Source organism: Pseudochaenichthys georgianus, chromosome 11 (assembly GCF_902827115.2).
Source record: "Pseudochaenichthys georgianus chromosome 11, fPseGeo1.2, whole genome shotgun sequence".
NCBI lineage: Eukaryota > Metazoa > Chordata > Actinopteri > Perciformes > Channichthyidae > Pseudochaenichthys > Pseudochaenichthys georgianus.
The window spans coordinates 25,346,354-25,490,532 of NC_047513.1; the positions used below are offsets into that span (position 1 = coordinate 25,346,354).

The 144,179-nt window shown below is 41.3% G+C and overlaps 4 protein-coding genes and 1 long non-coding RNA gene across 10 annotated transcripts in view; 3 read left to right on the plus strand and 2 right to left on the minus strand.

Annotated features, from left to right (window-relative positions):
• The first annotated feature begins 1,272 nt into the window (after positions 1-1,272).
• On the plus strand, positions 1,273-7,669 carry myclb (MYCL proto-oncogene, bHLH transcription factor b). Its single transcript, XM_034094988.1, has 3 exons — positions 1,273-1,513; positions 2,187-2,898; positions 4,398-7,669. The coding sequence occupies exons 2-3, from the start codon at positions 2,232-2,234 to the stop codon at positions 5,198-5,200; spliced, it is 1,470 nt and encodes a 489-aa protein (XP_033950879.1). The 5' UTR covers positions 1,273-1,513; positions 2,187-2,231; the 3' UTR covers positions 5,201-7,669.
• Positions 7,670-8,369: 700 nt separating this feature from the next.
• trit1 (tRNA isopentenyltransferase 1) lies at positions 8,370-62,371 on the plus strand. 2 transcript variants are annotated; one of them, XM_034095228.1, is made up of 11 exons: positions 8,370-8,598; positions 34,310-34,450; positions 36,481-36,579; positions 37,333-37,490; positions 38,435-38,577; positions 39,074-39,185; positions 45,573-45,685; positions 45,824-45,901; positions 58,838-58,947; positions 60,853-60,970; positions 61,439-62,371. In XM_034095228.1, the coding sequence occupies exons 1-11, from the start codon at positions 8,440-8,442 to the stop codon at positions 61,636-61,638; spliced, it is 1,431 nt and encodes a 476-aa protein (XP_033951119.1). In that variant the 5' UTR covers positions 8,370-8,439; the 3' UTR covers positions 61,639-62,371. The 2 variants fall into 2 exon arrangements, with proteins under 2 accessions (XP_033951119.1, XP_033951120.1); XM_034095229.1 differs by having other exon boundaries at positions 37,336-37,490.
• Positions 31,126-32,623, plus strand: LOC139434839 (uncharacterized). The gene is made up of 3 exons (XR_011644148.1): positions 31,126-31,376; positions 31,634-31,798; positions 32,172-32,623. It is a non-coding gene; the product is annotated as an uncharacterized lncRNA (long non-coding RNA).
• A 12,416-nt stretch (positions 62,372-74,787) lies between the features above and the next one.
• On the minus strand, positions 74,788-117,967 carry fam49al (family with sequence similarity 49 member A, like). 5 transcript variants are annotated; one of them, XM_034094183.2, is made up of 12 exons: positions 117,629-117,967; positions 98,491-98,581; positions 90,366-90,445; positions 87,233-87,354; positions 85,776-85,881; positions 82,794-82,930; positions 82,137-82,214; positions 81,798-81,914; positions 80,762-80,841; positions 80,311-80,437; positions 79,109-79,179; positions 74,788-76,585 (listed from the first exon to the last, which is right to left on the minus strand). In XM_034094183.2, the coding sequence occupies exons 3-12, from the start codon at positions 90,436-90,438 to the stop codon at positions 76,522-76,524; spliced, it is 975 nt and encodes a 324-aa protein (XP_033950074.1). In that variant the 5' UTR covers positions 90,439-90,445; positions 98,491-98,581; positions 117,629-117,967; the 3' UTR covers positions 74,788-76,521. The 5 variants fall into 5 exon arrangements, with proteins under 5 accessions (XP_033950074.1, XP_033950076.1, XP_033950073.1 ...); XM_034094185.2 differs by lacking the exon at positions 90,366-90,445 and adding an exon at positions 91,763-91,842; XM_034094182.2 differs by lacking the exons at positions 98,491-98,581; positions 117,629-117,967 and adding an exon at positions 97,168-97,574.
• A 23,012-nt stretch (positions 117,968-140,979) lies between these two features.
• Positions 140,980-144,179, minus strand: part of txnl4a (thioredoxin-like 4A) — a 4,658-nt gene continuing 1,458 nt past the window's right edge. Inside the window, exons 3-4 of the mRNA XM_034093837.1 lie at positions 141,492-141,595; positions 140,980-141,359 (exon numbers count right to left, since the gene is read on the minus strand). Of these exons, the coding sequence (XP_033949728.1) occupies positions 141,188-141,359; positions 141,492-141,595 (276 nt within the window). The 3' untranslated portion in view covers positions 140,980-141,187. The remainder of the gene's footprint in view (positions 141,360-141,491; positions 141,596-144,179) is intronic.

Here is a 144,179-nt window from a genome sequence, read left to right on the forward strand (position 1 = left end):
AGTTTAAGCAGACTGTGTTTGTCTATTGTTGTGACTTAGATGAAGATCAGAACACATTTTATGACCAACTTATGCAGAAATCCAGGTAATTCCAAAGGGTTCACATACTTTTTCTTGCAACTGTAAATAACTCACACAATACATCCCACTATTCGCTAAAACCGTGCTATTTCATATGCTATAACATACACAACAATTTGTAAATGACTGAAAAGAACAAATGGAAGACATGCTCTTATAATCCCTCCAGGCGAAATTCAATTTTCACTCTGTTTTTATCACACAAATAGGTCTGTAAATACACACATGCACATACAAGACCTGCATGCAATTATGGCTATGGTTGAACACCTCGAGCAGTTGGGGGTTAGGTGACTTCCACAGAAGCCTCCACAGGGCCCATTGAGGCCATCCACCACGTCATCAGGACTTGAACCGTCAACGCTCCGGATCCCAAACCAAGTCCCTATTTTGGACTGAACTACAATAAGACATTGATATACTGCATGAGTGGTGTCACCATTTATAAATGTTTTGATATGGTTTAACTGTTGTTAAATGTGGCTCTATTTTATCTCAATGTAAACTATTTTATCATTTTTTAGGATATTTCGCTCATAGTCTAGGAATGCAAAAAATTATGTATTGCAAAAACAACAAAGCAGTATTGTAGTGGTAAAACTGGGTGAGTAATTTTTACAAAATCATCATTGTGTGGGTAAAGCATTCCTTTAAGAAGTAGGGCAACACATAAAGGAACACCTCAGCCTTCAGTTTATTAAAAACATTCAACAAAATCTGGAAATACATGGATTTCACTGCACAGGCTTAAAGCTGTAATCTAAATATATAAAAAAACATGTCAGAAAAGGTAAAGTCAATACAAAACAATTACAACAATTCATAAAATAAAAGTAATTGAAGTAAAAGCAAAAAGAAACAGAACAAACTCGTATCTCTCCCTGTTAGAGGATCTTATCACAACCTGTCTTATGCAGCATGATACATAAACATATGGTGTACACGCCAACACATTCACACACGTTGTTATTATGTTTGCATAATTATTGCAAAAGCAGAGGAGTGTCACCTTATGAAATTAGTGTCACATAATGCCCTCTGCTCTCACAGGAGTCCCTCTGCATGCATGTCTTCCTCCAGTGTGTGCCTCTGAATATGTGGTGCTGTGCCTTTAAGCTGCAGGCGTGGCTCTACTACTACGACCCGCCCTTTTATGCATAACAGCCAACTCGCCTTCCCCCGGATCATATAGTCCAGCAGTCGGCAAAGAAAGTGACCACAATCGAAGCACATCCAGCCCTCAGAGCGGTGGGTACTGCGACCAAACGGAGACATTTACCTCAAACACTGTTAACAACCGGAAAAGACGCCCATTGGATCATTTGAAACCTTTACATCTGAGGAAGAGGAGTCATTGCATTTTGGTTTGGACACCTCACTGCGCCCAGCGGATCTATGAAGACGCGGGCAGGGTTTTTACTCCCAACACCAGGTAAACCACCTTTTTTTATTATACAGCAACTTTTCCTTAGCGGCATGTTAGCACACAGGCTCAGAATAAGGACAGGTTTCACGGGGAGTTTTTGATGTTTTTGGCGGCTTTCCCACCGTGACTGCTGCTGCTTAATTACCTGATTTTGAGTCGCAGCTGATTTCTCTTGAGTTTAACAAGGAGGAATTGAACCGGGAGGAGGAGCTAAATATACTTTACATACGACACCGCCGTCTGCACAGGTTCATTGGCAGCCAGGAGGAGTACCTGTCTATCCAATTAATCTATTTAATTCTAGTTTAATCTCCCTATTTTCTGCCAAGCAGTCAGCAGAAAAAAACAAAAAGCTGCTCTCCTCCTCTTGCTGTCAGTATACTACTAAAGCATTGTCATGTTTGAAAGACTGTTGCGAAACTTGTACTTCTCAGCAACGGCACAGAGTAGTTTAACTTTGTGTAAAGATAGTCTGTTTGTCACCAGCGTTTTGTTCCACACATCTATGGTTCTCTTAAACCTATTTTTAATGACTATTTTCTAGCATTAATTGGCTAATTACATATTTCCTCAAATAAAAAAAAAGATCAAATCTGCATGGCTCCAAATCCTCATGTCTGTGACTATAATGATGAGAATAAGGCTCGGTTGTGACACTGTTGGCTCTTTCTCTCCGCAGACCGAGGGAACAGGGTGTGATTCATCCCCCCGCCCGTAAGCACTGATGCCGGGTATTAGCACCACCGCGCCTCGGTATGAAAACTGGGACATGGAGCACCTCGACCACTACCAACATTATTTCTACGACGACCACCACGACCCGGATGAGGATTTCTTCAAGTCCACAGCGCCTAGTGAGGACATATGGAAGAAATTCGAGCTGGTGCCGACCCCGCCCATGTCCCCTATCCGGGCAGTGGAGGGGTCCGGCCGGGTCGGGCTGCTCTGCCCGTCTCTGGGGGACAAACTAGAGTGGGTGTCCCAGTTTTTAGGGCAGGACGATGAGCAGCAGCAGCAGCAGCAGCAGCAACATCAGCAGGAAATCCCCTGCAAGCTGACCACCTCCAATGACTCTTATGGGAACCTCAGCTCCATTATTATCCAGGACTGTATGTGGAGTGGGTTTTCCGCCGGACAGCAGCTGCAGAGAGTTGTAGGGGAGAGACTTGCATCCTGTCCCGGGACGGGGGCCGGTGTCAAAGTCGCCGCAGCAGCCGCCTCTGTGGTTGCTTCCCCGGGGAGGCAGCAGCAGGGTGCCCCCGCAGAAGCGTCGGCTCCAAGCGGACTGGCTGCGGACTGTGTGGACCCCGCTGCGGTGCTCACTTTCCCGGTAAACAGTGGATGCAAGAAGCAAGTGTCCTCCGGTTCAGAGTCTCACACCGACTCATCAGGTCAGTAACATATAAATGGCGTTTCTGTTTAGAGAAGCATGTTACTATAATGGATCTTCTCCCGGCTATTTCAATAATATTCCTTATCGAAAAAATATAATAAAATATGTGCATTTCCTCTATTTGCCCACCTACATTTCCAGTGAGGATGAAATTGGATTTTTTTTCCTTTATCTGACCTCATATGTGATGTGTCCCTCCACCGTGTAGTTAATATTTTGCTCTGATAAGCCATTATCTTACAGTAGGGGTTGGCATCATGGCACATGATCACTGCATTGCGTTACCTTGGTGCATGCAACACATGCTTCCAGCCCAGAGTGACACGCCCATTGAAACATCTGCTGCTTGGCCCTGCTCCAGCAGACCAGCTGCTCCCTCCCCCTGTTCCTCCAGTCTGACTTATGATAACAATATCCTCTCTCTCCACACTCCCCGGCTTCGGATTTGACATGAATTCAATAAGACTGCTCATTATTATTGGAAGTTTATGTAGCATGAAAGGAAGGGAAAATTGACCCTGTGTTTAGTTATTGTATCCAGACTCCAGGCCTACTTTTGATATCCATTTCCACTCTGTTAACTCATATGATTGAGATTGGTATGTAGGCTTTCCATGTGATGTTGGACCATGCATAATGGTGTGTGTGGAATGTCACAAAGGGAACTTGTTGCTGCATTCCTCCGCTCAACAGGCTGCAGCGCCAATTGTGTCAGTCGGGTGGATTTGGTCCGAGCCAGCCCAGGCTGTGAATAGAGCGGGATTAGCCGTTTAGGAGGTCGGCTAGGCGTGCAGAATGCTTTGACGTGAGTTTGGAGGCTGTGTTTCACACCGTTTCAGGGGGTAATATGCGTTCAAAGAAGAGGAGAATGAGCAATCACAGGACATACATGTGTGCTTAAGCTCCTACAAATAGGCATTATATAGGGCTGCTTGAAGGAATCAATTCTTCATGCCTTGTAATGTGAGATGACATCGTTTGTCATATAAATGTAAATAATAGACAGGCAGCCCTCCCTCTAAAGCTTTCCCCTCTTTACTGTGTTAAATGGAGCTTATTACTTTCTGAGCAGTGAAATCCACAGAGGTGCAATTAATTTAAAAAGTGTGTTTCAATTTACAACAGCATTGAAAATCTCTCAGGAGTCTTGTCAGTTGGCAGGAATCAAGTCAATAAGACCTTTTTCCTCGCGATTAATACCCGTTTCCACTCTGGTGGTTTCAAGCGTGTGCAGCGTTGATTATTAGTCGGCTCATTTTAACAAGAAGAGTGCTTCTTAACCCGACCCCGACTCTTATCCTCGCTCTTGAGTGAAGAGACGGCGCTGAACTAATGCAGTGAATAATCCCTGCGACTGTGTGTGGTCATGTGGAAGTGTGCATTTTTAAAGAAGCACTTTTTCGTGTTAGAAAGCAGAAGTGGACTCATCTTTCAGCTGTCACTTGCAGTTATTTAGCTCATCAAACACATCCCTTAATACTCTATGCTCCTTTTCAGATGATGAAGATGATAACGATGAGGATGAAGAGGAGATCGATGTGGTGACGGTGGAGCACAAGCAGCAGCAGCAGCAGCGTAAACCTCGTCGGATGGTCAACTCTCGCAAACCAGTGACCATCACGGTGCGAGCGGACCCCCTGGACACCGGCATGAAGCGCTTCCACATCTCCATCCACCAACAGCAGCACAACTACGCTGCCCCCTCCCCGGACACACTCCCTCAGCATGTGGAGCCGCCTCGGAAGAGGGTCCGACAGGAGGCCTCCTCTCACTCGCACCTGAACTCTCATCATCATCACCACCACCAGCCTCGATCTGGCCACGCCCCTCTGAACTCAGACAACAGGAAGTCTCATGTGGCTGGACTCAGGTCCGAGTCGCCTGACCTCAGCGCCTGCTCTCCTACCTCCTCCTCACCCCCTTCATCCCCTCCCTCTTCCTCCTCCTCTTCTTCCTCCTCCTCTTCCCATTCCCAGATCTCCCTCTCAAAGCCCCGCTCCTTCTGCCACCTCTCAAGCCCCCAGTCCTCCGACTGCGAGGACACGGACAAGCGCAAGGCGCACAACTTCCTCGAGCGCAAGCGGAGGAACGACCTGCGCTCGCGCTTCCTGTCGCTGCGGGATGAGATCCCGGGCCTGGCGGATTGCCCCAAGACACCGAAGGTGGCAATCCTGACTCGAGCCACGGAGTACTTGCAGCAGCTGCATGTCAGTGAGAGGCAGAAGGCCCAGGAGAGGAAGCAGCTGAAGTCCAGACAGCTGCAGTTGCTGCAGAGGCTGGCGCTGCTCAAACGCTCCTGAGCGACGTGGGGGAACCGGCTCTCACCACACGCGCACAAACACTCACAGAACTGAATACATGAAGGAGAAGAGACACTAATGTTCACTTTGATTTGATCACGTTGGAATAGTGCGGGTGGATTTAATTGTTTTTGTTTTCTATTTTTGTGGTTTGCACATTTAGCTTCTGAGTGATGGACAAGGCCGTAAGCTGGTCAGGACAGCAAGCTAGGGACTGATCTTATAGGGCGTTTTACGGGCAGATTAATATGTCCATGGTTATTGAATATAGGTTCATGTTATAATCCCCCACTTGCTGAAAAATGCTCAAATGTTGCTTGTTTATGGGAAGGATTGCTGTGAATGAAGCAGCTGCTAGTTGATCAACTCCTCACATTTTTCTACCTGCTGCATGGTCTGGTCAGACGATTTCTTGATTGTGATGGGGCTTACCCAGCAGATATGTCCTCTCTTTCTGTCTGTCATTTTCTAAAAGGCCCTCTATAGATTCTAATGTGTTGTTCTTTACAGCCCTTAGCTCCTTAGCGCTTGGCAAACAACTTTCACATTTTGTTATCAAGTTGTGCCTTGTTTCTTTCCCGTTTTCTTTTCTATTATTCTCGATCTAACCTCATTTTCTTGTTCTTTTCTTACCACCGTTTCCCTCGTCAGCAGTTGAGGCATGTAGCTTTTATGCTTGCTGTAGTGGGACTGTACTGAGCCATGTAACAAATGACATTACAACTGGATACAATATATTCTGCACCTCTGGAATAGCTCAGGTTGAGTCCTAACTTCTGTGCCTGCAGGTTTTCAATTCAGTGTGTTCCTCTTGCATCGTAGACATTTCAACAGCAGCACCACGCCCACAGTAATGCCTGATTTGTAGCATTAATTGGATCAAGAAAATATAAGTTGCCATAGAAGTTCTTTGAGAATAATCGTGTTTTCAATCAAAAAACACTATGAAGATGTTCACCAGGATCATTACTATTATTGTTGTGCCATGGAGACCAGCGGAAAGTTGAATGTTGGCTTCAAATTATTATCAACCAAAAAAAAGATATTTTAGAGAATGGCTTCATTTAACCTGTATGTTTCGAGACATTTAAAAATGCCAACATTTGCTTTGAGATGACGCCCAACGAGGTCTAACTGTACATTTCTTTCATCTTGCTGTCTGGTCAATTTGTTTTTGTTTTTGCATTCAGTGTAACGCCTATAGAAGCCTTTCAATGTACGTAGACTATCCTGTTGGATGTTATGTTTATAGTTCCCTTACTGTACAGTCCCTTCCAAACCAAAACCAGAGCTGTCTACTTTACTCATCCTAGTTTTTGTTCAGCCCTAAAGCTTGCTGGCTTTTCAAAGATAACTCAAAGCTTCTATTTTTGTTAATAAAAAGATTATGAAAAAGAGTCGAAATAAAACACTTACTGAACATTGATCACACTAGACACTTTGTCGCCAGTTTTTTTTTTTTTTTTTGCAAAGCCTACTTGTTTTCATTACTGTTCATGATCTGTTTCTGGGGTTTGATTTATTTGTACAAGTTCACAAAAGTTTTATACTATATTTTCCTACAGAGTTGTGTTTCAGTGTGAGCTAATGACTGTTTTTGTTATTGTAGCTGGCGGGGCTTTATTGGTGGTTATGTGCTGAAAATTGGCATGTGTGGTCTGCTTTTTATCTGGAGTTGAAAGCACCTGAATGCTCCCGTCTTCAATCCAATCACTGTAGCTGTAGCACTCTGTTAAATGTTTTGCGGTGTGCAGGGAGGAGGGAGGACTTAAGAGGATCTACCAATTAAACTTGTGTGTAGCCTTGAGTAACCTTATGCTTTCCCTTTGTTTTAGTTTTTTGCAAGGCCGATGCCCCCCTTATTGTTCCCATAAGCCATGCAACAGAACACTGTAGCCCTTGAAATAGTACTGTAAATGGCATGAGTAGCGTACTCTGCTATTACTAGCACTCAGGAAACTCCCACGTGTAGCTTGTAGCTATTCTGATAGGGCCAGAGGCTGCGCTTGAGGAAACACCCCCTGCTTTATTATGCTGTAACATAAACACAGACCCACACTGATGGAAAGAGAGCATTAGAGCAGGGGAATCATCATGTATGTGATTACATATTTATGTCCCCGTTTTTTAATTCAGCACAAGCCACCATAAGCCCTGGTTTTTATTTTCTCTCAATAGGGTGCACCCACAGCAGCCCCTTTTTGTTTGACTTGTATTGGTCACAGGTTTCTGCTGTTGGCACAGTCAGTGGATGTTGCTTACTGACTTTTGGAGTTTAACCATGGTGATTTTGGAGCCTTGTTTCAGCACTTTGTTTTTTTCTGTACCTCATAAGCCTCTATGTATGACGAGTAAGTCCAGAAAATAATAAATTCATGGTTTGACATCATAAATTATTGTTTTGTTGTTCTGGTTGTCTCTTGCACACACACTAATGAATGATCATCTAACCTGTTTTTTGACAGCACCTTGGCCAATAAAAACATACAAATAAATAAATAAAAACAAACAAAACATTAATAAATTCTCTCCTTTTTTTGAGAAGCTAGTGCAGTAACACTTACTTTGCTTATAGATAGGAAATGTGCAGGATTCTTGCTTTTTAGTTTGTTTCTTCATGGTTGAAGTTACTGCGTCAGCAAAATGAAATGTAATGTTATCTTATAATTGGCTTGAAATACTATTAAATCTTTAGGAGGAAATACTTTTTTCAGAGTATTTTTGTACTGCACACAATTGTTTTCCATTAAAACCACCTGTACGAGTAAACACACATCTCCCTATTCACCATTTCCTCAGAGCAGTCTCCAAGGTAACTGATCCTGGCATCTTTGCCATGGCAACAAGCATCTGCCGCAGAGCTCCGTCAGTTTCCATAGAAACAATTATAACTACGCTGCAATCCACCATGTAAAGGCATTTCTTAAACACCGTTAATGTTATAAAAAATTGCATAATATGTTCACAAATGCAGCAAAAAGATGAGATACATTCTTATTGACAGATTTTGATCCAATTCGTAACATATAAGTCTGCAGGAAGCTTTGAATTCACACAAAAAGTCAAAAAACTGAAAAACAATTACATTCTCGAGCAATTACATTCAATGAGTCTCATAAAGATGAAGGAACCTTCACACTATCCACTGCTTGTTGCCTAGTAACAGAGCCAACCTCTCATCTCGACGCCCTATGCGCATGCGCTGTACCAGTCAGCTGGGTGCCTAGGAAAGAAGCATCATGGCGGCGTCCGCTGCTAGCGTGCTGTGTGGCTTACGCAGAGCCATGGTACCGTCTTTGGTGGTGATTTTAGGAGCTACCGGCACCGGGAAGTCCAAGCTGGCGATAGAGCTCGGAAGACGGCTTCAGGGAGAAATAATCAGCGCCGACTCCATGCAGGTAGGAGGACTGTTAAACTCCAGGAAACAAGCAGGGAGTCCTTGACAAGGCAGCTATAATGCTCTTGATAGCACGCTAACGTTTGAAATAAGTCGAGTAAAGTCAAACTAAAACATCTGCTGTTCAGTCAAATGATTACAGACGTGAATACAAACTAGTAGGCTGTCTTATAACTGTGTGTAGCGATATTTATGCTACCACGCAAGCTAACAGGGGTTAGCTTAGCTTAAATCAGCAAGTCAGGTAATGAACATGACTTAGTTTGTCAATGTAATGCGGCCATTCCTCTACCATGTTCATTAAAGGTATACACTGACTTTTATCCAGCTCTAAATCTCACCTCAGGTGCACTGCAGGGAGACACAGCAGCTGGAGAAAACAGACATTTAACACAGTCATTAGAGGTCTGTTTGAATGAATTAAGTCATTTAAACTGGTCCTTTAAGTCTTTAAAAACTCACACACAGGTAATAGAGGATATTAACATAGAAGCATTGCTATCAGTTTATGTATACCAGCTGTACTGTCATGTCTAGCTTCTATCTCTTAGTCATGGTGCACACTTTAAAAACTAAAATATATGGATGTATTCAATGTTGTTGACTGTCGATGAAATGCATGGTAAAGTTATCTCAAGACCCAAGGCTGTGGTTTCTAAGCTTTATGATAATAACAGACATGTTTTATTAAGGTGTAGTAAGGTTACAGAACATAATTGTTGTTGTAAGTTTAGTGTGACTAGTACAATTAAATCCTGAATGAATCCTTGATCAACCATATCTTAAGACAAACATTTCAGATAACATGAATTTAAAATGAAATATCACTGCAGCCAGAAGAAGAAAGTGCACAATTGGATGTAAAGCATGGATTTGTTTCTGTCTAGAACAGCACTGACTGTACTATGAACATCTACTTTATACAGTATGTATATTTGACAATAAGAGTGACATGTACAATATGAGCCAGACATATTAGCACCATTTTTGACATTGTTAGCAAAATAAAATACAGTTACATTGACAAAAATTCAATGTAGTTATTAGAGGATATAAGAAAAAATATATATAATTAATTTATAACCATTCTGCGTTTTGGCATTTTTTGTCTATAAATAACACTAATAGAAAAGGTATGTTACTTGGGCTGCAACAACTCCCTATTGATTTAATCTGACAATTTGATTATGGTTTAATAAAATAAAAAGTAGTGGAAAAAAAGGGGCCATCCACATTTCTCGAAAGTCAAAGGTGATGTCTTGTTTGGTCTGTTGAAAAAACTAAAATATGCACTTATATTTGATATATAGTGGTGCATTAACAGATAGGCCTACTTTAATTTAAGTTATCACTATCAGGAAATCTAGCTTATAATTTTTCTGTCTGTCTAATTGATAAGTCTACTTATTGTTGCAGCTCTACACATTATCTCCTCTTCTAGAAATGTTGACAACTTTAAAATAAATATAAGGGTTATATGACTGAATATGTAAGATGAATAAATATAAAATGTTTATATTAATTTAGCAGTCGTTTTCTTTAGACATAATACAGTGTGAGTCTGTTCTATTTATAAGTGAATGGACTCCAGTCATAAATCAGTATCCTGTAACATTGAACTTTTGTCGTAAAGAAATGTGTTTGTTCTTTTATCACAGTCAGTGTCTCCTATTGTTTTTGCAGTTAAAAATAAGCATAGATTGCTATATTTAAACCATAGGACATTACTTTCTCACTTCCACTTGTGTGTGTGTGTGTGTGTGTCACAAGGCAAGGCAAGTTTATTTATATAGCACCTTTCAGCACCAGGCAATTCAAGGTGCTTTCCAAAAATGAAAGACATTCAGACAAAGGCATTTAAAAACAGTAAAAGAAACATTAAAAGAAAAACAAAAAATGAAAGACATTAAGAAAATGGCATTTAAAATCAGTCAATAAAAAGAAAAGTCAATAAAATAAACATTAAAAGATAAAAGTTACAGTGCAGTCTAAGATATGAATAGTTCAATTCTTTCAGTTCAAGTCACAGTGACATTTATAAAACTCCAAGGCTTGGTGTCGTAGCTCCTCTCTCTCTAAGCCCCGCCTTCAAGTTAGGTTCTCAGGCTCTGTTGCTGCAGCAACGAAAGGGCACGCACGCGAGAAGAAAAAAGGTTGGGTACCAGTTTTTAGACTAGGTCACACCAGCACTCAGAGAGGAAATACCAACTTAGAAACACACAGTGTGACCGCTACATCTAAAGCAGCCTGCAGTGATTCCTCTCTGCAGAGTTTCATCACCTTGCTCCTGTTTCAGCTTTCTCTCCCTCTTCCTCCTCCCCTCCTCTTGGCGTGCATTGTCCTTGAGAGTGTGTGTCCCTGCGGGGGAGCGCCTCTTCAAGCAGTCACCTGGTACTGGGTAAACTGGGTTACGCTAATAACATTTCAGCCCAGAATATCTCAACGACCCTGCGTGTTGGAGAGAAACCGTGGCCTAGATACGGCACGGCAGCCCCGGCCTATCTCCACAATCCTTGGCCTTGTTGCCTCCTGTTGGTGTGTGTGACAGCCAGGCAGACATACAGAGAGTGAGAAAGGGACTGCTTATGTGAGAATGAGGCTGTGTATAGGCTAGAGCTGGCCTGTGTTGTCTTTGGGATAGGAAACAGTCTGGTCTTGTTTGGGAGAAAGCTACATTGTGCTGAGCTGGTGCATATTCAGCGCCGTGCTTCGCCGGCCCAGCAGCTGATAGTGAATGGACATGCTGTGGCCACTGGGAAGTGTCTATTGTCCCGGGGAGAATCGGTTCCCACACTCCCCTAACACTCCTATTGTGTTAAGATCAACCCCCCCCCCCCTGCCCCTGGCCCATGCCTTCAACACACAGTTCATTGGACATGCAGGGGGATATTATTCACTCATTAAATGAACATGCTATCCATGACACACACACACACACACACACACACACACACACACACACACACACACACACACACACACACACACACACACACACACACACACACACACACACACACACACACACACACACACACACACACACACACACACACACACACACACACACACACACACACACACACACACACACACACACACACACACACACACACACACACACACACACGAGCTGTACTGTCAGGGAATGAGGCACTGCCAAATAGTGTAAACCCATGGTTTCCTAAAGTCTGAGCCCAGGGACCAGCGGGGGTCCCTCCAGCAACAACATCACTGTTCCCCCGCTCCCAGTCCCTAGTTGGCATTTGGAATTATGGGAAAATGTTTGGGTGTACAGTATGAGCGTATTTAAAAAGAAAACCGTTTTACAACCCTCACTGTACCTCACCCATATTATAGCAAAATGTGTGTCATAGGGTGTCTCGTGGGTGTGAAATGTCTCTAATTAGCCAGTTATTTTAAGCCTTTGGAAGCTTTGCACCATATTCCAAGTACAGTACATTGTGCTAAATACATTTAAAAGTGTTTTTTTGCCCTTTTTACTTTTTTTTTATGGATGGATGCAATACAATATTTATTAGATATCTGAAAAATACTGATCAAATAGCTGGATTGGTATTAGTGACAATGAGGCCTATCCATGTAATTCTATGTTTGTATAATATAAACACAACATTTGAATACGATACTCGAAACCCAGGTATTGGAAACGGGAGAAAATATTCAAATATTTCTTGTAGTGCATGTTCACACATTTTTAGTTTCATGTTTATTTAGCTGTTTACAGTTAAAAATACTGTTATTACTATACAGGTAGCATTCAAATATATTGGTAGACTGTGGCATTTTCTTAAGGTTTCGGAGATTCCTATTTGAGCTCCTGGGCAGTGATAATCTGTGTCTACTGGTTATATAGTTATATATATTTCCACTTATCGGTACCACCCAAGGTGGCACATTTTAGTGAAGTGTTTTCAAGTGGCATATATCTATAGTAGTGCTGTCAAAATTATCGCGTTAACGGCGGTAATTAATTTTTTGAATTAATTGCGTTAAAATATTTAACGCATGTGCAGAATGGCCCGCCCCATACGTGCCACCAGTTGCAGCGCCAGGGTACGCATATAACGTTAAACGTAAAAAAATGAGAACGTGAACAACTTCTTGGAAGCATTCTCAGGTGCTGCGTCGCAGCATTCAGAGTAATTTGCTCCCATTGTGATCAACGCGTCATAGAGCGAGCAAGTCATTTCATTGGACGAGCTGGTCAGAGGGATGCGTTCAAATGTTGTCAGTAATTTGAGGAACTGTCGAAATGGCGAACGCAGATAAAGTTGAGCTCGAAAATCCTCCAGCATCATTGAAGTGTCCGGTTTGGGAACATTTTGGTTTCGCAGTTACGTACAAGGATGACGGACAAAGACAGGTGGACCGAACCAACGCTGTGTGTCGGCATTGTTCAACTAACATTGGTTACGCGGCTGGCAATACATCAAACTTGCACACTCTTGAAAAGGCATCACCCGAACGTGAATATAACCGGTACCAAAAGAAAAAAGACTGAAGTGCAAACCCAACTCCCGCTAGCATTTAAGCCTCCACCACTCGCAAAAACTTCAGCCCGAGCCAAAGCTATTATAAACGCCAAATATCCTTATGTTGCCATGTTAGCAAAGCGCTACCTGGCTGTATCTGCTACCTCTGTCCCTAGCGAGAGGGTGTGTTCTCCACAGCAGGAGACATTGCTAGTGCCAGCTGATCTGCCCTTTCGGCAAGCAATGTGGACAAGTTCATCTTTCTTTCAAACAACATGAAAATACAATGACAAGCAAGTCATTATGTCTAACTGGCTGCTTAGGTGCTAGTACAGTACAGTTCAAATACAGATTATTTCAGTTAATCGAAAAGCTGCACCTTAATGTTTGTTATTATATTTTATATTTATTTGAGTGAATATTCATAGTTTAATAATAATTAAAAACCCAAAACTAATAGTTTATGTTTTGTGAGTACTAGTACAGTACAGTTAAAATACAGATTATTTCAGTTCATCGAAATGCGGCACCTTAATGTTTATTTTATTATATTTTGTATTTATTTGAGTGAATACATTATTCACAGTTTAATAATAATTTAAAAAAAATATGTTATGTTTTGTGATAATTTTTTCTGCTGTACCGAAAACGTACCGAACCGAACCGTGACCTAAAAACCGAGGTACGTACCGAACCGAAATGTTTGTGAACCGTTACACCCCTATCACGTAGTGATCGTCTTCTCAATAGAACATCTTTGATAACGGCGTGGTGTTGTTGCAGGAAGTCCCGACGCAGAATACTCTTGCTGTAGTACAGGGCAGAGCCATATAATAGTAATACTATGGCTCTGGTACAGGGGTGCAGATAACTGGTACGCAGGTTATGTGCGTAATCTGAAATGCGTACCGTCACTTGTGTCACAAAGCGCATTTGCGTACCGACGTACTTGTGAAGCTTTTCCAGAAGGCGGTTAGATCACCGGACGACAGAGTCGGTCTCCGTGTGCACAGACAGGGCTGCTGTTAACGTCGGTCTGTACAACGGAACTGTGCCAAAACTACGCCATCCGGCTGCGGAGGGAGACTCCCCCCTTCACTGGAGAACTGCGCTAAAACAGCTGATCACAACGTTCACACTCTGTGGTCACGAAGTACTCCACTAGCCCGCCCCCCCCTGTCGACTTTCCTGAAGTACTCCCCCGTTGATAGAAATCAACACGTAATGAATTAAGACCCCACGGTTTGATGATTGATAGGTGTGTGGGTTGTCTTTCATTTTGACATGCAGAAAAATGTTATAATAAACATAGATACTGTATGTTAAATTGATATATCCGCCTTCTTTCATTTATCTTTCCATTCCCACAACAATATACATAAAGAAATGGCATATTTTGGACATAGTTCGAATGGTGATTAATCATGATTAATTAATTTTTAAGCTGTGATTAATCTGATTAAAATGTTTAATCGTTTGACAGCCCTAATCTATAGATGATATTTTGGTATGATAGACATTCCAGAGTGGTAGCTTAGTCATAGAAATCAGCTATTGAATACAATGACCCGAAGCGCCAAATTCGAAGGCGTAAAATGTGGCTTGAATGTACATATAACTCAAATACCAACATGAAGTCAACCATTTAATGGCTAATGCATTGTTCTTATGGTGTTGTTTAGTTAGACAGGTCATTCTAATCTAAAGTAACTTGGACAATATTTTAGCCAAATAAAATTATTATTACTTAACATAAAACATAGAATTGCATAACATAGTTACATGTACATGTCTGTAGTGTCTAGCTAAAACTAGATAAAGTCAACTATACTACCAGTTTTACATGTAGAACTCCTTCACAAGGTCAATAAATATTCATGGGGGCAAGTCTAGTTTGATTTACTTACATATTTACTAGGGGTGTAACGGTACACGTACCCGTACCGAATAATTTCGTTCGGTACCGTAGTGTACCGAACGAAAGGATGACGGACAAAGACAGGTGGACCGAACCAAAGCTGTTTGTCGGCATTATTCAACTAAAATTGGTTACGCGGCTGGCAATACATCAAACTTGCACATGCACTCATTTGAAAAGGCATCACCCGAACGTGAATATCACCGGAGCCAAAAGACTGAAGTGCGAACCCAACTCCCACTAGCATTTAAGCCTCCACCACTCGCAAAAACTTCAGACCGAGCCAAAGCTATTACAAACGCCAAATATCCTTATGTTGCCATGTTAGCAAAGCGCTACCTGGCTGTATCTGCTACCTCTGTTCCTAGCGAGAGGGTGTTCTCCACAGCAGGAGACATTGCTAGTGCGAGCAGATCTGCCCTTTCGGCAAGCAATGTGGACAGTATACATTTTTCTTTAAAAAAACATGAAAATACAATGACAAGCAAGTCCTAATGTCAAACTGGCTACTTAGGTACTAATACAGTACAGTTCAAATACAGATTATTTCAGTTCATCGAAAAGCTGCACCTTAATGTTTATTTTATTATATTTTATATTTATTTGAGTGAATATTCATAGTTTAATAATAATTAAAAACCCAAAACTAATTGTTTATGTTTTGTGAGTACTAGTACAGTAAAGTTCAAATACAGATTATTTCAGTTCATCGAAATGCTGCACCTTAATGTTTATTTTATTATATTTTGTATTTATTTGAGTGAATACATCATTCACAGTTTAATAATAATTTAAAAAAAATATGTTATGTTTAGTTATAATTTTTTCTGCTGTACCGAAAACGTACCGAACCGAACCGTGACCTAAAAACCAAGGTACGTACCGAACCGAAATGTTTGTGAACCGTTACACCCCTAATATTTACTCAGTACTTGAGTATACATCAGTTTATACTCATCGACAGTGACTTGCCATGCACTTCATGGGTACTATACATTCATCTGAAGTTGTACCGGTATGACTATAAAGTCCAGACCATTGCCTAAACAAAACATTGTCAGTTCTCTTCATCATCAGTGTCAGACTCGTCCAGTTCCACTGCGACTTCGTCCTCATCTTCACTTCTCTGGTTGGTGCATGTCTGCAGTTTGCACATGTCTGTGCACTTCAGTTGGTTCTCCAGGCACACACAGGCTGGAAGTTTACAGATATGTGCACACTTGCAGGACATCAGCTGCAATACTGCATCAGGTGCCGGTGATCCCTGCATCCATTCCATTTCCAGACTGCCATCGTCACCTGTAGTCCAGAATGCACTGACCGTGTCACACCCAGTGAGAGCATGTAGTCCAACAAGACCTTGGCAGACTTCCTCGCCCAGGGAGCTCGCTAGTTTACCAATGTCTATGTATTGTGTACGATTCTGTGTACCACACTTCTGATACAGAGGTAGGGCTGCACGATTTTGGGAACAAATCTAATTGCGATTTTTCTGACAAATATTGCGATTGCGATTCGAATTGCGATATTTATTTTTAAGTGGCCGAATGGAAATTTATTGTAAAATGTGGCCATAACTCCGGCTAGGAAGGTCGTATCAGCATACTCCTGTCTCTAGCACCCCCGCAGCCCGAGCTACGAGTGAAAGAACTAAACTTACATGAAACTTCCGTTGGGTTGCTTTTAAAGTCAAGCTTCAGTTAAAGATTCACCCTTTTTAGATGTAGAACATGTGATGGAGCATTACTAACCTGACTCAGATGGTTTGTTTCACCAAACTATCTAGGAAAGCTCCATTGGAAGCCATTTGGAAAAGGCAGGCACTTTCAAAAGCACTTGGCAGGTGATTGGATCAATCTGTCTATCACCTTCTATCATGGGTCACTTCTGATTGATTAACAATGGCTGGTACATGTGGAGCACAGCACTTCTGATTGGTGTGGATGACTGACACACAAGAAGAAAAAAAAAAAAATCGCAGGCTTTGCGATTTGATAATCGCATCATCTTGAATCGCGATTTAAAATCGATTAATCGTTCAGCCCAATACAGAGGGAAGGCCATCGTCTTGCTGAAGCAAAGGCACAGTATCAGCACATCAGTGTCTTTAGCTGTGATGATTATGGACCCATAACCATCACCTAAAGCATGTCTGGCATCAGCTTCTTCTTTGGTTGATCTTGGATTTCATGCCAGTGATCCTTGGTGATCAGGTAGCATGCCTCGCCACAGGTCACGTACAGCGACTTGTCCTGGAGCCTCTCTCCAGTAAAGATGCTTCTGCACTTCCTATGGTAGGTGACAGGTGGTATGACATCATCTGGCAAGTCCTTTGCGATGTCTAAGATCGCTGCATGCTGTCTGATTTCTGCTGCTCTCAGCAGGGTTTTCCAGGAACCAATGTCTTTTGGTGATACCAGGGTTGAGTCTTCATCGTGAGATGTGCAATGGATGAGGCACTCCAGGCGTGGCCGCTTTGGTGCCGTGCCGCTGGGTCCTGCCTCTGGGACTGAAATATTAACTTAATCTTAACTATACATCTTTACTAAAAATGTATGTCTACATACCGGTACATCAGACGCAGTGTCCGATAAAATGTAAAATGGCAATAGCATGCGGCTCCAATAACATTATCTGAAAAGCAACAAAATGAGCTTCTTCCCCAAAAATCTGAAAATATATTCCAAATAGAACATACAAAGCTTATATAATATTCATTCAGGCAAGTTTCATTACCATTTTCCACATAGCAGGGACAAACACAAAACATACCGCCAAACTTTGTAAGTGACAAAATGCGTTATTTGATCAATAATGGGGTAGCATGTAACTCCGCTAAGCTACTCAGTTGGAAAGTCTATCATGGCTTAATGTACTTATATGGACCCTATGAACAAAATAGTACCACAAATGTTTTGCCACCTCGGGTGGTACAGATATTTGGTCTGGCCCATGGACTATTAGTAAGGGACATATTTTGGTTGGATAGGGAACATTTTTAAAAGTCTCTAGGATGTATATTGTGGCTTACATTTTCAGTTTGAGAAAGGTTATACTAAAACTGTACATTTCTGGTATAGTAGGACTGTAGGTAAGCGTTAGGATGACCAGATAATGTGACTACACATTTTGAATGAATGTGTCGTCTCAAATGTTCATATAATCATTTCAATCGTATACATATATGTCTTATACTCTGATTGCCTTTTACTCGTTTAAATAGTATTTTTAGTCCTATGTTTAACAGAGACATATTTTTAGGATTGACATTGCAGGAAGGGCAAAAGCTGGCTTTGCAAATGGTTAAGGACTGGGGGGTTTTATGGTTTAATGGTGGGGATGTTTAGATAATGCCCAAGAGAATTGATGGGTGGGACTAGTTGGCTATTTTCTCTCTACTATAGAGTGGCGAAGTCACGCCCATCGACTTCCGGTCCATGGGACCTTATTTCGGAAAAATAATGTATTGAAGTCAATGGAGAGAGAACGTATCTTTCTATCCCGTTTGAATTGTGCCATGAATTACACATGATGTTTGTCAATCTTAAAAAATCATTTCCATGTCAAAAGAGTCACAGTTTGTCGTAAAACTGTTGAAATATAAGATGAAAAATACGCAACTAGAAAGACTACACATCCCAGAGTCGCGTATGTGATGTCACAATTGTTTTCCTCTACTAAGATCAGCGCCATATAGATAGAATCTATCTATCCATATAGATAGAATCTATCTATATGGCGCTGGCTAAGATAAGATGAGATAACTTTAACAAGATGCCTGGGTGCTTAGTGTTACCAGGTTGTTATTATACCAGCAATGGGTCTTGCTCGTTCTTTCGCTTCCCGTCTGATGAAAGGACCAGGAGTGGCTGGATCAAGTTAGCTACCTAGCTAGTAGCAAGTACGTTAGTTACTTACATACTTGTCATTTTTATTAGCCTTAATATGAAGTAACATTAAGTAACCCAACATGTTAAACAGTAAGAGTAGTAGTCATATTTCGTGAACCCTTTGAAGAGTACTGTCACCGGTGTGATCATTCTATCTATAATACACAATTTAAGCCTGGGGGAGAAATGCTAACGCTACATTAGCATCTGCGATCTACTTCACGCTATCTGCACAAATGGTTGACATTAAACATTAAAAAGACCAGGAAGTTCAGAGAGAATCAAAGGAAGGAAGGCAGGCAGGCAGGCAGCTTTGCATGACATTCTTCTGGACTTGTTTCATTGTGGTGATAGTGAGGGTAGTCAATGGTTTTGTTGACAAGACAGTAGTGATGGCCATCTTGGTGACGTGTGTTGTGGTGCGAGACCAGAGATGTAGTTCATTGAGCGTTTCACACAAACAAATGTGTTACTTCACAGTTTTACGACACATTTTGTTTTTTAAATTAACTTTTAAATTGACAAACATCATATGTGTAATTCGTGGCACAATTCAAACGGGATCGAAAGATAATCTTTCTCTCTCCATTGACTTCAATACATAATTTTTTTGCATTGCTTTTTTGTCGAGGGAACCGGAAGGAGTTTACTTCCGGGTTTTAGGACGCGTCACTGTGGCACTCTATATAGTGTGACTGTAAGCTGTATTCTGGGTGCAAAGCCATTTTATCCTTTGAGGATGAAGTTGCTCTGTTCCTACATTTGAGATTGATTTCAATTGTGTATAGACTTTCTTTATTACTTTATTAAATATAACAAAAGACAAACTTTACCATGAATAATTGATCAGCTTCTCTTAAGGGAATTAGAATTTCCTCCACAAAATGATTATACAACCTTGAATGTAGAGCAGATACAACTTTAACAGCCTAAGTGGACAATTTGAGAACTGTATTTGTTTATTCAATCATTCCACATCCAAGTAGCGACCCACTGTTGCACTGAAGTTGTTACGTTTAATTGGCCGAAACATGCTTCTGATGAGCAGTAATGGACAGACATTTGTTCATCAAGTGTCACCTCAGGGGAGAGGACGATTTATTCAGGCACAGTGGCCTTGCAAAGCATTATTGGTAATGAGAAACATTTGACACGGCCGGTGACAGTAAGAGGATAGAGTGAGGGCTCTTCACAGATGATTCATATGAGGACGCTCAGACTGAAACATTACACCAGTTTACTCAGAGCTGTGAGCATCGTTTAAACGTTGCTTATGTTCTGCTGCACATTTCATCAGTGATATATACGGCGGACCCCCGTCTCATCTTCATTTAACGGATATTGACAGCTTCAACAAAATAGTGCTGGCCATGTTTTATTCATTTTTTGATCTGTTGCTTCTTGCACCTCGTTTCCACTCTTTTGTCACAAGCAACTCAAGGTTATTTAAAGAGAAGATCATTTTCAGTTTCATATTTGTGTTTTTTGTGTGGAGGAGAGAAACTTTGGGATTTAGGCAAACACACTACAGGAAAGGTAAAAAAAAGAAGCATAATAGGGCCCCTTTAATCAGTAATGTCAAGGATCTGAATGGAAAGTTATGGTGTTTATGCACCCTTTAGCAAACAGAAATTACTTCATCAGTAGAGTGTAATAATTAAAATGCTAATTAAATATGTGTAATTATATAATGTATTTTGGGATTTCGACTTATTGTGATTCACTGTTTAAGGTGTGATTAGTCAAATATATTTTAATTTAGTGAGGAGCACTTGAACACACCAGAAGAAAGGTTTTGAAACTGGTGTTTAGAGTCATTTTCTCATATGAGCTCTGAGAATATCGAGAGAACGAGTCAAATGTTGTCCACATGTTCCTGACACGTATGTCGCACACAACAGATTGTCTGTGTCAGACTCTTTCTCACTAACTGAACATACTCCGTAGGGATGCCAGTGATTATTCGATTATTCGAATATTCGTTACAGTCTCCATAATCGAATATTATTTTTAAAAATCAATTTTATTTATATATTTTTTTATTATTATTTTTATTTTTTTTCTGGCTTAGTTTCAACCAAAATATAGACTAATGCTAATAATAGTAATAGTATTAATAATTGTAAATGGCCATTGGTCACACCACCAGTTTGTTTTACTGTAAACTTGGAGGAAGCCTGCGTGCAGAGCAGACTGCTGCTGCAGCACGCTACACACCGACCCCGCCCCCACCACAGTGTTGGGCAAGTTACTTCCAAAATGTAATATATTACATATTACTTATCACTGTCTTTTGAAAGTAATAAGTTACATTACAATATTACTAGGGATGCACGATATTGGTTTTTTGAAACCGATACCGATAACTTCCTGCTTCTCAAGACCGATACCGATAACCGATAATAAAAAAGATTTACGCCATGTGTATTGTTTTTCCTCGGCCGCCCCGTAGTTTCAGAGCGCATCGAGTTTAAAATACCATCTACAAGCTGATGCTGACAGCCCCGCTCCTGCCGCCCGCTTGTGGCAGACCACACTTCCACGCTCACCGGCAGGCACCGACTGGCCATTGGGAGGACCGGGAGGGTGTGTGTATGTGTGGCCCGAGCGAGCGAGAGAGAGACCTTACGTGCATTGTTGTTGTTGTTAGCATCTGGTGCTAGCTAGCTGCGCTAACGGATATAAGGAGCTGTTTAAATGAAAACAGAGGAGCGACATTTCGCCACAACTGTGCCGAGCATTTGACTTTATGCAGGAATCCAGACAGTGGGACATTGTAGGAAAAGTCAGCACACTCGGCACGGATAGTGCAACATGATTGCAGCTTCCAGGCTGCTCCCGTTCGAGCATATGCCTTGAGTTGCACATAGCTCCAGCGCACGCACGCACGCCCAAAAAAAATATTGTATATTATCGGGGCTATTAATACTGGTATCGGGTTTATCGGGATGACGTCATAATTCCTAATATCGGACCGATAATTATCGGGCCGATAATTATCGTGCATCCCTAAATATTACTGTCTCTGAAATGTAATGAGTTACACTACTTTTGAGTTACTTTCACCAAAATAACCGCAAAATAATGGCTCGGTATTTGAAATGCTAAAATATAGTTTAGTTCAGCTCATTATACATCCAGTGAAGGGCAATGTGGTATAGCATAACTGTGTAGGCCCTTAAGGCTACTAACAACTTGTATTACACAGGTTAGTTGAATACTCGATTCTGATTGTAAATTCTTAACATGTGACACGTTGTTAATACAGTACAGACCAGTGTCAAGGACTATAATGAAGGTTTCTAAGGAGGATCAAGAAAGAGAAAGGAAAAGAGGTTAAAAGACGGAGCGCTGGACGTCAGATAAATCATCAGAAGAAGGCAGAGAGGTAGTAAACACTAACAGGACACGGGATGGTCTCTGTATTTGGTTTAGTATATGGCCGTGTGCAGGCCCGGCTCCAGAACAACATGACTCCGGGTGCCTCTGAGATTACAGGGGGCGCAGCAGTACAGCAGTAGGTTTACATGAGCAATAGTGGCCGGCAACAGCAATGAAAAATAGCATTGATGGTCCCCAATGAACAGATTATGGCATTTGTTATGTTTTGAAACCAAGCAAGTGAGAACATTTCAAGTGAGTTAAAAGTGCAATCCTGAAATATCTCATACAGTCCAAAGTGGACTGTGGCAAAGAAAAGCACAAACGCTTCAAAACTGTGCTGATAAAACAAATGAGAACATATTGTAAATCAAGGCAAATATTATTTGAACCAGCTCATGGTTTGAAATGGCAAACATTGAAAAGTAAAAGTATTATTAAAACCATGTACTAAATCGTCACTTTGGTCCCATCATATACTCTGGGAAGAGAATATTTACTGTGCTTGAAAACTGGTAGCCTATCACATCATCATGTGAGGTCGACTTTGTGACCTGGAGAACATTTCAGCTGCAACATTAGCTTGTTGATAAGCTTGGGATATGAGATCTTTTTGTATCCATTCTGTGCTATTGTATGCATTATTTTTGACCCAACATTTCTACAGGCATGGCAGAATATGGCACTATTTTCACATGAATATTCCATTGTCTATTTGTACACCACGAGCTGCAAAATGACCGCTGAAAAAACTAACCCCACTGTACAGGCGGGTACTTGTTTAGATATACCTGGGCAGGCTCTGTTTTGCCGTGGTATCCTGGCACGTGCGGGCCGCAGAGGGGCGGCGTAGTTTCGGGCGACGAAGACTGCTGCTCCGGGGGCGAGTCAGGCGGGAGTTAGCTAATGTCCACAACGGAGGGTAACGTGATGTCCCCATCTGACCTGTTGCTACTGTCTGCAGTAGATGCAGTGTTGCTGGCGTTTAGTGATGGTTGCTTTAACCATTTTCGTATAAATGATTATCCACAGATGTGTGTCACTGCTGTGGAAGCACTTTGTAAATGATGCACCCGCGGCGGAGCCGGTCACGCGCACCTGACACAATTTGTTTGTATTTTTCGCTCTGTTCTCTTTTTTGAATAGAGGGTGCTGTGGTGATTGACATTATTCACCCACGGATCTATAGTGCATAACATTCAACTGCCCCGAAGATCCCGACGCGAAGCCTGAAGGGTAAACACACCAGGTTTACTAATCTACCTGCACAATTTGTCGGAATGTCTCGCTATGTTAGTACATTCTTAAAAAACAAAACACCATTTCATTTTGGGTTAAAATGTGTTGTAACTGCGTTACTGAGCATTGTAACGGGTAATATATTACCCACATTTCATTAGTAATGCGTTACATTACTTCATTACAGCAAAAAGTAATATATTACTGTAACTCCGTTACATTTGTAACGCGTTACACCCAACACTGCACACGTGCGACTAAAGATGAACAAAGCGGCAGGTAAAAAGAGTTCCTCCTTGTGGAACTACTTCGAACTTACAAGTCCAAAGGAAGTTAAATGCAAGCTCTGCGAAAAGACGTTGGTCTATCACAGCTCAACCTCAACAATGGGTTTTGAGTGCATCCATTTGAAGATGAGCGATACACGCACAATTTATTTATTGCAATGCTGCTATTATTAATAATACAGGCCGGTCGGTCGGTCGGTCGAATAATCGATTATTATTCGCCAGGGCTGCCGAATAATCGATTTTGATCATGGTCAGTTTCTGGCAACCCTAATACTCAGTTTGGTTCAGGCCAGGGGGGTTCCTGCGTAGAGAATGCGGGAGGCCTATTACACATGTTGCATTACGGTCATGTAGCTGTAATTTAGTCACAAGCTACCAAGTGATTCCTTCAGTTCCTTGAATTTCACTGAACATTTTGACCTAAGCCCTACCCGAACAGTTTTGTCTCTTCTGTTTTTAGTTCCATAGTCTTTGAGTAAATGCACTTCTTCTGCACTTTTGGATGTTTGTTTTCTCTTTCTATTGCGTCATCAACACACCCATCCATCGGACATTACACAGACTGACTACACCGGAGAAAGTCTGAGTAAAGTCTGTTTGTTTTATGCGGATGATTCTGCGTTTGTGTTGTAACAGAAAGCTCGGCTTGGTGAAGGTAAGATCATTTCAGATTTGCTGTGCATGTGTAAAAGGGGATTCTGTTTTTAAAGTTGGCAATTAAGTTGACTTATGTGTTGTGAAAATCAATAAAAACATTGACGAAAGAAAATGTATCATAACTAATACAAAGTCCACTCAGTATTGGCTGAAACCACCAGCATGGTTTTGTTAATACTGCATGGAAAATCTGAATTATTCAACACTTTCCCGCCTCCAATCAAAGTTAGTTGTTTGTCCTGTGCAAAAGAAGATTTGTCATGCTTACTCAGCTGCTCGATGCATTAACTAATAACACGTTGTCATCAATAAACACATTGTTTGACCGCAGGGTGTAAAAAGAGGCATGTTTGAGTTATGTGTGGGTGGGGCTGTGGGGTATCATACCAAAAGGACATCATCAGGGGTCGTAAAGGGGCAATTTTACAGGTCATGCACACGTATGCACCACCACTTGAGTTTGTTTGACCGTTGGAAGTATCGGTGGCCGGTGACCCTTTCGTTTTTCGCCTTTATGATGGGAGGGGCTGCCGTATTCTCTCAAAGACAACATGGGCGTTGAAAATCGGGACAAAGGACGACAATTTGTCAGGCCTGTGGTTTTGTGTTGAATGTGAGAAATTGGCCGGAGCAGAAGGAAAAGCCGTCATGTGTCATCTTGACCCTTATCGTCCCATAAAAGTGGAGTGAAGGAGTGCTAATTTGTCTTTTTAGGGTCGTCAATTTGGAAATGTGACTGTTGTGTGAAGAGGGGATAATTCTTACAAAGGTTATGCTTATTTTTCTGCAGGTTTTTCTTTTCACACGTGCACCGACACCAGCTGCTTATCTATGTATTAAACACATCCTACACACAAATACTGTTCCGCTATGTGTTATATCCCTCTAATTCGCTCACAGTCATCCCTCCTCGCTCGCTCTGTGCGTCCCTCCCCTCCCAGTGTCTCTCTATCTGTCTGCTGTGGCTATGACCTGTCTGGGTTTTGACGTATCTGTTTGTATTGTAACTCAGGCCTCCCACATCCCATTTTATGATGCATTTTTCAAAGTAATCTAAGCCCGTGTAGGAGCGAGCCAAAAAACCCTCTGATTAACTCTTATTTTTGTTGTGTGTATGTGTAAATATGCAGTCTGCGGGTGTGGTGATGCGGTCACCGCTACAGTATAGCAGCGAGAGAGAGGAGGATGGCAGGATGGAGGAGAAAGAGGGGGAGGAGGAAAGGGGGGGGGGGGAGGACAACGCCATGAATGATTTATTAGTCTGGCATTACTGGGCCATTCCCCGCAGAGGGACGGAGAGAGGAGAGGAAGATGGAGGGATACATTGTTGAAGGGTAGTGCCTAAAGGGGGAAGGAGAGAAGGGGTAAAAAAGAGAAACATAACAAGATGGGTATTCTGTGTTAAATGTAAAAGAGGAAACGATTCAGAGGGAAGGATAAAAACAAAGCAACGCCGCTAACAGTTTGGCTGTTGAATGTGTGAAGGGCAGTGTCCAGGGGTCAGAATAAGGACAAACTGCATCCTCTTCCTCTCTCTCTTCCTCGTTTCCTCTCTTCAACTGAACCTGCGTTTGTCTTTGATCTAAATTTGATTGCAGTGTATTTATTTCTCTCTAAGGTTAAAACATGTACTGTAAACGAGGACAAGTGTTTTCCCCTAATATTTTTGTTTTTGTAAACTCAACAGAGGATCTCTGAAACCGAATCTATTATTGAGTTGGAAATAGAAGCACATATAAGGACGATATTAAAGACTTTTCTGTCATTGAATAATAACCGGGATGTAAAACTAGGATATCATCCAATACCGAGTGGTTTGATCGCCAACATTTGAAAAGTGTAAACCTGTCTTTGTGGAACTTGTTCAAATGTTGTTCATACGCAAATATTCTCTTACGGCTTGTGCAATTTTGAATCACAGCATAGTAGCACAACAGCACGCCCACCCTGAAAATAGATCTGTTAACACACCAGTGATGAAATTGATTCGTTACAATTGTATCCATGCAAACGATTTCCAGCCAACTATTGAATACTTCCCTTTTATTAAACCATTAACCTTCAAGACCGTTTTAATTAGCAAGCTTTTGAAATGCTGGTATTGTCTGCTTCTTTTTCCCCAGTGCTTGTGCTAAGCTAACGGTCTGATTGAGGTAGCTTCATATTTAGCGAGCAGATAAAGAAGGGGCATTAATCTTCTCTTCTGTCTTTTGGCAAGGAAATAAATGGGCAAATGTCCAAAATATCTTAAAATGAATGGATTGCCTTAAAACATGAAAGTGGATTAGATTAGCGAGACCCAATCTGCTCAAACAGGGCAGTATTTGCGCCTACTTCCCTTTTTAAAAAAAAATGATGCATAAAGTACATTTATTTATCTAGCTTTTCAGTCTTGTATGGTCATCTCTGGTCAGAAGTATCTGTTTTTTTGTAAATGTAGAGAACACTGACAGACCCACTGCCCAAACACTACTGTGTAAGGTCTGATTTATCTGCCTCTCTGAATCTTATTTCATGTCTCAATGAGGTTTTTGTTCTCTCCGTCTCTTTCTTTTTTCCCTCACCTCCCCTCTCTGTCTCTCTTGCCCTCTTTCTTTCATTTTGCCATGCCCGTCCCTTATTTATGTGGCAGAGGAACAGCTGTCTCGTGCAGGGCATAAGGTTGGCCAGGCAGGCCGGCTGCAGGCTCTGCAAGGCTCGAACACTGAGCTCATTGTCTCTCTCACACACACTCTCACACACACACACACACACACACACACACACACACACACACACACACCCTTGCATGCACACAAGCCGCACAGTCCCCTCCATTCACATTCATTTAAAAGTGGGACAGGAAGGAGAAGACAGCTGAGCCCACATTATCTTGGGTTCCATTGAAGTACATTGGCGTGAAGTATGACTTTTGCACTGGGAATGTGCCTTTTTTCATTGATATTGAAATGACGCACACCACATTAAGATCTTACACACCAGAAAGGTTGGTGCCTCCTGGCTTTTCCTCAGATGGCGGAAAATATGACAAAGCTTGGAAAACAAAGAACAATTCTGCAATAATCAATTCTCACTACATCTCTCCTCTAATACAGAAATGTCATATTTAATTCGAAATGTTTACTTAAATCCCTTTTTTAGTATGACATTTCCGTTCATCTCCTTCCCGAGGACATGTGTAAACACGATAAGCTATGATCTGAGTTTTATCTTTAATTCCTTTATGATTTGAGGTTTTAATTCCGCTGCAATTTGTACTCGAGCCGCACCTAATTTATTTCTCATTTACTCCCCCATTTGTAGCGCCACCTTCAAAGTCATTTTCTCACATCCTCCAATCAAGTGGCTCTTGTCATTTCTCTGATTTACACTTCAATCTTCTTATGCTTGCTTTTAATCCTGGGTGTTCTTGTCCTCGTTAAGGCGGGGAAAAAAATCATAATCTATTTTCGCACAAGAAAATGAATGTACATAAAGGAGTGGTTTACGGGGCGGTTTTCTCGGTGTCAGGTAGGATGGACACACAGAGGATTGTGAGCAGGAGGGCAAAAGGATGAGAGGACATTTCACTCCAGCTTGGAAGAAAGAAAGGCCAGTTTTCCAGGAATCCAGAGGCTCTTGAAGAACGGATGATGGAACAGAAGATCTGTTTCAATGGATTGGTTTTGCCCAAATGTCATGACATCGGACCTTTTTCAGCCAATACGGATGAGTAGTCACGAAAACAGTAAAATAAAAATAATTTATGCGTTTAACAGAGAGCCTTTGTCCGTTCACCTCTTTTCGTTAATCATGGAGGTGTGTGGCTCAAAAATAACGCACACACACACACACCAATCTAATAGCAGCATTTATTTTTGCTTTGTCTTTTTTTCACTATCATTCTACTATCTGTCATCATTCTACATCTTGCACAAGTGTGTGTGTGTGAGATTAAGAGACAGAGCAAGGATGGGTGATAGAGGATAATGTGTGCAAATGTGTCAAGGAGCATCCTGTTCTCTAACAAGTACACGGCGCTCTGCTGTCAGCTCAGCTGCTTTTCTCAGTCTTCCTCTCCCAAAACTTCATCTGTCCATCCATGCATCCGTGCCTGGCAGTGGTGTCGTGCAGAGAAGTCGTGAATATTTGATGCGTCTGGTTTGTTCTGCACTGCCCTGCTCCCCACTTTTGGTTTGCCGCGTTACCGAGAAACATTTGGTCAAAAGTACACGCAACCCAAACCCATACTTTAACTAAGGATGTGATTGATGCCTTGCACAGCTGTACTGATCTCCCAATGTATGTATGTGCTGGTTTAAACGGTCTATAATGTTGTTGTCTTGAAATATAAGATTTGGACTACTAGAAGAGGCTTGATAACAATGTTGGGGGGGTTTCAAGAGGATGTGAGCACACCTTCCAGCCCAAAATACATCCTAAGCTGAAAACATAAAATACAACTAGGTGCTAGCATGTTCTGTCTGACTATAAATGACACACAAATGTTTATAAAAGCTTGTTTTTGACAAGAAGACACATGAGGGAACTGTTGGATTTGAGCCTTTACAGACCATTTACATGCACACAAACCTATATAACACACTACAGGAAAAGGGAAAATCAATTGAGACAAATTTAGTATTTTCTCATTTCTACTTGCAATGAATCTGCTTGTAGAAATTAGAGCTACTTCACCTGGAGCTAGCTAATGTTAGCTTTAATAGCGTTCGTCCCTAAGTCAAAACATTCTAATGGCGCATTTCCACTGCAGGGCCTCGCACGGCTTAGTACGGTATTGTTAGGCCTTGGTAGGCCAGGCTCACTTTATGCTGCGTAGTAACTATAGTAACGTAGTGTAGGCGGAGCCGTGACGTCATCTTCAATGCGAAATAAAAAACCAACATCAGCCGTTAGCTGTTAGCACTCAAGCTCACAGCTCCTCATATCTGTTCAGAAACTTGACAAAAGTTAAACAAGTACAAACCACAGACTGCCTGTGTCATGGAGAATACAGTCGCTGCTTTATTTATGTCTGTAGGCCGTTGTTGTGAGTGTGGACGGTCGGAGCATATACAACGTTAGTTTAGCCGATCTCCATTCAGAAAACATGCATTCTAAAAGGTTTTTCGCCTGCCGTCTGTCTGCAGACTTGTCAAAGCATTAATTCATGGTTTTTACTAACCGGTATCAGTATGTTGTTACTTCGGCATCATTTTGAAACGTGTATTACAATTAAATCACGGTAAAATATGTTCATTTTGTTGTAGTTGCCAGCGATTCTCTCACTATTGTAGCATACTCAGCCCGGTTGTTGGCCCTGAAAGAACCTCGATTTTGGAGAGCCAGAAAACTGTGAAAAAGTACCCGCTTGCCCGAACTACGCCTAGTGGAAGCGCAACCAAAAACGGACCGGGCACGCTTAAACCGCGCTTCGCGCTGTAGTGGAAATGCGCCATAACTTTCCTCATGCATCACTCATCTTGAATCTTTTCTCAGGGAAAAACAAGCTCATGAGTGACTTTATTCATCCATTGCTTTAGTCCCAATAGCAGGCTGACTTCTTATGATTAAAGGCCCTGAATTATTGAACAATTGAGCGTTTCACCATGCTCCTTTCTTCTTACTCAATTCAGAGCTGAGTAAAACCAGAGCTCTCAGCCTGGTAATAATGTTTGACTTAAAGGGGCTTCATCAAGTTTTCCTGGCAATCACCAAAAATGATTAACCACTCTGAGACACACACACTCTTAACGGTTGATGTTATACAGATGCTTTGCAGAGGACAGGGGCATAAATGTGTATTTCTATTTACATGATAAATGTTTATATTTTTCCATCTACAACCTGATCATTGGTGTCATAAACTGCACAACCAAAAGAAATAGGTTATGTTTCTCTGCAGACAACTTATTTGTGTGTTTATCATGGCTCATCCATCGACAATACCCAATTACATCAAAGGGTTTTTCATGCATTTCGACTTGCATATGTTGCAGCACATTGAAGGCACTTATTACATTACATTGCATTTAGCTGACGCTTTTATCCAAAGTGACTTACAATAAGTGCATTCGACCAGGAAGATACACACTTGAAGAAAACCGAATCATACAAGTACATCAGGCTTCATAGAGCTAACACATTTCAAGTACTACTCAACTGGCTTTAGATAAGCCAGCCCTTTATTAGTATATAAATGCTTTGTTAGCAATTCTATCGCTCGAAGTGGAGTCGAAAGAGATGAGTTTTCAGTCTGCGCGGAAGATGTGTAAGCTTTCTGCTGTCCTGATGTCAATGGGGAGCTCATTCCACCACTTATTTCATGTTTTAAAGCCACCTGAGATAAAAAATGTGATATTTACCCAGACGTTACTCTTATGGCGCATTTCCACTGCAGCGGGTAGCCCCGTTTAAGCGTCCTGGACCGTCCTCAAGCGGCCAGGCCAGTTTTTGGTGGCATTTCCATATAGCCTAGTACCGGCTAGCGGGTACTTTTTCTCTCTTTTTCCGGCCCCATAAAATCGTGGTTCTATCAGACCAGGCCAGGGCTGTGACGTCAACACTCGACTGCTGATTGGTCAGAGAGAATCGTCACAAGATCGCGCGCGAGATCATCCCTCGCGTCACATATATATACACATATATATATATATATATATATATATCAAGAAGCAAGCTTGCAGCATTTTGTAAACGGAGGAGCTACAAAAATGGCAACGTCGAAGAAAAGCACACCGTGGTCGACCGAGGAGGTGACGACGTTCCTACATCTCATTGGGGATGATAAAATCCAGCGGGAGCTCGACGGAACAACGCGAAATGTGAAAGTGTTCCAGGATGTCTCTGCACAGATGTCCGAGCGCGGATTTTCGAGGACTTTCCTGCGATGTAGGGAAAACGGAACGGCTTTACTGGAGTCCCTGAAGGTACGCTCACTTCTAACAAAGAAGTCTATTTTATCCTTACATTAATGTTCGACAACCCATGCTTTTATGGAGCCCCAAAGAGCTACATAGCTAGCTAAGGCAGATAGCCTAGGCAGATAGCCTTAGCTAGAGCTATTGTTTGCTAACACCATATGTGCCATTGTTTACGTTCAGTTTTTCTTTTCTATAGTTGTTGTTGCTATTTAGTATTGTGCTGCAGTAGTTTGTGGAATTAACAAGTCATTTTGCTGTTCTAGATGATTACATTGGGACTCGTGAGGAGGAACATTCCCGAACAACGGGTGATGGCAGTGTTCCGTCCATATCGTCAGTGAATCCAGAACGGACCCCAGCCGAAGAATCGACACCGACTCAACCACCAACACCGAGTGCCATCACGACACCGCAGCGTGTGGTTCTAGGTAAGAAATAGAAAAGGCAAAACGACTGGAATTGTTTTTTTGTTTTTTTAAACCGTGGATCATCCATCGTCAGTAATTAAAATAAGCTATATCACTGTGTGGAAATGCGCTGTTACAAGTAAAGTCTTAGCTAGTAAGCAGCTAGTACAGTTGTGTGTGACATCCTATCATATACATATATTTATATTCATTATCAACAGGCTGGACATAATGTAATTCACTTTCACAATCATTGTAAACATCTAGGGCCAGAACTTTCTTTAGATCACCTTACTGTTGTTCTGTTTATACATGTTATTCTTATATCCTTGTGTGACCTGTACCTGTACTGTGTGTTTTCCTTATTGCTAATTATTATCTTATTGTCACCCAGGCAAGAGGAAACGAGGAGGAGAGGATCGGGCCCAGCAGGAACGGCACCATGACTGGGCAGCGTCTCCTCCATGATACTTCAAAAAACCTTAATAGTTATTGTACATATTATATATTTTTTATCTAGTTAATTTTTAAATGCAACATTTGTACTTCCTTGTTTATTTATTTTCTTTAAAATGTTCATTTTATATTTACAATTCCATGTATATTTATGCTGGCTGCAATTCAGTTTTACATTTTTTATTTGTATTGTTTAATGGCATGCCTTTGATACAACATTTGTATTTTTATACTGCCATCAATAAAGTACTTCTTTGACTTATCTTATCTCTTGTTGATAATGAATGGCACCCAACATAAAAAAATCATAAACATACATGAATTTATAAAGCAATAACAAACACCATCAGTTAGGAAAAAGCCCCTTACTTTTAAGAGATTTAAAGCAAGAAATTGAGTTTGCTAGCTTGAGGTCCTACTCTAAAACATTATTACATGTTTATTTTGTAATGGTATTAAGAATACATGATAAATACATAATACATGTAGAAATTGCTCAATTGTAATACCCTCGTTCTACTACACTCAAACACATTCCTTATATATTTTAAAGACCAAAATAAACCTATAACCCATTCAAGCAAGCTTTTAACATGTCTAGAAGAAAGATTGAGGTTATATTTAATATATTATTTTATGTTGTGGATACTTTAGTCTCCATCCATGTTTACAATTGTCCACATTATTTTACACTTGCATTTATGAATATAGTTTTGCTGTGTTTTACACTTTAGTATTTATGTTTATAGTCAGCTTTGATATTTGCTTAATTGATTAGAAAGATTTTCTTTCCATGATCTGATATTTCCTCAAATGTTATTATGGGGCAGTACTTACTGGTGCTTGAATTTCAAATATTCAATTCAGATAATATTTGTTTAAAACATTTGACAAACACATGTATATGAAAAAAAAGGATTTATTTATGTTCAATACAATGAATACAATGCAATGCTTGCTGTGATCACTTTCCTTCTTGCTGTGATAACAAGCCACACACCAAGAAACAAGTAAACGATCGCTTCCACATCCTCCATTGTTGTGTGTGTTTTGTGAGTTGTGTCGCATTGAAGATGACGCCACTGCAGTTTTACCCAGCGTCGCTCCGCCCAAAAAGCTGATCGCCCCGCCTACACTGCGTTGCTACCCCAGGTCCTAAAGTGTAATGGAAATGCGCCACGGCCTCGGACGGCCAGCGAGGCAGCCCGAGGCCTGAGCGAGGACGCTTAGGGACGCTTAAACGGGGCTACCCCGTTGCAGTGGAAATGCGCCATTAGAGTGCAGATCAAGTCAGAAAGTGTATATAATCTCCTAAAAGAGCCTTACAGAGTTTGATTTTCCGAATGATCAAGGATATTGAACAAAGGAAAACTCAACTTTGAAGATTTAAGGACTGAAAAAAGTCCTTCCAAGTTGTCCCGAGATCCTTTTAAACTCTCTTCACCCTGTTCGTTTGAAAATGAAAATCCTGACAGACTACTGTATATCACACCCAGCTGTCAAATTCCATGAGGGAGGCCCCTTCGCTGGGTGAGGGGGATACAAATGGACAGAAGCGGTGTGTACCATAGTTTGTAGGAATGGTGAGAGCCTTTTCACACAGAAGACATACAGAGCTCTTCGTTATTCACATCATATCTCTGACAATGATTAATATACACACTCTCGGACACACCTTAGCACTAAAAGCGACTTCAATGTTCTGCTCGATTTGTTTAATTGACATCTTTTCCTGGAATTTATGCTTCTAAGGACAAAGAGCTTCCATTAAACTTCTGTTCTTATGGTGCATTCATTGGGACTTCTTTGTAGTCTTATCCATTTGTTCTTATATAAAATGGAAGAGAATCAAGTATGTAGCACTAACAAAGTTATTTTAAGCTCATGTACTATCAGGATTCTTGCTTTTCTGAATTTGTATCCTCATGGTTTATTGCTCCTATTGTAATTCACTTTGTACAAAAGAGTCTGCTAAACTACATTTCATTGAATGCTCTCATATTATTGCAATTATACCCGCCTATCGAGCTGTTTTTACGATGATTCTGATCACCTTTTTCTGCTTGTTTCCTCCAGGTGTACCAGGGCCTGGACATCATCACCAATAAGGTGACAGCTGAGGAGCACGCTCAGTGCAAACATCACATGATCAGCTTCGTGGACCCGTTGGTCAGCGGCTACACGGTGTTGGACTTCAGGAACAAAGCCCTGCCTCTAATATCCTTTTCCTAGAAAGGTGCGCAAGAAGAGCAGCAATACTATCCATAACACCTCTCTGCATGCTGCCAGCACCCCCGTCACATCTAGCCTCCCAGTCTATCACGCGGTAACTGCAGGAAAAAGGAATTCCGTCAATTTGACTTTTACTAATTTGTCTGGAGGTGTGTGTGAATATGTGTGAGGAAGAAGATCTGCCATGTCCTTGTTTTGTCGACATGTCTCGCTGCCGATGTTTTACTGAAAATGAGAACAGAGAGATCACTGGAGATGATATTGATAGAGAAGTGTGTGTGTCTACACACACACTCTGGGCAGTCACACCCTACTGCAGACACTGGCCGTCACACAGATGTGGAGAAAGGAGGTGATAACTAGAGGCGGTATTAATAGATCAGGAAGGCACGCACGCACACACACACACACACTCTTCTCACACACTCACCAGTGCAGCGAGGGGCTCCAAGAATAGGCTCAGTGCGGCGATAGCTCACCGGTGGGAAGAGGGAGAAATGGGAAGAGATGAATACCGATTAGTAGGGATAGCGGCGATGTGGAGGATTTTAAACTGTAGAGCAGGAAAGAGAGATGATGGGGGATGGGGGGGGCTGAAATGCTTGAGAAGTTCAGAGACGCAGGACCTAATGACGTATCATCGGCTATCAATCCTTCACTCCACATGCCATTCACACTAACTCCCTCCGTACGACCCCCCCTCTCCTTTACTGCTCTCAATCTTCCAGCCTTCTTTTCTGTTTTCCCTCCCTCGAAATCTCTGTCAGCGATCCTCTCTCCTTGCCTCTACAAACACTGATGCAGACCTCTCGTGTGTGTGTGTGTGTGTGTGTGTGTGTGTGTGTGTGTGTGTGTGTGTGTGTGTGTGTGTGTGTGTGTGTGTGTGTGTGTGTGTGTGTGTGTGTGTGTGTGTGTGTGTGTGTGTGTGTGTGTGTGTGTGTGTGTGTGTGTGTGTGTGTGTGTGTGTGTGTGTGTGTGTGTGTGTGTGTGTGTGTGTGTGTGTGTGTGTGTGTGTGTGTGTGTGTGTGTGTGTGTGTGTGTGTGTGTGTGTGTGTGTGTGTGTGTGTGTGTGTGTGTGTGTGTGTGTGTGTGTGTGTGTGTGTGTGTGTGTGTGTGTGTGTGTGTGTGTGTGTGTGGATGGCTGATGAGCCGTTATCTTGTTTGTGTGGTTATTTGATTATCCCAGAGAAGGATGGGCGATGGAAGGGAAAAGATAAAGTGCAAGATGAGAGCAGATGCGACAGAAAAGGGGAGAGTAAGGGAAATAAGGTGTGGCAGGTCGTAAGCTTGAATGGCTGTTTAAATTCCAATGATTTAAGAGCTGACACAAACTAACGGCTGATATTGCGTTTGTGATAAAGACACAGTATTGACTCTGTTGCCATAGCTAAGGATTCTTTACATTATTAATTAGCATTTGGTCAATTGAAGTTTCGAAGAATTGTGAAAAATGGGCATTAAAACTTTCCAGTTGACATTTTAAAATAGTGTGCATTAAAGGGGCCCTATCATGCTCATTTTCAGGTTTCGATTTTTTTTTTTTTACTGTGACATGTCTCCATGCTTTAATGTTGAAACAAATCTTTATTTTTGTTCTCATACTGCCATGCTGCAGCACCTCTTTTCACCCTCTGTCTGAAACCAGAGCCCAGTCTGCTCTGATTGGTTAGCTGGCCGGCTCTGTTGTGATTGGTCAACCGCTACGAGCTGTCCCGCCCATTAACCTATCATGTATAATGTGATAGAGGCTCGTGGGAGAGAAACTCCCTCTGGAGGGAACTTTGGGATGTTAACCTTTGCAGACCATTTACATGCATCTGATAGAACACACTACTGGAAAGGGAAAAACCAAGAAGCATAATAGGGCCCTTTTAAGGTTCTTAGCTCAATTCCCTGTACACTGATATGCATGCACTTTGAGGTGCATTTATGTAACAACTATGAAAATCAGCAGCACTCTATTCTTGTACACTAGTATATACAATGTTCACAGTTTGTCCTTAACAGCCTTCAACATAGAGGACATGCACAGCAGGGACACACTGCCAGTCGTTGTAGGAGGAACAAACTACTACATTGAGTCTCTGCTGTGGAAAGTCCTGGTGGATACAGGGGTGAGTGCAACTCAAACACACCTCCCATCCTCCTCTATGCCTCTACACTATTTATCGCAATGATGAATGAATTTATTATTTATCTTCAACTTTTCATTACGTGAAAATAAGTCTGTTTAGTGATAATAAAGTGTGACCTTGATTTATTTGTCAAGATGTGATTTTTAAGAGCTGTTTCTTCATGCTGCTCTTACATTGCAATTTAGCGAGGATGCTTATTGTTTAGCTTCTTAAATAGTATTTTGTGTCTCTGATCGAGCTCATTTTAGCGTTTTTCCCTCCAAGCCTCATTCCTTTTCGGTTGCGGTTTTCTTCGGAAGTTTTTCCTTGTACGATGTGAGGACAGAGGGTGTCGTATTGTCATACTGATATTCTGTACACACTGTGAAGTCCACTGAGACGAATGTAACATTTGTGATATTGGGCTATATAAATAAACATTGATTGATTGATTCCTGGAAAAGCCCAGTCTGATCAGATTGGCTTCCAAGAATAAAATATAGCGCATCATTGCAAAACTTGAAGAAGCCATTAGTGGACATACACAAATGTAAATGGTTTGTTGAATGTTATTATTTTTTTTCTAATCTAGAGATAACACAAAAAATGACTTGGTTGTATTATGTATGGGCACAGTACTGAAAAAAGTTTTTCACGACATGTCACTTTAGAAGATCTGGAAGTAGGAGTTTAAGAGCAGCTTTTAAAGGCAGATTTGTTTTTTTAAAGCGCTAAATGAAATGTGTATCACAGCAGGAGACCAGGGCGCCAGGGGACGGAGGAGATGGGGCTCTGGACAGGAAGCTAGAGCTGGAGAAACTGGGAGTAGAAGAGTTACACAAACGACTGGCGGAGGTTGACCCCAAAATGGCGGCCATGCTGCACCCCAATGACAAACGCAAGATAACCAGGTGATACAGCTGGTAATTAAAAAGAAGGGCCTGGAAATGTCTCGGTTCCTTTAAATAGAAACTGCAGAAACGGCTTCATGTGTTTGACCTGCCAGCTGTACTTCACTGGCGCTGTTACTGCAGCTTTTTATTAAAAAATAGAAGAGAGAAATGCTATTCCCACCTTTTGGATAATGTAGCGTTTGTGGGTGTTCAGAATATTGTTGAGTTTCCTCATGTTTTGTACAAGGTCCTTAAGGGCTCTCGCTCTGTCTCAGGCTGACAGCCACAATACATGGACTCCACGCAGTGTCGGCTAACAGCACGAGCATCTGCACACACACACACACACACACACACACACACACACACACACACACACACACACACACACACACACACGCGCGGCTTGATGAGTAGCAGTCAGTGCACTCTGGTCTTCCGTGTGAGCAGGTTAGGTTACCCTGTTCTTCTGGATGACAGAAGGCGACAGGAATAATCTTTTCTCCGTAACCTCAGAGCAGCGAGGAACGGCTGAAGGGGCTGCTTTGGATTCGAATTTCAGCATCTCGAAAATAGATTTAGTGGCTGAATGTTAACTGTGAGGAATAGACGGATGCTACTCTGCCGTTATGTATCTAGTTTCATCCCTTATCTTATATTTCTTCCCGCTTTATGTCGTTTGAATTGGTGTTAGGGTGTGTTAATCCTTTGTCAATACTCAAACTAGCCTCTTGATGTGAGCCTCAAAAGGGGCGGGTTCAGTTGCACTGGATTTAATGGACGAGTGGATGTTTAACTAATCTAATCTCAGCTAACCTACTGAGGCCCGACATACAGGGATGTAAACTAGATAATTTACATCATATAACAAACAGGAAGTAACTTTGCTTGTTTCAACACAGTGGGAGATTTGACTAAGTGATGTATTTAACCACATCTGACGCTATGTGTTTTATCTACAGGAGTCTTCAGATCCACGAGATGACGGGTGTCTCTCATACCCGCTGGCTGCAGGAGCAGAGGGGGCAGGAGGGGGGCGATGGGCTCGGGGGGCCGCTGAGATACTCAGACCCCTGCATCTTCTGGCTGCACGCTGACATGGAAGGTGAGGATTGAGGATTCGATTGGATTTCAATTCACTGTCTTTACTGGAGCTGCAAGATTTGGAAAACATAAATAATGTGATTATTTTTTGACTGATCTTGCCATTGCGATATGATTCATGGTATTGGAGGAGTTTATCATTTTTTTAATTATTGTCTCATTATCATTATAGTTTGATTATTTTAAGGGGATCTGTACCAAACAAATAGGTTTTTTTAAGGATATAGAATCAAATGTGTTGGCTGGGAAATCTTTGCAGCCTCGCAACAAATTTTAACGCATAAATACCCAAATATTCTGCTTCCTGCAATTAGAATATCATACTATTCTATATTGCGATTTGATATAATTTAGATTAATTGTGCAGCTCTTGTTATTCAAACAACAACAATGGCAACATTGCTGAAGAGCTATAATAGTTTAAATAATTTTCTACATTGATCTGTCTTATTTAGCTGGTGCAATTGTTATATTTCTCCCTCTGTGTTCCCCTCCAGCTCTAGACAAGCGGCTGGATGCTCGTGTGGATGAGATGTTGTCTGCTGGACTCATAGAGGAGCTCAGAGACTTCCATGTTCGCTTCAATCAACAGAAAGTCCTGGATGACAGGTAACTGATCTGCAGCCGAACATGTCTCCCATCCTGATGAAACACTATCAACCCGATGCTAAGTTGTTATTTTGATAGTGCTCTCAAATGTTGTTATTGTTTCAGATGCAGGGACATAAGGCAATTTGTTACATTACATTACATGTTACTTTTATCCAAAGCGACTTACATACTCAATACTGTGGACAATCCCCACAGGAGCAATTTGGGGGTGAAGTGTCTTGCCCAGGGACACAACGACATGCTGACTGCAGTGGGGTTTGAACCTTGTTCCGAACACCAACGCTCTATCTACTGCGCCACGCGCCTCCGTGTTAGACTTTGTGCGGCGTCAAAAAACATACACATGTAAATAATACTCCCTTAAAACAGACTGGTGTGTAAAAAACACCTATTAGTCAAAGAGGCCCTCTTGTGCTTCCTGTACAATGTTATTTAGGTTTTTGTGCATGTTAATGGTCTGCAAAGGCTAAAATCCTGCCAGCTAACCAATCGGAGCAGACTGGGCTCTGGTTTCAGACGGTTTAAAAGAGGCAGAAGGAGAAAAATAAAGAGCTTTTTGAACATTAAAGCACGGAGACATGTCACAGTAGATGTGCAGAATACATATATGAACCTGAAAATTAGCAGAATAGGGTCCCTTTTAATGTTGCTCTTCCTCCTTTCCCAAAGCCAACATTTGCTTCATACAGTATTGCTTGTGTTTCTGGCAAGCCTTCTCTAAAAGAAACTCGACAACCTTTTTAACGGCAAAATCCGACTTTAAGTGACAGAGTGGGATCTGTAATCTGTTAAATGGGCCAAGAAGCGACGTCATACTTGGCTCTGGCTCCTGTCGCATCATTGTTATTGCGCATTAAAAAGGATCCAATGTCTGTGAAACCAGTCCAAGATCAAATTCTCATCCTCCTATCCAAATGGGGGATCCAGACATTCAGGCTGCATACGTTCCTCCTCTCTTTCATGTAAGCAGGGCAGCGGAGTGAACTGGGTCCAGCAGTTATTTATTTCTGACAGGTCACTCCGTTCTGTGCGCTGTTGTTTCCCAAAGGCCTGCAGACCAATTTAGATCTGGCCCACACTGTTGCTAGTTTGGTTCAGATGGGACTGATATTTCTCCAGGATGTCCAGTGATTATTAATAATTGCCGAGATAAGCCCCCTCAATAGGACATTAGCACTAACAGGGGAGTCTGGTGGTCGCTGCTTATTACCTCAGGGCCTCGCACTGAATGGACATCCTGGTGGCCCTGGAACAAATTACTCACAGCGCGATGTGGTCTGTTAGAGATGCTATTGGAAGATAATATTAATATGATTAGGATTGATTGTCTGATTTTCACACAATTACAACGTTGTCCCTGACATTTTCTACAGTAAACCTCATGACATACTGCAGCTGCTCTGTGTGGTGGGGTGGATCATGAATTTAGCTTTTATTTACTAATAATTACTAGAGGACGAAAATACAAAACCAGTCGGGGAAAGGAAATACAGGGTAAATCAATTCATGTAAAAAAAATCTATTCATTTAAAAACATATAATAATGTTACTGCTAATACACAACAATCCTATACACCAAATCAAAGCTAATGTCAAGCATTAAAGTGGGATTTGTTGAAAATCACTTATTTTTTTCAAAATAAAAAAGGGAATCTAGTCTATGCCTACCAATATTATTTATGTAGTTCTTATTTGATAAGTTACCATTTTTGTTTAGCCTGAACTTATTCACCGAGAATTGAGGAACACTAAAAAACATTTATTTGTGCAGAATTAGCATGAAAAAATGTAATCTTTGGTCTTAAATTTGCCTCTATGTGTTTACATTGAGCTGATATAACTAATGGTAAACACACTTTACTCAGTTTTAAAGCCACAATGCATTATTATTAGCGGACTCAAATCTGAAATCCTTTGTCCCATTGTGGGAAGTTTACAGCATTACAATGGCATCGGTACAGAGCAGCTAAAAGGCTAAAGTAAAAAAAAAAAGATCATACAAATTAACTAAAGGCCAGCACACATTAAATACAAATGATACTGCAGTAGATGCTTGAATCAGCCCCTCTTTGTGCTGAATCTCTGGAACTATTTTGAAGAAAATTGTGAAATAGATTGACACCCCTAATAATCAATCAATCAATGTTTATTTATATAGCCCAATATCACAAATGTTACATTTGTCTCAGTGGACTTCACAGTGTGTACAGAATATCAGTATGACAATACGACACCCTCTGTCCTTAGACCCTCACATCGTACAAGGAAAAACTTCCGGAGAAAACCCAGTTTAAAGGGAAAAATGAGAGAAACCTCAGGGAGAGCAACAGAGGAGGGATCCCTCTCCCAGGACGGACAGACGTGCAATAGATGCCGTGTGTAAATTGAAAAGATAACAACCAACAATACTTAAATAAAACCTTTCTATGTGCTCTTTGTGTCTTGAAAGATGTTTACACATGCACGCAGGCTTCAGTATAGCTGATACAGCTATGATACACTGCTGAGCTGGATATATTGATATGTGTGTGTGTGATGGGGTGTGGCTGCGGGGAGTTGATGCATTGGTGGACCGATACCCAGGAAGCTGCCAATTCCCGTCCCCCGTCCCTCCTCTCCATCATCACCCCATCCCACCTCCTGCACCAGCCTCCTCTTCCTCCTCCCCCTTTCTCCCTCCATCTCTGCCACTATTGCCCTCTCAGCAATTTGATCACCCCAGCACTTTACTCCCCCCTCCCCCTCCGTCTGTGTCTCCTTTGCCCTCATGTCTCCCTCTCCCTCATGTCTCCCTCTCTGGCTGGCTGCTGTGGCCAGACATCAAGGTCAAACCTCTCCCTCCCTTCCTACGTCTCTCTTTCTCTCCCCCCATTCACTCTACGTTTCCTGTGCTCTGTGGCTATTCTCACATTTCTGTCTCTTCCCAGTCTAGCCACATTTATTTTTGGTTATTTCCTCCTCTTGTTTCTGTTACAAGTTTAAGTTACAGACCCGGAATAGTCATTGTATTTTTTTTAGGGCTGTCAAACGATTAACATTTTTAATCACAGCTTAAAAATTAATTAATCATGATTAATCACCATTCGAACTATGTCCAAAATATGCCATTTATTTATGTATATTGTTGTGGGCATGGAAAGATAAATGAAAGAAGGCGGATATATCCATTTAACATACAGTATCTATGTTTATTATAACATTTTTCTGCGTGTCAAAATGAAAGACAACCCACACATCTATCAATCATCAAACCGTGGGGTCTTAATTCATTACGTGTTGATTTCTGTGAACGTTGTGATCAGTTGTTTTAGCGCAGTTCTCCAGTGAAGGGGGGGGGGGGGGGGGGGGGGGGCGTCTCCCTCCGCAGCCGGTTGGCGTAGTTTTGGCACAATTCCGTTGTACAGACCGACGTTAACAGCAGCCCTGTCTGTGCACACGGAGACCGACTCTGTCGTCCGGTGATCGAACCGCCTTCTGGAAAAGCTTCACAAGTACGTCGGTACGCAAATGCGCTTTGTGACACAAGTGACGGTACGCATTTCAGATTACGCACATAACCTGCGTACCAGTTATGTGCACCCCTGTACTACAGCAAAAGTATTCTCCGTCGGGACTTCCTGCAACAACACGACGCCGTTATCTTGATTCTGATTGGCCAGAAGCATTATTAAAGATGTTCTATTGAGAAGACGATCACTACGTGACAAAAGTTTTCAAAACCGTGGCTACTGAAATCAATCTTACTAACGGCTGTCTGTGCAATTTACTCCGCGCGAGTTGGCAGACTTTATTTTGCTTGCTTTAACATCATTTTTCATGGTGGGGCTAAGCCATTTCTTGGTATGGGTGTAGCCTACCCCAGCCATACCCTGGCGCTGGTGGCACGTATGGGGCGGGCCATTCTGCACATGCGTTAAATGCGTTAAATATTTTAACGCAATTAATTCAACAAATTAATTACCGCCGTTAACGTGATAATTTTGACAGCACTAATTTTTTTACTATGTGGGTTTTTACTGGGTGTTAAAAGGCAAATTAAAGTGCTTTACAAAGAGAGAGAAATCAGCATCAAAGCGAATTAAAGGTCAAAATGCAAATAATTACATAGAAGCAAGTCTGTAAATCAAAGTTAGTTAAAAGAAGAAAAAAAGATGTATGAGAACATTATAAGAACACAATTTATCTGTCTAAGGCCATATTAAAAATCCTTACCACATAAATAATAATCAAATGAAGTATAATATATAAAAACAACCATTTATTGATTTCCATCCTTTTTCTTCAGTATCAAATCTAACTGCTATATACTGAGGACAGGAACTTCTGTGAGACAGAGACACTTGTTTTGGTTTGTCATCAATAACTTTACCAGGGTTTGTTTTAGGGCTGTACCCGAATATCCAAATCGGATATTTTTTCTTTTCTTTTTTTTCAAATTGAATTTATTGAAATCTCCAATATCAACGCAAGAGCTTGTGCCTCTTCGGGGGGTGCTAACACTTAACTATACACTTGATCGTTTACTTTCTCCATCTTTATATGTAGGTATTTCTTTTCTCTGTTAATCTCCGTCACGTTGTTTCCATAGCAACAACAACTTCCTGTCAACAGCGCTAACTCTCCTTCAAAATAAAAGCATGTCCATACAAAATAGGAAGCCAAGCCAAATTACACTTAAGACACATAAAACTGCAACGAAAGTAACAAACAAATATCATTTTCAATTTCAAAGAACATGAATTGGGTTATTTACATTAACAAATAACTATAAAACAACAATACTGTAGAATAACAAAATGAATGCCTTGAATAAACCGAAATACACGTGTTGAAGCGCACGCCCGCCGAATATCCGAATATTCGCTGCTGATTACTACCGAATATCCGGAGCCCGAAAAATGGTATTCGGGACAGCCCTAGTTTGTTTACCAGTGTTTGTTTACCAGTGTTTGTTGGGCACTGCATGATATTGATGATAGGATAATAAACCCTTTTTTAAAAAAAAAAATTTTTATGGATGTCTTACGAGCCAAAGTTTGATTCCGTCGTAAATGTGCTTGCAAAACTGCCAAGAGTTACTTTCTGAGATTTCAGATTTGAATGAAAATTAAAATATGATAAACAAAAATAAACTGTAAATGTAAACATATCAACAGTAGAAGCGATATATATATATATATATCGCTAAAGAATATGCATTGCAGAATAATAAGAGGATTATATCAAATCTATCCCTTGAACAGAAACGAATGAATATAAGATATTATATACGTGTGCAAAGTAGCTGCAGTTTTTTTATTAAATTAAAATGTAATCCAATAAATCCAAAGAGGCATTGTAAAGTGAACTGTTATATGTAGAACCTTTTCTTGTAGGAGTACACAGAAAAATGCCAAAAGGTCAGTGAACTCAACATGCACACCAACTGAGGAGCTATATCTACAATCTGAGACCGACAGTAATACTGGAATTACGGGGAAACGAAGTGACATTGATAGTCAATATTTTTGTGTGGGCTTCCTCTTCCCCCTGGGGATCCTTTGTCGGTCCGTTCACTTCCCTTAATGTCATTCTGTCACGTTGTCCCCCAAAGGGCCCCACATCTGCTCAGACTGATATTCCTCGATCAGGGAGGGAAGGAGAGATAGTGGAGGAGAAGGTGAAATGAGTCGCCACCCAGTGTCTAGAAATGTCAAGATGGACACGGAAACGTTGTGCTCTTTTATTCATGAAGGAAGTTTTATTTCTTCTCTTATCCTTTTCCTGTCCTCTCCTAATTTCTTATCTCTCCTTTAATGTCTTCTCATTTCTCTTCTTGTTTCATCTTGTTTCTTTTCCTTTCCTATCCTCTCCTTTTTTACTGTCCTTTCCCAATCTTCTCTTATCTTCATTCTAATCTCCTTTCCTATATCCTTTAATGTCTTCTCCTCTCCCCATATTTGGCTCCCCTCTTTTCACTCCTTTCCTCTCCCCTTTTCTCATCTCCTTTTCTCTCCACTCTTCATCCCCTTCTTCACTCTCCTTCTTGTTTCCTCTTTCCCTTTCTTATCCTCTCCTCTCCCTGTTTACTGTCCTTTCCGATCTTTTCTTTCCCTCAAATCTAATCTCCTTTCCTATTCTTTAATGTCTTCCCCTCTTCTCCTTTTTGTTTCGTTGTTGTGTCTCCTGTCTTCTCCTCTCCTCTTTTTCTCTCTTTTTCTTTCCTTTCCTCAAATCTACTCTCGTTGCCTTTGCCTTCACGTCGTCTCCTCTCCTTTCCAAATGTTCTCTCCTATTCACTATTTTCCTTTCCTCAACTCTACTCCTTTCCCATTCCTTCATGTCACCTTGTCTCCTCTTTTCACTTCTCTTCTCATCTTCTCACTCCTCCTCTCCTCTCTCCAGTCAGGACTATCAACGTGGGATTTTCCAGTCGATCGGTTTTAAGGAGTTTCATGAGTTCCTGACCGCTCCTGAAAGCAGCACCCAGCAGGAGAGAGACGCGCTTAAAGACAAAGGTCAGATAAACTGATGAAAGTCCCAGAGATGGATTCAGATTCCCCGTTTGTGGACTGATAAAACCTGAAGAATCCATTTTAAAGATTTAGCTCTTATCGCCCCTTCATCTCTAACGGCCTGCTTTCAACTCTTTCTAGGAATAGAAGCTTTGAAGATTGCCACGAGGCGTTACGCCCGCAAACAAAATAAATGGGTCCGTAACCGCTTCCTTAAACGTGAGTACCCTTCACTCATTGTGTGTGTGTGTGTGTGTGTGTGTGTGTGTGTGTGTGTGTGTGTGTGTGTGTGTGTGTGTGTGTGTGTGTGTGTGTGTGTGTGTGTGTGTGTGTGTGTGTGTGTGTGTGTGTGTGTGTGTGTGTGTGTGTGTGTGTGTGTGTGTGTGTGTGTGTGTGTGTGTGTGTGTGTGTGTGTGTGTGTGTGTGTGTGTGTGTGTGTCATTGTAGGTTTTTAGAAAAGAAAATAAGAACATCAGCACAGTTTTGTTGGAAATGTATGTGTCTATTTTTCATTAGTCATCCACCTTTTTTTATAGGCTTTCATAGGGATATTTAAATATTCAACTTATTGTAGCTGCATTTTTCCTCTTTTTCACTTTCCAAAGGTTTCACTTTCTTTAGTAATACCTTACCATTAAAAGAATGGTCTAACACTTTTAGGAAATGAGCTTTTTCTCTTTCTTGCTGATGGTTAGATGCATAGATCGATGAAAACAGGACCGTGTTTCCTCAGAATACAAAAGCACTATTCTGTAAACTTTAAATGTGGCACAACATTGGATTTGATTTGACTCGGCGTGTGTGAGCTGCCATGAAGTTAAACGGAGGGTAATGTTTCCAAATCTATCCCCAGCATACACCTGCAGCTGTTTTAATGACTTGTTCCCAGCATTATGTCCCCTGTGGCACTGAATGCATATAAAGGAACTGTAGCGGTTGGGTCTGGCGCTGCAAAATGGATACACGTTTCCAAAATCAACCCGTGTTTGGCAGGCGGTGATTTCCCACCCTGGTTGCAACCCCTGGAAGTCAGATGTGTTTTAAATGGCACATAAAGGATCAGTTTGTTTCTGTGACCCAAACGGAAAGCTGGCCTCTGAGCCTCCAGCAGCCGCCCTGTAGTGACCCAGCCTCCTAATCCTGTTAGGCCCAAGTGGCTTAGGCTGCCGGGCCTACAGCTCAGTACCCCTCTTTCTGCCTACGTGTCTGCGCTGCATGCACCATATGTTCTTCATCACATGTGTTCCTGTGCTTTTACATATGCAGTAATCTGTCTGAACTTGTCTGCGCTTTTGCACATTCATGTGGATCTGTCTGTGTGTCGTAACTGCCCTTAAAGACCCTGCTTACACTTAATACAGAACAAACAGACAGTTCCTTGCGACTTCAAGCAGGCCTGGCTGTGCCGGTGGAAAATTAAATCAACATCTTTAAAGAGGCCCTATTTAGCTTCTTGGGGTTTCTTATTTCCTGTAGTGTGTCATATTCGTTTTGTGCATTCAAATGTCTTTAAAGGCTAACATCCCTACCTCTTCTTTCATCGGAAAACAAACACCCTAGATACACAATGATGGTGTTTTTCTTTCCTAAACTTGATCTATTTGACTATATATATTTCTCCTAAATTCACGAAAAGTTAGCTGTTGGAAAATGGCATATTTATTAATCCTCTAGGGAAAATGCAGGTTTCACTCTGATGTTGATATACAGTCACAGTTCAAATACACACATGCATCGATGGAGATGTGTAGTTTGAGTTAAGAGTTTCAAGAGTTATAGCTGAGAAAACACTGCACGTAGTTTTTGGGGATATTATAATGAATTGGTTTTGAACTCTATAAAGTTACGTTTACCATACATTTATCATGAACCTTTCAACCAGTTTATTTAATAAATGAACATGTACTCTTAACAGTTTTCCAAAAAGCTCTAAAAACACTCCAGCCTGACTCAAAGTAAACCTGGAAAGTTTCTGCTGGAAATCCATCTAGCTCCTGTAGCGGACTGCACGGCAGGGACCACAACATGTTTCTGTTAAATGTTATTTTTTCCTGGAAAGCAGTAGGAAACTTGGCTCTTTTAGCCCAAAAGATATAATGCTTGCTTGTCAATGTGCAGTTAAGGACAGAGAAAAAACACTTCTATTTCACAAAACGTTACATCCCAGTAGATGTAGATAACTCGCCTCCGTTACCTTTAACTCTTCCAAAAACAGAGACAAGTTTGAATGAATTTTAGCAAATGGAGGCCACATTTCACACCAGCTACATTTTATGAAAATAAAACAAACTCACAAAACTAACACAGCAGTCTCATGTATCCAGTCGTATGCGCACTACTTCCAAAACACATGCATTTCACTCAAACCTTACTATTTATAACACTTATAGTTTTTGCATCTGCGCAAGCATGACACTGTGAACGAGGAAGTGTTTTAAATAGAAAGGTTACATTAAATACATGTTTGGAGAGTAGTGAGCATACATCTGTTTAAATGAGACTTGGATCATACTGCTCAAGTTGTGTGAGAGTTTATAAACGGATGTTTTGATATAGTTAAGCTGTTGTTAGAAGCTGCCCACTTTAAAGGGGCCCTATTATGCTATTTGTGGTTTTCCCTTTCCTGTAGTGTGTTATATACTGTAGGGTTTTGTGCATGCTGGTCTGCAAAGGCTAAACTCCCAAAGTTGTCTCTCCCCCTGAAATGCCTCCATTGGACTCCTTTGTTAACTTCAGTTACATAGTGACAACAGGGTGTCCGTGGGGTCTTAAAAAGTATTAAAAGTTGATAAATCAATTTAGCGAAAATTAAGGCTATTAAAAAGTATTAAACGGCATTTTCCAAGGTATTAAGAAGGTCCACAGCAACGACAACATGAAACACCCTTTAATTTACTGAAACAACATGTCGGGGAAACCCCCTCAAGGCCGCCCCATGCATAGCGTGCCATAAAATGCTGCTTCTTATTTTATGTTTCGTTGCCTTGCTCCGCTCTGTGGGGGGGGCGGATTGTTATCTGCTGGTGGACTACCTGAGAGATATACAGCAGGAGAACATAGAACATGCCGGAGCCACAGCGGAGAATAAACAGAAGGGCAACCATGACAACCATGCTCTGGGGTCTTCTTCGCTGCTTTTGGTGTATTTTGTGGCGGCAGCAGCGCCACTTACAGGCCTGGCATATGCACTACAGCGTTTCCAGCGGTCTAGTGTGAACGGACGCGTTAATGAATCGAATGCGCTTGAACGGAGGACTTTTTTGCGTTTGCGTATGTGTTTTACTGTATGCGTCCTCGTGGGGCCGGGGTCTAAGCCAAACTATATCCGGTCACAGAGATCTGCTTTTTTAAAGTAAGGTCAACACATATCGACCCTAAATATAGTCTATATTAAGAACGAGAAAAGTCTTAACATATATATCGTTTTTTGTAAACATATGACAAATGTGTGAGGGTGATGACGTCAGAGTATCGTCCTATGAGCCGGGCTTAGCCCCGGACAGCCCCAGCCCAATTTAACCCCTGGGTATTTGTGAGGGAGCTCCTATATAGCATTACCCCGCTGAAGCTCACCAAAGTTTAATATATTTCATAGTTCAAAGTTTTGTCAATTGTTTTGTTTATTGGTCAAATACTGGTTTCTGAGGAGTTGTACTGGAATGAAAGAGCACAGAGTACAGAAGCAACAAAGCAGCATACTGCATTAAACCTGACCTTCACAGAGAGGTGGAAGTTCATGTGGAGAGGAGGCTTCAGTAGTCTGTCTGCACTCTGTTTAGTTGTGCTATCTTACAATCAATATAGTAAATGTGAGGTAAAGTGTGTCGCCAATGTAACCGGTTAGAACTCGAAGTTGCGATGAGGTCTTAAAATGTATGGAAAGGGTCTTAAAAAAGGTCTTAAAAGGGATTACATTTGACTTCAGGATTCCTGCAGATACCCTGTGACATCACCATCTTACACTTGCACTTCTATTGGCAAGCACTGTTCCTTTAATATGTATTTTAGATGTTTGTTGTTTTCAGTGTCACACAGTTCTGTCCTTGTGCCCACACCTGTTGGGGATTGTCTCTGGGTTTTGGTCTCTAACCCCGCTTAACCCACCTTTCGGACTGCATCGTCTGCGTTCACCTCGCTTCCTCGCCGTGACTGCTGACCTATTTTCTCTTTCATCTGAGCCCCCCACACACACACACATACTCACTCGGGTGCCGGTAGGCCTCAGCTGAGCGGGCTAATCTCCTGAAGCATTACAGAGCTGCCGGGAATTTGGCTCGACCACACAAACTCAGACATCGAGGTCAAAAGGGGATACTCGGGCCAAATCAAGCATACAGGGACTAGTGGGTCAAAGGGGAAGAATGAATTGGACATGACGGGGGATTTCAGACAGGAAAACACCAGCAAATTGCTCATAGAAGCTCGAAAATGACCCAAATGCTTCATGTGAATGTACTGCAGGTTTCCCTGCCTCGAAAGCACACGTTTACGCTTTCTGTGAGGGTGGGCGTTCGGTTTCTTGAATACTTTTCAGCAGGATACGTGGTTTTTGTTTGACTCTAGGTGCTGTGGGGATTTAAGCGCCAGGTCAGCCGACGCAAATTAAATCGAGCTTAATTTGTCCTGCCTTTAAGTGTGTCTGTATGTGGGTGTACGCTTTATGTGTGATTGTCTGGGTATAGGGGATTTGTAAATTAGTGGATTTAATTAACCATAAAGCAAATGGTAATTTGAGGTTATATTAATTTTAATAAATGCCAACAGTTGCCAGTGCCCTCTGAGTTTTTTTATTTTTGTAATTCCCCAAAGACACACAAGCACTCACGCTCTGTGTGTAACCAGGGTAGGCAGGTGTCGTGTGACTGAGGCCCTGTGAGTGTTAAGTAACAGGGTGTAGGTATCTTTTAGTCCAGAGGGAGGGAGAGGGAGGGAGTGAAGGATGGAGGGAGCCAGACAGAGAGCGACGGGACTGACACATGGGCAGCTGGGTGGATGGAGAGGGGAGGTAACCGGATCCAGCTGGGGGAACAGGTGCGTGGCGAGTTTACACCCTTGTTTTATAGAAAGTGCGAAGCTTTCATGTTCCCATACACACTAATGCAACCCCATGAAGTCAAGTCAGGGCTGTAGAGTCACCTGACAAGGGGGAGAGAGACCAGTGCGCTGGAGGATACAAGAATGTCACATAGTTAAAAGTAAAAGCCGTGAGGGATGTCTCGATACCAGAAATGTAGTATCGAAACAGTTTTCGAGAACCAATTTGATACCATCAAACACAAAAATAAAAACGAAATAATTAGTGCTAATGTTAGGAAGTGTAACGGGTCGAAATTCCCTCTTTAATATCCATATAATATTGCTGTTAAAAAATATGTCGTTCAACAATGGTGTTATACTTTTTTTGTGTCAAAAACTAAATTTCACAAGATGACATTTGAACACACCATGATAACTTTATATTTTACATCACCTATTGTTAATTTTACTGAATAAAACTTGAAAGCAGTTTAACTTAGCTATTCCTCTGTCCTGAAGGCATCCTTGGAAACATCTTGGTTTGACCCGAACATTCATCCCTGAGAAGATGAAAGCTGTAGTAAAACAAATACTGTAACTGTCTTGTTTCAGCATTTTTCTATCATCTTTGTAAAAAGGCAATGGTTCTCGTGAAGAAAAAGGCTGCGCCACCAGATGTGGGGTACTTTCAAAAACACTATTCAAATTATGGCTTTTAAATTAATCCCATTTTCATTTAGGAATATGTGATCGTTATCTTCATCATGTGAGCGACTTCTTCCCATTTTAGCAGTCTTGGGATCTATTGTTGATATATAATTACAGATTTTAGCAGCTTCAATAGATCTAGAGTGAAGGAAAAGGAACAGAGGCACAGTGTACGCTAGGGATGTAACGATACCAAAAACTCGCAGTACGATAATATCGCAATTTAAAAAGTCCACGGTGCGATATTGAAAAATAAAGGGAAAAAATGTGATTTTTTTATTTTTCTTTATTAAATAATAAATCTGATTTGTACAGCATTGTAGTGGGATAGTAGTATTTGAAAGTGTCAACAATATAATAATCAGACCCTGCAATAGAATAAATCAAGTTTCACTTTATTTTTTCAAGTAACTCAACTCTAACTCACTCACTCACTCAGCATCATCAAGGTTATCTTTTAGGAATATGAGCATGTCCACATTTCCAGGTCGAAGCTGGGATGTTTGGGCGTTTACAAAATCCCCTGCTGTGGAAAGAACTCTCTTGCTTGGTACTGATGTTGCTGAGACAGAGAGATATGCTTTGGCCATGGGTGACAGCAGTGGGTCAAACTGTGCATTGTCTCTCCACCACTTCAACAACAATACAGTTTTTGTCAAGAAGGTGAGGCTTATTGACAGAGATATAATATACTGTTGGTACTTGTCAATGTCTCTAGGTATGTACATGTAGCCCTGTAAATATGATGTCCTTTTGTGTTATCTGTTGTTTTATGTTCATGTTGTAACCTACTTGCTGCCATGTTGGACAGGTCTCCCTTGAAAAAGAGATCGATTATCTCAATAGGACCATCTAGTTAAATAAAGGTTTAAAAAATATATATTTTTTTAAAAATATATATGTTTGAATTTTTTTTTTTTAAATCGAGATATTTTTGTCAGTCTCACGACGGTATTGAGCCATTTATTTACCGCGATATTCGATATATCATTACATCCCTAGTGTACGCACATACAATAGATATATAAGACAGCCTGATACAATGACTCATCTTTTGAATCAATTTGACCGGATCTACAAAAGAAATATCCTTGACTTAAACTTGACCTGCTGCAGAAATGTCAAACAACAAACAACAAACAACAAAGGAGTTGAAGGAGACAAAAAGTGGAAGAGGAACCATAGTAAAGAGGAAGGAGGCCACTCAGTGAATGGAGGCAGCTGTTACTGTGTGGATGGCAGCCAAAGAAAAACAGCTGGGGGGGAGGGCAGTAAATGAGTTTCTATAGCAAAGCACACACAGGCACACAACCTTCGCTCGGCAAACACCAGGATGACGTAGCAAATGACTCCCAGCCTGTTTGTTGCAACAGGTGGACTACTGTTTCAACACACACACACACACACACACACACACACACACACACACACACACACACACACACACACTGGCAAGCAGCTGCTGGGCGACAGGGGATGCTCTTTCTTGTTGGCACAGTAATATCCCCTGTATGTTTGAAATGCAACGGTGTGTGTGTGTGTGTGTGTGTGTGTGTGTGTGTGTGTGTGTGTGTGTGTGTGTGTGTGTGTGTGTGTGTGTGTGTGTGTGTGTGTGTGGTGTGTGTGTGTGTGTGTGTGTGTGTCTGCTCGCTCTTTGTCCTTTTAACGTTTCTTATCAACCCTCATTCACTACAGAGTGGATTAGCAGAGTTAAATTTCACCAGATCCCAAACGAGATCCCATCCAGCATCTGGCAACCCACCGTACATTATCTCCCTTTTTTATTTACCGCTCTGCCCCGTGAGAGGCGGCAAAAGGGGAATCGTGAGGGGGGTGTTTCAGAGAGATTAATAGCACAAAGTAAGGAGAGAGATAGCGGTACAAGGGCGGCACAGAGCACGGCTGGCGAGGTGAAGTATTTACGATAATACTTTATTGTCAGATCGAGTCTGAAATGTTTATTTTTTGTTCTCATTTCCAACTTCAACAAGGACAAATATTAAAGGCGAGATGCAAGAGGACACACATTTAACAAGACATAACTATCACTGAAGAGAAACATGCTCAAGACCCTCTAACTTACATTTGACCTGGGATTTAGTTCTGTATTTAGGATTGACTTGATTCAATCGCAGGACCCTGTATCTCTGATTTAATGGTAACAATTCCTATTCTAAGAGCTTTTTATTAGAGCACCAACCCTTCATCTGGTATAGGTATGCCACCACCTGCCTGCTATCGTGCAACAAACACAACATACATTCCTAGTATTGACTTTCCTGGTGTTGAAACATGAGGCTGTGATTGTTACTGCTGTTTTAAAAAGACCAACATTCTCTAACAAAAGGACTATATAAACACACATCACGCAGTCCGAGTGTTGGGAATAGAGTTGTGCACAGGGAAAACACACTCTTGGAAACAAATGTAATGCAGGTGCAAGAGAGCTGAGACGTTGCCATGAAGGACCTTTGTTTGTTTTGCCTTTGTCAGCAATTACATTAAGCAAAGCTGGCATTAACAGGAAAGTTAAAGGAAGAGCCTCTTTGCAATGTGAGACTAGAAGGAGTTGGAACAAGCATCAAAAAGAAAATGCGGAAATGCCTTAAACCTGCATTGTTTCTAAGGGTCAGGAGGGGGCTACTCCATTGTTTGCAAAAAGAAGTGATTGTATAGAAGTGTATGAGAAAGTTACCCTTCTTCTTACTTGGTTTATTAGTTCAGGTAACGTTTTCCCAATTAGTATATGATCTCAATCCTTACTTTCAGGTCTTCCTTAACATGCAATGATGTCAAATTAAGTAATTACTGTCCCATTTTGCGTAAAATAGACGATAAAGCAGAGTATGCTTTAGGGCGGGGCTTCCTTATGATTGACAGGTTGCTGCAAAGGCGTGGTCCAGTTTGGTCGTTGTCTGTGGTATTTTCTTATAACTTTCCTCGTTTCATTGCTGGTTCCAAAGAAAACAAGAGAACATGTAAAACATCAACTAGCGGCTTCAAAAACCATTGTCCACAGACCAATTATTCATGTCATGGTGGCTAGAGGAATTTAACTAAGGCAAGGCAAGTTTATTTATATAGCACTTTTCAACTAAGGCCAACATGTAAGTATATAGCTCTGAGGCGTGTCCATGTGAACACTCTCATTGTTCCCACACACACTCCTTCTTCTCAGAGACTCAATAGTTGTACAGATAACCAGTTATACAGTCGGTGCTCTGTATGCCTCTGTAATGATGGAGTCCCAGACAGTTCCCAGCAGAGATGATAACTTCAGTCTGTTGGGCGTCTGCTGTGTGTGGAAAGGATTAAGCCATAATTGAGTTTGCTAACTGTGCCTTACAGGTTAATGGGATTCATTTACGTGAGTATATGCTCTTAACACATTTCTATAATATGAAAAACCTCTCCCTATTAGGTCCTGCTCTGTGTCTCTTTTGTGATTTTTAGCAGCCTGGCTCTGTAAATGACAATGACAGCCGATTATGTTTATAATTCAGCTTTGTATTTCACATGTTATATCACCACCTCAGCACTAAACAGGTGTATCATACATGATGCAAATTCCAAATGGATATGTGAGCACAGATAGCACGACATTTTGCAGCTGCATATGTAGCCACCATAGGTGCAGCATAACCCCTTAAAGTGGACCTATCATGCAAAATGGATAGAGCATGTGTGTGAAGAAGCAGGAAATAAAAAGGAACTCACCTTGTGGTGTAACCGGCAAGAGAGAAAGCCTTTGAGCTCCATACTGTTTCAGAAATAATCCTTGATAATCCATGATATGGCGTTTCATCACCGCAGTATTTAGTTTAGACAGTAGCTGCCGGGTCCCGCATGAGCTCAGACCCCTCCTTTTTTATCAATTATACCCAAAATCAGCACTTTTGAAACAGGAAGTGAAATAGAGGGATATGAGGCATGGCTAGAATGGATGATCTGTTTGGTATTTTGGGCAAAACACTTCATAGACATGTTTTTTATATATTTTCATATATCTGAGACCTATGCTATTGCCTAAAAATAGCATGATAGGCAACTCTTACTACTTTCAAATCCAGGCTGAAGACTTTTCTTTTTGTCGCTGCTTTTAATTGAACTATTCATATCTTAGACTGCACTGTAACTTTTATCCATGTATTTTTTCTTTTTATGTTTATTTTATTAGCTTTTCTTTTTAATGACTGTTTTTAAATGCCATTTTCTGAATGTCTTTCATTTTTTGTAAAGCACTTTGAATTGCCTGTTTTTCTGAAATCATTACCTCTACAAAACCTAGTTTTTTTTATCACTTTGGTTTGTTTTTATATTTGTTTGTAATAATAATAATGCATTTTATTTATATAGCGCTTTTCACAACTCAAAGACGCTTTACAGTATGAGGGAGGGTAGACAAACAAGGACAGGCAAACAAGTAAGTATAGTAAAATAAAAAGGCAGTCAAGAGGAAGTTGATTGAGAGGGGGGGGGCTTATGGGTAGACACTAGACAGAGTTGAAAAGATGTGTTTTGAGGCGGGACTGAAAGACTGTGAGGGTCTCAGAGTCACGGAGATCTTGGGGGAGGGAATTCCAGAGCCTAGGAGCTGCCACTGAGAAGGCTCTGTCCCCAAAGCTGCAGAGTGTGGATGTGGGAATGGATAGGAGTCCGGCTGCGGTGGATCTGAGGGACCGTGGGGGTTGATAAGGAGTGAGAAGGTTTGTGAGATGGGCCAGATGGTGGAGTGCTTTGTAGGTGAGGACCTGCATTTTGTAGTTGATGCGATGAGAGACAGGAAGCCGGTGGAGGTCTTTGAGGACTGGGGTGATGTGATGCCATGATTTGGTATGCGTGAGGAGACGTGCAGCTGCATTTTGAACCCGTTGGAGTCTGTTGAGGGATGTAGTGCTGATGCCGTAAAGAAGTGAGTTGCAGTAGTCAAGGCGGGAGGAAATGAAGGCATACATTAGTCGTTCGGCTGCGGGGCGGGTGTGAGAGGGTAGGCTTTTTGCAATATTGCGGAGGTGGAAAAATGAGGTTTTGACTGTTTGGCGGATGTGAGGTTCGAGGGAGAGGGTGGGGTCAAAGATTACGCCAAGGTTGCGTGCCTGATTGGAGGGAAAACAATGGTGCCATCGATGGTGAGTGTTATGTTAGTGACCTTGCTGAGGGTGGATTTGGAGCCGATTAGGAGGAGTTCTGTTTTGTTGCTGTTCAGTTTGAGGAAGTTATGTTGCATCCAAGTTTTAATAGCTGTCAGACAGGAATCGATGTGGGTAAGGGGTGGGTTATGGAGGGATTTGGTGCTGAGGTAGATCTGAGTGTCATCAGCATAGCAGTGGAAGTCCAGGTTGAAGTGGCGGAGTATCTGACCGAGGGGGAGGATGTAAATGATGAAGAGGAGGGGGCCATGTACTGATCCTTGAGGAACGCCTTGGGTGACTGAAGCTGTGGCAGAGGAGTGGTTGGGGAGGGAGATGAAGTGGGATCGTTCAGTGAGGTAGGACTGGAGCCATCCAATGTCCCTGAGTCGGGTGAGCAGGATGTTGTGGCTCACGGTATCAAAGGCTGCACTCAAGTCGAGGAGGATGAGAATATTAAGGGAACCAGTGTCACGGTTCCATGGGACAGCGAGGAGTTGAAAAGGTTAGCAAGATGGGGGCAGAGGACGGGGAGGCAGGACTTCAGGAGAGAAGTGGGTAGAGGGTCAAGGGAGCAGGTTGTGGGATTTGAGGAACCGATCAGATGGAGTATTTCAAGTGGGGTAACCAGGTTGAACTGGGAGAGGCGGCGCTGGGGAGAAGGAGTCAGGAGGTCAAGGGAGATGGGGGGGAGAAATGGTAGCGGTTGGGGGAGATGCTTGTATATCAGATGGAGCTGAGAAGGAGTGGTTAATGGCGTTAATTTTGTCTGCGAAAAACTGGAGGAATGAGCTGCAAGTAGCGGAAGTAGAAGTAGAGAGGTTATCAGCATGGGGTTTGAAGAGCTTGTTAACTGTGGAGAAGAGGGTCCTGGGGTTACGGGAGGGGTCAGTGAAGATGTTGGAGAGGTAGGCAGATTTTGCCGGCAATAAGAGCATCTTTGTATGCATTGAGATGGAGTTTGTAGCTTATGTAATGGACTGTGAGGGATGATTTCTTTGAAAGACGATCAAGTTGGCGGCCTCGCTGCTTCATTTTACGCAGTGCGGGTGTGAACCAGGGTGAGGAGGTCTTGAAAGTAACAGTTTTATTTTTGATGGGGGCTAAAGTGTTGAGGGAGGTGAGTAGGATGGAGTTGAGGTGGTTGAGCAGATCATCAGGTGATCAGTTTGTAATTAGTAAAACCACTGGCCAGATTTTATTTAAAGAGACCATATTATGCTTTTTGGGAGTGTTCCCTTTCCTGTGGTGTGTTTATATAGGTTTTAGTGCAATGGTCTCGCTTCTATTGGCTACTGCTCAGACACATGTACGTTATAGGCTAAGGAGCCGGACAGCTAACCAATCAGAGCAGACTGAGCTCTGGTTTCAGACAGAGGGTGAAAAGATTATTTTTTACTTAGGAAAACAGCTTTGGATTTCCCTGCTAGTGTAGTACACATTTGCCCTTTAGATTTCACTTTTCTTTATTGTTTGCTATTTTTAATATGTTTTACTTAAATGTGCTCTAAATGTATAAATTATGCATGCAATTTGACTTTTTTTCACACACTGTTGCAGTCTTTTGAAGTCACTTTCTCTTCAAGTTGCACACGCCCTCATTTCCTGCGCATCTGTGTCAATCAATGCAGGGCAGTGGCTCATGATGCAGACACACAGGACTCGTGCTGCTGTGTAGTGCTGAGGCCCAGCCTAGAGACTGCTGACTGATGCAAAATAGAAACACAGGGGTGGAACATTTAGAGGGAGAGGGAGAGAGAGAGAGAATGAGTGAAAGCTGAAGCCAGACTGATGGCAAAATAGAAAGAGAGGGATGGTGCACCAGAGAGAAGGGTGGGAGGAAGAAGGGAGAGAGGGAGAGACATTATCGAGCCAGTGTGAGTCAGCAGGTTGACGGAGCTTCAGGGCGCGGCTCCTGCACATCACTGCTACTGTCAGGGTCCCACTCTATGCTGAATGCATCCTGAAGTCCCCCCCATTGTCCCTGGTATAATGTCTGTTTGTCTCTTATCAGATTTAAAATAATAAGTAACATTATTAGCAAGTCAATATATTTCAACACATTAAGAATCAAGCGTCAATGAGAAGAGAAGCCCTTAAACGCATTGGGAAGATATAGTGTCACTAAAACAGTAGAAAGTGGTAGAAAAGTTCCTGTTCAAGGTCCATAAACCCGGTCCATAAACGGTAGAAACACTAATCAAAATGTTGGCCCTGAACACGACTTAATTATATTCATTGGCAGTCCTTGTTTGACTTGTAAAATGCATAAAGTGCGTTTGTGTTTGCCCTGTGTGTGTAGGACCCGGGGACAACGTGCCGCTGGTGTTTGGCCTGGAGGTGACGGACGTGTCGAGGTGGGAGGAGACGGTGCTGAACCCTGCACTGCAGATACTGGACAGCCTCAGCAAGGTGGGGCTCGGCACTCTGAACCAGCTGCTTCATCTGCTGTTGGGACAAACTCACACATCCTCTTCAATGCCTTTTGTTCCTGCTTTTTATCATTCAAACCTTTTTTATTGCTTACTTTGTTTTTTCTACTGCTTTTGTTGTTTTTGTCCTTTCTATCTTCCTTTTTCAACCCGTCTATGTGCCTCTTTTACAATCCGTTTCTTCCCTTTTGTGTACATTCATTCTTAGGTTTTGTCCGTCTCTCTGTATTTAATTCCTAGTATTCCCTTAAGCACTTGCTTTTGTTCCTCGAGTCCACACGCACGCACGCACACGCACATACACACAAACAGGTGCTCTCAGAAAATATTCATAATCTTCTTTTTTTTAACGATGAATGAGTAAAAAAGCAAGAACATTCTTGTGAGTTCATAAAATGATATCACTTTACTGAAATGCAACCTTAAAACCAGGAACCTTATGCAATGCAACAATATCCAAATCTAAGATGATATCAAGTCTCATATCACAATATATCTATATAATATCAATATATTTTGCCTTACCCTTCGTAACATGAAACTTTTTTTGTTGCATATCTTGTGTGATCATTTTTGTTGATCGTATAATATTTCCCATAATGTCTTTGTTGATTGTCTAACTAGTCATTTCAGTGCAGACTTAATCAAATAAATGATTGGTGAATATCTGCCTGACAGTTTACCTAATCAGTCTGAACATGTCTGTAGCATTCTTCTGTAAACGTTATTTTGAGCTACTTGTAACCGCCTACTGGACCAAATCACATAACCGGGGGTTGTCCGGTGCCTTGCTCAAGGGCAAACGGGAGTTCCCATTCCTGTTTGCTAGATTACTTAGAATGTTCCGTCCTATACTCCTTTCTTTTAACTTCTTACTGTAACTTATTCTTCCACCACTATACCGCTATACATTGTTACATGCTTTCTTCCCTTTTCCCTTCCTTTTCCTTCCATTACTTTCAACTTTACACATTTATTTATGCCTTTTCCAACTATCCCACACTTCTTCCAGCTTCGTAGTTCTTAATTAATAGCTTTATTTCATTGACGCTCTATTGAAGGAACCATGTGGAGTTTTTCCTCTCATTCTCTCCAGTCGCGTATAATAAATTGTGGGTTTCGTTTTGGACTCGGCTCATTAAAGACGGCAAGTGCCGAGTTCCTGAAACTGGTATGTCTGACAAAGATAACATCAGGTGTGCTGTTTGGAGATGCAGGGGATAAAAGCAAGTCAATAAATAAGCAATGCTAAAGAGCAGTGCTAACTAAAGGTGCTAAAAAAACTCCCCTTAAGGACGCTGACCTCACGCTGACCTCACACTGACCTCACACTGACCTCACGCTGACCTCACGCTGACCTCACTAAACTATTTGAAGAGGTTTGTGACGTGTTTGACACTGAAGCATTTTACAACATGGCCCAGTAAACTGTTGTTGACTTGTGTGTTGTTGGCACAACAGCCATGTGTAATACTTAAAGCTTAACTAATCCCCCTCAGAACTTTGAGTTCAGGGGAATTTCAGACAACCGTTTCAGAAAGAATACTTTGACTCGGGTCAGAGGTCATTCTTCTGTTTTTTGCTACCAGCCTAGATAAAAGAAGTTGTAATGGCATTTATCTGTTTGAAGAAAAGAAAACATCTATTCCCTCCATTTTTCCCTTAAAAATGTATCAAATATATAATAATAGTCTTCAAGGTTTTGTCTCCAAGTTGAAATTCCAGTTTGTTTGTACACTAGTGCACATGTGACATGGCAACACACACAGCTATACCCCAACAAAGGCACTGGTGAAGAAGTCTACTGGATGATATAAACAATGCACATTTGAATCATAAAAAAGAAAGAAAACTCTACAGTGCATGTTTTTTCACAATCTATCAGGGTGAGGAGCCAGCGATTCAGCCAATCAGAGTGCAGGGGGAGGAGCAGCGGAACAAACGGAGCCGAAATACGTGTGATCTGTGTGATAAGATCATCATCGGAGACCTGGAGTGGACAGGTGAGGCATCTGCTATATAAAAAACATATTATTACTCTTACGTGCAGTGCTGTTTATCAATTTAGATTTTTTTTTGGTGTGGGTGTTCGAGATATGAGCTGTTGACATGTCTGCCTTTTCTTGAATATATATATATATATATATATATATATATATATATATAATATAAGGGAACTAAATGGCACTTAGCTCATCATGCCTAAAGCACAAATAAAAATACATCTTTGAAAACTCATCTTTAAATGTTGTCATACTCCAAGGGAAAAACAACAAGGTACCTACAAAGGCCACAGTGTCATAAAGAATGATGACAAACCTGATCACCCCTGATACCCTCCCTCTTGAAACCAAATCCCTATTTATTTTTCTTGTTGATGAATCATGTTCATGACTCATTAAGGTGAAACGGTCCCATTGCATGCCAAATATATCCAACACTGTCCTCTTGTTTATTTTCTTTACCTGCAGCTCACCTGAAATCCAAAAAGCATCACCATCATGTGAGGAAGAAGAGGAAGACTGACTCAGGCTGTGAAGTCTCCTCCTCTGCTGTGGACAGCGTCTCTGAAGACTCCTCTGCTGCTGTTGCCCCTGGCAGCAAAGAAACCTCTCAGGAATCATCCCCAGAAACCGTGACAACACACAAGGAAGTCCCTGTGACTTTTTAAGGGTGACGCAGACTCTGGACATCTTCACTCAGGTTCCCAACACTGTCCTGCACAAACAGCTGTTTTCTTACCATCCTTATAGGGCTGCTAACTTGGTTCCCCGTCTGTTTGATCGTCCTGGAGTACTATGGGATGACACAGGAATTTATTACACTGAATGTGGATGCCAATGAAGATACTCGAAATTCACAATGAATTTTTTTACCTTCATCCGTAAAGTATATAACCTTCAAGCGGTTCATCTTGAGGCTGAAGGACGATTCAACATTGGAGACACAAAGGATAACCTTGACTTTTGATGTGTGATTTTGAAGGTTGCTTTGTTCCCCTTGCCTGTTATTTAAAATAATGAACTTTATTTTTCCATTTTAAATGACGCGGCTATTTTTCATACTGTCCATATCTTCAATTTCGTATATGTTAGCATTTCTGGATTCGAGTTTTTGAGTTTTTTTAAACTTGTCTTTAGCATAATCACATTCTCTTTTCCCTTCATCCACTAAAAAAATGAAGGATTTTAAAGTTTGTTTACCAATAGAGGATGTAGTGATTTGATGTGGCAAACTCCACGTCTGTTAATGCCCAAGTGCCTTTAAACTGCATTATCTCTAATGGCCAGCAGGGGGCGACTCCACTGGTTGAAGTGGGAAGTTTGATTGTATCGAAGTCTATGAGAAAACTGAACTTAATTCTCACTTGATTTGTTACCTCAGTAAACATTTTCCCAATGAAACTTGAGTTTTAAGTCTTCCTCCATGCATCATGATGTTAATTTTGTAAAGTTGTTATTATTTAGAGCACATGTGTCAAACTCGATGCCCGGGGGCCAAATCAGGCCCTTGGTGGATTTAATTTCGGCCCGCAGCATCATTTCTAATTACTATTAGATCTGGCCCGCCGGTATATTGCACGCACACCTTCACTCCATCCTGAGGGTTTCCTCAGCTCAGAGCCTGAGCCCAAACATTGATGACCTTGCACCCGAGATGAGATGCCAAGTATCTGAACTAGCAGCACACTGAGTTTAATGGATGTTTCCTTCTGCACATTCTCTCTCACGACAACAGGGCATGTTTGGTTTTCTCTTTGAGGGAAATTTTTCTTGAAGCTGTTGTTGGCCTGTGGAAGAATGTAATCATAAGAAATGACTCGGGGGAGGGGGGGGGGGGAAGGCTGCATATAGAGCCATAAGAAATGAATGCAACTGTTGTTTTTATGGGCAATAATTTAAGCTTTGTTAGTTCCAGGTTTAATATGTGCAATAAGTTCTGCAATAAACATTGAACCAGTCCGGCCCTCGACTAGTACTGATTTTTAAATTTCTGCCCACTGTGTATTTGAGTTTGACCCCCCTGATTTAGAGTAAAATACAAAAGCATTCAAAGGCTTAATTTGTCGAATGCACAATAGATTCAGCCAAGTTCTGGCAATGAAAGTCTTTAGTCCCAGACTGATCGAACAATGCGAAATAGACCATAAAGCAGGGTATGCTTTCGGAAAGGGGGGCTACCCTGCCATTGATAGGTTGCTACCACCGTGTTGGTTTGCCTGTGTGTTTGTCTTACGACTTTTACCCTTTCAGAGTGTGTTTTGAGTTCATGCTCCAACTGTTTGTGATTCCAAAAAGCCAAAACGCCCAAAACTCAAGGTTTGAAAACAACAGTCCACGATAAATCGGAGACATCACAGTGACTACATCCACTTCTTATAAACAGTGAGTGCTTATGTGTCACTCAAGTGATTACTAAATGAAATCGGAGAGCATTTCAAATCGGCTTTAATGTACCTTTCTACCAGTCACCGCAAAGCTTACACAGCACAAAGTGTTCGCATTAAATACGTTTCCCCAGCCCTTTGTGTGATAACGACTCGTCACCTGATGAGTGCTGTTTCTGTCAGCGCAGCATAGCGAGCGCATTTCTGTTCTGACAGTGCTATAAATGGCCGGCTGCTAGCAGAGAGTGTGTTTGCACGTCTTTGTTTATCCAGCGGCTTGTCGTACCCTCTTTCAAACCAAGGTGTGCCCGCATGCTGCCAAACCACTTACACAATCGCTGGCATGGCTCCAGAGCCCTCGATTGGCGCTCCCTTTCCCTCTCCTCACCTGCCACTCTTTCTTCTCACATTCCCTCCCTCCCTCCCTCCCTTCCTCGGAGTCGGACAATTGTTCCACATTCCCGGCTAACACTCCATCATCTCTTTCTTCAAGTCTTCAGTCCGGGTTTTAGACGTTTTCTTTCAGCGTTGTTCACAGGCTCCCAGTGTTTGACCTCATCCACATGACTACAAATATTTCCAGCCGTATAATAGCTGGAAATATGTGTGTGTGTGTGTGTGTGTGTGTGTGTGTGTCCCACATTTCCAAACTGGGTCAGGCCTCAAGCTTACTGGAGGCTTACCAAACACTATGTATTCACACTGATAGCAAAGGTCACTGCAACCGGTGTCTGTTCTTCATCCTTTCTGTGTTTCTATTTGTCTTTCTTTCCTTCTGTGGGACATTTTTAAATCGGGCAGACTATTTCCGTTTCCCCTTAGGTGTCCCCTCTGTCATCAATAATTACAGAAACAATGAGAGCGATTTATAAGTCAAATGATTTTAAAAGCCTCACATTTTTGTAACTTTATGTGCGGTATGTTCTTATCTCGAGTGCCTCAGAGATCTGCCCTGGCACCTCCAGGCACTACTGAATCACTCGGTGTAAAAAAAAAGAAAAAGAAAAGGGAAGCTTGTGCAACTCAATGACATAAGGCCTCCTGGACAGAAGTGGAGAACTGGGGCAGCGTCCGCGGTCACAAGGCTAATGAGTGATTTACCGCCATGCAATGGATCATCTATGGACACACACACACACACACACACACACACACACACACACACACACACACACACACACACATGTAAAATGCACTGAGTGAACTCATTAGTTGCAGACAGTGAGCACAAAGAATAAACATACCTCTTTGAAACTGGCAACTGTGGCCTCCCACACAAATACCTGCTGTGAAAGTGGATTGTTCTGCTTTCCTGAGTGTTTGATTTGATGAGCGCTGCTACTTGAGCAGCCTCAGTGTGTATTTACATGTATAGCTGCATCTGTCAGCGAGCGGCGCGTTTATTCGCTCCATTTCTGTCTCTCCCGTTCTCAGTCTAGCTCCATATAGCCGCTCAGTAGCTGTACATGTTCACAGAGCACACACTGTCTGCATGAGGCCCACCGGGGGGCACTTCAGAACTGCTTATGTAACTCACTCTGCAGCCTATAGATGCTGCATGTCTGTGTCTCGACTGTTTGCAGTGGACTTTTGGCTTCTTGTTCTCTCTTTTCTGTGTATTGCACTTATTGCACCTTCACACTGACTTGTGTCATGATGCATATATGATGGTGATGACATTATCATCCTACAGTATGCCTTCAATTAACATTTATTTTCACTATTGAGTCTATCTAGAATAATGAAACATGTCAATCCCAGTTTCTCAAGGTCTAAGGGGACGTCTTTAAAAGTTCATCTCTGAAACTCAAACATATAATATTCAGTTTATTGATATAAAACTCTGAAAAGCAGGAAATCTCTACAAATGAGTCTTAACATTTATTTTATCAGGAAATATTACATTACACATACATTTGAATATCAAATGCATCAACTAATAGATTAATTGAATACTCGATGCTCTCGGAAATAAGTTTGATGAGATGAGATGATACGTAGCTTTTTTTTTTGTCATGTATCGAGAAAAGTTGGCAACATTAGCCATGGTTTGTTTTCAAATGTGAAATCTGTTTTTCTGTTTAAAGATCCTGTACATTAAATATTGTTTGAGCTTTTGGCTTTAAATCGAACAGCCAAACAATCTAAAGGATGTCAATTTGTGTGCAGAATAAATATAATTACATAAATGTTATAGACGCTAGCAGTAAGAATTTTTGGGGAAAAAACACAGTTAAAAAACTAGATAAAATAATCGATACCACCTTTGATGGTGGTATCGATACGACACGGTGCTGTCGCCGCAGATATGCAGCTGGATGCTCCTATTTTTTTACAATCAGAAGAAATAATATCATTTTAAAATAAATTAAATCATCAATATTGTGTTTCAAGTCTTTGGTTTATTAAGTAAACCGGATACAGTGAGGCAGTTTTTTTCTGAATGTTCCCTTATTGGAACATTCAGAAACAGTCGAGCTACGTTGTTAGTTTTGTGTTGTTTGTTTGAATGTTACTGATGCTAATGACAGTGTTTGTTGTTGAACTCGCCCGCCTTCCTCTCCCCAGAGAGCTCTGCTGTAATAGTGTGTCATCCAGTGACTGTGCGTCTAGGTAATTTGAAGTCCACTTAATCCTAATCTTTAATCCCATTTGACTAAACATTCCCTGCCATCTGGCCATGGTGAGACAAAAACACATGCACCTACAACACACACACACACACACACACACACACGGGCAGCTAATCAGATAGAGCAGCAGCTGTGGTCCAAGACACTGTTGACTTGACTACCAAGAAGAAGAACCTTTTGTTTTTAAAAAAAAATACAGCTTTGCTAATGTTTTTACAGATAATACAGAAGGCCGAATACTAGACGCCACACAGTTTTGTGATCTTGTCGAACTATGTGGAACGTGAAGGACCTTATTAAGAATGTGTAATGTTTGTCACTGGAGGCAACACGGTGAAGATAAGGAAAAAGGTCAAATGTGGCGGCCAGCTGTTGTGCATGAATTTCTTTGAGCTTTAACTTGAGTATCGAGTATACAATCTGATTTGATGTGTGCCCTTTGTTAGTGAATTATAGAGCCCTGAAGGCAGGAGAGACTGAAAAGAGTCAAGGGAAGCTTATAAAAGTTAACAGCATTTAATTACACAAAAGATGCGGTGGTGTACAAATGTGCGAGTGGCTCTCCCCATGCCTCCGGTCAGTCCGGGTCAGCCGGAGGAAGAGGTCAATCTTTTGCTTGCTCTTCCTGTTGTCATCTGAGGTCTTCTCCTATTGGCCGACGTCGTCGGGGGGCGGGTCCAATGCAATTCCTGCCTTGTTCTGTCGTTAAATTACATCATTCTGGTGTCTGTGGTTATTTAAACATTCCCTAATAAACGTTATTCAGCGGCAATAGATGAGTGCTAAACCCAGTGTGCTCAATGTACAACACCACATGTCATTTCACCTTCGATTATAGTTTCAAAATGCAGCATTTCGCCACATGCTAATGCTAACCGGAAATGAAGCATTTTCAGAATAAAAGTATTAAGTTAATAGTTAGTGAACTTCAGGTTTTTCAGAATAAAACTGATTTAAATTAAATAGTGTATTTAATTCAAATTACGCCATATAAACATTGATTTTAATTTCTAACACCTTTAACATTATTTACACATTTATGTCTTTTTAAAGATGCATGTTTCCTGGAATGGGAGTTTCCTCCGTTCAGGGTCAGTGATTTGGAAGAGGACAAAAAGGATTCAAAACGTGGGTGTTGCATAGCCACGTAAGAATCACAACAGTATCAGGAGTGACTCCATCAGATAAAAGAGCATTGTGTTGTCTGTGCGTGCACGAGACATGTCTCCTTTTTGACATGTTACAGATTAGACATGTATTAATAAACACACCACAAGCCGCTCTAAGTGTAATAGCTGTGTTTGTACCTGTATGCATTATGGATAACACACACTCATTGCCAGAGAGTGCGAGTGTGTTCTCGGGCCAGAGACGAGGTTTTAAAATGTTTCAATGTGATCTGATGTATGCATCCAGAGCCAAGTGCATGCAGACCATCATTTATTGATGTGTGTGCGTGCATAGGGACGAATGAGGTTCAATGAGTTTATGCAGCTCCCTCTCTCTTTTTGCAGCGCTGTCTGGCTCCCTTAGTGGCGAGGAAAGCGACAGAAGGACGAGGAGATGTGATGAGATGTGAAAAGCCTCTGAGGAAGTGACATAGGTGCAGTGTTTGTACGGCTTCCTATAGTCTCTCTCCGGCTCTGCTGCATATTTCCTGCCTTGGTTATGTAATGCGGGGGCCGCTCTACTTTTTCCCCTTCTTCTTCTTCCTCCTCTTCTTACCCTTTCTCAATCTAGAGCCTGACGTGCCTTCCTGTTTGTCCAGCAACCCAGTGAACTCTTTTCCCAGGGCAACACTTAGGAGAAAACACACACACACACACACAGAGGGCAGACTGTATTGCTTATTTTAGACAAAGCTGCTTACCCTTGATGTAGTGTGTGTGTGTGTGTGTGTGTGTGTGTGTGTGTGTGTGTGTGTGTGTGTGTGTGTGTGTGTGTGTGTGTGTGTGTGTGTGTGTGTGTGTGTGTGTGTGTGTGTGTGTGTGTGTGTGTGTGTGTGTGTGTGTGTGTGTGTGTGTGTGTGTGTGTGTGTGTCCATATTAATAAACCCTCTCCTGCCCATTCCCTTTCTTATTGTGGTGCATTTGTTTTTCACCTTTGCACCCATGCAGGAAATAGGTGTGCTGGCCCTTATTTTATTGCATCTGTGTTCACAGGGAGTAGTGTATACTCTGCAGTGTGGCGCATGTGAGACAGTGTGTTTACTGTTTTCCATTGTCAGTGTCGCTGTAGCTAGTTTTTTCCCGCCAGTGCGGTGCTTAGTGGGCGGGGCTCCGGCTGGGCTCAGCAGCAACGAAGAGCCAGAGCTTCCCGCCCGATATGCAAATGAGCTGAGAGTGGGCGGGGCCGGGAGCCTCCCCTTCTGCAGCAGTTAACCCTTTCACTGCCTGAGTGGAAGTCAGTGAAATGCGGTGTGTGTGGCTTCTTGTTCTTGTGTCCTCATAAGGACAGAGCAATGAGGAGGGTCTAAAGAAATAAATGTCTTGCATGTATGAGACTGTAAAGCTGGTCTTCTTACCAATACATTCATATATCCCATGAATAAGCTCTTAATCTAAACGATATGTCATCTTAAATCAAATCCATGTGATGCAAAAACACGTTTGGATGAACTTCCAGCTGCTTCTTGTTTGTGTTTCCATATAGTTTGAAGCAAAAGGATTAACAGCTGGCTGCTCACCTAAACTTTCTCTAAATGTAAACTACTTGCGTTTTATTGTATTACTGATAGATACTTCACTAGAAACTGTAAAACCTTCTGCAGTAGTTGGAGCTCCGCTCAGTTTTTATTGTAAAGCGTGTGTGAGTGTTTCCACTTTGGTGCAACAGCCCACAGCTCACCCATGTTTTAAGTGTGTTGTGTAACCCCAACGTAACATTAGATGGCATGTAGACCAATAGCAGCTGTCGTACACACATGTGGCCCCACACACATCCCCCTTCTCCCCCTTTCCGAACAAAGGGCCCTATTATATGAACAAGTTGTGTGCTTTAACATGCTAAGCAGCAGCAGTCAGGATGGAGACTCAACATGGTCCCGCACTTCATACCCTGTCAAATATTTCACATCTTCACCCACTGTTCTCTCCATGTGTGCATTTCTCTGTTGTATATACTCTATATATACATGCAGTTGTTGCTGGGGAGGCATTAGAGTCATGCAGTCTACAGCAGTCTTACAACATATGTGATATTTGATCCAAGGCTCTGAGGTTATGTATTGATTCTTTAACATGTGTACTCATGCAATCTGCTTTCCTCCTAGAGCCAGTAGCTGCATGCTTATGTGTGTGATCTGTGTGTAAAGTCAAAGAGCATTAGTTTATGAATGGAGCACTTGAGTCACGCAGCATTTAAAGCTTTACGCATGTGTAACATTACGGAAAGAAAGAGGGTACTTCCCTACCACGGCTCAAATGTTATTCTTTAACCTGATCAATTCTAGAAGGACTCTTTTGTTGACCCTGAAAGCAACACACTCTTTTCTGGTGCTACTTCACCTAAATGCACGCTGAAGGCTCTTGAGCATGTTTTTCTCTCACTGATTGTGCTGCTATGTTAAATGTTTGTGTTTCATGTATTTGTGTATGCATATTTGTCTGTTGATGTTGGACATGGAGCTGCTGTGAAGCAAGTCAAATTTCAGACTTGATCTGACAATAAAGTAATATCGTATCGTATTTCCAGGTTGCATGGAGAAAGGAAAAAGTCTGAAGAGGTTAAAACTCCATTTACGCTTTTAGTATAAATTATTATATATTCTTTAATTTCCAAAGGTATGGCCATTCCCATCCAAAAATATGCTGAAAAACTTTACATTATTTGAAGCAGACTATATAGTTTTTATCAACTATTTTCCAAAACAATTCATGGATAAACTTAATCCAGAATTCTGCTGCTGGTTTTCTTTGAACAAGATCGAGAGGGCAGGAGATAAACTGCACTGGCTCACGGTGGCCTTGAGGACTGATTGTTAAACTCTGAATGCAAGAAAATCTCCAGCTTTTTAATTATGCACCAACATTCTGGAATTCCCTTCACAAGGCTAAAAGAGACAATATTATAACACACTTATGTATTGCCTTTACCTTACTGTTGCACTTCCTTCCCTTTATGATTATCTTTGACATATTCTTAACCCATAGATGCATAAGTGGGTTTTCTTTGACCCGGTTATTTTACATTTTTTTATCATTTCAAATTCCAGCTATTCCTCAAATATTGGATATTATGCCATTATGCCATTCAAATTTTAAATTTACATTTTAAGAAATTGTAGTTTTTGTATTACTAAATATACCAAATAAATTACTAAAATTATAAATAGTGAAAGATTAAATATAAAATATTTCTAGTGTGAACCAAAATATAATACTAAATATTATACAGGTGATTTTTCTTAACCAAAATGACATAAATGGCATAAAAACACATATTATTCTATTACGGGTCCTTTTGACCCACTTATGGAAGAGTGTAGGGTCCAGTCACTCTAAGGGAATCTAAGGGGTAACAGCGGCCTTTGTTCTATTGCTTGGTTTATTGCGCATCATTTGCACTTGTTTTGATCTTTTATTTTGTAAAACCCTCTGATCTACTTTCACTGTTTGGAAGGTGCTATATAAAGAGTTTATTTTATTACTTTTTATAGGGAACAAGTTAATGATGGATCCCTCCAATTAAGACAGACTAGCTGAAACGTGCAATAAATGCTGCTAGTTATGCAGGTGTTTTAACATCCTAAACATCTGCTCATCACTTTGAATCACACAGATACATAAACAGGCGTGTTACATGCACACAGAAATGTCCCTCAGTTGGTGGGCACGTGTGGCAGGTTTTGCGTAGCAGCAGTTGGTCACCAGCCTCAACAATACTCCTGCTGTTTTACATTTTGTCAGGCGAGTACAATGACTATCTGCTGATATGTAATGCTTTAGGGGTGTGTGTTCAACAGTACGGTGTGTGAGAGCAAGACAACAAGAGAAAAAAGAGATTGTGTGTGTGATGTATCAAAGTTCAGTAAAAAGGCGAGTATGGAAGCCAACAATGAGTAACCGCTGTTGAATTTGTATCACACACACACGGCTGATAAGCTGTCCCCTCCTCCAGGCGGTTAACGGTTAACAGCTGAAGAAAGAGGGAACTTCTGGGATTATCTGATGGCCTTGACTGTTGGAAGAATATAAAAGTCCCTGCTCATTGCTCAACAGTCTTAAATCTACACTGACGTTATTTATTTGCATATTTTATTCCCTCATTTCCTTATGAAATTAGTTGTAAATTAGTTTTATTGAAAGGAGCAGTTTGTCACATATTAGTATGGTGCTAAATAATCCTGCTATTGTCTGGTTTTTAATAAGTTTTATTGTCTGTGGAATGCTGTTTCAGCTTCAACAAGAATACATGCCAAGAGAAAACACTTGTTGCATCTACATTTTTGGCTTTAAGTGAAACATTTCCTTTAAATGCATCTGCAGCAACTTCAGTGCCTTTGCTGCTTATCTGACTTCGCTTTCCATTATGTTGCCTGTTATCATGCAGTTCAAGGCAGGAAAGGATCATTGTTTGACAGGAATAGTGCAGGTTTGAATGTGTGCCATTTAGGGAAGTAAAGGGAGGCATGGTTCCTTATTTATCGCATGACAGTTAGGGCACGAAGCCAGACTCGTGTACACAGCCACACTCAAACCATGAGATCATTTGACTATCTTTTTTTATTTTACTTCCAAATAATCCCTTTTTAATTCAGCGGTGTCTTTCTCTGCGTGTAAACTGTGGTTTCTATAACGTGGGACACTATCTGCTCGCTGCTCTCTTTTCCATATATAACTTCTGACAGGCTCTCCTGTGTCCCCTGACCCACTTTACACCTTCCAGCTCTCACACTTACAAAACAGTTGGACTTTGTGCCTGAAGCTATCCATCTTTTAATCCATCTTTTAATCCATCTTTTAAAACCCTACCCAAAGTCTTTTACATTTGCAGAGATACCCCGCAGTTAAAGTGCTTAATTCGATGATTTAAAGTTGTTTAAGTATCACACATTACTGCTTATTTAGAACAACAGATAAATTCCATCATTAATTATTTGCTGTTTCATTATAGTGTCAGGTGTTTCATCCCATTAAGCATCAAGTATTTCATCTAATTGAATGGTTTTGTAGTATTTTCTAAACTGATCCTCTGCTGCCCCCTTGTGGTAAGATAGAGAAGATGGCTGAAGTACTTAAAGTATGATAAAGACATGACAAGAGTATTCGATCTTGAGACTACAGCTTCCATATAATATTATAAGATGATGTTTTATGATTTCATTGTTTTTGGCAGGCTGGAAAAACAAAATTAAGTCTCTTTAATGCCTATAACATCCTTATAGGTATGTGTGATCCTGCGGAATGTGCACCGATGAATACTTGTATATTTTATATATTCAAGGTATATTGCATTTGCATGTCATTTTTACATGGAGTTAGGGGTAAACAGTTTTAAGTCCTAGGAGTTCATGAGCGAAGATAATTTTAAGATGTTCTTTTTTATACATGTTTTGGTTCTTATCTTCTACACCAGTGGTTCCTTCCATTTTTGGGGGGCATTTGACACCTCTTCACTGTCTCAAAAATGAACAGTAAGCAGTTTAATCAAAGAGTCATATCTAGTTTCCTGTTCGTTAATTTAGCATTTACGTCCTCAGTTGACGAAAACCACTTTTGTTCTAAATAAGTTGATGCCATTTTTAAAAGGGACAGGAAACGAGAGCAACATGCAGATACTTGTTCATGTTGTCTGTGCAGTAACCACACATCTGCAACACTTTATAGATACTAAGGATATCCTGTTCAAACTGGAGATTTCTTACGATGTGAATATGTTTTAGTTCATCTTAATTTATTATAAGGGGTCTCTCAGTTTGAATTGATCAAATAAAGTAGATGTTGGCCCTATGTATTGTACCTTTATTCCGCATTCATAGGATGTAAACTGGTATTTTTCTGACTGTTTACATCGTGTGTTTTATACTGATGTTCATTATGTGTTTTCCCTTCGTGGGGAAAGCTTCATGGCTTTTGAAGACATGGTTGCACATCATGAGGACTGTGGATTATTTTGTCATCACTCACATTGAAAGACCATTAGGAGATATCATTCTCATGAAGTCAAAATAGATTTCTAAGTGGTTTTATTACAAATATATTGTGCTAATTAAAAAATTGCAATCCATCAGTAAACAATTTCCACAACTCTCCTTAGCTTAATGTGTTCATACGAAAGATAGATGTGGTCATTTAAATATCACTCTGCTAACGGTTTCATTTAAAGGGCCCATGTCATGCCTTTCCGGTTATTACCCGTCCCCTTGTTGTTATGAAGCTTTGTCTGCATGTAAACGGTCTGCGGAGTCACACACCCTCAAAGTACACCCTGTAGCGAGTACAACTAACACAGAAAAGACCTGTCTGTGCTGCCCCAGAACGCCTCGTTGGACATTTCTCTTTTCCATTGTTTACTCCTTGGGTGACGTATTTGGGTATAGTGACGTGACGTCCGCGGAGCCGTTACGTGTGTGTGTGTGTGTGTGTGTGTGTGTGTGTGTGTGTGTGTGTGTGTGTGTGTGTGTGTGTGTGTGTGTGTGTGTGTGTGTGTGTGTGTGTGTGTGTGTGTGTGTGTGTGTGTGTGTGTGTGTGTGTGTGTGTGTGTGTGTGTGTGTGTGTGTGTGTGTGTGTGTGTGTGTGTGTGTGTGTGTGTGTGTGTGTGTGTGTGTGTGTGTGTGTGTCCTAGCATTACTATACTTGTGGGGACCTAAATCTGTTTACACAGTCACGTGTGGGGACTCGCCTCCCTTATGGGGACAAATTGGAGGTCCCCATGAGGGGGATCATTAAATTCCGGAGGAGCCCTGCGTGGTGCACTGGCTCTCGGTAGATAGGTGTTTAAAAAACATTAAAAACCTCCGTAAACATAAACCTTATAAAAACCCTTTTAAAAGCATCATAAAAGCTCCGTAAAATGCATGTGTTGGTTCTGGTTAAGGTTAGGATAAGTCTCCAGGAAATGCATGTAAGTCAATGTAATGTCCCCTGAAGTGATGTATACATTGTGTGTGTGTGTGTGTGTGTGTGTGTGTGTGTGTGTGTGTGTGTGTGTGTGTGTGTGTGTGTGTGTGTGTGTGTGTGTGTGTGTGTGTGTGTGTGTGTGTGTGTGTGTGTGTGTGTGTGTGTGTGTGTGTGTGTGTGTGTGTGTTCACAGGGGGGGGGCAGGAGCTGCAACAAGGCGTTTAGGACAGAGAGTGAATGCACATACTATACAGAGATGCTGTATGAGAAACCAATGTGAGTTTGGAAAATTGCACAATATAAATCTATTCTAGTAGACCTCAACAGTGGAATTATGATCAGTAGAAATGGCCATGACATGGGACCTTTAACTTAAATAATAGTTAGTATGAAAACGTGAAAAAATAGTGTGAAAAACTGATTTAGTCTTGAATTTGGCACCTGAGTATTGATTTAAGAAAGCCTTGGAAAAATTGCAAACCTACAGTAACCCCTAAAAAATGTGCTTTACTTGCATTGTGTGAATTATGATTCCAGAATAAGTTTTACTAAACTAAATACAGTCATATTTATTGAAATTATGCCAATCATTGTGGGTAATGTATGAAATCTGTTGAATTTATGATAAATGTAATACAAAAACTGTTCCAGCTTTACACCACACGTACACATTTACATTATACTGCATGTACTAACATCATAGACAGAGATCTGAAGCTCTACAGACACACAACGTCATGTTTGAATGTAATAAATGACAAGTTTATTGTTGCACAAAATGTACAAAATAACAAGCAAATGGATAGCCCCTGACCCCGCTCCCCCCTCCCTCTGGTTCATCTGCAATAATGAAGCTGAGTTTCTGAAACCTATGACTACGGCAAGTCCGATGGTCCAAGCCAAACGCATGGTAATTCTGAGAGACAACACATACCCAATTCCAGCGTCACTGAACAATTAAAAATGAATAAAAACACCTTATTTACACATTTCTGTCAGAACTTTTACAACATGCCATCTATATATTTATACAGACTATGCTTGTGCACATACCCCTGTATAGAAAATATATTATAAAATCAAATTAAATTAGACTAAGGGCTATAGACATCCAAAGTACAGCACTTCTTTTTAATCTCAGTTTTTTATTTTCACTTATTCAATTACTTGGTTCTTTAGACAACCTCGTACTAAAAGAAATAACTCTATGCAGGTTTTTTGATGAATGTTGTTCCTTGAGGACCCAAGCTGACCGTGTAGATGCCCGTTGAAAAAAGCCTCACATATTTACACTGCAGATCTCCCCTTTTAAAATGCATGTGTGTGAATCACCTTGACTTTCATGTGCATGAGTTGGTGTTGCACTTTCATGTGTTCTTCTATCAGTGATGTTTTACAATATTTCATCCCCTTAAATCCTCAGATCCTCGCTTCATGATGAAATAAAAGCAATAACCAATCAGCTTTGGCACTGGGTGAAGAAGTAAGTGTGCTGTGGTTTCCTACAAAGCCTTTTTTTGAGTTTACATGTCTTGTGATTCGTCCCCGTTTGTGCACTAATGTGAAATCACATTAAAGCTTATCGCAGATGTTCTCAGAGATTAGTGCAAAAGAGGGACGAATGAACGGATATCTAACAAGCTAGTAGTGTGATATCTAAACCACATTAGCACCATGGAGAAAGAGAGTGAACTACATTGTTCAAGTAAAGCCATACACACATGATGCTGGATCGTATACAGTGTCAGGGCACATATGATGGAGATTTAGTGCCGAGGAGAAACACCTATGGATGGATGGATAGGAATGATGGGAGAAAACTTGGCGATAATGGAGATGAAATAACACTCATCTCCTTGCCTCCTTTCCTTCAGCTGCACCGATGTATTAAATAAACAAAACGGGAAGAAGCAAATCTCCGGAGTGCATCCATCACATTGCTTCTTAACTCTCCTGCAGGTGGAGGTCGGAGCAGCTGAAGGAGGAAACTACGTCTGGAGAGTTGAAAAGCGAGTGTGTGAGGGGGCACAGGAAAGTCTGCAGGGGTCAGTTTGGGATCAGATCTTCAGGGGAAAGGACATGGCGTTGTTTGTGTGCAAAAATACTTGTCAGACTACTGCTGGAACATGAACCCTTTTTTTGTTTCTTTTTGTACATTTTCAGTTTGCGTCGTTTCTGACGTTAGATTTTGCAATATAACTCCCTCTCTAGTCCTACTTATGTTTCATCTTCCGCTTGTGTTGCACTTGTTTTTAATATATATCTATATTTTATTTTCTGGCTTTTTTTCTCTTTTCTTACTTTACAAAATGAGAGACAGAATGATGGACAGCTGACAATATATATAATTATTTTCCTCTTCTTCTTTGATCGTTGTAAACCAACAGGTTTTATCAGACACTGGCGTTCGTTTCCTCCTCGTCTTCTTTTCTCTCCTCCTTCAAGTGCGCTCCTTCTCTCCTCTCTGAACCTTCTCATTGCAGGAGGGCCCTGATTTGTTTGGAGGTGCTGTCATCGTTTAGATGTCGTGTCGTATACCTGAAGAAGAGAGAGATATGTTAAAGTTGTAATGTTCTAGAGACGGACTGTACTTATATAGCGCTTTATCAGGTCTTAAGACCCCTCAAAGTGCTTCACGTACTACAAGGCATTCACCCTTTCACACCTCATTCATACAGAGCTGTACCAATTGCTCTAGGAAACTAAGGCTGCATCTACACGGAGACGAAAACTAACCGAATTCGATATCAAAAAAGTCTTCCGTCCACACAGTATCGGCTCAAGAAACGTGTCCATTCACACGAGACCGCTTGAGACGCTGTAGTACATATGCCGGGCCGGTAAGTGGCGCTGTACTTCCGCCACAAAATACACCAAAAGCAGCGAAAAAGACCCCTCCGAGCATGGTTGCCATGGTTACCTGGTTGCCCTTCTGTTTATTTTCCGCGTTGGATTTAGCAACATGTAGTTCATGTAGTTCTCCATGTCCACTTGTTGCTGATGGTTGTGGTAGAGGAGCTGTAGATGTTGCACTAACATCTGTAGCATGGTCAGTAGCTACTGACCATGCTACAGCAGTGAGCAGCAGAAGTGGGAGAGGCAGGGCTCTGGCTGCTCGGCGGCCTCTGTTTCTCTTCTTCTCCCTCCCCGAGGCGAGCGTGTGCTCCTGCACCCTGTACCGCACTCCTATACCGCACCCACTGCCACTAACTCTGAGCCTGGCTCCCGAGCAGGACGTTCTCCCCGGTAGTCCACCAGCAGATGAAAAACACCCACCTCTCCTCCTCTTCCAAGGGACGAGGGAACCGTGCGGGGGGGTCTGCTGGAGGCTCCTGCTGGGTGCACTGTCCTGCGAGATGCCGGGGACCTGGCTCGAAACACTCGGAACACTGTTGTTGTTGTTGGCGAAACACATCAGCAATGGCGCGGGGGTGAGCAGCAGAGATGGGGAGAGGCAGGGATATGGCTTCATCGTTATCGTATAGGACGTACACACGGAGCCGGTTGGCCCCCCAGAGCGTTTCGTCCGCAGATCTACCCACCTTGGGACCAGGGCTCGAGCTTAAGGATGTCCCGTCGTCCCGGGGCCGAACAAAATAGTGTCGGGGAGGATAAAAAATAATTTTGGGACGAATTTGGGACGAGAGTTAAAATAAAAATATCCTGCTAACTCTACTACAAACGGCGATGAAAATGAAACCGACTGCACGTTTTGTGTAGCACACAGTTATTAAACCTCCTTGTCAACATAAACACACACGCACAAAACATTTAGCAACCCGCGAAATACACACACATGTAGCCACTGCTGTGCCGCTGGCTGTCAGCCAGCCGCACAGCTGGCTGTGCCCGCGAATTCCTGGTCCGCAAATTCGCGCTCTCTATGGTCTAGCCAGATTAATATAATATGGCTCTGGGTCTAGCTATGTACTGAGTGTGTGTATTTCGCGGTTTAGTGATGTACAATGACATCCCGTGGAGGAATTCTGAAATGTTTTACCATTACATCACAAAAACGCACAGCAGAACCAGACCCTGGAGCGCCGGCCTCTTTATTTACTTACTCCTCTTCATCCCCTATGAGTAATAAGGCTGAGATGAGAACCCTCCATCGTATTTAGTCCTTAGCAATATGCTGCGCCTCTCCCCATGTAGGGATGGGTACCGAGCCCCGGTGTTAAACGGGCCGGAATTATTAAAGACAGTGGTAACGTTAAACTCCGACGTTATCAGACTTTTTATCGGTACAGGAGACATTTAAAAAATATATGTCATATGTATTATTGCTACATACACATTATATCGCAGTTTTAGTTTCACCAACTCCGTTTCTAATATGCAATAAGACTACAACATGCGTCTTTGATGTATTTTCGAGCTTTCCAATCCAGATGAGATCTCTCTGTCCCGTCTGGGTGCGAGGGGGCGGGGCCGTTTGTAAAGGTCTCCTGACTGTGTTACAGACTGTCATCCTGGTTAGTGGTTACTCTGGGTTCTGTCTTCAGGACACAGTGTTGGATTTTTTTGGATAATTGGATGGGACTTGAATATTCAATATTAGAGTAATTTTCTCGTTTGTGTGTTTGTTTAAATATATTTGGCCTTTGTTTATGTGATTGAATGATTTACTAAAATAAAAAGGTTGATGAATTATCATCTAATGATTTGTATGATGTTTTATTTATGTTAAAGGTCACTTTGAATGATTTTAACTAATGATAATGTAGAAAAAAAAAGAAAAAAAAAATTCGGGATGGTCCACATTAATTTCGGGACGGCTTGGATTGTATTTCGGGACGGTTCCGGGAGGATTGGGAAAAAAGTTAGTCGAGAGCCCTGCTTGGGACCCGTTACCGTTTGAGGGCTCAGTTTCCCGCGGTTCCGTTGCGGCCTCGTGTGAACGAACCGTCCATACGGTAGAGAACTGTAGCGGATACAACCCGTTTCGTGTCCGTGTGGACGGGGCCTAACATTCACACACATTCACACACCGTTGGCCATCACACATCGGGAGCAACTCAGGGAATCTGTGTCTAGTATCTCTTTCTGGTTCATACACACCTCAGCGCGTTCAGAAGTCCCTCCACACTGTTGGACGGTTGCTCTTTCAGCACCTTGATGCAGCCCTTCATCTGCGCAGAGAAAGAGTGTGTTAGTTAAAGCTCAGCGTCTCCACTACAGCAGCAAAACACTTATTTATAGAGGTAGCTTAAAGTTTAATCTATTGGTACATGGATATAGTTCTGCATTCCTTGACCATCGGTCATGCAACACTCGATTCCTATTCTGTTACTTCTTGCACTATCTATTGTTTTTCTATTGTTTTTTCTTTTATTTGTAAATTTTGTATATCTTATTTATATATTTATGTTGCTTTGTTGGAGGAGCCTGGGACTTGATTTGTTCAAAGTGAAGCATTATCTCCTCTCAGGTGATGGTCTGTGTTTGGAGTTGTGAGCAGTTTTATTTGAAGAGTGATCGTTGCTCCTCGGGCTCCTTGATTTCCACTATTTCCAGAACTTCAAAAGGTCAATTATTAAAAGATTACACAAGATAAAACATTGACTTTTTCTGTCTTTCCGTAATTATCTTGAGACCCATCAGATTTACTGTGGGAACCCTTTGGTGAGTTTCACACATTGCATCAATACCAAGGCTAATGGTGAGTAATTGTTCTTGAATCCATTCGCAGGATAGCCATCTTTTGTATCCTGATTATTATTAGAAGTTGTTTTAAATAATCGAAAAATGTGAAGTATTCATGTTTCTGGTGTGAAGTGTTATGGTCTGTAAAGTATAATCGTTTGGCACTACTCTCTGGTTACTTCTGATTTGTTACCAATTAGGCTTTCTACAAGGAACATACAACATAAATATAGAAGAGAAATATATTACAAAAAATACGTAAAATATGCCTGAAGTAGAAGCTTTTCAATGTATAAAGTTGTAGTTAATTGCATATGTGCAAAATTGTCCAATATATGTGCAAGGGTTCACAGTACAACATATAATAAAAGTATTTGTGTTTAATCTACCTCTTTTGGTATTGCAAAACTGCAAACAATCCCCTTTAAATATATATGTTATTTTATTAGGTACAGTACTTCATCACGTACAGAAAACGCCTAACGAAGGCTCTTAATGTTATTCAGTTTCTAATTCAATCAAATATACATTTGAAAGGAAGTGTTTAACAGTGTTGCCAGGCAGAAGTCACAGAGACCTTCGTCTGTCTTCAACACTGGTTATGTGTGTGCACTCACATCGATTTTGGAGGTCTTGGCGAAAGCCCCGACGGGGTGAACGTGGTCGTAGAGGATGATGACTCCCACCATCACCCTCATGCAGAACAGCATGGTGTCTGTGTTGGTGAACCGACAGCGGTACTCCCTGTTACACACACAGAGGAAAAGAGAAAACAGCTGAATAACACCAGAGAACAGTCAGGGTCACACACTAATGCTGCTGCTATTTCAGGCACTTTCTGATCTCCTTGAAAAATTACTCATGACTTTCTATTCATATAAAGACAACTCATAAAGAGGATTTTAAATAAAGCGTGAAGGACTATGAATGATTCTCTGTGTGAATGTCAGTGTGATGAAGTCTGTTGAAATTGTGAGTCACACTTGAGAATGCCTCTTTGTGTCGGATAGAAAAGGCTTTATTAATAACTAAGAGTATGACCTTTGGAGGATGAAGGAAAATACTCACGGAGTCTCCAGCATGACGCGGCACACACAGGCCATCGTGCTCAGACAGTCTGTGGTGTCCTCTATGGGCAAGGTCTTATTCTGAAGGACCAAAAATAAGACAAATTAGAACAGATAAAAAGTCCCTATGCCTAAAAATAACAGTATTTAAATACAGAGAACATTCACCGTCTTCTGCTTCTGTGCTGAGGGAACAAAATGTCCTACCACAAGGTGGAGACAATCTGCATAGCTTGGAAAGGTTTAAAGAATGTAACTTTGCTAAGAGGCAATCCTGACCCCCTTGTTCTCTACATTTTGTCTCAAACATCACTTATGTCAAGAGGTGGGGAAGTTTTATTGCCAAAGGCTTGCATGCTGCAATTAAGGTCAAGTGTGCAAGGGCATCTATTGACTTCACCTTATTGTGGAGATGTTGTATAAGGAATATTATAAAGTTATTAATGAAAGCATAATTTTCACAGTGTAAATATATTTCTAAATATTTTCGATGGTGAGGTGCAGTATGCATCACATTTGACTCACGAGTGTATCCTGTGCTCTGTACCTAGTCTTCATGTCCTCTGGTCTAGCACATATTGGCTTCACTTATCATTCATTTTGTTCGTCTGAATGTGATTGTCGTTGGATGGCTAATTCCAATGGCAATATTTAAAACCAATACTTATTTATTTCAATTAAAGGTGAAATATAATGCACATTTTCAGGTTTATACTTGTATTTTCCATCTACTAAAATTGTTTGAATACTTAAATGTGAAAAAAGCAAACGTTATTTATTCTTTCGTGTTTGTTTGAAAGTGTTTGAGTCTCCATCCTGTAAACAATAAAACTGCTCTGATTGGCTGGCAAGAAAAACATGATTAACTTTTGAATAGGTAGTTGAGTCATTTGGAGAGAGATACTAAGATGAAGTTTGACGTTTTCGTATCATATGTTCTCTTTAAATCTTGACAACCTCAGCTCTGAAAATGCCAACTCTTTGTGTTATCCAAGTCTCGATAAAAATACACTTATCCATCAAAATTGTAAATGTACCTCTGACACAAACTTGGTGGTGGCGTTACTCAGAGTCTTCAGCATTGGTGTTGCCTCAGCGTAGAACAGAGACATCCGATTGGCCATCTCATTGTTGACCTCGTTCTCCGCCTCCAGCTGTGCGCCGATACAAAACGCATTAGAAAACATGAATCATTAATGTCATCCAATAACATCCAGTCGGTCAAATCAGAGAGGCTCTAATCTGAGTAACTCGACTGACGGACACGTTGTTGCTTGTCCGTCTCGTTGTGTTGTTCGGAGGACAGAAACACTTCCACTTAAATCATTAATGATTCAAGAGGGAAAGGGAAGCTGAGCGTAAACAGATCCTCTCACCTGCTGGTTGTTCAGCCGGTTCCTGCTTATAGTCCTCCTGTAGTAGCTGAAGTCGTTCTGAATGGCTGGATTTGTCATCTGCGCGGTGAGAGAGGAAATTATTTCACGGTATATTGATTACTCGGCACAGTAAAGGTCACTCTGAGGTAATCACACCAAACAAATCTATAGACAACACATTGCAAAGCCAATTTTGTTGTGCGAACACTACATGAAATGGGACAACATTAGCACTAACATACAGTTCGATTATAATAAGTGTTGGCTGCATGTCATGTGTGTGTTTCTTCAACCTAGATTTACTATTTTTATTTATTTAATATTATTATTTTATTTATTTGATATTTTCTTATTGTATTTTAAGTATTTATTATTATTATTATTATTTTGTATTATTTAATATTCTTTTTATTCCTTTATTTTATTATATTTGTAATAATTTTTATTATTTGTATTTGTATTATTATTATTAGAATTTTCTTTATTAATGTATTTCATATCAATTTAATATTATTAATTTATTGTATTTAATAATATTATTTGTGTTTTAATTTAATTTAATTGTTTTGTCATTTCATCACATGGACATTTATGTGTATCTTTGCCTTTACTGAATAAAGAAATACATACTAATAATAATAAATAAATCCCCCTCACCTTTAGCTCATCAAAGCTGAGTGTGAAATGCAGGATCTCAGCGAACTGTTTGGCCAGCGCCTGCTCTCTCTCCAGGTGCTGCATGGGGGCGTACGGAGGGCTGGTGAGCGCCTCCAGCAGGCTGCGCAGGGCGTTCTCTGAAAACACAACTAATGTCACTGAAGTGTCGACAAGCGGGAAACTGCACGTCATACGGCCAGGGGGGAAAGGTGAAGTGCATTTACTCAGGAAGACCCTCTTAAATCTGTGCAGTACGGACAACACTGCATAACCTGTGTATAAAATACTAATAACATCGCTAAGGAATACTACTGTAATACACTGTGAATTTTGAGCAATAATATATTTGTTATCATTAATATCTGTAGCATGTCTTGTAATATACACATTTTTACACATGTATTGTTGTTATCTAGTAATATTATAAGATAAGAAGTACTTTATCGATCCCAATTTGGGAAATGTTTGCATTATTATAATTATAATCTGTGATTCTGAAATTGGCTTTACCAAATAAGTACTTATTTTGATGCCAATCCTTTTCTACTTTTACTTTAGTAAGATTTTGAAAGCAGGACTGTTACTTGTAAGAGAATATTTTACATTTGAATTTTGCTGCTTTAACTTGAGTCAAAGATCTTCTTCCATCGCTGCTTCCTGCAGACTTTTATCCCTTTATGTTCAGACAGCTGTAATTCTCTCTAATCTGGCTTCTCTGATCTCTTTCATGTCGCCACATTAAATCAAAAATGCAGCAGCGGATGGATTCTAACGGGTTCAAAAAGATGAAATCCCTTCCCTGTATATCTGTCACATTCTTTCTGGACATCACTGGATACCTGTTGGGCTTTTAGATACCGACCCGGCTCTGTTGAAGCGCAGAGGGATCCGGCCTCAGGCACTTTCACAGACCTTTGTTTGAACCACTGTCTGAGAGCAGACCCTCAAACAGGGTTTCATATTTCATGTGACCAGAAATTGAACGTTGGAGCCCTCAAGCTTTGGGACATGTCTTTAAAACTCTGTGTGGAGTTCTTTTAACATTTCTTTGTCAGGCTGCTTGGCTTTGAAGTGATGGTTTTGACATTTTAATGTGCAGTTGTATAATGTATGTATTCTTAGTGTAGGTGGGAGTGTGCACGCCCTCAGTTTAGAGACACAGAGAGGAGTTATAGTAATAAGCAATGTTGCAACACCTATTTAAGCCACTCAAACTAAGGCCAACCGAATAAATTAAATGCCAGTTTAGGCTATATTTTGCATGTTTCCCTGATTTACCTTGCAGTCAAACATTCCTTTCTGATGGGGAAAGGCTGCAGTTATCTATGCTTCCTTTAAATCCACCAGACAAAAACAGTCATTTTAATTTTCCAGAACACAAAAACGCTCGCTTCCTCAATCTGTTAAATTGTTCGTTTGTGTTACTGTCTGACTTAGGTGGGACTGAACAGACTGAGACATATCATCCACTAACACCGCTAGCAATTTGGTGAGTGACTTATATCATAAGAGTGATCCCTTAAAAAATGTTTTAGCAATGTACTCTTATTTAGAGTTCATCATTTTTATATTATCTATTCTTCTTCTTTGTTGAGATGTGTTTACATTACCCACAATGCAACCTGAACTACCAACAGTTTGTCGGACATTTTGGTTGTGTTATACTATTTATATATACAGTCCATAGTTATGCTAGAAGCAGCGAATGTAACCTTACACCTCAAGCGGGCTCCAGAGGTCCTGCAGTTCAGCAGCTCTCTATCTGCATTAAAAATACATTTCCAGACCAACTAAATGAACATATACTGATCCTTTCCTCCACACAGATCACCCTGCATCTGATCTCACAGCCTGAGCCTCTTTGTGGACACTGTATCAGTGACCGTGCATTCCCCCGTGTCACATGTGTTATTGAACCTCAGCCTTTGCTGCCTCCAACAAATCAGACCGAGCCGGACCTCAGAGGCTCTGTGTAAAGCCTCAGAAGTCCCCCGGGGCCCCATCCCTTCCTCTGCATTAAAAATGCACAAGGCCTTCTATAAATACAGTGCTGAAGTGTTTCATCTAAAAGGCCAGAGACCTTCCCTCCTGCTGTTAGCACTGAAGTCCCTAACTGAAGCACTGACTCCTGAGGATATGATGGATTGTTGACTGTAAATATCTTGTTGTCCAATAAATAACTCGGTGAATGCGAGGGATCTTTGTGAATATCCCCTTCTCTCCATATGGATTCACCGTCTACAAACTTCTGTCGTGCTACACCTCCTAGCCACATTAGCGCAGATACATTATCCTAAATTATTACCTCGCTCTCTTTCTTAGCTGAGAACATAATGTCCATGACACAGAAGTATTATTGGATGGCAGAGCAGAGGCGTCAGGCCAACTAAATGTTTCTGCTCACACTCGTCTCTCTCTTTGTGCTGGAAGACCATGTACCACTGTTTCCGTAGCAACGGCTGCCTGGCTGCTAGGTCAGGATGCGGCAGAGATGGCTGGGAGGACATTGTGTGTGTGTGTGTGTGTGTGTGTGTGTGTGTGTGTGTGTGTGTGTGTGTGTGTGTGTGTGTGTGTGTGTGTGTGTGTGTGTGTGTGTGTGTGTGTGTGTGTGTGTGTGTGTGTGTGTGTGTGTGTGTGTGTGTGTGTGTGTGTGTGTGTGTGTGTGTGTGTGTGTGTGTGTGTGTGTGTGTGGGAATGCTGTCAGACAGAAATCGCATGTCAAATTAGGATGGTGGTACGCAGAAACTGACAATTTGAACTTCTACCCATAGTAACAACGAGAGTCTCACGTTTGATCCCCTTAACATGAATCTGCCTCTTATTTGAGGTTCAGAGAGAGATTCTGATTGGTTGGCAGAAAACGCTCTTACTAATTGTAGATTGAGGTTACAGCAGCTATAACTCCAGCTCTCATTGGACCTCCAACAAGAGAGTGTTACATCACCATGAATGACTCTATAGACTGAATGTAGCCATGCTCACCCAGTCTGAGGGAGAACTCGTAGAAGCGCTTCAGTTTGGCCACCAGGGGGCAGACTGCGTTCCAGGCCTTCTCCTGCAGAGCGAGGTCGCCCGGGTTCTGGATGGCCTGAAGGCGAGCAACACAGATGTTAGTCTCCAGGAAGGATTTAAAAATAAAACACCTTCCCATCTCCTCTACCCTCTCGTCCTTAAAGCCATATGTCACATTATGAGAGAAATATATCCTTTCCATATTAAAGTGATTACAGTATAGCAAGAATGTAACAAATCCTCTCCATCAAATGTCATTCATCAGCAAAACGTCATTTAGTTTTACTGACATGCAATCGAATAGCCATCTAATGAGATATCAATGTGCTTATTGATATATATTATTAAATATACTTAACCAAACTATCAAACATGCATATATTATATATACATATACATATATAAAGCAAAAGACTCAGATACTCTATCGTCATATGCACAATATCAATAACATAGTTGCTGGCCAGGTACATTTTATGAATGCCTAAGCAGCTTGATAAAGGTCTCTCAGTGTTCAAGATAAGGAAGTCAGGAAAGGAAACTATTAAGTGCTGACAACTAGAGAACAATGCTAACAGCTGAGCAATAAGCAGCAATGGTTCAGGGAACTGCTTAGTAGAAATGTGTGTCTGAATCTGAGCACAATATTACATTACATTGCATTTTGCTGGCGCTTTTATCCAAAGCGACTTACAATAATGCGTTCGACCAACAAAATACAAACTTGAAGATAATAAAGCTCTGTGTTCTTAGCAGTTCCAAAAAAACACACTATTGCATGAAATGTTTGTTAAAAGTAAAGAGTTTCCAGAGTAATGAAGCAAATCACCCCAAAAATCAAACAAAGATAATAATACTAATAGTTGGCAGTTAAATAAATAAATGAAAAAGCCAAAAATGTAATGTTTTACTAAAAAAAAATACTAGAATTGAAGTCTCATCTGGTGTCAGACATCGTTTACTAAATGAAATCATATTTGTGTCAATGACAAAAGAAATCCAAGAACTAGGTACAGTTTAAATTGACAAAAAAAAACTACAAAAAAGGTTTTTTTGAAAATATATTCACATAGTAATTGAGCAAATTCACCCAATAATAAAAAAAAAAACAATATTAATAGCAGTGAAATAAAGTATAAGAAAAAAATATATATTTGTATTATATAATTAGAAAATTATCCAAGAAACAAATTAACATGAAATTGCCCAAAACAAACAAAACATGTTGCATGCAATGTTTGTTTTAAAAGATGTAATACATGTCTTTGTCTGCACCTACAGTCTTACTGTCCTTCAACTTGGAGCAGGACACTTGGGAGGCTCTATCTGTGTTGGTAACTATTCATCATTAAAGGCCATGTGAATCACACACTGTTAGTGGCTCGACTAAACTGTATTTTATGGATGTTCAGCACTCATGGACTCACTTCTCGTATCTCCTGGCCCGCCCCGTTGTAGGACTGCAGCTCGGCCAGGATCCCATGAGCCTCCTCCAGCACGGCGCTGACCTGGTTCCACACCGCCGTCTCCGCCTCCGTGGGCTGGGCATCTGTGAGGAGGAGGGGGAGGGAGGAGAGGAAAGAGGAAGAGAGAGTGGGAAGTGAAAGTGTGATGTAAGGTAAGACATTTTTTGAGGGGAGGCGGCAGAAAAAGAGGAAAGGGAACATGGCGGGAGTGGAGAACATGAGAGATTTGAGGAAAGAAGGAGGTTAGTGATGAAAGCAGAGAAGGCCAGATAACTAATCACTCCCTACAGACTGCTGTTAAAGAAAGTGACTGTTATATCCTGATAGTGGACATTGCAGCCGCTTAATGTCATAATCTGGCCACGATAGTGAACAACCCCAATCTACCCACATTATAATTTACCAAGAGACCTGTAAGTCACCCTCTGTCACACAGTGAGGTTTGATTACAGTGTGTGGTCAGCCAATAATGACCAGGAGATGACAAGTGACTTTCTCCTCAGGGAACTATTTGGATGATGATGTAACAGCTGATAGTTTGATGGTTTTCAGGCGCAGTAAAAAGTTGTGTTTGTTCATTCACTGGATTTACACACTCTGAGAGGGGTAATTGTCCCTTATGTAACAGTCTAATCCATCTTTTTCTCACTCTCTAAATGTGTAGAGACTCGCCCTTGAGGTGTAATTGTGATAAATGTTCAAACAAACAAGCAGCAGGGAGGAACACCGCTGGGCATGACCACTCTTTTCTCTTTCCCAGTTTCCCTCACTAAGCATATGTAAACTCAGTGTGTTCTGCCGCAGGGCGCCTCCCAGTCACTTCTGCTTTGTTTGCCCATGTGTCGCGCTGCACGCAGACTGCAGGGAGTAGGTGTTAGAGGGACAGTAATGTGAGAGTGATCATTGTGTTTCCCCTCCAATCATCCGTCACAAAGTGTGATTCAGGTATTGGCAGCTCTTTTAATATGGCACCCCAGTTTATCTCTGCACCCTGAGGCCTTGCCTTCATGCAGAGAAATTGTAATCATGGGATATGTGCTATACGTGTCAGAAGCGCAGCAAGCAAGGTTTATTTGGTGAGGACTTCTCACTAACCTGCTTCTGCTTTTCTGTGGCGAACAACAATATGAGTGCAATAAAAAACTTAAATGAGAATGCATTTTTTTCTCATAGTATTAAAGGAATAAGTTATCTGTAGTTAGTTTTTTATATGAGAAATGTATGCAACTCTTACATCTGTTTGCTTAATATAAACCTGGAGCCAGGAGAACGTTAGCTTAGCATAACGACTGGAAGTAGGAGAAATGGCCTTGCTTTTTTTCAGTTAAAGTTTTTGATCATTTTTTAATAGGATTCAATTCATCCTTATTTACATTTTCTTTCCTGTGACATGTGTCCATGCTTTAATGTTCAAAAGGCTCATACTTCCTGTGCTGCAGCACCTCTTTTCACCCTCTGTCTGAAACCAGAGCCCAGTCTGCTCTGATTGGCTAGCTGGCCGGCTCTGTTGTGATTGAAGCAATTTTTTTACCTTAAGAAAAAAGTTGGGTGTAGAGTGTAATAAAAAGACGATGATACTATTTTGAGGCATCATGTTTAATGTCTAAGACTTAACCTTTAAATAAGAAAGTATCCACAATGTTTTTTATATATGTGTGTCCCGATCCTTCAAAAGGTTTTAGCGTGGTATAATAATGAGCATTCAGCTATAGTTTAATGAGAGCTCAGTGATTCAAACTTGGAGTTGTGTGACAGAGGCAACTGTCTCTGGGTGAGAGGGGGGGGGGGGGGGCTCACAGATGTATCTAAAGCTGCCATGCCTGACTCTGACTCACTCCACTTGCTTTTGAAGTAAAAATGAATCACAGGCATATTAAATAAAGGGGGGCCAATTCAGCCTGTTTCACAGCTGACGTCTCCTGCCAGCATTGAGCTCTCCCACGCTTACATGCAGTCAGTGAAGGAGGCTCAGGAGGAGGAAGGCAGCTGTTGAAGGGGGAAAGTGTTTTGAGGAGGAGGAGCAGAATATGTTGGGATTCACCGCGAAACATCTCCATCGAAACAAATCATTTAGTCACATAATCAGACTCCAGTAGGATTTGATTTCAAAGAGTACTCTTGGTTTGCACACTGTGGTCCATTTTTGGTGAGAGGAAAAAGATTGGCATGATAACAGAAATAGAAGACTTTTTTTGGTATTCATTTTTTTGCTGAGAGTCCCTGAGTTAGTCCCAGTGATTGTTGTTTTAAACTTTCACAAACGTTTTTTTAAATGACTTGTTGAGATGGACACTTTCACATTGCAAAGTTTAGAATACACTGACTGGGAAATTGAGAGAAAAGGGGGCAAAGAGGTGCTTTTATTTGCGCCCTTCTTTCTCTATTTCTTTCCATTTCCCTTTATCAGTCTCACTCTCTGACACACACACTATTCAGCACACACACACACACACACACACACACACACACACACACACACACACACACACACACACACACACACACACACACACACACACACACACACACACACACACACACACACACACACACACACACACACACACACACACACACACACACACACACACACACACACACACACACACACAGATTGGTCAGGCACACAATAGGGCATGAGGAGAGGAGGAGGTGGAGGGATGACGATGAGCTATGTTCATCCCCGAGCAACAGAAACCCACACAGGACTGGCATTTGCTTTTCAGATTTGTCTCAGTTTTGTTCGTAGCTTAGGAGCCGGGATCAAAGCATTATTGTTGTCGTTGTGCTACAGCGTCAACATGCCATTGTGCATCTGTCTGCGTCTAATAAGATGTGTCGTGTGTGAATAAGACCCTTCAGAAAAAGAAAGCCAGTCCCTGGAGCAGAAATCAAAAGATAAAACGAGGACGAGGAGGAGGAGGAGGAGGAGGAGGAGGAGGAGGAGGAGGAGGAGGAGGAGGAGGAGGAGGACGACGACGTCGTAAAGATGACTCAATGTCCAGCTGAAATGGATGGAATGAGGGAAAGCAAAGCAGAAAGGCAACAAAGAGCAAAAGGACAACTCAAAAAAATAAGAAGCGGATGGTCTCACGTTCAAAGTCAAGGAAAACTATTGGGCCATGCTCAAGTTCGGCGCAAGCCAGCACTTTCAGGAGGTTTCCCATGAGCCCCCTGGAACAGAGAGAGGGGACATTTCTGTGGGTGATGAGGGGACGGGTGTCGGGGTTGTGCGTGTGTTCAGTGTGTGTGTGTGTGTGTGGTGTGTGTGTGAGAGGTGAAGGTGTTGGGGTGGGGGGCTGGATGAGCGGCTGTTGGGATGGTGGATGTATGTCCTGGGTGAAGCATGGCAACGTGGACACAGAGCTTCTTTAATCCCACTCCTACGGTAGTATTAGTAACTTGTTGGATTCATAATTACTATCAATTTTTTTGTAAAGCACTTTGAATTGCCTTGCGTTGAAAAGTGCTATATAAATAAACTTGCCTTGCCTATCATGATGATGGCAATCCTCAAGTTTAAAAAGGTCAACATGTTATAAAGAATACGTGACTGGTAACAAGAGAAGAGACTGTCTAACTAAACTTACATTTTATTTTGTAGAATTTGATGTTAAATAATGTACATTTTAGAATGTAATCCTCCTATTGTGGCACATTTTAATATATTTCAATATATTATTTTGTGTTATTATTTTTTTATAGCAAACTGAGCAAATTAACCCAGGAATAAAGATAAATAAATAATAATAATAATAATAAATACAATAATAAACACAATTATTATAATAATAATAATAATAATAATAATAATAATAATAATAAGGACAATAATTGGAGTACAAATTAAATTAATTCAAAAAATAAAATAAAAAATACTATAATTATTTATTATTTTTACTCAAAAACCTGATTTTGCATCGGATCGAATGTGTTTTTAATGGAGCCCTTGTATAGTTTGTATGCAGTTATGACTTTTGAGATTGTATCGTGGTCAAATAATTTGAAATAATCCTCAAATAAAATGTGTTTCCATTTCCTGGTTGTTGAGAAATAATAAATCAAATGTAATCCCATAAAATAAACATTTTACACTGAGGAGTTTAAGCTGACTGTTTAAAAGTAAATCATTTTAAGCGGTAACATATAAAAAGTCCTCTCTTTAATACAACTGCTTTTGGTTCATACTGAAGCTTGTTTTTCTCACTATAAAACCTACGCACCGTGTATTTATACCATCATAGAGACAGCTTTCAGCAGCAGAGGGCTCTGAGAGTGGGACTAGAGAGCGTGTGATAATGACAAACCACACCCACAAAAACACTCCATCACACCATCAACAACGCAGCAGCTCACATCCAAATACTCCTCCTGTGACCCCCCACCCGCCAGGCGACCTCCCACTGAACACCCCCGCTGCACACACACACACACGTGCACACACATTTTCAGGCACACAGACACGTGCACACACCCCGGACGCTCACTTACTTTCAAAGTCCAGGAAAAAATGTGGACAGTTCTCTAAATCCTTGCCAAGGACCTTAATGAGGTTCCCCATGGTTGGCGACCTGGACGGGAGGACACAACAAAATGCATACAGTATACGCTCAACCTAGGAAAATACACAAACTGCAGGAAAATACACAACATGCACGAAAATACACAACATGCACATGGAGAACATGGAGAGTGATTTAGTCATATTTTAACCAGTCTGCGTTTTTTTTATTGTCTTCTTCTTCTTCTTCTTCCTCTCCATGGGTTTCAAATATGTGGTATGACTTAGCAAAGTGTAAAACTACAGATGAGACAGTAACTGCAATTGAACTTTTATGTATATTTTATGTATACATTTCATATTTACAAGGCATGGGGATAACTTCCCACTTGAGTTTGTATGGTGGTGTCAGTTCAGGTGGTCAGGATTACACAGATGTGGAAATGAATGTAATATCATTTCGAGAGTTAAGTAAGTTGTTTTGATCCTAAAGTAAAATAATATATTGTTCAGTTCCAGATACCACTGACTTAATGTGTTGTGCCTTTGTCGATACACTGTGATCTGAGTGTGCCACCCCTTACACACACACACACACACACACACACACACACACACACACACACACACACATTATACGTAAGTCACTAAAACCAAAGAAGTTTGTTCAAAAATATTTCACAGTTGCAGCTTCTTAAAAAGTGCTGTTTTTATTTCATATTTTAAATTATTTAAATATTTGTTGAGGTTTTTTTGCAATGAGTATACTCCTAGTAATGTAAGTACATTTTCCCACTTGAGCCCCTGAACTAAAACGAGTTGGACCCCCTGGTCTAACTGTCCAGAGACATCCGGGTTATAAAGGACACTGATCACAGTTTGCGTCCCGTGCTTACTCCAATAGAGGGTGATTTAGATCCCTCACTGGAGCTGAGCAGTGCTTTTTAATCCATTTACATTACTATAGTAACCTAATAAAAGCCTGCTATGTAGTCTCTTCTCCCCTAATGCTCTTGATGTGCAGCAGCCTATGGATGCTTTATGACGAGCTCTTTATGCTTCATACCCACAGGCCAGATGCCAGAGCTTTATGGACGCAATGATGCAAGCTTTATCAGATTATAGGTCAGACGGACAGGAATATATGTTCATGTACAGCACAGCACCAGACAGAACAACATATGGCTGGAGTTTTAGAGATAAGAGCATGATAGTGTCAAGCCAGGCAGTTTAAACTGCTGTGGAGACAAATATTATAAAACAATGGGGTAGAGATGGAACCATTCATTTGGTTTTGATCCAAACCCAAGAAATATAAAAAAGGCAGAGCTGCCAATTAAAATGGAAAAACAGCTTATCATGTAGAGGAGTCATGATTTATTGAGTGGATGCATCATTGATAGGATCCTTCTGAATACATTTTCATTACCGTCAAATATTGAACCTCTTTTCTAATGTTGTCTGATTAATCATTCACAAGCCTGTTTAAAAAGCCATTTATTTGGAGTTTTGGGGATTTTGTGGCAAAAGATCATATTTTACAGTGTATAGACTATAGAGTAATATTCCTGCACATAATTTGATCTAACATGAGATGGATCTGCTTGTTGGTATCGATCCTGTTAGTGCTAGACAGGGCCGACATTTGTCCAAAACCTTTTATCCCAAAATAGGTCATTTCATATCTCTATAATGAAGCATATAGTACAGCATGCTCTGTTCTAACTCAATACACAACAAGTCTAAAAGCCTATTTGTGTGTACTCCTGTGTGAATCAAAAACTTGACGTATTAAACGTTCAAAGTGTCACTGTTCTGATAAACACTGACAATGTTTAATCCAAAAACAATGTGATCAGCTTAAGATGATAGTTTGATATAATAAGAGTTTGATCAGATTTTCAACTAAATGTGTTGTTTATTGTACTGTACTGAACTATTGCGCAGCCCTAATGCTTCGATATATATTCAGAACAAGACTTAGTAGTTCATTAATAGCAGTATTTTACTTCAGACATCTGAAATATTTCCATTTGATTTAATGGCGCAGCCGTACAAATTCAGAGTTTTAATATTCAACTAATCAAACAGCTTCATTAAAGGGCTGGACCAAAATGATAGAGAATAAACGTGATATTGTTGGAACAGTGTGGAATATAATGACTTCAACAGCCTTACTTAAAGGTGGGGTAGGTAAGTTTGAGAAACCGGCTCGAGATCGCTAGAATTTGAAAATACACAACCGGAGAAAATCTGCCACTTCCTTATAGAGCCCCTCCTCCAACACACACGAACGCGCACATGACCAATGAGGGCACGAGATAAGTTTGTGCCCCGATGGAAGGCTGACAGGCAGGTAGGCCATCCATTGGTTGTACTTTTTACAGTATTACGGCTTCTACAGATGACATTTTTTTTATGGATTTTTTGTCAAAGCACTTAAGATATTCATTGCTATCGGGATGTTAAAAGCATTCCATGGAATATAACAAAAAGTGTATCTCGAGCCGGTTTCTGAAACGTACCTACCCCACCTTTAAAGAGAAAATTAGCGGTTAAATAGATGTTAAGGCAACAAAGAAGGAGAGGATTAAGAGGCCACATGTGTCCGATAAGAAAACAAATCACACCAATCCAATTTTAAAATGGCTGTGAATGAAAGTCCTCAGTCCTCCTCCATCATAAAGGCCTTCGTTAGCAGAAGGTAAGCAGCTGCCAAGTTTCACTTCCTCTGCCGTACCCTCTGTGTTTATGTGCTATGTTAGCACACAGCGGAGGCCTATCAGTTTCCCCCTTGCAAGACTGATTTATGACCAGCATTAGCATGTTTACGAGATGCCACCAAGCTGCAAAAAAAAAAAAAAAAAAGCCTGGACTTTTTCGCTGTTACTCAGCAAGAAGTGGTGTTGCATTGCAGCACTGAGGTTCAGACAGAGAGGGGATGGAGTTACAGTGGACAGTCATCAGGAAAGCTCACTTAATGTCTCCAAAGCAGCTCTTTAATATGAGTACTGCATCTAATGTATTATATTTAACAACACAATCTGTTGGGAGGCAGAGAAAGAGAGCGTTATATGCTGAGCAGTGGCAGACAGTAACTAATTACATTTACTCGAGTACAATTCTTAAGTTTGGACATACTTCATTCATTCATATAAACATAGATACCTTTTCAAATTCAATATTTAACTTAAAGGTGGGGTAGGTAATTTTGGAGAAACCAGCTCGAGTGTGCTAGAATTTGAAAATACACAACCGGAAAAAATCTGCCACTTCCTTATAGAGCCCCTCCTCCAACACACACGAACGCGCACATGACCAGGGCCGGCCCTGACCAATTTGCTGCCCTAGGCAAGATTTTAGCTGGCGACCCCCCCCCCACAACTGCTGACACTTACACTTACTATGACTCGCGCGTGTATGGTTGTGGTGTATATTGTGTAATATTGAAGTTGAAAGCATCAATCTGGTGCACTTTGAGAGCAACATTAGGAAATCTATGGATACATCTCTCAACACCCATATGAAACAGAACTGTAAGTAGATTTTCTTTTTCTTTCTGGATATTTTACAAATCACTCCCCTTTCAAACTGTATTCTTGTTTATTAATAACAACTTATGTACTGTCATATAGTATTTTATACCTGTTTTTCACCTATTCTCTTATTTGTTTATAACTATAATGATCAGATAAAGGTGTGCCTTTACCTCACTGAGCTGAGGTTATCAGAGCCTCTCAGTCTTTCAGGAGAGAGCTCTCTAAAGCTCTCCCCCCCGCGGCCGCTTACACAGTAAATTCCAATGTTAATAAAAGCACACACAAGCTTGTATTTAAAAAAAAAAAGAACAATTTCACATAAACTTCTGGTTTTTACTGGGGCTGGGGCAGTTCAACTTGATTTTTGGGGGGGGGGGGTGCCATAGTTTATGGGCGCTGTACGCAATATAGGCGTAGTTCTGTTAGTATAAGATAATAAGATGTACTTTGTTGATCCACAATTGTAAAATTGTGTTGTTATGAAATAAATTAAAAAAAAGATTTTCTCCCCAATTTTCAGCGCCCCCTATGGGTTGATGCGCCCTTAGCATTCGCCTATACTGCCTATGCCGAGGGCCGGCCCTGCACATGACCAATGAGGGCACGAGATAAGTTTGTGCACAGATGGAAGGCTGACAGGCAGGTAGGCCATCCAGTTACTTTAGCCAGGCCGGCTAAAATGATTGGTCGTGCTTTTTACAGTACTACGGCTTCCACAGATGACATTTTTTTATGGATTTTTTGTCAAAGCACTTAAGATATTCATTGCTATCGGGATGTTAAGAGCATTCCATGGAATATAACAAAAAGTGTATCTCGAGCCGGTTTCTCAAACTTACCTACCCCACCTTTAACTTCTCTTTGTTTATATATATAAATCTTTATTTTATTCTGAAATTGTATACTATATAAACACATGATATGCTGATATGATGCAGTACTGTACAACCAATCAAGCCAGAATTTTGACAAACTACAACATTAAAATGTATTTTTAATGATAAAAACGGAATAATATAATATTATTTAATAATATATGACAAGTGCTGTTCTGCATATTCAGAACTTTTACTTTGGATAGTCTAAGTCTATTTTTACGTATAGTAATATATTTAAGGGAATTTTAATTTTAATGGAGGATTTTAAGACCAGAGTATGTCTAGTTTTGATTAAGTATCCGAGTACTTCTTGCACCTCTGATGCTGACTCATTGCTAAAGCCTACAAGCATCAGTCCAGATCTGTAAAACGCTCCCCATATCCCCCTGACTTTTAGACCACCTGCTCCAAGATACACACCGCACGGACAGCTATGAATATATGAATAAATAACAATAAGATTCACATTGTCAGCCTGACAAGGTGATTGCAAAGGCGAAAATCCAAATCTCCAGCCTCACACAAAGCACTGAAGTGAACGCTCTCTGACATAGTGAGTGTGTGTTATACGTTGCTGTACACACACACACACACACACACACACACACACACACACACACACACACACACACACACACACACACACACACACACACACACACACACACACACACACACACACACACACACACACACACACACACACACATACAGTGAGGCTAGAGCAGCATGTGGTCCATCCTGAGAGCAGCGCTCGCCTGATGGTTGCCAGGATACTGTTGGCCTGGTGATATCGTCGAAGATGTGGAGGAAAAGGCATCGAGCTCTGCTCACACACTCGAGTCAGTTTCATAACAGTGATCTGATGCAACAATCTTTTAAACAGCAATCAGTCTTTGCAGAACACACAGATTGTTACCAAGCCTTGAAAAAAAAACAGGAAATGAAGAATCGAACGAACGCTTCTCTCTTTCTTACCCTGTTTTCCTACGAGTGTTTCGCCTTTTCCTTTATCTTTATTCCCCTGTTTCCGTCTTCCCTGCTTGGTGAAATCGTTGCTGTGAGTAAATCCCAGGTTAAGCCGTCTCAGAGCGATACATTCAATCCCACCGTGGCACTGGTTTCATAGAGACTGATGCTAACTTCTCCCTCTGCCTCTGTGTATCTCTGTCCACTTCACACTTCTCTTTTTCAGCCATCTATTTAAAGCCTTTGTGGTTTTCTCTATTTGCTCTGCGTGCTAGATGCCGCTCTTTGTTTTGTGTTTTTCATGCTGTTTGTAGAACACGATATAGTCTACCGGTTGTTGAGCATTAGATATGTTCAACGTTATTTACATTTCTGTCTTCTTCCTCTGGCTGTTTCGTCCTCGACTGTGTCTTTTCAACTCTAAAAGAGAAACTATACGCACTCTTTTAGTTTCTGATGACAGAACGAGTTCCTCAAAAATATCCCCTCCGGCTCTCCTTTCTGCCTCACTTCTCTATTTCACCACTCAGCGCCACTTTCCCGGATCTTCTGGTGTCGTCTTGTCATCGAACATTTCTGTCATTCAGTCTCACTGTTGGCCCTAAGGTGCAAACAAATCTAAGGGGCAAAACGGCACATTTCCTCTTAAACTCAATAATCTCCATTACACACAAGCCACTGGATATATCACAGGCTGACTGTTTGAACATTTAGGCATTTTGTGAACTAGGAAGTGTTCTTGGTGGCCACTGGTTAGAGTTTCTCTTACACACACTCTCAATGTTTGCAGTCAGCCAGAGTGAAAGTGGAGCAAAGTGCTTGTCTTGTGCAACTCAGCAGCACACAGCTCTCATCTGTAGTCCGGCAAGAGAAACCAAACCAAAGGGGGCTCCTTGAGTCCTAATGAAGACACTGCTCAGCTCCCACATGGCGGCTGAAAAGCAAACCTGGTTCAGACCGGGAGCCAAGCAGGCAGAACAAGGCCTGCCGAGCTTCCTTTCAGCTCGCTCTGAAAGCTTCCTCCTGTTACAGCCCAGGAGCTTCACTGCTGTGGATTTACTGAACAGAATAGCTTATCTTTGCCAAGACTAACCACTATTAACTCACCAATAACACAATCTGACTCTGTGTGTCTTTCTCTCTGCCTCTAAACCACAATGATCTCACTGTCTGTCACACACAGGCTGAATGGGTAACCAGGCAGCATTTGTAGTGTATAAAACAACTGCAGCCACCATCTTTACTCTTATAGTATCCATCCCCCCGTTTACCATTTGTTTCACTGCTGTGTGCTTATTAAAAATGTATTTTCCGATTCCTTAATATTCATACCTTAGCTTGTGTTTATCCCTCTAAAACACTTCACTGCATCAACCAGGGCTTGTCAGCTCCACACAGTGGTTACAGCATCAGCAGCCACCACCTGACAAAGATACAGAGAGAAAGAAATCAACATAATATTCAACATCATGTGCAGTGTGTCAGGGAAAGCAAAACAGGAATGTAGAAGCCTTTAAATGTTGTTCTTAACTTGGAGTCTAACAAGGGAAAAAGCAGGAGTATAACAAGGAAGAGTGTAAGAAATAAAATCAATGTTTATGGCGTAATTTAAACTAAATACACTGTTTTAATTTAAAGCAGTTTTATTCTTAAAACCGGAAGTTCACATACACTTTTTTAATTTAAAATGTCTTTATTCTGAAAACCGGATGTTCGTAAATATCGTCACTTCTGGTTAGCATTAGCATGTGGCTAATTACTACGATTTGTAAAAGTGAACCTAAGGAGAAATTACACATGCTGTTGCACACTAAACACACTGTCTTTAACCCTCACTTATTGACACTGCAATACTGTTATTAGGGAATGTTTAAATAACCACAGATATTAATCAAATCAAATCAAGTTTTATTTATATAGCACATTTATAAACGATTTTTGGTCGAGCCAAAGTGCTGTACATATAATAAAAATAGCCTACAGTAGAGACACTTTACAGAAAATACAACAGCACAGATCGTTTAGAATATCAGTATGAGAAAAATGACACCCTCTGTCCTTAGATATTAGAATATTGTAAATGTAATCAGGAAAAGACAGTATGCCTTGGACCCGCCCCCCTCGACGCCGGCCAATAGGAGAAGACTACAGTTGATAACACGTGGAGATGGGGAGAAACCCTGGCTGAAGTCGAATAGTCCATTTAGCTTAGGAACCTTCCTAAAGGAGTGAAATGACCCGGAAGTCCCTCAGTGGCAGCCATGATAAGTGCCGTTCGAATTCTCTAGAATGATGAGAGTGAAAGGAAAGGAGGTTTCAAACTTCCTTTATAGCCTCCTTTAGCTTAGGAACCACTGGACCTCCCTAACTGACAGGAGAAGCGAAAATGCTGCCCCACAATGCCTTGCAGCCGCAGCATTTGCCGTCACTCAACAGTCGGCCGTTCACGGAAACAACCGATTATGACCGAGAAATGATATCATGAAAGTTACGGTGCTTATTAAGCTTTTTAAAACATAGGTGGTAAGTTGCCAAAGTGCTTTGTTTTGAACGTTCATCAGTATTATAATCACAGAGAGAAATATGAACGTTAGTTTTTACTGAAATGATCAAATAAAGTCAACATTTCAGTCTTCACTGAGCTGTGTGGAGTTTGTTCAACTTTTAAAAGATGTTTGAATGGTGATATACACAGTGATAGATGTTAAGGACTAACGTTTATAATAAATACATCTGTGTTGATTTTAAGATCTTTAGTTCATACAATCATACGTATTGGGATCATTGGTATTAATGTGGACCGGAGGGAGAGGGTGACGAGCATAAGTTTCACTTTCCTTTTTTATTTCAATTCCAACTTTGGTCCTGAAGAATATGTTTCTCTGTTGTCCACGTTCATAAAGCAAAGCAGCAGCACCAGAGCACGGTGCAGAATCTCTAGATGAGTTTACAGTAGTCCCTCGTTCTTATTAAACATCCATGTTGTAGTCCGCTGTATAGAAAACTGTGGTTTCCATAGTTTCCCCACAGCAGCAGACGCACACAATGACGTCCGCGGCTGCATCATAAACACGTCGGATAGTGAAAGTGCATTCGGATTCTCTAAAGTGCCACAGTCTCTTCTCCTAAGTCCTTTTTAATTCTCCTATCCACTATCCCTTAACCCCGTGACGTTTCACTCAGAGGTCAAGGAATAGACGATAGGGTTAGAATTTAGGAGCTGATTTTTAAACTATCCGACTGCAGCCCCTCTCTTTCAACTCAGATGACCAGCTGGCCACAGCTGATGGGGGGAGCAACCTCTCTTGCACATTTTCATTTGTATAATCCATGGTATAATCGTATCATTTTTTTAATTACATGATGTTAACTTTTATATAAGCTTCCTTGGACTCTTTTCAGTTAATCCTGGTATCGGGGTTAGGAATTCCTTACAAGAGCAAATTAACATAAGAGTGAAAAATATGAATGATGTAATCAGGCTGCTGCTTGTACTGGCCTTTGAGGTGAGGATATTATGTTACCTATAGCTAACGTTGCAATGAAACTTGATCCACACATATTTAACCTGCTTACACATCTTCAAATCTTATTTGTATGTACTGTAACCTGAAATAACAGTTTTATTTTGCCCATCGCTACAGGAGAAACAAATCTAACTGTACACATAGGTTGATAGTCCCCACACCTTAGCCTACATATACAATAAGCAGAGCAATGTTGGCATAGCCTACATTTAAAGTTGCAAATGTGTCCATGTGTGAATGTAAATCCAATATTATTGCTCCTTTAAGCTCTGTTTCGGTCTCTGCTAACTCCTGTTTTAAACATATCAGTCTCTTTAGTTGCTGCATGCTAAACTATGTTCACTAGCTAGCCGCTAACCCTTTCTGCCCTGGGAGCGGGGTGGCGCAGTGGGCTGTGTGTTTGATCATCAGTTGGGGAACTCCATTTCGAAAACCGCCTCTGCCGCCACTGCGTCAGGCCGTTGTGTCCTTGGGCAAGACACTTCACCCGAATGTGCTCCTGTGGGTATTGTCCACAGCACATGTATGATATCAATGTGTACTTGTAAAGCGCCTTGATGACTTCGAGGTGTGACGATGGCGGTGTGGCGCAGTGCGCTGTGCATTGATTATCAGATCAAGGGGCGAAACCCGCCGCCGCTGCGTCTGTAAAGCCGTTGTGTCCTTAGGCAAGACACTTCACCTGAATTTGCTCCAGTGGGTATTGTCCACAGTACATGACCATTACATGTATGTGTAATGTGTATTTGTAAGGAGCGCTTTGAGAGTCATTGAAAAAAAAGAGCTATAATAAATATAAGGATTATTATTATTATTATTAGTGCCATGCGGGTGGCGTAAAGTGGTGCTTTGGAGCATTTTCAATGAAAACAGCTTCCTGATTAGTAAATTAAACGGTACAAATCGATCTAAAAGAGCAGTACGGTCTTTTTTGATGACCAGAAAAACAAGCTAAAAGTAAGCTAAAGAGCTCCGCAATGCTTGGAGGAAGAACAGAGTTGGCTCATAAACATACTTGCCAACCCTCCCGATTTTCGCGGGAGACTCCCGATTTCATAGCCCTCTCCCGGTTTCCTCCCGGGGTCATATTTGTCCCGCATTTCTCCCGATTTCTGACAAAATCAGATTTACTCACGACTGTTTCCACTCGGACTTTAATACAGCTACACAATTGTTTGGTTTCCATGGTAGCGCGTCTCTTTAGCAGCGCGCGCAACTGAAAGTCAAAAGAGGGTGAGGCAGATAGTCACTCCTTTCCTGTAAAAATACAGGTCCAGCCCACACATATGCTCTATCAAGAATGGACAGGCCGCAAGACAGTTCACTTACAACTACAATAAGGATGTTGTTAATGTTAATCTAACAGCTCCGGCGATCCACTAACACCCCCCCCCCCCTCCCCGGTGGTGGTTTTGAAATGCTCCCGATTTCTGAGGTCTCAAGGTTGGCAAGTATGCTCATAAATCTCCATGAATCTTCCACTAGGAGCGAATACCTTAACATTAGATGTAGTAATTGTATTTATGTAATAACAAAAAGTACTTTAAGTGCCTCATGATAGTCCCAATGGAGTGATACCAAGTTTCAACAGCTGTTAAAAGCACTCATGCGTTACGGTAAGAAACAAAAGATGTATAGCTTCAATCCAAAATCATTAGCATTTCCCTTTCTAAAAGCTGAATGAGTTTAATCTGAGAACCTAGAAGGCGTTTATTTCTTTCCTAATGTTTACATTGCGGTAATAGATTATTTTTAGTCCATAATGCAGCTCTCAAAACTCCAGTGCTGTCTTACTGGTGTAACTATTAACACGACTGCTGCTGCCCTTGCATCATCTCATCAGGAGAGAATGCAGACAGGAGGGAGGCGGGGGGGCTTTGAAGAATAGTTGCCAGGGAAACACAGCCTCTTATTCTCATAGCAACCCACAGCCTTGTACTGTTCAGTTTTTGCAATCATGTGGATTGGAAAGAAGGATGGATGGATTGACGGATGCAAAGACTCCTCTTCTTAATCTCCAGAGTGTGTGTACTAAAGCATTGACTCTCCTACTTCAGGGGTTGTAAAACCAGACCATTCACTCGTTGAATTAATGTCCTTTAACCCTAAATAGAGACTTTTATTACCTCAGCTAAAGAGGGTTCGTTTTTCTTAAAGCTCTGTGTTCCCTCAAAGTAAATTGCCTAATGCATATTGATCTCTCCTCTCTGGGAAAGGGCAAAGGTCAAGTGCTGCACCTGCACGGGACGCTGAAGTCAAGAGAGGTGACGACTTGAACTAAGACAATGAGGTTAACCCGTGTGGACAAATTAAGGTAAACTAAATCTTTATAATTGAGTCTTACTTTGATTGTTACATTTCAATTAAGTTTGTTTAGATTAACAGCATTTACATCAATAATCCTGCAAGTACGTTAGCTTCAAATAAAGTTAACTTTTTCCAAGGCCTTTAAAACGGACATGAATTGCTGAACTTTGTCTGCATATGAGTGTCATATATCACCTTTGAAAAGCACTCAAATATGTACATATTCTCGTGTTCAACCACAGAGAAGTAGTCTAGTTGTTTTGGGTACGGTGCAGCTTTTATCATCATAAATATTAATGTATCAAATTGAGAGCAAACATTACATTTTACTCCAGCTGCATGGCCCTGAAAACGCAGTGTGATGGATTACTGTTTTCAGTTCTGTTAATTAGTTGAGTGCTTTGGTTTGCCATTAGAGCTCCATGCCACCTGTTTGCTTTTTCAGCACTGCCCAACGTGATCTGCACACAAACTCCAACTTATGTCTCTGTAGTTGTAATGCAGCACGTGGGTTTTAAATTCAACTGCATTCGCTTTTATCAAATGTAGTCCATTACAGGCACTTTTAATCCTTGATTCTACTCAGTTTTGATATGTTAGAATACGGACCAATCAAAAAACAAGAACATAAAAACCAACATAAGATGGATCGTTAACGGCTCCTTTGGTTTGAGGGTTGATATCATGACCCACCATGTCCTTGGTTTAAATTTGGACTCAGACTATTGTTGCATTTTGTTTATCCTGTCATCTCCACTGTTCATGTAGTTCGTCATAGTTTTTAAAGCTCGGTTGGATGCTACTCAATCGGAAGCTGTTGGTACCTGTTCATGTGGATAGTTATGTAAATCGTAATCCCTGTAATGATGCTGTATGATGTCCTTTTTGTTGTTCTGTTTATGCTTTTATGTTTCATCTGGAACCTACTTGAGCAGGTCTCCCTTGAAAAAGAGATCAATGATCTCAATGGGATACACCTGAATAAATAAAGGTTTGAAATGAAATAGGTTTTTTTGTCTACCATGACTTGGAAACAAAACAATCCTCCCCACACTGTCCTAATTACTTGTTTCTGCCACGTGACTGAAACGCCATACTGATGTGATAACAACTAAACCATTTTTATGACGGATAGTGACTCGATTTGCTGATAAGACTTTGTTTGAAAATGTTTTGCCAAGCATCTCCAGTGGTGCTTTACAAAGAGCAAAGGTGTAAACATAATTCTTCCAAAATACATCTTCCCATTTTGTGTTTTCATCATGCGAGAGGACCAATTGCTCAACAATCTATTATAGCCGTATCTAAGGTAAGACAACATGGACATTTGCAGTGTTACCGCAGCAGAGGGACAGTGCAGCAACTACAGGAAATACAAAAGTATAACAAACATGTAAACCGTTAAATAGTGATGGACTGAATATCAACATTTGCACAAAATACTTATATTGAGTGAATGAATACATTGTGAGTTTTTGCAACAGACTGTGTTGGTTTTTGTGAGATCTGGTGGCTTTAAAGTCCATAGCAATGGATTCATATATAGTCATTTGTTGTTTCTTCGTGCATTTTGTGAGGTTAGTCCCTTTAATGTATTGCTAATTCTTGTTGATTTTAAGTATTTAAGTCAAAACTAATCAATCAGATCTCAGGAAGACATTGATATTGGCCGTCGCCGCCACTTGATGAGCCCCGCCATGAATCAGTGTCCTGCTAATCAAATATTAGACTACTCTGCAGTCTCCAGTGAGCAGATCTGGCCTGTTGCTGGAGCCGTCCTTGGCGTCAGGGAATTGTCCTAATACGACTATAAGGACATCTATTATTTAATTTGTTTATTCCTTGCAGTCCTTTACATTTGCTTTAATTTGTTTATTCCTTGCAGTCCTTTACATTTGCTTTAATTTGTTTATTCCTTGCAGTCCTTTACATTTGGTTTAATTTGTTTATTCCTTGCAGTCCTTTACATTTGCTTTAATTTGTTTATTCCTTGCAGTCCTTTACATTTGCTTTAATTTGTTTATTCATTTGTTGTTTACATTCATTCAGATTTGGTGTATTTAGTTGTTTCCTTTTGTTTATCCTTTTGTCAGAACTATAACATTATATCCTGTGCCGGACAGGTGCTGTGGGCCTGAGGCGGCAGACTCGCTGGCGGTGGCATTGGTTTTCTTCACGTATCCGTTTTGAGTGGTGTGCAGTGTCACGGGTGATTTATTTTGGACTCCTTACTCCCCTTTTTGTTAACTGCCGCCGTGGTAAGCCAAGCCCTGTCCGTTTCCCCAAAGTGGGTATTTTATTCAAATGTATTGTGTGTGGTGTTTTTAGATATTTTGTATGTTATAAATAAAACTGTATTCTTTCTGACCCTTAAAACTGTCTCTGCCCGTGGTGTAAAACGAACCTGATTGTCCTTATCAGCATTAGACCTAGTTTTTATAATTTCCTGGGGGCGAAACTCCCCCAGTTGGCGTTGTCCGCAACCAACTTCTAACACCTACCCTCACCACACCGCCACACAGACACTGAGAGGAAGTCTGGCTAATCGGAGGGACAGGCTTTAAATATATTTGCTATTTCAGCAACTTCCCTAAGAGATGGATAACAAAGTCATCTGTCTGTTTGGATTAGAGTCCCTGGTACTTAGTTTGTTACTTCAGCGCATCGAACAGATCCGTCTCTTAAAGAACTGGTGATTATTCTCATTCTCACTCTTTGTCTCTTCCAGTATAATAATAATAATTCCTTACATTTATTATAGCGCTTTTACAATGACTCAAAGCGCTTTACATATACACACATTACACATATATCATACATGCAATGGTCAGAAACTGTGGACAATACCCACAGGAGCAAGTGCAGGTGAAGTGTCTTGCCCAAGGACACACCGGCTTTACAGACGCAGCAGCGGCGGGTTTCACCCCTTGATCTGATGATCATTGCACAGCGCACTGCGCCACACCGTCCATCTTCACGCCTCGAGGTCATCGAGGCGCTTTTACAAGTACACATTGGTATCATACATGTACTGTGGACAATACCCACAGGAGCAAATCCGGGTGAAGTGTCTTGCCCAAGGACACAACGGCCTGACGCAGTGGCGGCAGGAGCGGGTTTCGAACTGGAGTTCCCCAGCACTCCCCCTTGATCTGATGATCAGATGCACAGACCACTGCGCCACCCGTATGTTTTAAGCTCTTTGCCCACTCTCTCGACACACCCCTTTCTCCGCCCCTCTTTTATTCATTCACTCTCATCGACACCCTTTCGACCTACTCCTCTGTTTGTGTGTCTTTCACATCCTCCCTCCATTCTTTCCTTCTTTGTTCTCAGCATATTCTCTCCCTAAAGGTAGATATGAGTGCAGCAGGCTGCGGATAAATTACCAGCTCATATGTGTTTTAAGAGACATGAGGGGAAATGAGGAGGATGTAGAGAGAGCTAAACACCCACCTAGACTCAGTACAGCCTCTGTTTTGTTTGTTTGGAGCAAAGGTGAATTATATAATGTACACTGTTAGTATACCGTGCATCATGCTGATGCCGGTAGTGAGGATCCTATACTGGAGGTCAGTTTCGTGGGAGGAGAGGGTACGGGAGAGAGGAGAGGAGGGAAGAGGAAAGGATGACAATAGAAGGAAAGGAAAGGAGAAGTCAAAAAAGGAAAGAAGAGAGAAGACAGGGAAGATGAGGAAATTAAATGAGAAAGCATGAAAGTTCAGTGGAGTAAAGGAAAGGAGATTTAAAGAGAGGATTGGACATGAGAAGAGAAGATATATCAGACAATTGTAAAAGTAAGGGAAGGAATTGAAATGCGGGGAAAGAAAAGGTAAGACAGAAAAGTAAAGACGAGGAAAGGAGAATTGACACAATGCTAGTTTCAGAGTATAATGGGAGGAGGCAGTGTCAAACCCAGCAAGAGCATCGCTAAAGATTGACCGCCGATGAAATGCTACAGCCAATTTGCCTCAACACACACACACACACACACACACACACACACACACACACACACACACACACACACACACATTCATACACAATTATAGATACTGCCATCCTTCTCTGAGGTGAGGAGGGAAGGGGAAAGGGTGGCTTAGCGTGAGAGCGTGGGATGGAGCGCTAGAAAGCAAAAGAGGGATGGAAATGGAAGGAGGAGGTTACGATTTCTCAGCATCACCCCTCCCCCTCCTTTCACTCTCCAACACACACACACACACACACACACACACACACACACACACACACACACACACACACACACACACACACACACACACACACACACACACACACACACACACACACACACACACACACACACACACACACACACACACACACACACACACACACACACTGTCTGAGTCCAGAGCAGCGCATGGTGCCTCATGAAAGCAAATGGGCATTGTGATTCTGAGCTGCCGCGCTGACAAAGAAAGAGGGGAGGATATAGTGAGAGACAGGGGCAAATGTCAAAGGGAGAGAAAGCGGGTATGACATGTTGAAGCTATACTTGAATCCATTTCCATTGTGTAACACAGTGTGATCTTTTTTATGGTTGTAATAAAAAAACTAGGAGACTTGGAGGCATCGAAGTGGAAAAAGAATTGCTCTATTATGTGATTATTTTAAAGGTTTATAAGCATTTGTTTAACAGTATTATCTTTCTCAAGACGTCTAACATGAGAGATTCTTGGTCAGTTGTCCTTCTCCACCACAGAGATTAATTTAATTTAATCTTAATTAATTAATTAATTAAGAGCCTTATATTTAATGTCACCATTAATATTTCATAAACTCAATTTGGCTCAGGGGTGTTTTTTGCGTAGAGTTGGAAAAATCAGAGCTATTTCAAAAGCCGTTTTCCGAACAGCTTCCTCTCCGTGCTGCGGCTGTCAGAGGAAGTACAGTAAGCTCTGGTTATCTTTGTTTGTGATGTGGGATGCCAATTAGCTGCTATCAGAGGGAGCGCTATAGGCTTCTAGGGGTCTCACATGGGGACTTGTGATGTGTGTGTCTGTGTGCATATTTGTGTCTCACCCCCCCTTTCCTTGTCCTTCCTTGACCCCCCGTTGTGTGTAAACAAAGAGAGCAACGATATCTGTCTGTACAGGCAGCCACTCTTTGTCTCCGATGGACTGCTTACACACTGATTTATATGGGTCAGGGCAGTGTGTGTGTACACATGAAGTTAATCACATTGAGATGAAAATACAATTTAATTGAGACGAATTGTACTGTGTGGTGTGTGAGCATGTTGTGTGTGATGTGTGCATACAGTATGTTTTTGTGTGTGCATTCACCTGGAATTAAATTAGATGAATTTACATTGAGCTGGTTTGAAATGGATCTGTGTTTGAGTGTGAGTAATTTATATATGTGTATTTCTGTTATAAATGCATGTATTTCTGTTATAAATGCATGCAGTGTGTGTGTGTGTGTGTGTGTGTGTGTGTGTGTGTGTGTGTGTGTGTGTGTGTGTGTGTGTGTGTGTGTGTGTGTGTGTGTTAAACCTTGGGTGAAAAACAAGAACTACCATTAAAACGTACACAAAGGCAGTTTGAACGGCGTCTTGCTGTTTTGTGATTCTCCTTCAACTCTCCTTCACTCCTTCAGTCCGTTCATTGTCTGCCTGTCTGTCTGTCTGTCTGTCTGTCTGCCTGTCTGCCTGCCTGTCTGCCTGCCTGCCTGCCTGCCTGTCTGTCTGCCTGTCTGTCTGTCTGTCTGTCTGTCTGTCTGTCTGTCTGTCTGTCTGTCTGTCTGTCTGTCTGTCTGTCTGTCTGCCTGTCTGTCTGTCTGCCTGTCTGTCTGCCTGTCTGTCTGCCTGTCTGTCTGTCTGTCTGTCTGCCTGTCTGTCTGTCTGCCTGTCTGCCTGTCTGTCTGCCTGTCTGTCTGTCTGCCTGTCTGTCTGTCTGTCTGCCTGTCTGTCTGTCTGCCTGTCTGTCTGTCTGCCTGCCTCTCCGTCTGTCTGCCTGTCTGTCTGTCTGCCCCTGTCTACCTTCTGGCAGTATGAACACCAGCCATTTTTCTATAACACAATTATATGTTGTGTTCCTGGAGCAGAAATATGAATTCCTACTCCTACTCTCTCCAGCCATCTCTTCCTGTTGCCCTGAAGCTACTCCATAATACAGACATTTTTTCATTTTAAAGATTTATTTTGACCTTCTTCCTACACCTTTACTGGACTAAATCTGATAGTACAGGCGGACAGAAAACATGGCAAGAGAGTCAAATATAGGATGAACAAGTTGCCCAGTGAGGCTCACGTTTTTGTACGAGTCTAAAGCACCAAGCCATCCTACTTAATACTTTTTAGCAGGTTTTAAGTGTGTTCACATTGGAAACATACCAGTAAAATGCACCCCTTTTACCACAGATATGGTAATAGATAATAGTATTAAGTATCAGTGACATTGGAGAACAAACATAGTATTGAATCTTTGGGAAAAGCTCTAACATTTCTTCAGATATTCCAAAATGTGTGTTGCTGTTTCCCTTTTGGAAAAATAACGGTACCATTTAGAGCTTTGCACATGAGATGTAAGAGTTGCAATGCATCTGCCAGAGCCATAACAATGATGAGAGGACATACTCTTTACTGTATACTACATGTAGAGTGGAATAGGGACACGGCATGCCGCAGCACATGACCACTGAGGATGAATGAATGTGGTGACCTCTGACACCAGCGTGACCTAGAATCTAAATACAGCTCGTGCATTGAATTGTCGACCCTTTAAATACCAGGAAGTGCCGGCATGTCCTTGACAGAGGCGATGCTCTATTGCACTGCTGCAGTGTGTCTCCCATGGCAGAGGATGCAGTGTTACACTATTCCCAGTCCCACTGGGAGGGGTAGAATAGCAGCAGCAGCAGCTCTCGAATGTAGGAAATTGGCTGTGATGTAATGTATGGGCTCATGCTGATGCAGAGAAAAAAGATTATGGAACAAGATGAGAATGAACGGGGAAGAAAAATGCCATTTTGGACGTTTTTGTGACTCCCTGGTGTGAAAGTTTGAGATTTGGGCCGTTATCGTTGGTTCATTTCTGTACAGTGATTTATTTTTAAGTTACCTGCCTGTCCTTTCTTTGTTGTTGGATGCAAAACAATATACATATATATATATATATATATATATAGCTCATGGTGAACTAATTGGTGAGCGTATGTGTGTTTGTGTGCACAGAAAGGGGAAAAGATTGTGTATCGCTTCACAAGCCTGATCAAACACTGAACACATGTTCTGTTGCCAGAACCCCATTGTGACAACGGCAGATCTGGCATACACACATGTGGACACACACACACACACACACACACACACACAAACACACACACACACACACACACACACACACACACACACACACACACACACACACACACACAGAAATAGCCACATGCCAAGACCCACACCTACATTGATAATTAAATGAGAATCTACCATTTAGTAAGCTACACCGTTCAGCAGGGAAAGCTTGCTTGCATACAATATAATAAGGGACCATTTTAAGTTGTGTTATGAGTAATTTCACTCAGACTTAACCCTGTCTCCTTGCTTGCATGGTACAGAAAGACAAACTGTAATTGGACGTGCAAAGCAGAGGTTGTGGTAGTTGGCAGTATTTTCCTAAATATATGCCTCTTTTTGTATCTATACAAACCTAAAGGCTTTGAGGACAAGGAATGATTGATGTGTTTGGCAAACCAAATGCTATCCAGTAATGTTGGCTTGGGTTGGGTGTCAAATCCAATAAAGAGCATGATAACGCTGCTAACGCTGGCTTCAACTCTAGTATCATTTAGGACTCCAACATTAAATACTATCTAGCCTTTGGGGTTCATGGACAACATTGTGTGGGTTTCAGATAAAAGATTTGCTCTTCTATATGTCCCTTTTGTTAAGAATATGAGAAGCTATTACCTTGCAAGGACTGAGTTACAGTTTAAAGGACGTCTATGACATGATTGTTTCACAGGTAGCCAGTTTCCACTAAGTTAACACTTGTATAAATAAAGATAAAAAGTTGTCAGACAATATTCAATGTATTCCAATATTGTATTTCAGTCAATGCGCTATACCACTTTAGCTTTCAACATTGAATATTGACCTGTATGAAACCACAGCTAGCATAAATTGGATTGGTTCATACTACTGAGACTAAAACGTTTTTAGTCTTAATGTGTCCATGCAGATATATTTTAATGGAGAATACACAATGAATGAGTATGAGATGAGACTCAGTACTGGGTTAGCGATTAAACTACAAAGTAATCTAGTTAGCCAGACATGCTAATGTTTGCAGCTTACAACGCAGAAGCAGATACACACGTTTTAATCCACTTCTGATGCTTTTGCTCTTGTTCTTTTAAGCACCTTTGGATAACAAGCAGTGTTCTTACTAGAGCTCAACAGGCCTGCTCTGCCTGGTTACGCTTGCTAAGCTATGATTGGAGAATCGCTGTTCTGGTTGTTAGCGAGCTGTCAACTTAAAGCTAGGGGGACATTTAACAGAGAGACTTTGATCAGCAGCATCGTCTAGCACCATAACACTACCTGCGATCAGTCCTTGACATCAGAAGTCTTAATACGAAACTGGAGCCTCAATTGAGATACGATTGATTAGCAGATCATTTGCTTCTTCAGTTATCACACACTAATTGTAACACTCTCTCTCTTCCTGCTCTGAAATCCACCATCGGCCTAAATCAGTTTCACCTTCTCGTTAAATTGAGCTTATTGATCTTAAATATGACCAGAGGGTGGTCATTTGTTCTGTTCATTGACGTTACTCGAGAGCAATTGATCTGATCAAAGGACAGCAGGCTATGATACTGTAGGAAGTCCTTAGAGAGCAGATCTGGAGTCATTTGATTACATCCAGAAATTAACCATCTCCTATTTTACTGCCGTAGAAATAGAGAGTTTGACAGGCCAAGTCACGTCCGGTTAGAAGTACACCCTCATCAGAAAGAAAGGATTCACGGTGGCGCGTCTCTGTGTCTTAGTAGATGTAGTATCGTACATTTCAAAGAGTTTCAGCAGGATGGCAGTAACAAGGATGATAACGGAGTTTAATAAGACTTTGCAGTAGTTTCCATGAGTGCCATCCAACATGGAGAGTTAGGTAATGTGATCAAAGAGTTATCAGATCGTGGCTCCCTTGTCACTAAGAATTAAATCTCACTGTCTCTTAAATCTATTTCCTCGCTGGTTCAGTGGGTTACTTCACAGACATGTGGTCAATTGAAGAATCACTCATTGAGAAACTTGATTGCCAAGTTTTTTAATCAAGTGTTGGGTCTTAGAATTATGTTATTTATTTGAAACAAGTCGGATGGAGAAGTAGAGAGTTTGATTTCTGTTCAATTGTTATTTGTTCGGAAATTATCCTGTTTTGTCTTTGTCTGAAGACACATATAATTCAACCCAGTCTCAAGGCATTTCGTGTTATAGTCACCAATTAATTTAATCTATTGATTTGTGTTCACCAACACGATTTTTGCATTTTTTTCGTGTCACACAGAACGATTTTAAAAGCAATGTATTTCTATTGGTAGTATGTTTCGTGCCTGCACCACGTCTTTTTGTCCAGTCGGGTCTTGGAAGACCAGAAGCTGTGTGGTTCATAAAAACATTTTCTTACTCAATATCTTACCCTAAGCCTAACCCTAACCCTTTTATTTTAAATTGTATAATGTCGGAGTTGTTTTGCCGTCCGCGAGGAAAAGAAATGGGGCTCAGAGCCTCAGAATACTGAAATCTGTATTTTTAAAAAAAAAAGAAAATTTCCTTCTAATTTGTTATTATTTGGTGCAGGCATGAAACATACTACCAATAGAAATACATTGCTTCTAAAATCGTTCTGTGTCAGAATACTGAAATCTGTATTTTTTTAAATCTCTTTTTCCTTCAAATTTGTTATTATTTACATTGCTTTTAAAATTGTTCTATGTGACACGAAAAAAATGCGAAAATCTTGTTGGTGAACACGAATCAATAGATTCATTTTGTGACTATAACACGAAATGCCGTGAGTCTGTGTATAATTCCTGATCGGTCTTGTTTCCCAAACGTTTGCCTTATTAGATGAAGACAGATGGAGATGCTGCAGATACATGTACGTCCTCTCTGAAACCACAACTTGTTGGTTCATAATCTTACTATTGTGTGCAGAAGATGGAATTGTATTGTGGTAATTCATTATTTTGCATTCTAGTAGATGGATTTTGATACTTTCAGATCGAACCAGGCTCGTAGTTTCTCTGTGTTTACAGTCTTTATGCTAAGCTTAGCTAACCGGCTGCTGATCAAAGCCTTATGTTTAAAGGGAAAGTGGAATTTATCTTTTAATTAAACACTCGGCAAGAAAGTTAATAAGCCAGAATTCCACACTATTATAGAAAACAGCCTATAATACTGATTTTCTCCAATTTATTTCTTGGCCAGATTTAACCTACTTTCATTTCATTTCAAACCTTTATTTATCCAGATTGGTCCCATTGAGATCATAGATCTCTTTTTCAAGGGAGACCTGCAGCATATAGGTTCCACATGAAACATAAAACAATAAAGGACATTATACATTATATTTACAGGTTACATAGTTATAGACATTTACAAGTGCCCATTGTATCAGCAAGCATTTCATTTACCCTAGCTTTAAAAACATGCAGAGGAATGAGATTGCTCAGTTTCAATTATTGCTGAAGATTGTTCCACTCTACTTGCTATATCAGGATCCTTTGTCATGCCAACATGTGCTCCTTTAACAGGATCTTCTCCTCTTTGAAAGATTAATTCCAGATTTCTAACAATACTGCCTTAAAATCCACAAGATTACCATGGCAAGTGGAGACGGATTACATCTTGAAAATCGAAATTAACTCAACTCCAGCTATATTAGTCTTGTCTGACTTTTAAATTCCAATGAAAACTAAAGGACTTTAAACGGTAAGAATGAAAGCTGAAGTGCCAGATGTTTGAGTGGCAGATGTCACTGCTGGACAGATGGGTTTCAGCCAGTCAACAAGATTACGGGTGTTGAGATTTAACGTGGATTGTCAGGCATTTATGAGGAAATCAGTTGGGCCACATGGACAAACATATGGATGATGTTGTACTTTAATCAAAGGATTGGAGGCAACGTGGGGGGCCAACTTGTTTCTGGCGTCATAATACATCACTGTAAGTCTATAATAGGCTTTTCTTAGTAAAAATAAAAGAGCAATAATCCTAATCATACAGGATTGTTTGGATTTAAAATAGCATACATATTCCCCTCCAGATATAATCATGACATGGTTATAATTACAAGTAAACTGCTGTAGAAACTAGTTTATGAATGATAGGAAAGATAGTAAGACCTTTACAGTGATTTCCTTACATCGTTGGCTTGATTCAGATGCTTGAAATGCTCTCCCAGGCTGTCCTATTAGCATCCATTCTGTGTCAAAATGTTTGACGAAACGTTTTTTTCAGGCATGAACCGTGACACTTTTGAGTAACTGCACACATTTCCGTGTCATTGTACATGTCACTCATCTGCCTTTTTCATACACTGTCGGTCAGGGTTATTACTGCGGCTTCAGCCAAAGCTGGTCATTACACATCAATGCACCTGATGTTGAAAGTGCTTCGAAGGTGAAAATACTGTGAGAAGCAGCAAACAACACCAAATAATCGTTCTAACCTCGTCCTTATTCCCAGTCCCAAAGCATGTCATAACCAACATGCTTGAACCATAACATTACACACATCTGTAGTGTGAAATGAGTGCTATTATGGGAATATATTGCGAAGCTGTAAACTTGGGGTAATTGCAGTTATGACATGAATAACTGCTGTTATTTTCAAGTAGCAAAAAGGTTAAAATACATGTGGTGAAGTACAATAAGAAAAAAAAGACAGCCTCCTCCACCATGACACCCCAGCCCCCATTCCTGTCTTCCCCCTTGTCAGACCTGATAACTCCGACACATGCCAAGGCATCCTAATGAGATACTGCAGCTCATATGGACAGAGGAAATGGGACATTGTGAGAGCATTTAAATCCTCTGCAGGACAGAGTGATAGTGCAGCGCTGGAAGATACCGGCACATGCTGTCAACACCATTTTGCGCTGAGCATTTTGACTAGCTGAGGGTGCAAGAAGTGACAGAATGTACCGAGGTGATGAAGACTGATACGAGGGGCTGGGAAAGGAACAAAATGTTGAGAGCAGAGGACGAATAAATGAGTTAATGAGGGAAGAGATGAATAGAGAGTGACAAGCAGAGATACTGACTGAGAAGAGGGGGTGAGAGACAAAGAGTGACCGAGAAGGAGCGAGGAGGAAATGCAGACGGGCATGTTTCTATGGGCTCTCAGGAAAGATTTGGGATGAGGGAGTCTTGCATCATCACGGCGGGCCAATGAAAAGGCTCGGTTCTAATGTTCAAAGGGAGTGTCCTAGCAACAGCAGAGTAAATACCATCGCAGCCTCCGTTCCATCTTAGGCAGAACAAAACCTACACACACATTTATTAACACACTCCGTGCACACACACACTCCGTGCACACACACACACACACACACACACACACACACACACACACACACACACACACACACACACACACACACACACACACACACACACACACACACACACACACACACACACGTTAGCTGTTTTATTTATACAAGTAAATGGGTTATCATCTGCATATTGTGATTCATGGCCATACGCTGTCAGCGAAAACCCTATGAGTCACTGCATGAGTGCACGTTTCACATGACAGTGATATATTGTGACAAGGATCCAAGATATATATTCTCTATACATGTAGATAAGATTTATGGTTTATTTAACAATGACAGACCTGGCAAAGGCACGCAGCATCATAGACTGAATCATATAGCTACAGACAGAAAACACTACATTAATATGTACATGTTTTAATACATTATATAGTAAGTATATCCAAATCCAAAATGTATATTGATAAATTAAAAAGTGTGAATGAATATATGTGTATATCTTCTTTATATATCTGTGTGTGGGCGTATACAGTATATGGATTGAGAGGTGTATGTATGTTGTACAAAAAGAGAGGATAGGACATACCTGCATACTGTTTGTGATATATATATTTGAATTGTAGATTACAACACGAGTGTGTGTGGGTGTTGATGATTTATGATACAACTTGCATTGTACGTGGCTACTGCTCACGTAGCCCCAAGTGTGTGTGTGTGTGTGTGTGTGTGTGTGTGTGTGTGTGTGTGTGTGTGTGTGTGTGTGTGTGTGTGTGTGTGTGTGTGTGTGTGTGTGTGTGTGTGTGTGTGTGTGTGTGTGTGTGTGTGTGTGTGTGTGTGTGTGTGTGTGTGTGTGTGTGTGTGTGTGTGTGTGTGTGTGTCCTGAAAGTCTACATGGCAGTTAATCATAATTTCATCTCCTCACATGGATTATAACCAGTCAGTAGATTACAGTAGGATAGACAGGGAGCCGAGCTTTCAATTACACACCTCTCCTCTACCCGCCCATACACACTCAAACACACACACACACACTTCATCATGCTTTCTCTCTCTACCTTACTATTTATCCATCCACAGCATCGCTCCCTCATCCCCCCCCAGCACACAAAGAGGACCTGCAGAGTCACACGGCTTCACCCGCTCCGTCTAACAACCTCATGAACACATTCATCTCCAGCAGATCTGTGTCACATTTGAAAAGCCTCCTAAAAACCCTCTTTCATTCATCCCTCCATTCAGTTTTTACTCCCTTCCTTTTCCCTCCTCCCTGTTTTCCCCCCACTCCAGTCGCATGCACCCACCCCTTCTGATCAGCAGTGCAATCTGGGGCTATTGTTTTTAGCAGGCTGTTTGCAGAGACGGCTCCCACAAGCACACACACTCCTCACTGTAAGAAAACCGGATGCCTTTTTTTTGCAGTGATGCTAACTGTTCCTGATATAAAGTGTGTGTGATAATGGAGCTGTAGGGGCGAGTTTGACATGTGATCTACCCACATTGTTCCAGACACTCCGGTGTATCAGTGAGATATGGGATGCACGTGCCGTGATGCTTCTAGGTCACATATGTCCTGTGACCAAAACCATCATACATCACTGGAAATACAAGGATATGTGGACTCCATATTCCCCTTTCCTTCTTTGAGGAAGAATTGCTGAGGTGTGTGTTTGTACGTGTGTGTGTGTGTGTGTGTGTGTGTGTGTGTGTGTGTGTGTGTGTGTGTGTGTGTGTGTGTGTGTGTGTGTGTGTGTGTGTGTGTGTGTGTGTGTGTGTGTGTGTGTGTGTGTGTGTGTGTGTGTGTGACGCTGGCAGTGACCGTGCCGCTCTGGCTAACCACTGCAGTGAAAGAGGACAAGCCCCAGTTGACCATCCACCCAGGGACAAATGTATCCCTCCCTCCCTGCCCCCGGGATCCTGACCCACGCTAGTCCTTCTACCCACAAACCACCTCGAAAAACAAGCACCAGTCTTAGCACCAGGCTTCAGTCTAACCCACATCCTCCAGCCTCAGCCTCCCTCTCCAGCAAAGCCTCTCTTTTAGGTGCAGGGTGGGACTGTGAGGATGGAGCGTTTGGTAAAAGATAAAAATGAAGATCTTACCGGCTGGGCGTGCAGGAGGGGAGGGTGATGCTCTTCCTTCCTTTCTCCCTGGACCGAGGAGGAGGTGAAACACAGATGGATGCCGGGAACAAAAGAGATCCAAAAAAAAGGAGACAAACCAGTCTTGAGAAAATGCTGCAAGAGAGACAGAGGATGCAACAAAAAAGAGGGTCAAAAAGGAAGTCCTCGTGTTGCTTTTCTCTGTGTCTTTCTTAGAGAAGCTCCTTTATCCTTGTGAGCCAGAGGGCTGTGGATTCACCTAAACACCGAGCACACGCACTGCCTCACGCCACGCAGCCCTCCCTCTTCCTCACTCTCTCTCCCCTCTCTCTGCACTAAAGACAGCAGCTGTTGGTCTATGAGAAATGGAACGCCATGCCCCCCCCCTCCCCCGTCTCCTCACAAAGACCCCCACCACACACACACACACACATTCAGCATGTCCTCACAACACCCCCTCCCCCTTTGACTCACATCTACCACTACCACTAGCCTGCTGGCAATAAGAGGAGTGTGTGTGTGTGTGTGTGTGTGTGTGTGTGTGTGTGTGTGTGTGTGTGTGTGTGTGTGTGTGTGTGTGTGTGTGTGTGTGTGTGTGTGTGTGTGTGTGTGTGTGTGTGTGTGTGTGTGTGTGTGTGTGTGTGTGTGTGTGTGTGTGTGTGTGAGGGACCCTTACTTCAGGGTCGCAGCCCGGACGAAAGGGCGCGATTAAATGAGCCGTGGCTAAATTGTCACTCCATTCTGTGTGTGTGTGTGTGTGTGTGTGTGTGTGTGTGTGTGTGTGTGTGTGTGTGTGTGTGTGTGTGTGTGTGTGTGTGTGTGTGTGTGTGTGTGTGTGTGTGTGTGTGTGTGTGTGTGTGTGTGTCTGTGTCTGTGTCTGTGTCTATTGTCTGGTGGTCTTGTGTTCTCGTGCCCACACCAGTGTTGGCCACATGCTGCTCTGCAAAACTCAACCACAGTTTGTTTTGCAGCCAAATTTAGCTCAGAATAAGGTTATGAAGACCTGGTGCCCTTATTTATAATCAGGTTACGTGACTACTTTTGGGGACAGTGAGAGGAGCCTAGTTGATGAACTCCTCTAACGGCGGATGTTATAAATATTTGAACAAGTTGTTCGGTCAAATGAGCTCAAGAACACTCTTTTGGTCAGAGTAGGACGAGCTTCAATACTTACCTAACCGACTAAATGACCATATGTATTTTATTCATCACTGTGTCCCTGAATTCTTGAAGAGAACTGTATTCGCACAGAAAAGCACAGAGCAAACACGCACATGTATGGGAAGTATGCTGTTAAATGTGTCCCTGATTTATTTAAATTCATCAGGACTTGCATTTTTGTATTCCTGCTTACCGTGTAGCATGCAGGTTTTCCTAGAGTACTCAAGGCGGCACGCATGGTGAGTAATTGATGCACTAAAGGTTATTTTGTGGGTGAAATATACCTTGAAAGATGCAACCAGACACCAAAGTGCTTCAGAATTAGCTTTGCTTCTCATTTACTTCTGTTGAAAGCCAAATGAAAAGTGTCTTAGAAAACAACAGCTTTGGACAACGTAGATGGTAGTGTGAGGGTTAGTGCTGTATGTGCTGAACTCTGATTCGACCGTCAAAATAAAGTTGTTTGTTAGCCTCTGAATAAAGAATAATCCATCGAGACATGTCTGTCACCAATACTGCTAGACTAGAAGAGTAGCTTAGCACGTTTTAGCACCAATGTTAGTCACTGTCTGTCTGTGCATAATGATATACTAAATAGGTAGGTAGCATGTTAGCAGCTAATAATACCACCACTTATTTCTGAGTGCATGGTTAGTTGTTAGCTTGTTTTATCTTTGTCACACTTAAACATTTGGTGTCTACTTCTTCCTATGTCATGACATATATCATATACATCATTTATTGTGCATGATCATTTTATTTTAAGATCTATCTTTATGTTTACTGTTCAATTTCTTTGTTGCATGTTCAGAATAAGTTAAATATTTTAAAGAACTATAAATCTAAATACCCATTTGATTAACGTTAAATACCTTTATTCTCATACAAGACAGCTACTCTGTTCTGTCTGCTAACACTAAATTAAAACCAGAGGAAGAGTTTAATGTCTAACAATAAATGTGTCTCTTCCTGTTTCTGTGGTTGTGTCTGAGAAGTTGATCTTCTGTCTGCAACTTTCACATCACCAAAAACTGTCCGGCATTACCAAACAGTCTTAAAACAGGCCTCTTGTAAACACATGCAACAATTACACGTAGTTTTGTTTTTATCCCAACTTCCCTGTAATAATACATGATTAACTTTAGACTTGTAATACAAATTATACACAGAATTAATTAAATATTAACCAAAACATGTTATAGGAAAAAAACATACAGGTACAACACATTTCAGCCACTGCGTACATACATATTTAAGTATTATTATCTTCAGGGACAGATTCAAAGAAAGACTTCATATACCAGAATGCACCTGTGCTTTGTGTAGTCCATCAGAGAGGAAGAGAGGCACAGAAAAATGGAAGTGGTGCTGCAGTCGTTGACACCTCCTTGTTAGATGGTAACTGAGTGCAACAAAAGAGGAAAAGGAGATCAAAGATAAAGTGATGTGTCGTGATGTGAGACTATTTTAGTGTTTTATGATGAAGTGTCTCCTTAGAGAAGGATGTAAGATGAGGAACAGAGGAGAGCAACAGTTCTTCATGAGTCACTGAAGCTCATTGAGTGGGAGGTTATTATGGAGCTGGTGTGAGACCTCAGTTATGATGTTGTATTTACTGTATCTGGCTCCCCAAGTGTGAGAATGAGCTTCCCACAGAACAAATGTTTTCATACTGTCTGGTGATTGAGTAGCTCCATGAGGAGACTCTTTGACAGCATGTGAATGGTGGCATCTGTTTGGTTTCAGCAATGTGACCAAATGTACTCATTGGGCCTCATGCAGAGAGCGATACACAAATATATTCCTATTTTTGTTCATATCCATGCTTTTTTTAAATATGTATTGGTACCGAGATTCTTAGGGTTCTCTCATTTTTCCTTTTCTCTAAAAATATATTTTTTTGAATTGTCGGGAGCTACAAATTGGTTTTCCAACGTAACGAAATGTAGGTTTTATTTTTCAGGAACATAAAATAATTGCATGAACATCACATAATCAAACTTGGATTAACCTGTGTATTGAAATAAATACAATCTTTAACGATTAGATTGTGGCTAAAGAAAATAATGTTGTTCTACTGATTCCAATACTGACTAAAAAACCCTTGGAGTATGATATTGCGTGCATCTAGCTTCTATAAAGGCTTACATACTACTCAAGGATTAGCACAAGACATAAACATAGTGCAAGAAGAAACAGAAAAAAACAAGTGCAAGAAGAATGTTGGATGCTTTTGAAACGCCAGTGGTGACACTGTGGTAAAACTTATTAACAGTCTTAAACTGTTGCTAAACTTATGCTTCTTACAGCTGTTTTTCGGTGGCATCTCTACAATTCTTGGGCACGTGACAGAGTGTTTGCACATTGCACACATCTGCATTTATACAGTGTTTAATTGGCGTTACATATGCTTTTAACAAACAACACGCCTCCAATTGTTGAGCAAGTGGGAGTCATCTACACGAGTTTAATCAGATTTGGATTATTTGGTGCAGAGGTGACTTCTAGGTAGCACTTTATATTAAGGTACACACATTAACCATCAACTTAACATGCATATTAGCAGTATATTGGCTCTTTATTAGTCATTATAAAACATGTATTAATGCCTTATTCTACATGACCATATTCCAGTGGCGAACCGTGTCTATCACAACTGGACCTTCTGTAGACACCCCCCCCCCCCCCCCCGGCATTATAAAGTCCGTCTTTTCACTGAATTGTCGTCTTGAAAAGGGTACTCACAACAATTCCACAACAACTTCATCTTCACCTGTTGCACATGTCATTTCAACGTTAAAAACAATAAAACGGGATGAATTGCTTCGTCGCATTCATCTAGATCCTCTGTCTTGAGCCAGTTAACTAGCGGGCCTTCTAGAATACCCTGGAACCGAGGGAAACTCTGAAAGAATACGCCCATTGGCTACAAATCAATATATGATTGGTTGATCAAACTGTCAGTCCAAACGTACGCTCTCATTCAGTGCAACGGCCAGGGCATTCGATCAAGAATGTAGAATACCTTGGTTGAAGGATATTCTACCCAGAGACCCAGAACAAGATCTGATTGGTTGCTTTCTTTTCTAACACAAAACCACTGAAATGCGTAGTGCATGGTCCGAGAAGGATAAACAAATCAACGTAACACTGTAATATTACAGATCAACAACACAGATACGATTCTCATTTATTCATTTTATATACATTTTATTTATATAATTAAATCGATTTTTATTTATTTTTTATCTGAGTGTTCCAGGGTATTCTCTGAATACCTTGAAGGCCTTGACGGTTCACCACTACCATATTCTACAAGTAATATGCCGTTAGTTGAGAGTTTTTCCTCAATAACCCTCTAATTAGTGCTTATTTATTGCAAGTAAGGAAGTTGTTGTACATGAGTTTTGGTCTTAATATGCTCTGCTCAATATGGGCCTAATAAGGCAGTAGTACCACAAGAATAGTAATTCTCCCATAATAACACTTAAAGGTGGGGTAGGTAAGTTTCAGAAACCGGCTCGAGATACACTTTTTGTTATATTCCATGGAATGCTCTTAACATCCCGATAGCAATGAATATCTTAAGTGCTTTGACAAAAAACCCATACAAAATTGCCGCCCTGTCTGTCAGCCTTCCATATCGTGCACGCACAAATGTATCTCGTGCCCTCATTACAGCAGTACTTCGCCAGCAACAGGCGGCCACTTTCACCAGTCTGCTGACATCATGTGCGTGTTCATGTGTGTTGGAGGAGGTGCTCTGTAAGGAAGTCTGAAGGAAGGGGCGGATTCTTTTCGGCTGTGTACTTTCAAATTGTAGTGCACTCGAGCTGGTTTCTGAAACTTACCTACCTAACCCCCTTTAAAGGTGGGGTAGGTAATTTCGGAGAAACCAGCTCGAGATCGCTAGAATTTGAAAATACACAACCGGAGAAAATCTGCCACTGCTTACAGAGCCGGGCCGGCTAAAATGATTGGTCGTGCTTTTTAAAGTACTACGGCTTCCACAGATGACATTTTTTTATGGATTGTACGATATTCATTGCTATCAGGATGTTAAGAGCATTTCATGGAATATATCAAAAAGTGTATCTCGAGCCGGTTTCTCAAACTTACCTACCCCACCTTTAACAAATATGATCTATTCTAATGTAACAAGACATGAAACTAACACCGAACATGGCTAGAGAGGCCGTTTTTCGCAAACTGCCGGAGATTTTTGGAGAGGTCCGTGGCTGCCACGGGCTCACGGACTGAGGCTCGGTGCGCCCCCCACGGAATGGCTGAGGACGTTGCTCGCCATTCCCGCATCATCTCGGCACTGGAAGACAGCAAGCCTTCCGACTACAAGGAGACAATACATGACCTGCTAGGTACGGAAGAACCCGACTTCTACTTCATGGAACTGTTTCTTCGTGTCCAGGCTGCGCTAGCTAACACGGACTAGTGTGGAGCCCTGCGCTTTAGCCGAAGAAGCTGACCGGTTCTTCCTGGCCACCCGGCAATTTACCCCTGAGGTGCTGGCCACTACACGCAGCGGCACCTTCCCTGGTGGGGGCACGCCGCCTAGCAGAGGCTCCGGGGCCGATGACATCGACTAACGGCTGCCGGCTTACGGCCGTCGACACCGGCTAGCAGCTAACAGCTAACCACGACAGCTAACGGCTAGCAGCTACTGACGGCTAACAGCGACAGCTAACAACGGCTAGCAGCTAACTGCAACCAACGATGACAAACGGCTAACAGCGGCAGCTAACGACTAGCAACGACAGGCAGCTAACGACTAACAACGGCTAGCAGCAAACGGATAACAACAACGACTAGCGGGTAACGTGGACAGCTAACGGCTAGCAACTAACGGCTGGCTGCTTCCATGTGTTAACATCTGACTGTTAAAAATGTGTTGGTGGTGCCGGAGAGGAGGTTCGACCAGGCCTGGTTGACCTTGTGTGGATCCTCTCACAATTTCACTGCCTGTTCTTCACTCTGGACAGTACGACCCTTTTTGAGCTTTTTCCGGTGCCTGAGAGGAGGTTCGACCAGCCGGTTGACCTCGTGTGGACACTCATTTTTTCACCACCTCGACGGCGGTTCCGGACGTCGCCTACGTTTTCATCGGCGCCTGGGTGGCGCACTTCTGGACCTCGTCTTACCTCGACAGTTTTGGACGTTGCCCATGCTTTCATCGGCCGACACGGGGTGGCGCGCTCCGGGACCCTGTCTGGCCTCTTCCCTCGCCTCGGCAGCGGCTTCGGACATCGCCCTCGCTTTCATCGGCGCACTACTGGACCCTGTCTGGCCTCTCCTCTAACCGTGGCTCACGGTTCGCCTCAACAGTTTCGGACGTCTTCCATGCTTTCATCGGCCCATGGGTGGCGCGCTTTGGGACCCTGTTTGGCCTCTCCTCTGTCCACGGCTCCTTCCTCCCGGGGAGACTGCTCCTGCCTCCCGGGGATACCGCTCATTCCTCATGAGGACTTTATGCCCACCGCCGCTACGCGTTTGCCTGCGGCCGGGCTGCGCTCCTCACTGCTGGGAACCACCGGGATATTCATGCCCGTCCCCACGTCGCGGCTCAGCGACCCAGTTTTCTACCGCTGGCGGATGTGTTTTTCGTTCGCCTCAACGCCTACCGAGGCCCCCCTGCGGCCCCCTTACGACGGCACGTTCCGTGGCCCGGCCCTCTCCTGCAACCACACCCTCCTCGGCCCCTGTGGTGTTTCCTCCCGGGCGCGAGGATTGTGCCATGTTTGAATTTCAAGGGGGGCTTGTGTAGTGACCAGTGACCAATGTATAACATAATTCAATCATGGAACTACTGGTTGGGGGTATTGTTCTGCACGGACACTAATGCTTACTGTACCTTCGGGTATACTGTGTCCTCCTTCCTTTCTCTTTCTCTTCTCTACTCAGACTGCAAGCAAGCAACATGTCCTTTTCTGCTCCTCAATAAAGTTCCCTTTTGCACCTTCGATGCACCGCCTCCGATTCCTATCTCTCGGCACTAGACACATTTATATATTTGTAAAATGTGTACTGAAGGTTAGGCAGGAAACCGGGTAGGCCTACAGGAAGTAGGAGAAAGGGAACTGAATAGCATGGCAGTAGACACCCCTGAGTAGACTACTAATTTTGCTGTGCAACCGGAAGAGTAAAAGTGTCAAGTCCGTCAGAAAGCAATGACTGTACACTGTAAGGATTAGTAACATGTATTGTGTTTATGTGATGACATTTTGAGATTAAAACACAATGCGCTAGCATTTGCGTTAGCATTCGCGCTAGCGTTAGCCATAGGCTACTAGCCTGTCTACATGCTTATTGCACAGCTAGCATTAGCTATATTTACCTTGTTTACACTTAGCGGTCCTATGTGTTAATCTGTGCATGTTACACTTGCATGTATGAGATCATTAAGTGCCTTGTAACTTTTTTTTATAGTTTCACTCCGTTTGAATGTCAGTGGACTGCAAATAAATCAATAAAGGAGCATGGCTGCTTATTCCCTGGCTCTCAAAAGAGTTTGGCTGGCTGTTTAATCTATGTTCACACTGAGACAGTACAACAAATAGAGAGAACAGTACACTTATTGTGTAAGTACAAGCAGGTCACACAGTATGATCACAAATACATAAACTCTGTTAAAAAGGCTGCATTATGTTCTCAGCCTTGGAGAACCTTGACATGTTTTGGTATGTGTCTGGACCTCTCTAGTGGTTCATTAATACAACTGACAGTAGTGTGCCTACTTTGTTCATGTAGGCTACTGTTGAGGTTAATTGCAGTAGTATAATGTATTTACAAAGTGAGAAGAGGAGGCAACTTTAGAATAGGGAACCTGTTCAGGTCAATTAGAGTCAAACTACTAGCTTATTGGTTATGAACAAGACTTTACTTTAAAATAGGGAACATGTTCTTAGATATAAATACCTAATTTTGAGTTATTTAAACACAATTAACACTTATAGTTTCATATCTTGTTACATAAGAATAAGTCATATTTGTTGAGTGTTATTATGGGAGAATTACTATTCTTGTGGTACTACTGCCTTATTAGGCCCATATTGAGCAGAGCATATTAAGACCAAAACTCATGTACAACAACTTCCTTACTTGCAATAAATAAGCACTAATTAGAGGGTTATTGATGAAAAACCCAACTAATGGCTTATTAGTTGTAGAATATGGTCATGTAGAATAAGGCATTAATAAGTGTTTTATAATGACTAATAAGGAGCCAATATACTGCTAATATGCATGTTGATTAACAACTAGTTGATGGTTAATTTGTGTACCTTAATAATATAAAGTGTTACCGACTTCTATTATATTTTCTCTTAATATAAGAGACATTAAAGATAATTTTGTTGCACCTCACTTATCAATGATGCCATTCTAATGTCTTCTTTTGAAATTGACTCCAAGAAAGACATGATTTATTTATGCACTGCATCCGAATCTGGAAGGCTTTCAAACAATTAAATTCTCCAGTTTCACAGTTGTAGCAAGCATGGCCCCCCCCCCTCTAATGACTGAAATATGCACAGGGCCAGATGTTCTCTTTGAAACAGGAGAGAGTGCAGTGGGTTTTGGCTGTTGTCTGTGAATAAACATCACCTTTGATGTGAGGCCTTGTATTGAACCCTGCTGACCAACTGAACTCTGGCTAGCTGATAAATTGTTCACGTCTCACCACACCGTGAAATTAAATTCTGCATGCTGCTGAGGGCAGACTCACACCGGTGTCGTCCTGCCTTTGTGTGTGTGTGTGTGTGTGTGTGTGTGTGTGTGTGTGTGTGTGTGTGTGTGTGTGTGTGTGTGTGTGTGTGTGTGTGTGTGTGTGTGTGTGTGTGTGTGTGTGTGTGTGTGTGTGTGTGTGTGTGTGTGTGTGTGTGTGTGTGTGTGTCAGTCAGATTGAACAGCACATACTGCAGACCCAGACTTAGGTCTGCAATGAGACAAAAATGAATAAATAACTTGTTTCCAAGGATACTGATGTAGGATGGTGAGTAAGTCAATTTGCATAAGCTTCAATGGAAAGTTTGCCTCCAGAGAAACCTACTGTATAGACTCCCCCAGTACATAAATATGAATTAATTATTTGCTAACCCGCTCATTAACTTGGGTAATTGCCCTGAAGTCTCTTTTTCATGTTATCTGATAACCCTTTCCTTTCACATCATATCTGATGTGAAATTGAAAGCCTTTACATTTTGCCATATTGATTACCTGCTGAAAAAAGAGGAAAATCTACCTTTAAAAACTCAGCCTGCCAAATGTGAGAGTGCAAGAAAGATATGGAGGTCTTTTTCAGCTGAAATATTAATACTTTAGCATTATTGCCAACCAGCACCTTGGATTATTTATATGATATAGTGTCTATTGTTTTTTAGGTCAGTTGTCCCCTCCTGCTTGCCGTTGCATGAATGGTGCTGGTGGGTGAGCTTGTCCTCAGATGCGTTTAGTCTTTATAGAGGCAGGCTTTATGAATTATGAGGAGAAGTAAAGTGTACTGGCACCATTAGGGTGAAACTCAGTTAAAAGAGCAACTTGGGTGAAACATTCAAGAGGATTTTAAACAGAAATGTTGTGTTTGAGCACCAAAGGAAATTGATAAGTTCAATCAAAGATTATAGGTTGGTGTTAAATTAAGATTAGTTTGCCTGTATAATTATATTGTAATCAATCTTTGTAGATAGTTTGATGGACATGCTTCTTTTATAAGCAGGTTGACATAATTCACTTGTTACAAAGGACAATAAGGAACACATTTACCAAGGCATATAGGGTGCCACAGCGTCCTAAAACCCGGAAGTAAGTTAGCATTTGACCACTTCCGGTTCCTTCGACAAAAAAGCAATGCAATTTCTCCATAGGTCTGCGGTTGACACACATTTAAGAGACGGATCACATTAAATACATCAGCAGTGACCCCACTGGTGATTTCTGAAGAGCTTATGTGTCTGAAAAATGATGGTTGTTAACAAGTGGCTGAATAGGACTACAGAAGTTGTCCAGGCCGTTTTACGTCATTACACCGAACACGTAAACACTCCCGCTAAGCTTGTTTTCCCCCGTGTTCTGCTGGAAAGCAAGTTCCTGCCTCCTGCAAAACCATTTTGAATCTGTATTTTTGAATATGGATCTTAAGTTGGCATGACGTTGAAGCAGCGACCCTGCTGTAGTTAGTTTATAGCATAACGTTAGCATTTTGCTTCTGGCGACTAGATTTATGATTAGAAAATGATAAAAGTAGGGTAAACATGTGGAGATTATCCGGCTGAACAAAGCGTGACCCGTCTCTTAAATGTGTGTCGACCACAGACCTTATTTTGAGCTATTTTCCAAAATCCTATGGAGAAATTGCATTGCGTTTTTGTCGAAGGAACCGGAAGGAGTTTACTTCCGGGTTTTAGGACGCGTCACTCTATAGTGTAATAGTTGTACAATGAAAGAAGAGTCATCACTTAGTTGTATCAGTTAAACAGCAATAGCTATCAACCGGGCCAAGAAAGCCTTTATCAGCAAACCCTTGAATTTATCGACATAAAGACGACATACTGTATTATGCTAATTTTCAGATTTGTATATTGTTCCTCTACTGTGACATGTTTCCATGCTTTAATGATCGAAAAGTGCATTAGTTTTCTCATACAGCCTGTGCTGCAGTACCTCTGTAAGGAAGTATGTGTTTTATTGCTTATCATGTTCTTTTTTTACTTGTAAGAGGAAGAAGAGTAGCTATTTCATCTTTGAAAAGTCACATTATCTCACTCTCTGAGTTAAAACGTAATTCCTCGCGTCTGTAACAAATGTAAAAACCTGCAGTCACGGTCCATCCGGGTGACCTTTGACCTCCACTGTCAAGCTGTCCAAACTACAAGAACCCGAGCCACATTGTTGACATGCTCCAATAAATCAAGACATTTTAACAGAAATCTCAGGGTTTACTGCGTTGTGCTTACTCCATTATAGGGGAACACTTCAAAGTCTCAGGGATACTACTGCATATGTGGAAACAGTTGTAGAACGCCTTTATGGTTTCAGAGGAAGCTGGTGATTATGATGAAAAGCCTCAATGTGATCAGCGTTTGGGGATGAAGACTACAAGTTTGAAAATGTCAACAGTCTAGGGGTTTTGAGATGAAAAGAAATGAATTACCAGACGTCTATAAACCATTCCCAAACATCCACCTGATTAGTGAAGCCTTCAAATTAAAGGTGGGGTATGTAATTTATTTCAGATACACTTTTTGTTATATTCCATGGAATGCTCTTAACATCCCGATAGCAATGAATACATTAAATGCTTTGACAATAATTACATAAAAATATTTCATCTGTGGAAGCCGTGGCGCTGTAAAAAGCACGACCAATCATCTGAGCCGGCCCGGGGTAAATAACTGGATGGCCTACCTGCCTGTCAGCCTTCCATCTGAGCACACATTTATCTCGTGTCCTCATTGGTCATGTGCACGTTAGTGTGTGTTGGAGGAGGGGCTCTGTGAGGAAGTCTGAGGGAAGGGGCAGATTTTTTCCGGTTGTGTATACTTTCAAATTCTAGCGCACTCGAGCTGGTTTCTCCAAAATTACATATCACATCAATAAGCCATATCAACATTTGAAATAACAATGTTTACAGTCTGGTAGAAGAAAAGGTTTTGGTGTCTATTGCTAATTTTCCCTTTTTATGTCAACTAATATTCAACTTTTAACCAAAGTAAAGATTAAAGTTGAGCCTTTTTAGGGGTAGTTTTGAGGTAAAAACTGAGTCTTTTTTTCATTGACCATTGCTTTGGTCCGAAACACTAAACACTTGATACACTATATGGCGTTACATCATTGCTCAACAGAAACTGCCAAAAAGCATTCATAACTGGACACAAAAGTAACACTGGAATGCAAAGCATCGAAACTCGATAAAAAGACAGAACATGCGTAACAATATTTTGTGACTTACACACCTTCCGGCGCAGACTGAAAACTCATCTCTTTCGACTCCACTTCGAGCGATAGAACTATTAACAAAGCACTTATATACTAATAAAGGGACTGGCTTATCTAAAGCCAGTTGAGTAGCACTTGAAATGTTTTTGCTCTATGAAGCCTGATGTACTTATATGATTCTGTTTTCTTCAAGTTTGTATTTTGTTGGTCGAACGCACTTATTGTACGTCGCTTTGGATAAAAGCGTCAGCTAAATGTAATGTGACTAGGTTCACCCAGTCAAAGGGCGTTTTATTCATCTCATCAAAGCTCTGAACATCTGAAGGCCGGTCTGTGCACGTTGCACCGCAGACATCCGTACTGAAGCCCACTCTCTCTCCATGACTCTCTCCAGTTAAATGTTAGACCTCCATATCGATGAGTACGTGGGCAGCTGGTGAGTTGGCATCATGCGGAGATAATCACAGCATCAGAATCCAGAATATTATGTGAGTTTTGTAAATTGCCGCAGTGCGAACAGTGGTGTTTGTCAAATGTTGCTGAAAGTCACATTAACAGTGAGATACAAAGCGGGTAAATGAGAGGATATACAATCCAATGGAGGCATTTCAGGCTGGTGGGGGGGGGGGGAGAGAACAGTATTTTAACCTATATAACACACTATACAGGAAAGAGAACACACATAAAAAGCAGAACAGGGCCTCTTAAAGGACACAGTGTTCTGTCTTCTTACTTAACACTCTTAAGCATTTGATATTGGGGTAATCCAAAAATAACGGTAAGTAATCACGTTACATTACTTTTATATTTGTATTCTTGTATTAGGTTACTAATGACATTTTTAAAGTCACCCTCCCAACACTGCTTACAAGCATCTCCACTGACAGATTCACCTGCTTCTCCTCTCCTTCCTCTCCTCCCTCTCCTTCCTCTCCTCCCTCGCCCCACCTCTTCCTCCCCAATGTCTATTGCTGTCGTCTCATTTGGAGTCATTGATGGAAGTGTGGTAGCTTGACTCCCCCCTTCTCCTCTCCATCCACTCTCTCTTATCCTCCTCCCACCTCACCAGTCGCCATGGTCTCCTTGTCCCTGCAACACCCCCGCTGAGCTCTCGCAGTTAGTACAGTCTGCCTGTGCTCTCTCCTTATAAGGACAAAATACATTGACAGAGGCGGAGAGAGGGGGCTGTACCAGTGTAGGCAGGCAGGTAGGGGGACATGGCTCCAAGCAGGAGGAGAGAAAAGATGGTGTAGAGGCCGAGGAGCAGAGATTAGGAAACAGCGAACGAGGAGGAAGAGAAGGAGGGGGGATGAAGATGGCCAGGGTGATGGGGATTTTTTTGATAAGAAATGCAGTTTAGAAAATAGCAAAAAAATTCATCTGAGGAGGCTAGAAGCACATATTATTTGGCCTCAAAACAGTCAGATGCAGAAGATTTTAATGGCTATTTTTCTCCCTGAGTTGTATTGAATAACAGGTGAGAAAAACCAACAAAGAAACAGATATTTAGAAAGAGTGACTATCCACTAAATCCAGGGGAATGGCATTAGATAGATAGATTCAACGTATTGTCATTACACAGTACCATGTAACAAAACGGTTTCTCTGCATTTGACCCTAGTGTTAGGAGCAGTGTGCTGCCATTATGTACGGCGACCAGGGAGCAGTGTGGGGAACGGTGCCTTGTTCAGGGACACCTCGGTAGCACTTGGTCTTTCCGGGACTTGAACTGGTGACCTTCCAGTTGCCAAGCCAAGTAGCTATGGACTTCGCCACCACCGCCCGGATTTAAAACGGTTGGCATTTGTCTGAATATTTGTACATGTTCTATATACTATTTTGGGACAAGACAAAAATAGGAAAACAGCATTAACACCAAATCTTTCCTTTAAATCCCATGATGATAATATGTCCAACTGCATTTCCAAAACTATATATAAACCACACAGAAATTGTCACACAAATGAATAATAAAATGACCTTACTGTTTGCATCAATCAGTTTTACAAATGCAGTAGGGCCCATACATCCTTGTGACATAAAACACTCATTATATACACTAAACGCTTCGGTTCAGAAATTGCATTCTACATTTTTTGCCTTTTCTCTTGTTTGATTCAACTGTGAAATGCAGAAAGGTTTCCTCCTAGTTGAATACATGTATTATACCTGTAGAATTGATCATGTCAGCAATTCATGGTATCTGAAACAGACAAATGAACTGTATTTTTGGGTGGAAGAAGTGCTACCTAATCTGCCCCGACAGTAGCATCAGCATTACAAAACAATGACTGTAATCAGTTATTTTGTCATCAACAAAAGCGCCTCCACATCATCATGATCGTCACAGCGATCATATTCACATAAATATATTTTGTGCTTTCATGCTGTGTGAACACGTGTCACTTCAATACAGCTTACTGCTTCACTCACCATCAATAAAGTATTGATCAGTTATTCAAAATGTAAAAGCTTTTTATCCATTAAATATGATCAATATGCAGTTTAATCTAAAAAGCAAATGTTGACCATAAAGAGGCCCTTTTAAACATTTTGTTTTTTTTTCTTATCCTGTTAATGTGCATGTAAATGGTCTGCAAAGGCTAAAGTCCCAACGTTCCCTCCAAAAGGAGTTTCTCTCCCACACACTTGTGTCAATTTTAACACTTCGGGCAGCTTCGTCTAGAGCCAAACATGTTTAACACAAGTGTTTTTCAACAGTTCTACTCCCAAAGAGCTGTTAAAAGACGTAGATGTGTAAGATATAACACCGTATGCAATCATGTCTTTTAAAATGTGTGCACACTTTATGTTGAAAAGAGTAATTTTTTAATGTTTAATTCCAAGTTTAGTGTGTGTGGGAGGGTAAGGTGTCTGGATTACCATAGTGCCAATGACTGTGAACAGATCAAATGGAGGATTTCCCTGAGTGTGTGTGTGTGTGTGTGTGTGTGTGTGTGTGTGTGTGTGTGTGTGTGTGTGTGTGTGTGTGTGTGTGTGTGTGTGTGTGCGTGCGTGCGTGCGTGCGTGCGTGCGTGCGTGCGTGCGTGCGTGCGTGCGTGCGTGTGTGCGCGCGCGCTGTCCTGTTGGTTCAGCTGGAGCGTTTCTCAGCGTCACACCTCCTGTGTAGCAGCAGGTCTGCCTACAAGGACTGGGTCAAATGGGCAGGTGCTAATTGGACCAGGAGGTACTGAATGGAGGCGTTTGGAGGAAGGGGCCTCATGTGATCCATGCGTGTGTGTTCGGTGTGTGTACGGTACATCACGTCAGCAGTGTCACAGACTGAATAATCACACCTCCTTTCTCAGTTACGTTGAATAGACCCCTTCACTTTGTCACAGATGGAGGTATGACAGCCCTTTGGGGATGATGCGAGAAGAGAGACGCAAATCCATTTAGTCACACGTCCCTGAGTGGAGTAAAAGCAGACGGAAGTAAAGGAAAGAGAAGGGAGTTAAACCAACACAACACCTGGTTGCTAAGTGTGTCAGCATGCACCAAAAAGAAGGCAGGCGGGGGGGTCGTTAATGGGGTGTGTGTGTGTTTCCACATATTATCAGAATGAAACATCTGCTCTAGTTAATCTTCACCAACCTCTGAGTAATTTCCCCACAGGGAACAAAACTCATCCTAAAGCCAATGCAACTGAGCAGAAGAAAATAGATCACATGAATAATTAGGAGCTCGATTCAGGAATTTGGAGATAATCCTTTGCTCAAAATCTCCAGCAGTGAACTTCATCCTCTCATCTTTCCATCATGCTTCTCAAAAGGCCTTCACTGTAAAGGAATTAGGTCATAAAAAGAGTTGAGCGAGCGATGAGTCTCGACAGCTCTCTCCGGTGCGTGTCTGTAATGTAAAGAGACCGCGGTGGGAGCCAAAAGCAGAGATGGGAGTTTATTGGATGAGTAGATTGAAGGACATCCAAGAAGGAGGTCACAGCTTTAGACCGATGGAGATTTGCTGACCGGATGACATGCATGCATATATTTGAAAGAGGTTAATAACACGGTGCAATATAACACCATATGCTCACTTTCTAAACTCCACAAAAGCAGACAAAACACATGCACTTGTCTATAGAACTGTATTCATAAGCAGCAAGTCTCTAAAACATTTTGTCCTCAGTATTTTACAACATCAAGAGAAAAAAGGCTCAGTAGCAACACCATTAGTATCCTAATACCCAGAATGATACCCAGAAAACAGGCCATTGGACATCAACAGATCAGCGTAGATTCTCCTTGATTTTTCTATATCACTTACAGTTTATTTGGGTAGTATTGTTATTATTGAGAGACACTAATGGCACATTTCCATTGAAGGGCCTCGCTCGGCTTAGTACGGTATTGTTAGGCCTTTTTAGGACTGGCTCACCTTATGCTGCGTTTCCATTACAGTTTAGTAGCTGAGGTAGTAACTATAGTAACGCAGTTTAGGCGGAGCCGTAACGTCATCTTAAATGCGAACCAGACGGAACCACAGAAAACCAACATCAGCCGTTAGCTGTTAGCACTCAAGCTCACAGCTCCTCATATCTGTTCAGAAACTAGACAAAAGTTAAACGAGTACAAACCACAGACTGTCTGTGTCATGGTGAATACAGTCGCTGGTTTATTTATGTCTGTATAGGCCGTTGTTGTGAGTGTGGACGGTCAGAGCATACTGCGTTAGCTTAGCCGATCTCCATTCCGAAAACACGCATTTTAAAAAGGTTTTCCGCCTGCTGTCTGTCTGCAGACTTGTCAAAGCATTAATTCATGGTTTTTAGTAACCGGTATCAGTATGTTGTTACTTCGGCATCATTTTGAAACGTGTATTACCGGTCAAATATGTTCATTGTGTTGTAGTTGTAGCACCCTTGCCAGCGATTCTCTCTCTAGTTTAGCATACTCAGCCCGACTCAGCCTGGTTGTTGGCCCGCTAAGAACCTCAATTTTATGGGGCCAGAAAAACTGAAATAGTACCCGCTAGCCGGTACTATGCCAATTGGAAACGCAACCAAAAACGGGCAGTGCATGGCACGGCACGGCATGCTTAAACCGCGCTGTAGTGGAAATGCGCCATACATACATGACACACTGCAGAAAAGGGAAACCCCAAAAAACATAATAGGGCCTCTTTAAATATTTGTTGAAATTGCTCCAACATGTAGAAATATGTTGTATGTCACAACAAGGGGTCCACATCCTTGTTTTCACAATCAAAAAAATGCAATTTGAACCATGGTGGTGATTCAGGCTGACTTTTTGAAGCCATTGGCTCGAAATGGGATGTGACACAAAGCTGGATGAGGCGCAGTTAGCTACACAGTTACTGGGTAAAAGGAAGGGGTTAACACATTGTTTGTGCACGTGTGTGTGTTTGTATCGGTGCCAATAAGGGGATGCTGCAGGGGGGAGGGGTGTCCCAGAAATTGCCAATTGCCCTTCACCCTTCCCCCCAATGTTGGGAACCCACATGGACAGTGACAGACCAGAAGAGGAGGAGGGAGGGGATGGAGAGACGCCAGCATGCCCCCCGGCACCCAGATGATCCTGCTGCATTGTCTCTGTGCAGATCCATTTAACTAGTATCAGTTGAGAACAGATCCTGGATTACCACAGCTATAGGGCTGAGTGTGCATATTCACAATATCACAATAAATATCCTTTATGCGTCAAACAGCGGAGGAACGTTGATACAGCACAGGGGACAGTGCAGATACATTTACTATAGCATAATTTAAATAATAAGCATTGGTGGAAAGTCAATTTACTCATTACTAAAGTATAATTTGGAGGTACTTGTATGAGTATATTTGACACTTGTTACTTAAAAAAACGTGGTGTGGTTAGACATAATACCATTAAGTAGTACAAAAACTATTCAAACTGTGCTCCACATTGAAGAAATTCAACATAAAGAAGACTCTTACATGTATTTGTTAGTGATACAAATATGGTATTACTACTTTTATTTGTATTCATTTTTAGGTGAAGGATCTGAGACCTACACAGTGAGAACATGTAGCAGCATTAAGCATTATCAAATACATATTTTAGATTATTAGAGAAGGAAAAGTTGAGTTTTTAGGGGTTTTGGTTAGCTTGTAATGTTTCTGTATAATACATGAACTCTTTCCAATTCTAGATGTATTATTGATATATATTGTAAATATTTTACGTTTGGTGTATTGAGGTTTGTGTATGTATAAGGTGAGTGAGGTAGGTAGACTGAAGCATCCAGTAATAACAATACCAAACTGTACAAAAGTGTAAATTGCAGTCTTTAAGGAAAACTTCTCCTCTCCACACACTAACACACACTGTACTGAACATCCCGCCACGTCTCCATACGCTTCGTCGTCCAGACCTCTCCTTTCCCCCCGAGGCTGAGCTGATTAACAGTAATCGGGAACAACAATGCATGATAATGTGAATCATAATGGGCCAATGGAGGCGGCCTTTGGCCCCGCGCTCCATATGAGTCCAATGGCACAGTAATGGTGTACACAGGCCCTGCAGGGACACGCCAGACAGAGACAGAAGCAGCCAGACTGTAGGTTAATGTAAATGGAAAGGACGTGGAAGGCCTGGGGGGGGTCGTCAACATGGTGTACACACAGAGAGAGATGAGGAAATGAGTTTATTTTGAACTGTAAATACACTTATGCCTGCCAGAGTACACACATTAATGCAATTAGGTCACTCTATACTGTAGATTTTATATTGTTATGCATAAAGAACGAGTGGCATTCAACCTGAAAACACGTTTCTGGGTTGTGAAAAGCCGATATCTGAGGGATTAGGTTTTTCTTTATAACAGCAGCCGAGTGTGGACAGGGTGTTTTGTTTTTGCAGCAGTTATTGCCTCCTCCTCTCTCCTCACCTCCTTTTGGCGGCCAGCTGTTGTTCAGCCAACCACGTCTTTCCCCTCCGTCTCTCTCTCTCTCTCTGGGGGGGAGTTACAACCAGTCCAAGATGAGTCGGGAGTTGTGGAGGAGAGTTTTAACACATAATCATAATGAGAGAGTAGGTTTACACAAACACGGAGAACTATTACAATATTAAAGAAGATGTGTTTCTCTGAAGTTGGGGAAGTTGAATTATTTACCAACTGATTTAAAGGGCAGTATGAACATATTTAGGTTTAAGAAAATGTATTTAACAATAATAATTACAGTACAAAGATGTCAGGTGGTGGTAGGTTGTTGTGTTGACTTTGTTTGTTTTTGATATTTTGTTTTGTTTTCAGGTTACGGTAAGAGTACGTAACGCAGTGATTGACAGACCGTCTAATTAGAGTAGAAGGCAGATCAAATAAGACTTATAATAATGTACAGAAAAGTAAGTACAATAAGAATATGACTATTTAATCTAAAAATGTAATAAAATATGTATAGTATATCAGAATTCAACCTGTGGTGGTTTAAGCGATACTGACATTACAGTGACATTTCCAAGAGAACACACACATATACTCTGAAGCCGAGGTCCGATCCCAAGTGACTCCCAACTTGTCTCACTCAGGAGAGGTGAGGAGGTTGAGCTATTTCACTGTGGAGGCACACACACACACACACACACACACACACACACACACACACACACACACACACACACACACACACACACACACACACACACACACACACACACCACACACACACACACACACACACACACACACACACACACACACACACACACACACTCAAATATACACAGTCCGTCCCCTTTCACCTAATTTATCACTCCACAAATTGGGCTCTGTCTCAGTGTCTGCAGCTGTAAGAGATGGAGCTGACAGCTAACGGATATTAATGAGACTCATCGACTGAGTCCAACTCCTTTACTTTCAACTGTCTCGCTCCTCTTCTCTCTACAGTGCTCCTTCTTCTCAGTATTTCAATATATCTGCCATTGATGGATAACAGATGAAAACTGTAATGAGACTGATGTCCCAGTGCAATTTAATTGATTATACTTCAATTTGAGCATTAAAAACTTAATAATTAAGTAAAGATATATACAAAAAATCTGTACGTGCAATTATTTTGTATGTTTTTGTAACCTATATGTATTTGGTTTGTTTGGTTCCATTAGTTTCCATAGAAAAGGCTTGTTTACCATTAGTTCAGTAGTACAGTAATTGCCATTAATCCTTGTGTTACTACCCCTTGCACTTACCGTGTACTGCACGTCTATATTGCATAGATTGGGAGTAATTATTCAAATGTACACACACCTTTGGATTTGTGGTCAAATTGACTATTTGTGGTATTTCTACTATGTATTGCATGAGGACTGTGTTGTGTCTACCTTCCCAGAGACTGCAGATGAAAACTAGCAGAAAGCCAAATCTTTACTATTTATTAAATGTTTTTGCCCGTATTACTTAACAAACCTTTTCTTTAAACTATTCTTTTTTCACAAGTGCTAAATAAATAACTTCTTGTGAAAGATTGTCAAAAGCACTGTGATTTTGCCAAATATCTCTGGCGCCACCTGATGGAGATTTGAGGTAAATGCACTCTCTGACTTCAGGCTTTAATGTCAGGTTTACATTTTCTACACCACTAAATAAATATGTCTACAGCTGGGTGCACTGAAATACTTTGACATTTATGAGCATTTGGATTTGTTTCCAAATTAATAAATGAAATAGGTTTTGTTAAATGCAATTAAAAAATATGCTTTGTGAGATTTTAAATAAAAAAGGCTCTGCAGCTGATTTAAAAGTTTGTGATATTTTTCCAATCCTGATTTTTAAAGCTAATGATTGAAGTCAACTTTATGCAGCGCAAAAGCTCTCACACATGAACATGTTAAATCTCTGTCTCTGACAATGTGGCAGAAAGCAATCCTTATGAGCTTGTTGTAGAATTTAAACACTGTGGGCAGAAAGTTTTTCAAGCATTTTGTGGGTGGCTACAGCATAGCACAACGTTTTTCCCATTGTAGTCGACTGTGAGAGTAGTGGAAAGGACAGCTTTGAACCAATGCAGAAAAACACTTCTACAGTGGGGCAAAAAAGTATTTAGTCAGCCACCAATTGTGCAAGTTCTCCCACTTAAAAAGATGAGAGAGGCCTGTAATTTTCACCCTATGTATACCTCAACTATGAGAGACAGAATGAGAAAAATAAAAATCCAGAAAATCACATTGTCTAATTTTTAAAGAATTGATTTGCAAATTATGGTGGAAAATAAGTATTTGGTCAATAACAAAAGTTCATCTCAATACTATGTTATATACCCTTTGTTGGCAATGACAGAGGTCAAACGTTTTCTGTAAGTCTTCACAAGGTGTTCACACACTGTTGCTGGTATTTTGGCCCATTCCTCCATGCAGATCTCCTCTAGAGCAGTGATGTTTTGGGGCTGTCGCTGGGCAACACGGACTTTCAACTCCCTCCAAAGATTTTCTAATGGGGTTGAGATCTGGAGACTGGCTAGGCCACTCCAGGAGCTTGAAATGCTTCTTACGAAGCCACTCCTTCGTTGCCCGGGCGGTGTGTTTGGGATCATTGTCATGCTGACAGACCCAGCCACGTTTCAGCTTCAATGCCCTTGCTGATGGAAGGAGGTTGTCACTCAAAATCTCACGATACATGGCCCCATTCATTCTTTCCTTTACACGGATCAGTCGTCCTGGTCCCTTTGCAGAAAAACAGCCCCAAAGCATGATGTTTCCACCCCCATGTTTCACAGTAGGTGTTCTTTGGATGCAACTCAGCATTCTTTCTCCTCCAAACACGTCTAGTTGAGTTTTCACCAAAAACTTCTATTTTGGTTTCATCTGACCATATGACATTCTCCCAATCCTCTTCTGGATCATCTAAATGCTCTCTAGCAAACTTCAGACAGGCCTGAACATGTACTGGCTTAAGCAGGGGGACACGTCTGGCACTGCAGGATTTGAGTCCCTGGCGGCGTAGTGTGTTACTGATGGTAGCCTTTGTTACTTTGGTCCCAGCTCTCTGTAGGTCATTGACTAGGTCCCCCCGTGTGGTTCTGGGATTTTTGCTCACCGTTCTTGTGATCATTTTGACCCCACGGGGTGAGATCTTGCGTGGAGCCCCAGATCGAGGGAGATTATCAGTGGTCTTGTATGTCTTCCATTTTCTAATAATTGCTCCCACAGTTGATTTCTTCACACCAAGCTGCTTACCTATTGCAGATTCAGTCTTCCCAGCCTGGTGCAGGTCTACAATTGTGTTTCTGGTGTCCTTTGACAGCTCTTTGGTCTTGGCCATAGTGGAGTTTGGAGTGTGACTGTTTGAGGTTGTGGACAGGTGTCTTTTATACTGATAACGACTTCAAACAGGTGCCATTAATACAGTTAACAAGTGGAGGACAGAGGAGGCTCTTAAAGAAGAAGTTACAGGTCTGTGAGAGCCAGAAATCTTGTTTGTTTGTAGGGGACCAAATACTTATTTTACTGAGGAATTTACCAATTCATTCATTAAAAATCCTACAATGTGATTTCCTGGATTTTTTCCCCCCCATTCTGTCTCTCGTAGTTGAAGTGTACCTAGGATGACAATTACAGGCCTCTCTCATCTTTTTAAATGGGAGAACTTGCACAATTGGTGGCTGACTAAATACTTTTTTGCCCCACTGTATATGTAAAGATATAACCACTGTGGGGGAAACTTCTGAAGCAATTGGAGTCAGGACTCAGAGGCACGAGGAGAGCTGGAGCTTTGATGGCAAACACTGAACGGTTTATTTGGAGCTTCGGCCGGAGAATTCACAAGACATGTCAAAAGACATGTCACGGGCCACGAGTTGACCTCACGGTTGAGATGCCACAATAAATGTTGAAGAACTCTTCTGCAGCTCGATGTTTTAACTAGTTCGGAGTGTAATAATCAACATTCTTTATCAGTGAGACTAAACAATTATGGACCCTGAATCTAACTAGAGCTCTCGTCCATAGAAAAGAATGTGTGCCAGGGAACCTTCGTCCCTGAACAGTAAACTACCTCATGGCGGCGTGTGCTCTGTCATAGACTGGCAACAATAATGCGCCCAAGCTGCCCCTCCTTAAGAGAGATAGCAGCAATACCCAAGGCCGTAGACCTATGCCGTGGGAAAGGAGACCGTGAGAGGAGAAAATGATGAACTGTGTCGAAGGTTGAATACCTAAGCAAATTATTCCCTTACAACCACCACCATCCATTTATTACAATATCCAGATATGAAGAATGTTACACTGTGACCGCTTTCTTTAGCACCCGTTTCCAAGAAAATACGGTTTACGAAAAAACACGTTTATTGTTGAAGAAATTGAATAACTCAACAATGTACACTCAACAAACATGGATGACACAATTCAGCACAAACATGATCATTAACAAGAATGTTGTCTTGTTTCACTGGCGGAAAAAAAATGTTCTTCCATAAATGTAGTCTCTGTGTCATGTCAACAAAAAAAACATCCAAAAAGGTGGAAAAAGTAAAAATCAGTATCTGTATTTTGTAGAGTAATCCTTGGGAGACACCACCAGACCTCGTCCTTTTCTCGCTCCACGGTAAACTGTTTCCACAATGTCAATCATCTCCTGCTTGTCCTCCATCGTCCAGTTAATCTTGTTGTTGTTGCCGGTTCCCAAATCAATCATGATGTGTTTGTTCCTGTAGAGACACAAACGTTAAGTTCTCAATGACAGGCAGGAGCGGACATGAGAAGGTCTTCAAACTTCTTCTAAATCAGATTATTATACAAGGGTTTTATTGATTTTTACATGAAAGCCATTGAGCACTCACCTAAAGAAGAACATGACGGTGCAAGGGTCGTACAACTCGTACATCTTGTTGAAGTCGGGCACTTCTGTGATGTCCACCAGGTAGATGACGGCGAAATTCTTCACCTGTCAGGAAATACATATGTAGAATATTAATAAATCAGTAAAACCATTATTATGAACAGCAAACATTACAGGCTGAACAGCACAACGAGGGAAGGCTAGTTACTTGATTTATCTAAATACTTCTCTTTGACTAATGTTTACAAATGGCAACAATTAATTTTCCAGTTCACAGTAGCATAATGAAATATTAAACTATCATAAAACAGCAAAGTATTCAACATTGCAGGCTGAGCAGCACAACGGATTTACGCTATTTACAATGTGGATCAGAATACTGCTCCTAGACTATTGTGTTTTTGTTTTGTTTACAAATAACAGCATCTGCTTTGCCAGTTCACAATTGAATACATGTCGTATTTGTGTTATTTACATTACAATGGCTACCTGATAACACTCATGTTATCAGCTCATCTTTATCAGGAACAGGCAAGTCAGAACAGGCCTCCCTTCACGGACTCCCTGTACGTTTTAAGATTGATTTAAAGATGTTATTGTTCGCTTACTACCTTTCTCTGACCCTTTACATCAAGGTCCCATTTAGGTCACTCAGGTCTGCTGACATGTAGGTTGTTCCAAAATCACATTTAAAGCACATGGGAGATCAAGACTTGCCTTATTGCTTTTATTATTTTACTACCTTTTAAGCAGGTATTTGTCTGTTGCATGTTGTTTTAATGTTATTTTGTTTCTTAATGTTCAGTCAACCATCTTAGTTCAATCAATGTAAGATATGAACTAGTGCTTAACATACTGTTCGTGGACTGCTACGAACCTCTTTTACCTCACCTTTTTAGTGCACTGGTAAAAAGAATGGGCATGTCTAAATATGCTTTCAAAAGAGCACAAGTTACAGGTTTGAAACATGATTGCTCTGCCTCAGCTTTTTAACATCTGTATAGCTTTGAGCAGCATGTCCTGAAAGCAGTCTCCACACCGCTGACTGAGAGTAAGACAACCCCAACATAACACAATGAGAATCTGTAATCTGCAATAAACCGCCAAGATGAACATGGTGATGAATCTGTGATTACCGAGATGAACGTGGTGATGAATCTTCACATCCCTTCAGAGGACAACATAAATCTGCACTAGAAAATATATGAAGCATCCCAGGAAAGGACTCTTGTATAATGTTCACTACCTTGAAAAATGTATATGATTCTCAGCTGAGGTCAAGTCGAACTAGAATCTGTAACACTCCTGTTGGAGCTAAAAGGCTGAATATTTAATAACCACCAAGGATTTGGAAAGGTTTAATTATACAGCTGAAATAGTATCCTAGTTTTTGTACGTGTAGAATAAACTATTCCTTGGAAATAAATCTTTTTTTTTTTTCAACACTTACCCCAACTAACAAAAGAAAATTCAAGGTTCCTGAGCAGATGGCACCGTGTACAGCAGCCTCTGCCTGAGTATCAATGTGTGTGAGGTTAATGCTAACGTGTATATTCAACAGTGCTTAAGCTGATCATAACTGTTATTCAGTTTCAGGTTTATGCACTTATATCATTTGAGAGTGAACATTAGAGTGTATAATAAAACAATACATTTGACTGAAATACAAAGTTTAAGTCTGAATTTTAAACGTCTTGCTTCATTTCTTAATGCGATGTTCGTGCTGCTTTATGATACGGATAGAAAGCTTTTACAGCAGATCCTCGTGTTATCACTGGATTAAAGTAACTACGTTTATTTACTCAACTACGGTGCTTCAGTACAATTTTAAGGGTACCTGTACTTTACTTGAGTATTTCAATGTTCTGCTACGTTGTATTTCTACTCCCCTACAATTCAGAGGTAAATCTTGCACTTTTACTCCGCTGCATGTATCTCGCCTTTAGTTTCTTTGTAGATTTGGATGAATGATGTGAAATTCAAACAACGTATAAACCAGCCTTGAGTTCCACCTGGAGTAAATTCACCAGTTACCCTGCAGTATACAAAGTCATTCAAACTAGCTGCACCTTTACAAGCTTTGAGAACACTTTAATGCACATGTGTCAAACTCAAGGCCCGGGGGCCAAATCAGGCCCGTGGTGGATTTAATTTCGGCCCGCAGGATAATTTCTAATTACTATTAGATCTGGCCCGCCGGTATATTGCACGCACCTTCACTCCATCCTGAGGGTTTCCTCAGCTCAGAGCCTGAGCCCAAACATTGATGAACTTGACCCCAAGATGAGATGCCAAGTATCTGCTTGAACTAGCATCACAGAGCAGCACACTGAGTTTCAATGTTTCCTTCTGCACTTTTTCTCTCACGACAGCAGAGCATGTTTGTTTTTTTCTTTGAAGGAAATAGTTTTTTTGAAGCTGTTGTTGGCCTGTGGGAAAATGTAATCATAAGAAATGACTCTGGAAAAGCTGCAGATGGAGCCATAAGAAATGAATGCATCTGATTATTCAATGTTGTTTTTATAGGCAATCATTTAAGCTTTGTTAGTTCCAGGTTTAAAATGGGCAATAAGTTCATTTCAATAAGTTTTGCAATAAACATTGAACCAGTCCGGCCCTCGACTAGTACCCATTTTTTTATTTTGACCCACTGTGTATTTGAGTTTGACACCCCTGATTTAATGCATCA

Bases quoted from the DNA above. Each gene is read 5' to 3' on its own strand.
- myclb (XM_034094988.1), top strand. From the start codon at position 2,232: ATGCCGGGTATTAGCACCACCGCGCCTCGGTATGAAAACTGGGACATG. The intron at 2,899-4,397 runs GTCAGTAACATA...GCTCCTTTTCAG, and splicing joins GTCTCACACCGACTCATCAG to ATGATGAAGATGATAACGAT.
- trit1 (XM_034095228.1), top strand. From the start codon at position 8,440: ATGGCGGCGTCCGCTGCTAGCGTGCTGTGTGGCTTACGCAGAGCCATG. The intron at 37,491-38,434 runs GTGATACAGCTG...TTTTATCTACAG, and splicing joins GACAAACGCAAGATAACCAG to GAGTCTTCAGATCCACGAGA. The intron at 58,948-60,852 runs GTGGGGCTCGGC...ACAATCTATCAG, and splicing joins TACTGGACAGCCTCAGCAAG to GGTGAGGAGCCAGCGATTCA.
- fam49al (XM_034094183.2), bottom strand. From the start codon at position 90,438: ATGGGAAACCTCCTGAAAGTGCTGGCTTGCGCCGAACTTGAGCATGGC. The intron at 79,180-80,310 runs GTGAGTGCACAC...TTCTCTGCGCAG, and splicing joins CCAAGACCTCCAAAATCGAT to ATGAAGGGCTGCATCAAGGT. The intron at 76,586-79,108 runs GTGTGTATGAAC...TCTCTTCTTCAG, and splicing joins GGACTTCTGAACGCGCTGAG to GTATACGACACGACATCTAA.